Raw genomic sequence first — 140,194 nt, 5'->3', positions numbered from 1 at the left:
AGCAGGAGCAAAATTTTCGGGTAGACACCTCCATAGCTAGGTGGATGTAAGCTGCCTTGCGTTGACCTAACTCTGTCCTATAGACCAGGCCTTAATGTCTTGCTCTTCTTAATTTGACACAGTGACAAGGGTCGCTTTCTAGCCCACTGCAGCTTTCCCTTTAATATCCAGCTATGAAACCCTAGGAGCTTTGGACACAGGCCTTGGTTAATAAAATTAAGCCTGGCCCCAAGTAAGACTTTCGTGTGTGGGGTAGTTGTTTTCTTGGGCTGGAGAATGGCAAATGTAAAGGGAAGGGGGCTCCTTCCTGTTCTTTCAGGGCTGGTCACTGCGCGCTGCCCGGCTTCAAGGGGCCGGGAAGCCAAGCGGTCACTTGCACAAATAATGGCTTCATTAGATTGAAAGAAGTGGACAGTGACCTCTTTGAAATGGACTTTCTGACCCCAGCTGACCTTTAGCCCTCACCCTGACAGCCTCTAAATCTTCTGCCTCGGACTCCTCGCTCCTGTGTATCCACTGCAGGGTTCGGTGGCTAGCTGCGTCTAGGAACATTCCTGGTGCCAGTCTGCAGCCACCGGGGAGGGTGGTGTCTGGCGGCTGGAGTGGCACTGAGCTATTCCCAAAGCTACAGCTACCCCCTCCGGTGCTTAACGGCAGCTAACGGGCTGGAGGGAATTCTGGGGAATTGCAGGTGCTATTTGGAGCCTTTCACCGTTAGGTTTTCTGTTTAAATCTTGCCCTTGACCAGAGGTTGTTGCCATTTGATTGGACTGTTCAGCGCCCCATCACCCACGAGCTCAGTTCCCGGCAGGAGGGTGTCCGTATCACAGAACTCACTGGCTTTTCACTGGCGCTCCTGTTGGCTTTCTCAGACAGCCTAAGGCAGGGGCGGCCAACCTGAGCCAGAGAAGGAGCCAGAATTTACCAATGTGCCCTGCCAAAGAGCCACAGTAAGGCCTCAGCAGCCCCCCCATAAGCTCCCCCCCGGCTCCCAGCGCCTCCCCATCCCGCCCTACACCTCCCGATCCGCTGTTTCATGGCGTGCAGGAGGCTCGGAGCGGGAGGGGGAGGAGCGAGGGCATAACAGGCTCAGGGGAAGGGGTGGAGTGGGGGCAGAGCCAGGGGTGGAGCAGTGAGCACCCCCTGGCGCATTGGAAAGCTGGCGTCTGTAGCTCCAGCCCCGGAGTTGGTGCCTCTACAAGGAGCCACATATTAACTTCTGAAGAGCCGCATGGGGCTCCGGAGAGACAGGTTGGCCACCCCTGGCCTAAGGCCTGAGATGATACCCCTCCCCTCTGAGAGGCAGCACCTGGGTCATGGTATCTTGGCCAGCACTCAAATATCCCAGTGATAGGCAGGGCTTCCCAGAGGTTTTGGGGGGCCCATGGTAAATCTGAAACCAAGCCCTCCACTCTTCCAAAAAAATGACCTCTGAGGGAAGGCCTGTGGGGCAGGGGAGGGCAGGGTTGGAGGCCAAACCAGCCCCACACCTACCCTGCAGCAGTGGCTCCTGTCCCGCACAGCTAGGCCTGGCTCCCTGCTGCGGGCGTTGCAGCCTGGCGTGCCGGGTTTCAGTGTCACTTGGGTTTGGCCTTGCTGCCCCTCTGTCCGGCTCACGATGGAGGGGCTGCGGGACAAATTTCAGTGAGTGGTGTCGCAGTGCCACTCAGGTTTGGGGGCTCTCTCAAATGGGAGGCCCAGGGAAAACTGTTCCCTGGGCTCCCCTCCCCAGGTGGCCCTGATGAGCGCCATATAAGAACGTAGTTAGATAGATTAGATGGCTAGAGAGGGAGGTTTGCATTGACAGTGCCCGTGATGAGCAAGTTGGTTTCTTTCACCAGATTTCACTGAACAGTGGCTGGCAGTGGGTCATGGCCGACTGGGACAGGTGTCTAACTGTAGCTAACAGCGGGGCAGGTCCCGAAAAGTAGCAAGTAGCAGGGGCTGGATCCCAGCAGGATCAGTGGCCAGGCTGTTGTCGAGCAGTGTGTAACAATAGCGTGTGTGGCTGGTGAAAAATCCCAGGTTTTGCCAAAATTGTGACTACTGTTGCTTTCACTGAAAGGTTCATTGGTAAAAAATGTGATTTTGTGTCTTTACCATCTTGCTCTGGGCCGGCCAGTGGAAAACAGCCACAAAAATGCACTCACAAACACAATGGTACATCCACAAAACCACAGATGTCTCTCAATCCATATATAAGATCAAGCAGCGTACTAATAAACAACGGCATGCCCCCTTTCAGACTCAGACACGGGTCAGAATAATATGTGATGCTTAGATCACACTTTTTATCCATATAGATCTCAAGGTCTGTATCATTAGCTGCATTTTACAGATGGGGAAACTGAGGCACAAGGTAAGGACGTGGCTTGCCCGAGGTCACCCAGCATGTGAGCGGCAGAGCTCCTGACTCCAAGGCCAGTGCACTGGACCATGCTGTCTACCGAAGACACAGCTGCCTGGTGTAGGCAGGGGTCTAAGCTGAAAAAAGCTGGGGAGGAGGCTGACAGGCAGTGGCTTGTCCTGGTTTCTCTGATGAGCCGCTCTGGTTAATTCATCTATATTCTAACCAGCCCTGCCCTCAAAAGCTGTGCATTCATGCACAAACGCTGGATTGCTCCATCCTCCCCGCCAGGTAGTTCCTGATGTTGTTCCCTTCATTACCTCCCCTGATCCCCATGCCCACTGATGACCTTTGGCTGCCAGGAGATCAATATCCGAGGCCATGGTCTCACTTCCCCATCCCATGGGAGGCCCTGAGTGACCAGTGCGCTGGTCAGTGTCTCTAATGAGCCTCGGCAGTGATTGAGGAACTGTCAGGTGGACACCTCCTCCCACCATCAGGGGAAATGGTTTGGAGTTGATGTATCGATCCGCCAGAGACACAGGTGTGTCCCCATACGGTCCTCTGGATGTGACACTCAGCCAGGAGCCCATTGCTTTACTCCCCACACCCACCGGCTCCCAACTCAAATTCCACTTCCGCCACCTTGCAAACACTTCCTTTCTCTTCTGGTTGGCCCAAGGACCTGTTCCCACTCCGCTGATTCACCTAGGCCAGAGGCTCTCAAACTGTGGGTCACGACCCCTTTTAATAGGGTCGCCAGGGCTTGCTTAGAGTTGCTGGGGCCTGGAGCCAAAGCTGAAGCCCGAGCCCCATCACCTGGGGATGAAGCCCAAGGGCTTCAACCCTGGGCAGCAGGGCTAGATTACAGGCCCCCTGCCTGGGGCTGAAGCCCCTGGGCTTTGGTTTTGCCCCCTCCCTGGGATGGCAGGGCTCAGGCTTCGGTTCCCCCCTTCTGGAGTCGTGTGGTAATTTTTGTTGTCAGAAGGGGGTCGCAGTGCAATGAAGTTTGAGAACCCCTGACCGAGACAAGAAAAGGAGGACTTGTGGCACCTTAGAGACTAACCAATTTATTTGAGCATAAACTTATGCTCAGATAAATTGGTTAGTCTCTAAGGTGCCACAAGTCCTCCTTTTCTTTCTGCGAACACAGACTAACACGGCTGCTACTCTGACCGAGACAGCGGTTTCCTGCGGCTGTTATGAATTTTCCCTCATTCATTTGGTTTTGGAGATTCTACAGCTCCACCCCTGGCCCCGGCCGACCAGCCAGGCACGTCCTATCCTGCCGTGATCACCAGTGACCCTTCCTGGGAGACAGACTCGTTGCGATCGAAGGCAGTGTTGGTGGAGAGGGGTAGGGATGGGGGTGGGGCAGTGGCCCAAGTGGGGCCGAGAACCTGGCAACGTGGTGTAGAAATGTTACCTCTTTTCCCTTTCTTCATACCACTTCTTCATGGGTGGGACAGGCTGGGGAGGAACAAACCACACAGCCCGGATGCAGGGCCGCTCCTGACTGCGGTGCGCGCCCGTGGAATCCCACGCCTCTTGGCCAGCGAAGGAGGATTGATTGGGAGACGAGCAGGGATCGATCAGGATTTCTGTCCCAAGCGTAGCCCTGCTAACTGATAAAGGCGATCAATAGCTGGAGGAGGGATTCCTGGCAGCCCAACCTCTGCATTGGCCGCAGCAGTCCCAGGGCCTGGCTGCAAGTTCCCTGCCATTTACTCAGGCAGCTCACAGGCGCGGCTCGCAATCTTTCCTTCACCGCCCCCACCCGCGTACTCCAGCCCCCTCACAGTGACCGTGAAACCCAGGCACCGCAGAAGGGAAAATTGCTTGCAGGAGGCTTGGTGGGGGAAGCCATGTTGGAGCCGTAGGATTTCTGGTGCAGAAGCTTGAGGAACATTCAACATGGCTGCCTGCGTCAGCTCGATGGCCAGCAAAATGGCGATCCTAGCACGTGGGGGTGGGTATCCTTTCTCCTGGAGGGAGGGGAGGGGAGGGGGTACCAAGGTAGGGTGACCATATTTCCCAAAGGAAAACAGGACACCATGTGGGGCTAGCCCAAGCTCCCATCCTCCCCGCATGGGGCTTGCCCCAGCCCAGCCTCCCCGACCCCTGGCTGCCCCCCTGTGTGGGGCTGGGGCTGGCGTCGCTGCTGCTCGCCCAAACCCTGCCTCCCACCCTGCGCAGGGCTGGCATCGCTGCTCACCCCCCTGGATGTTCCTCCGCACCCCACTCTTTTGACAAAACGGGGCATTTGTCCCGTTTCCTCTTGCCCATGCCCACTTTTGCCAAAAACGTTGGGACGGCCGGGACAGGGCTTAAAAAAGGGACTGTCCCTGCCAAAAAAGGTCATATGGCCACCATATATCTAGGTGGGAAAGCCCAGCAGGGATGGAGCATAATCATAATCCCTATTCCTCCTTGTATTATAAATACAGAATCAAGCTCCTTAGCTGGTGCAGATTGAGACCAGCCCTGCTGGGTGCACGCACATCCGTGCTTGAATCATGTCACGCAGCAAGCACTGCCTTTATTGCAGGTGCTGAGTGTCGCAGGATCAGCCTCCGGACTAGCCCTTCTGGCATGGGATGTCCCTGCCTCACTTTCCCCATGCTAAGGGCTTCACAAGAATGTCCCCAGCCGCACTGGGCTGCTGCTGGGACTTGGTCCTCTGGCTAACTCATCGGATTAACAAAAGGTCCGTCCCTGCGTGGGGGCAGCTAAGTCCAAAACAAAATATCAAACAAAGAGTCCTCGGCTCAGTCTCTGCCCAGCCCGGCCTGGCCTGGCCCAGCGCCTCCTCCCTGAAGTTATGTCTTCCTGCTCTCTATCCAGCAGCAACTCCCAGGCTCCTTGCCTGGAGTCTGGCCTCCCTTGGCTCCTCCACAGGCCTCTGTCCTTATCTCTGTCCCAGAAGGCCCAATTTAGGCACATGACCCACCTGTCTTGAGACATGACCTGTTATCACTCATCCTGCGGCCCGGGAAGGTGAGCTAAACTTGCCATGGGCTGGAGCCCACCCCTCTGGCTGCACTCTTCACCCCCAGCCTCTTGAACACAAGTGTCGTCTCATGCAAGATGACTGCCCTCCGTTTACTGCACCGCTCGGCACAACCCTGTGAGGAGGGGGATTAGCTGGCTGACAAATCTGGATGATGCTTAGTGAGGAAGTTGGTGGAGAAGGTCTGTTAGGACCATTCATGACCCCAACCAGTCCTTGCAGGTTCCCGTTCATGTGACTTTTTATTATGATGATTTTATTTGTACTACAGCAGCGGCAAGAGGCCCCAATCAGGAATCAGAGCCCCATTATGCTAGGCGCTGTACAAACACATATCAGAGACAATCCTTACCCCGAAGACGTTACAATCTAGACTTGCTGTCACCAAACAAGCATAGGACTACTCCGTCTGTAACAGGCTGCCTGAAGACCCTACCTTGTCCGCACAGGATGATCCTGCTGAAAATTGTTACATATATTCTTCTGACTCACCATTGCAGATGGCTCATTGCCCCACCTGGGTATAAGAAGGTTTCTCTGGGAAGAGAGGATCTAGGGTGTGGGCTGAGCAGTCCTGAGGGAGGATCAACCCAGCCTGGAGAGTAGCTGTGCATTGTTTTATTTTGAGCTCCTTTTATGAGTAAGTCCAAACCCAAAGAAGGGATAAGTTCTGACCTGCTACTATCTGGTGATCATGTTGGAGCAGAGGGAGAAGGCCACCTGCTCACATGAGTCTACTCTGTCCAGCCTGAGATCAAAGGCACATTCTTAATACATCACCCAAGAACAGGCAATACCTTTTTGACAGAAGAAAGAGGAGTGGGGAAAGGAAAAGGTCTGCAAGGAGAAGAAATCGGGAGGAAGGCTAGTGGAGGGAGGGTGAAGTAAAGACGGGGGGAAGAGGGAACAGAATGAACTGGGGATGCAGACCGTGTTTTGAACTGAATTCCCTCTTCTGTTCTTCCAGTCTGGATCTGCAAGTCTTTGTGTTTGTACAGGGAGCACAGGGCTGTTGTCTGAGCTGACGCTAGCGGAGGGTGTGAGTCAGGCTGCACACTAGGCCAATCCCTCTGCACTGAACGGGAGCTTTTTAGCATGTGTGTAGGTTCTTTTGTTGCTTTAAAGCTGTTCTCTCTGTAATGCTTTCACCTTAAGAATAAAGGTGCTTGCTTAGAAAGAGCTGTGTGCTATCCTATACCTGGGGCAATGCAGTCTGGCTTGTTGGGGATATTACAGTGTAGGCAGGCAACTGTGTAGCTTAGAAAAACCTTGGTCTGGTGGGAGAGAGATGCGGGTCTCCTCCCAAGAGAGGTGATGGCTGGGAGCTGGAAATCTTTAAGTAAGTGCCCTTGGTGGGGGAAGACAGGTGCAGTTGCTCTGAATTGTGACATGTGGGCTCATCTATTCAGCTTCCACGTATGCACCCCCTTCTTGAGCCAGATATAACCCCCTCTGCGTGTTCCACTATGCAGTATACTTCCCGGGGTCTAGTACTGTAGAGCCCCCTCCCTATACAGCCAGCTGGTGAACAGATCTCTCTCCATGCAATGTCCCTCTCTAGTGAGCTGCCGTCTCCGTTCTCCCTTGGCTCGGTGGAGCAAAGTTGACATGCCTTAAATTAGAGGAACCCGAGGCCTTAAAGCTGCCCTGGCTGATGGCTGCAGAGCCAGCAGGAAAGTGGGTGTGTAGGCCGTTTGGAGGAGGAGAATTAGCACTTTGCTGCTTGGTGACTTCCACGCAGGCAGTGTTGCTGTAGCTGTGTCGGTCCCAGGATATTAGAGAGACCAGGCCGGGGAGGGAACATCTTCTATTGGGCCGACTTCTGTGGGTGAGAGAGACGAGCGGGAGACCGCTGTGTAAGCCCGACAGCTCGTCTCTCTCACCAAAAGTAGCTGGTCCAGTAAAAGATATTCCCGCCCCCACCGTGACTTCCAAGTGGCACTTTAAAGAGAGAGTGAAAGGGCCAGGGTGGAGTTTTGTTTATGTGTGGGTGGATTCTGTTTGTCCAGCAGTCCCTCTGGCCCTTGGAGGGGATTGAAATATTTCTTCTTGACCCGCTGATGCCTGCCAAGGAGATGCTAAATATCCCCTTCCTCCTATTAACTAGCTGGGATCAAACCCCGCCCTCCCCATGGCATTCCAGCTGCTGACAAGGGCAAGTGTCTGGGACAAGGTCTGTCACCTCCTTGGGATTCTGCTTTCCTCACACCCTGTGTAGCTGCAGGGAGGGAGCCAGCCCACTGCCACCCTCTTTTTAGTAACAATAACCGCAACGAGGTGGCTCATCTGTGTCGTCTCCCAGAGCCAGTCAGAAGCATTAGTACGTTCCTGCAGCGCCCCTGGCAGGTGGGTTGGCACCACTAACCCTCATTATACAGCAGAGGAACCAGAGACACGGGAAAGGGAAAGTGTCTTACCCAAGGTCCCGCAGCAGGTCAGTAGCAGAGCCAGGAAGAAACCCTTGGCCTCCTGGGTCTCACACCTGTGTCTTAACAGCTGGCCCAGCCTGCTTGTTACAGCTCCCAGTCTGTGCAGCTGCTCTCCCGAGCTGAGGAAATGGAGAGCGAGGGGTTTGGGATGAGCTGCCTCGGGAGCCTCAGATTAAGGAAAGGTTTAAGGGCCCCTCATGATCTGTCTGTGAGTCAGGACTGGACAACTATACCAGAGCAAGCCAGCAGGATATTAACTCTAATTTGGACTGAGCCATAGACTTGCCATAGGCCTCAGTGCACCTGTGGCTAGCTTGCCCCGGGGCACCCGGCAGCACTCCAGCATGGCCTATTGTTTGGTTTTATTTGTATTTATATTTCTCGCGGCTCTGAGGGGCTTTGAAACAGTTTGATGGGCTTGTCCCGGGAGGCTGTTTTAACACTGGAATCCGCAGCTAGTGCGTTGGGTTTGACTGCGCGCTTGGTTTTTTACCAGCAGGGGGCACCGCTTCCCTGTAATATCACAGGGTACCCACCGCCTCCAACCAAAGGCCCTTTCTCAAGGCAGTGTAAGTGTTTCAACCTTTTTGGTTTTTGTCCTTGGCTGCTCCCACAGTGGCCAAATCCCTTCCGCTAGGTGGGGAAGACCCATTTCAGTCATCTCTAAACCATCTCTCCACCGGCGCGGGATGGCTCCCTGCCATGTACTGACCGTCCTACAGGCAGGAGGATTCAGCCCGGCAGCTATTCCTGACTCCCCACAAGAGTGGGCGGCCAGGTGCTGCTTGGGGTGGGCCAGGCTATGAGAGTAGAGGCAGGCCGAGGGGATACTGTTCAGATCTGGGTCCAGATTAGATGGAGACAAACTCTCCTGAGATGTTGGCCTCATAATGCCAGAAATCTTATCAGCGCAGTCATTCTTGTGAGATTCCCACCATCCTGAGTGGCAGCTGGGCCTGGCTGAGGGGAGATAGGCCCTTTCTGGGTTAGGGTCCAGTTCAGAGCCAGGACTGTAGGAGATGGCTTGGCTTCTTCAGGGGCCTGAATCTGCATCCCTGGAAATCCCAGGGTGGCTGAATTTGAAGCTCTGGTTCAGTCCCATATCTAGCACAGAGCGTCCCTTTGTCCCACATTCATTCTGCTCCAGGGTTAGTATGTCTCCTTTGACCAGCTACACCGTGTCCATCTTTCTTTTCTTCTGCATCAGCCAGGCCTCCCCCAAGAAATATCAAGGCCTTGAAACGCCAGAGGGAAAGGGCCTTTTATATTGACAGAGCTATTGGCAGTAAGGGAGGCAGCAAGGCCTAGTGGATAGTGCACTGGAATGGGACTTGAGTCGGGAGCCCACGTGTCTATTCCCAATTCTGCAACTGGCCTGCTGAGTGGCCTCGGGCAAGTCACTTCTCCTCTCTGTGCCTCAGTCTCCCCATCTGTAAAATGGGGATAGTGATAGTGACATGTTTTGTAAAGTGCTTTAGATCTATTGGTGGATCTGCTGTTTGTGTGTACTGCAGTAGCAACCAGTCACAGACCATGACCCCACTGTGCTAGGCACTGTACAAACACAGAATGGAAAGACGGTCCCAGTGCCAAAGAGCTTATGAGCTAAGTAAAGGTAGCCTCCCTCGGCAAACTCTGCTCTCAGATACGCTGGTGTAACCCCAAATGGACATTCCAGATTTCCATCCGTATAGCTGACGGCACCAGGGGGCTGGGTGGGAGCTGCTGCTGAGATCAGTCCTGAGTTTGGTTTGCACTTCAGCTATGTTAATAATAATAATCATGCCACCCCCATGGAGACAGCGTCTGGGGACCGGGGGGGTCTCTGTGCCCCCAGAGCAGGCCTGTACCGTGGGCTGATCTCCCAACAGCACCACACTGAGAAATTCCAGGGTCACTAGCATTTCTCTCTTGTGCATGTGGCTGATGAGTGGTTGGGCCCAGGAGCCTTTTCTTAGAAACCCCATGGTTTTATTTTTAAACTGCTGGGGCCCTTCCTGGAAACCCCAAGAAAGAGAGAATTGAGAAAGCTTAGGGAAGGGCTGGGGGCGTTTCTGAAAGGCACCCTCGCACATCACCGCTCGCCTCGCTGGCTGCAGAGACAGTCTCACTTTCAAAGGTAACATGTTCTTTTCCTCTCCTTCCCCCCCTCGACCTGCCCTGCAGTCACTGGGGTGGGATGATGCACTTGTGTCAGCAAGAGAAACCCCGGTGAGAGAAACCACATGACCTCAGGGTGCGCTGGGCCTGAAGTGAAAGTTGAGGCTGTGTGCAAAGCCAGGCATGCAGCCTTCTCCACACTCAGCTCTTCGCGTGGTAGGAAGCGCAACCAGAACAGAGAGCCTGTGTGACAGCAAAGGTCTTGGGGGCTCATGAAAGCACCAAGGGCTCTGGCTTTTCTCATTAAGCGTTTTGATGAACTAGTTACATGGCCCAGGGCGGGGAGCCCGAGTCCCCAATTCATCAAAGCATGCTGCACGGGTTCCCCCTTGACCTGACTTCAGCACCTGCTTAATTTAAGCCCCTGCTTAAGTGCTCCAGCTGGTTCGGCGGCCTGCCCACCGCAGCAGCCAGCGCTGGTGCTTCTAGGAAGCTGTGCCACCTCTGCGTCCCAGCGGATTGCGGAGGGCTCCGCTGCATGGCTTTCCCTCTCAGGGAGCCAGGAGCCCTGGCTACGAATGGGTAACAGCCCAGGCCCCAGCCCTGCATGCTCCTCCATGCAGCAGGTGGTTCCATGGCCGGCCTGGAGCCACATCCCAACAGTGCGAGTGGATCCTGTGTCTCTAATGGGTGGGAACGAGACTTGGAGGCCAAGTTCTGAGAGGTAGGGAGAGACGGCCTGTAAGGAATCTCTGTCCGGCACCCTGACCGTATCTGATCTCTGCTGGCCCAAAGAGCAGGGCTGGGGAAGGGGCGAAGCTCCAGCTGGAAGCCCTGTATGAATAACCCAAGCTGGCTTGGAAGGTGGGGTGGGACTGGCGGTGGCCCCTGAGTCAGAATTGATACGTCTCCAGACCCTTGAAAGAACTGACCAGGGCAGGAGATGGGCTGCAAGACTATGTACCTGCCCCACCCCATGCGTTGGCCGGACAGCATCGCTATAGAGTAAGGTCATGCCTCCCCCTGCACAGGGCATGTTGCTAGGCCCTGCTGGCCTGGGAATGAGCTGCTTGGGATTTGAGCTCCTTCCTCCTAAGTGGGGACCTTCCAGGATGTGGCTGGGGCTGTCCATCTCATGCGTGAGCACCCTCTGGAAACGACTGAGAGTTTGTATTGACCCACGTGCAGCGGCCGTCAAAAAAGCGAACAGAATGTTGGGAATCATTAAGAAAGGGAGAGATAAGAAGACAGAAAATACCATATTGCCTCTATCTGAATCCAGTGTACGCCCACATCTTGAATACTGCCTGCAGATGTGGTCACCCCATCTCAAAAAAGATATATTGGAACTGGAAAAGGTTCAGAAAAGGGCAACAAAAATGATTAGAGGTATGGAATGGCTGCCGTATGAGGAGAGATTAATAAGACTGGGACTTTTCAGCTTGGAAAAGAGATGACTAAGGGGGGATATGATGGAGGTCTATAAAATCATGACTGGTGTGGAGAAAGTAAATAAGGAAGTGCATCTGAAGAAGTGGTTTTTTTTACCCACAAAAGCTTATGCCCAAATAAATCTGTTAGTCTTTAAGGTGCTACCGGACTCCTCGTTGTTTTTGTGGATATGGACTAACACAGCTACATCACTGATAAATAAGGAAGGGTTATTTACTCCTTGTCATAACACAAGAACTAGGGGTCACCAAATGAAATTAATAGGCAGCAGGTTTAAAACAAACAAAAGGAAGTATTTCTTCACACAGTCGACCTGTGGAACTCTTTGCCAGAGGATGTTGTGAAGGCCAAGACTATAAGAGGGTTCAAAAAAGAACTAGATAAATTCCAGGGGAATAGGTCCATCAGTGGCCATTAGCCAGAATGGGCAGGGATGGTGTCCCTTTCCTCTGTTTGCCAGGAGCTGGGAATGGGCGACAGGGGATGGATCACTTGATGATTACCTGTTCTGTTCATTCCCTCTGGGGCACCTGGCATGGGCCACTGTCAGAAGACAGGATACTGGGCTAGATGGACCTTTGGTCTGACCCAGTATGGCCGTTCTGATGTTCTTATGACTTGCTCCCAATTAGAGGGTAACTAATGATGCAGTTAGGCCGAAAGGCAGCACACTTCTCCTCTGGGGGAAGGCATGTTCCAGTCAGCTTGCTCCCCAATGGACTGGAGGTGGCAAGTAATGTCACTCTGATGATTAACAAACACCAGCTAATCCCCACTCAGCTGGGCCCCTCTGCCTGTGCTTTCCGGCATCTCCTTGGTTTTATTGGGTGGACTCTACTGTCAAAGTGGGACACTGCTCTGTTTTGGAACACCTGCTAGATCAGAACCCTCGCCCACCCAGCCTGTTATCCTGCCTCTGATGGTGGCCAATACCTGAACTGTGCTTGCTCAACCCCTCTGAAAATCAGGCCATTAACCAATTGTACAATGATAAACATATGGGGGCGAATTCCTTCCTGACCATTGCAGGTGCTCGAGATACACCCTGAAACATGAGAGTGGCTTGGCCTTAGCATGTGCAATTACAAATGGTCCTATCAATTTTAAGGGACCCTGATGATCATTGTCTGACCTCCTGCATCGCGCAGGCCAAAGAATTTCATTCAGTGCTTCCTGCATTGAGCCCAATAACTTGCGGTTGAATTAGAGCAGATTGGAAGAGAACCCAGCTCGATTTAAAGATGTCAGATAATGGGGAATCCACCATATCCTTGGGTAAGGTGTTGTAGCTTGGTCCTAAATTTCTCTGTAGCTTTTTAGATCCAGCTATGTTACTTGACACCATTTCTCTTTGATGAGGGACACCGTGCTTCTCACTCTGTTGTTCTTTTGCGGCTTGCACCTTATGAAGCTCTCGAGCTGCTGCCGTGGAGGGCATCCTCCTATCTCGAGCTATCTCGTTCTGGTAGGGTAGGCGTGAAATTTTGGAGAGGAGACGCTGAGGCTCTCTGCCATTTGGTTTGTCTCTCTGGAGAAAGCATCTTCTTTACCTCCTGACTTTGGTTTCTCTTCTCTACCACCTCTTGCAGCCTGACGGGGCAGGAGGAGAGATAAAAGAGTGAATGCAGGTTGCACTGAAGGTGTGAACCACAGACCAGGTAGTGCTGGAGGGCTCCGTGCAGGTTGGGCTAGGAGCTCTTTCTGCAGCTGCTGTAGCTCTCTCTAATTCACTGGGGAGCAATGTAACCCCTTCACCACTGGATGCCTGCACAGTAAGACTTGGGGATCCTCCTGCACTGTGAAAGGGAACAGGGAACGGCTGGAGGACGCAGCCACCTGCCCAGGGCCCAGCAGGCCTTTATTTCAGAGACACGCACCGTGTGCCTCGGGTGCGAATGCGTGCACGAACTAGATGAGGCCTCTGCGAGTTGGTAGTGGCCAGGGTCAGAGCGTTGGAGCTCTGTGGTTGGTCCTTAGGTGTGAGAGGGACAGTCCTGGGGGAGCCAGGCCCAGGGTGTGCGGAGAGGAGCACGCAGGATTCCAATCCCCGGCGCGTTGCCAACGCAGGACGGGCGCCAGGGGCAGCAGGGGCAGTAGGAACGCCTGGCCCTGCCAAAGGCTCCAGCAGGCTCCTTGCAGCTGCTGAAAGGCTTCTGATGGGACGGTTGCCCAAAGTCAGATGCGAGCCGTCCTTCCGGTGCTCGAGCAAAGCGCTGAGTCTGTTCTCTGGCCGCGTGGGGAGCGCGGGCGGGGGAAGCACACCCGCCGCTCTCCTTTTGAAGTGGAGGAAGTGGTGAGTTCCCACTGTGGTTCAGTGCGTTTGCCTTTCTCACTGATCTCCTCGGCCCTGCTCCCCCGCCACATCCATCCCTCTCTCTGCCTCCAGCTCTTGCTTTCCCCATTAGCTCCCCAGCTTTCTCCTTGCCCTCTCGAGGTCCCGTTCCCTTTGGTGGAGAGCCCCGTGCTCTTCTCATGTAGGCATTGTCTGCACTGGTGCAACTACCAGGCTCGGCAGCTCCTTGCCTCCGCACACAGAACTGTTCCCACCCCTCCACGGCACGCCTGCACTCCTCCATTTGCTCAGAGCATATCACTCCCCAGCACAGCGCCGACACTGGCAGAAAGCGCAGGCATAAAGGCCCCAGCCTTCAGTTACTCCTCCCCCAGTGCAGCCGTCACTTCTCCCACAATTCACCTGGGCTTCCAGAAGGTCTCCCACCAGCCACTGCTTCGGGGAGCCGTGGAATTGGCACCCAGAAGGCCGTGCAACAAAGGGGAAGGGGGTGTTCTGACACTGAATGCTTTCAGATAGTGACAGTTTTCAGGCCCTACCAACCCACGCTGGATTTGAACCAGCGACTTCGAGGTGAAAAAGACACTCCAGCATTACCCAGTCCCTTGCATGGCAACAGCCTGAGCCATGTCCAAGAAAAAAGGGGAAGAACAAACCCTGTTGTTGACTCAGCAGTGTCTAAGTGAACAGTTTCCCACGAGGCACCGGCAGGTCCCATGAGACATGGCAGACCCTGTTCCTGTTTCATGCAGATAACCAAGGGAAAGGCACATGAGAAGACAAAGGTTGCAGAAGTGCCAGGCGGTTTCCATGAGATGCCTGAAGCCCTTCACTGTCCAACCTCCCTCTCACCCCTCCCCGCCCCCAGTTGCCTCTGCTAGCTCGTTTTCTCTCTTGTAGTCGTTTCCTTTCTCTTCAAATTTTCTCCTTCCTTCCTTTTTTATCGTTCCGTTGATGGCAGAGACAGAGCCCAGTTCGATCCGGGGATTTGGGATCTGGATTCGAACTTCAGCACTGACCAACATCCCCAAATCCCTCAGCCACTATCTTTAGGAACGAAAATCCCGGCTCTGAATGCCACCCAGGCTTTGGCTCTCGTTGCATCTGGCTCTCGCGTCCATAGTGGGTTGAGGTCCACTCCAAAGAGCCATGGGTTTGGGCAGAATTCAGACCCAAACTTGGTGCCGCCGGCCTTGTCTGTAGGAGAAAAGTTGTGTCTGGTTTAGATAGATTTGAAACGGATGCAACCCCCAGTTGGAGACGCATTTAGCCTGGCTTAAATCAGTCATTTACTGACATAAGCTTTAAGAGAGACTCGTAGCTAGTTTATCTTCCATCTTCCTCTACCCATCCCCCTGGCCCGTTCCTGAGCAGCAGTTGTCCCTCACTTAGTCCCGTGGCCCAGACTCTCCCAGCAGCTCCTAGAAGAGGGAGACGCTTGGTAACTATTTCAAGGGTTGAATGCCGTGTAGTGCTGGCAGAGGGTGCTGGAGTGACCCTGGGGCCCGGAGTCCTCTGCTGTACTCAGGGAAGGCAGCTGCAGAGCCAGTCTACCCTGCAGGAATGGAGCACAGAAACAGATGCCCAGAATATAAGGGCTCCATCAGGGAACCGCAAGTCCATTGCCAGCAGCTGGGACACTGTTCTGAAGGAAACGGTGGGCGGGAGTCGTTGCTGTACCGGAGATGAGCTCCGCACAGGACCGGAGAGGGGGTCCCCTGTTCTGGGACTGATGGAGGGGAGGGACTGCTTTGGTCCCTGGATCAGTGTAGAGGGGTCTTGGGGCTGCCCTAACTTGTGCCCAGCTGCCTGTGGCCCTGAGAAGCCACCCCAGCAAGTGAGAGTAGTTGATTCTCCCTTGCTTGGCACCTTGTGTCGTGATTCGCACCTGTGTTAATGTTACCTGATCAGGTAACATTTAATGCTCACTGTGCGCATGATGGCACAAAGTCCATGGCTCTGGGCTGGATCCTCAGCCGGAGGAAGCTGCATTGACTCCAAGTGACTACACCAGCTGAGGATCTGGCCCCCGGCGTCTCTTATTTGCTCTGCCCAGTGCTGACTAAATCACAAACAATAGTGACAATCGAGAGCGAGGAGCGCGGCAGGGAAGCTCTCGGTTCCTTGAAGCAGAAGCACTGAGTTTACCCTACCAGTTTCACATGTGCACACAAACAGCCGTGCAGAGCTGGGCTCCCGTCACGTCCTCAGCCTCCCCCTCAAGGAGATTCAGTGTCGTGAGGCTGTCGGGGAGGGAAAAAGCGAAGGGCTTGGCCACTGAGCTGACGTGTGTCGAAAAGCCCCTTTCTGTTTATTTTGGGCTGCACACGACCTGTTCGTCGAGGGTCTGGTTTTAACACTCCTGAAAAGGCAGCGATGGCCAGAAAAGTGAGTGGGTAAGAAAGTGGCACCTCGTTCCTCCGCAGGTCTGTTCTCTGGGTGTGTTTGAGTCACAGGCTCTCAGCTTCTCTGACACAAACAAGTTCTCGCTCCTGTTCAGGGGGGCTGGAACCATGATTACAGCGGCGGAGTTATGAGCCGTTGAGTCAAACTGTAAATCCTGTATATAATGGGAACCACTTCAAGTCAGGGAGTGCTACACCGTCCCCCACGCCCCTAGATCCAGCACATATGCTCCTGCTAATCCTTCAGAACCGGCACTGCTCCAGGAGTCTAGTCTGCCTTGTGCGCCAGCAGCTCCCAGCGACACTCGTACGGTGGGACCTTGATTGCCGGTGGTGACACAAGGGGGAATTAGGAGGTACCCTTATTAAACCTAGACGAGAGCAGGGGCTCTGAACTAGCCACCCCGCCTTTCCTGTACTGCTTATTGGGAGGGGGTCCTGGCTGGGTCCCCGCTAGCTGGGGTGGGGGGTGGGATGGGTGTCCTGGCTGGCTGGATCTTGCGGTGGAGCGGGGGTGGCAGTTTGGGAGCAGTTGAGAAGCCCTGCCCTAGTGTGCTCTGCAGGACTGGCCTCGTGCGCTGGGCCTGCAGCGAAGTGGTGGGCTTGGCTCAAGGTGGGGCCCCGTTTCTGTGCGCAGGAGCATGGGAAAGGAACACGAAAGAGGGAACAGCACCTGTCTCACCCCTCGGCCCTGGCAGATTGCTCCTCAGCTCCACCTGCCCCTTTCTCTCCCTCCATTCCTTTATTTCTCTCTCTCTCTGCCTCGTGAGGGCCCTCCAGGGTGTCACAGGCCGCTGCACCCTTACCATCCCCTTGGGTGCACTGCAGCACATGGGACCAAAGCAGGGATGGATTAACTCACAGCTCAGATGGCCATGGCCTGGGCCAGTGCCCATCTGTACGTTCCCCGAGATTGAAGGCGGCCCTGTGTCCCTGATCACCTGGGGCCTGATGCAAAGCCCATATGGGAGTCCTTCTGCTTTGGATCAGGCCCTTGGGTATGGTGTCCAGTGGACTAAGTTCAGTGCCTTCTGGCACAGCCTCATTTATAGCGTGTCTCCACTGTACACCCCTTTGGGCGGCGTGTCGGGTACGTTCACTGCGCCCTCACCCCCCAGCAGTGTAGATGGGGAGCCACTGCTTCAGTGAGTAGGGTAAAGACACGCCTGAACCCTTGGCTGTGTACCCTACAGAGCTCTCTACGTGCCTGTGAACCTTGTGGCCCCGACGGGCGGTCTGATCTCTGAATCCCTGCTCATGCGACCGGGGTGCTATAAACTCAGGGGCATGACTCACCCTTTGGGGAAGTTTGGCTCCAAACTGAACATTTTCTCTGGCTTCTGGGTGTGGAAAGAGCAGACTGCAAACCCAGAGTCCAATCACCCTAGGATCTGAGGGCGTTTGAAGTCAAGATGCCACTGCTATGGCTTGGGCCCACTTTTAGTTATGAATGAGCCCTGAGGAGACCTTTAGCTCTTCAGTGTAGACAGTACACTCTCTTCCATTCCTGATGGCCTGCCAAGGAAATTGGGCTTATGACCTTTTTTGTTTGGTTGTTTTTTGCTATGATGGATAAAGAAAGCCAGACAGGGGTTTTTTTTCTCCTGTTTGTCTTTGCCTTCTCTGTTTTTGCAAACACTCTCCATTGGCAGACCAGAGAAGTAGACTGGGAACTTGCACTGTTCTTAATTGTAGACACAGGTGTCCTCACATTGTCACAAGGAGAATTTTCCTCCCCGCAATTTGGCCGGTGTATTGAGTTAGATAGGTAGTAACCAAACCGATGAGAACAGAGGCTTTTAAATGGTCTGTCTGAAATCTCCTCCCTCTCAGTTGTCAGGGTTTTTCTGTTTGTGACTTCAGAACACTACCAGTCCTCTAGAGAGTCTTCCACGAAAAACATGGCAGACAAGACTTGAATGGTTAAGGTAAAAAACAAGTGGTGGGCAGGCAGGCGGGGGGAACCTTTCAAGGAGGAAAAGGGCACAACTCTTGTTTGTTTTCCTGTGCAGATCACCTTTAAGGATAAGTTGCGGGGTGAAAACTAGGGATGGATGTATCCGTTTGGGTATCATAGCTGCGATTTATCAGCTGGGGTAAATCAGTGTAGAAACAGAGCGGGCCAATTTAAATCAGCTGGTCCAACGTGCCTCCCGATTCACTTTTGCCTAATACCAACCCTGAATCAAAGCAACTCTGAGGTTAACAAATGTAAAGTTTGCTGACCAGGTGTCACCCAGTTGAGAAGGGTGTCGTTTCCGAGCTAAAGGGGATTACGGCAGACAATGCCTCCTGTCTTCACAGATTCTTTTGCTTTGGCGGTTGTGGGATTCGCAGCCAGCAGGAACACGGTGGCGGCTATCAAAATTGCTCTCCATGAATCCCGGCTTCCCAATTCAAGTTCCTGCTGCAGATTAACATGGCCTAATCAGAGCGCAAAGAGCAGGGCGCTGGCCTCCAATGGAATCGAGGGGCATGCCACCTTTGCTGGGGATTTGGATAATGAAACGGGGGCCCTAACGAGATCTACAAGGACCCCACATGGCCTGGATAACCCAGAAACCTGCTCAGCCATGAAATCGGCAGCTGTTGTTTTCAATTCAGAGGGTTTATGTAACCTTTAGACCAGAGCCAGGCTGACTCCAAGCTCCGCTCGCTCCCCGTTGACCCTCTCCTGTTCATTGTCAGAGTGCTCTGCTGTCTGTCGGTCGCATTCTGGGGAGCGAGGGCTCAGTGGGGAGGGGTAGTTCAGCAGGTGCCAAATGTTTTAATGATGCATTTAAAAAAAATCCAGATAAAAACTCCCCCCCCCCCACTGACAGAACTGGGAACGTGTCCTGCAGAGAATCAGAAAGGCCTGTCAGATGTCACCCCAAAAGCGGGGAAAGCAAGACAGCGGGCGAGTCAAACTATGGCCTCATCAGCCTTCAGATTGTACAAACCTGCCTCCCTTCCCATCGTTCCCCTGGGCATTGCTCAGTGCATAGGAAGCCGAGATCGGTCAGGATCTCTGTTGGCTTCGTTAGCACCTTATTGCTGGGAGAGCCTGGCTAAGGGCAAAGTATCATACATTCGCCCATGCTAAAAGTTAATGGAGTCTGTCTCTGCAACTCCTGGCCTTGGATTCCCCCCACCCTCCCATCTCCCCTTGAACCTTGCACCCCCAGAGGGATAACAGCATTGCCCTACCTCCCTGGGGGTTGAGAGTATACATATATCAAGGACTAAGAGGCAGTGAGAGACTACAGTGGTGGAGGCCAGATGAGTACCAGAGCTAGGCAGAAAGAAGGGGCAGGGAAGGATAGCTCAGTGGTTTGAGCCTTGGCCTACTAAATCCAGGGTTGTGAGTTCAACCCTTGAGGGGGCCATTTAGGGATCTGGGGAAAAATTGCAGATTGGCCCTGCTTTGAGCAGGGGGTTGGACTTGATGACCTCCTGAGGTCCCTTCCAACCCTGATATTCTATGATTCAAACCTTAAACGAAGCTCAGTTTGCATTTTGTTCTCGGTTTGGGGCGAAGTGCTGGGTTGGTTCCTATTTGATGCAAATCAGTTTGTCCATACCCAGCAGAGACCTGGCTTCCAAAAAGGGCTGATTTCTTGCTACTTGCTGGGTTTTCCTCTTGCAGCCCTGGCAGGCCAGTCCGTCAAAGCCGCACATTTAGCTTGAACCTGTTCAGAGAAAGGAAGTGGCCTCACATCAAAAGCAGCTGATTAAAAATAATCAGGAGGGAGTAGGTTAGAAAGTTGACCACAGGGTGACAGCAGCGGGGGACACACGCTTCTTCTGTGAATTTAAGTTTGGAGCAGGAAGTGTCAGGCCGAGGAAGGGAGCTGGGGTGGTGAGCTCTGTCCACCCCTTCCAAAGGGACATCCCACGTGCCCTTTGCCATCGCTCTGTTGGTCTCTCAAGGGTCGCTCAGTGGTACAAAGCAGGTCTCCTTGTGACATCAGAAACAAGTTCCTGAGCCCCAAGTTGTTCTCCTGGTTTTGGAGGAAAGGAACTTGCCAGGTGCTCAGGGGGCTCTAGGACGGGTAAGTGGCAATTGAGAAATGTGAGGCACGGTGTTATGGCACAAATCTAACTGTCCAAAGAGATGTCTCTAGAGCCTCGATTCCTTGTAAATGTGGGCTCCCCAGCATTCACTGAAAGAGCTCGTAAACAGCCCTTTGATTTTTGATTACGGAGAGAGGGTCTCGACGCTCCCCACTCAGTAGCTGACTCGACAATAATGGCTGCAAGGCTATGTCAGAGTGAAATCTTTTACTAATGTCCCTGGACAATCGCAAAGTGATCAGTTTCAGCTTCTGATTCATTTCTGGCAGAGTTGTCCTAGGCATCTCCATGGTGTGTTCCATTGTGAGGATCTCAAAGCACTGATGTATTCAGCTGCACATCTCCCCTTCCCTGTGACATAGGCCGGGGTTGAGTTGGATCAGTTCAGTGAGCTGTTGACTTTTTCCTGGAAGCTGGCATCTTGTGCCCCAGAGGCTGGCACTCTCTTCACACCCACACACACACCCATCTTGTGTGGCTCAGCAATAAGGGCAGAATTTTCCCTTTTGTGATTTGTTCTCTGAGAAAGGGGGATTTTTTTGCAAGCTCAGTTGTGTGTCTGACTGGATGTGCAATTGCAAAAGAGGCCTTTAAACCCACCTCATTTGCATGTGAAAAATAACATCAGCCTCTCGTGGATGTTAGGGATGGTGTTGCGCATGCAGTTGAATATAGCTCAACAATACCCCCTTGTCTGTTTGTGCTATTTAACAGGATCTAGCAGCTGCTGTACCTAAGAAGAAAATCAATAGCAGGCAAAAGCCCTAATTGCACTGATGCTGAGACCAAAATGTTAATTACAGTGAGAGAAACAGTTTCCCCCACCTCCAGTTCCCCCCCTTAACTCCTCACAGCTGTTAAGAACAGTGGGCCTGACTCTGCTCTCATATATGCTGGTATGAATCAGGAGTAATACTACTAGAGGTACTGGGGTTGCAATGGTGTAAAAGAGCCAGACCCCTCCATTGCCTTGCACTTCACACCTCTGCAAAGGGGGTGCATGACGCTGCCCTTGTGACCTGCACTTTGCACGCCCTTTGCACTGGTATAAATGACAATGCAGGGCAAAAGGCAGGTAGTGGTCAGACCTGGTGTTTTGTGTCTTGGATGACACAAAGATTGAGGAAGGGGTAAATAATGAAGAGGACCGGTCCTGATACAGAGCGATCTGGATTGCTTGGCAAACCGGATACAAGAAAACAATATGCGCTTTAATACAGGTAAATGTATACATCGAGGAACAGATGTCAGCCATATGTACAGAATGGGGTACTGTATCCTGGGAAGCAGTGACTGAATAAGATTTGGGGGGCAGCTGACCATGAGTTCCCAGTGTGACGCTGTGTCCAAAAGGGCTAATGCAGTCATTGGATCCATAAACTGAGGAATCTTGAACAGGTTGGAGAGGTGATTTTATCAAGGAGCTCAATCTATTTAGCTTAACCAAGAGAAGGTTAAGGGGTGACTTGATCACAGTTTGTAATCAAGGGGTGACTTGATCACAATACCTGCACGGGGAACAAATATTTGATAATGGCTCTTCAGTCTAGCAGAGAAAGATCTAACAGGATCCAATGGCTGGAAGTTGACTTTAGACAGATCCAGACTGGAAATGAGGCGTAAAATTTTAACTATGAGGGTAATTAACCATTGGAACAACTCACCCAGGGTCGTGGGGGATTCTCCATCACCGATCATTTTAAAATCCAGATTGGATGTTTTTCTAAAAGATCCGCTGTAGGAATTATTGTGGCACAGGTCTATGGCCCGTGTTACACAGGGGTAGGGGGGGTCAGATTAGTCATCCTGTCTGGCCTTGGAATTCATGGAGTTATGCCGGGGATCAGAATGGGGCCCGGTGTCATTTGTCAGGCGTACACCTGGGAGGCACTTGCTCCAGTGGAAGAATTTGAGGGCCACCAGGAAGCCCAAAGTCATATTGATTCATTTTAAATGCCCTTCCCTGCCATTCTAATGATACCTGGGATCATGGAAAGGGAGAGAGTTTCAAAGTGTCAATGTACTTTTCATCATCTCTTCTGTTTATTTGCATCATGCTCTTCACTTGGTCGGAGAGTGAAACTAGACCCGCTTAAGTCGGGTTTGTGGCTGCTTTGTTTTGCTGGAGCTGTGCAAATCCCCCGTGGAGGAACTAGTGACTCTGATCTAGTTCCAAGTCAGATTCCCTCTCTGGGTTGAGTGGCCCTGCCCTAGGGCGGTTGTGCTTGGGTTGTCAGCATTACATGGGGTCAGTGAGAACCCAGCCCCGCTGCCAAATAGCTTTAATTGCTGTTGAAATCCTGAGGTTATTTCTCTCCATTGAAGCTTTGTGCAGCCGCCGAGCAAGGTGGGTGGTGCAAATCTAGCACCAGTGAGTGACTGAAACCAACCATCCTCTCGGGAGGCCTGTGTGAAATGGTCTCCACACTGGACAGGTGCTTGCATCACAATGCCGCGTTGCTGCCCCCTCCCGGCTGTCTCAGGAGGGTGGCCAGGGGCTGACTGGGCCGTAGAAGAAAAACGACCTTCTCTCGTAGAGGTGCTCAGAAGTGGGACGCGCTGGTGGGGCAGAGGGTGGGGCTGCCCTGTTCTGTGGCCCACGCAGCGCCTGGGATTTTCAGAAATGTTTAGTGGACGTAGGCCCAGAGCCTCAGAGGTGTTTAGACTTGTACCTTCCATTGAAATCAATGGGACTTAGGTGCCTCAATGCCTTTGAGGATCGGGGTCATAGGCACCCAACCCCCATTGACATTCAACCCCCCTCGATTCCTTTTAAAATCCCAGCCAGAATGCTGCAAATTGAGGAAATACGGAGTCTCCTGATCCTGTTGCTTACCTGGCAGAGCTCCATGCAGCTGTGTGGATGGCCACCAGCTGGGGGTCTGGCCCTGCTTTGTCAACCCAGTCTGCTAGAATGGATCCCTCTGCAACATGGATCCGGCAGGCAAGGGGGCAGCAGCCTTTGAGCCGCGTAAAAATAAACCTGGCTTCCTCTTTCGCTGACGTTCAGTACATGCGATGAGAACTTTTGCAGGATGATTTCCAAACCTCGGCCCTTCGGGAGGAGACCAGAGCCTGGCTTGCTGCTCTTCGGTGAATCAGAGTCAGTTAGGCACATGAAGGCAGTGAGTAAGCGAGGCCTTGCACAGCTCGCACGCTGGGCTGGGTTGAAAATGCAATTGTGCTCTCCAGGGGCTCGTCTTGGCCTTCGGGCCCTCTGGTTTAGGGGAGAAACGACTGGGTGCTAGGAAAAATGCAAGTGCGGCCGGGCCCCCAGCTAGATGTGCCCGGGCTGCTGTTCTGCATGTGCAAGGATGGGCATGTCATCACCGCCTGCGCTTACCCTGAGGCGGGGGCAGCAGGCAGCGCCGTGCATAAATATTTCCTTTCCCCACCGCTGAGCCTCAGTGCACAAGCAAAATGGCTGCTATGGCTTAGGGACTGGGCTGAGGTGACTGGACAACCCCAGCGAAGACTCAGTAATATCTAGCAAACGTCTCGCACTCTTACTTCCCTTCCCGTCGCTGAAATGCAGCCACTTCTGGGGTGGGGAGAGGTCGATCCTGTTTTGATGCCACTGCAGCTGATGGGGCCAGAAGCCCCCTGCCTTGGCACACCCTAGGAGGATCCCTGTTCTCATGCCTTGAGGCCTCCCCAGCTAGTGGGATCCCCCCCTCATCCCCCATCACCACACCTCCGGCTGTGGGGCAGCTGGAGTGTGGAGGACCTGCAATGTCAGGCTTGAGAGGGTTCTCCCCCTCTCCCCAGTGCTGCCTGGTGTCAGTCATTCTGATCCCAGAGGGGCTGCAGGGTGAGGCAGTTCCATGGTATTAAAGGTGCAGGGAATTATAAGATGTTCAGAATACTTAAGAAATCATTTTAAATGTGGGATAAGCCCAGTCCCTGATTGAAATCCCTGCTTAACAGAGGGTGGCAGGCTCTGTTTGGTAGCAGCAAGTTTGGCAAAGCTCAGGGAAAGAGAAGCATAATGAGCCAGCTGCTTGGCTAATGGGCCGAGTGGGAGATTTATCCAGGGCTAGAGGCCAAATCCCAACATGTCCATCTCATGCAGGTGCCAGCTACTAAATGCTCCCCTGGGAGCAGCAGGTAAATGCCTGGGGCCGGATCCTGCCATCTGTGCTTGGAGAACACCCCTGCACTGCTGTGTACAGTACGATGATGATGATCTCACAGCATCCTAGGTGCTTCCCAGATCCTGATCCCAGGAGCTTGCAGCCGAAGTATAGGACAAGCCACAGTTGGCTAGTGCAACAAACCAGAGGGAGGGTGGGGGGGAAGGACAGGAAGAGGATTTCCAAGGCGCTCAGCTCCCATTGGGTCGGACTGGTGCACCTGGCTCCTGGCTCCCTTAGGCTGCTTTGGAAATCCCATCGTGCGGAGGCCATGTGGTCTGGTGGATCAGCTGTGTGTGCTCCCAGGGAATGAGAACTTGTCCTTTAAACCGCACGTCCCTACCCCATTTCCAGTTGTCAATGCTCTTGGAAGCTGGGGTGTCCCCCCCATGTGTTTCTATAGTGCCTAGTGCGATGGGGCCCCGATCCTGAGTGGGGCCCATGGGTGTTGCTACTATAATATACAAGATAAATGGTAATATGAAAAAAGAGAAGATCCTTCTGTAGCTCTCAGCTATTGACTGGGTTTTAACATTGACCCAGACCTTGTCCCTAAACCCATATGGCTTTATTTATCTTTAAACACCCCCCTAAAGTGCTAGCCAAATGACCCCCTTTCCGGGACCACCTAATGCCTTCTCTCCTCATCTCCCTCTGCCCAGGGAATGACAGCCCCATTCATTCTGGGGGGGGAGTTGCTGGAGTGAGGATTACATGGTAGTGCCCTTGGTGGGTAAGACTGGTCCTGGAGTATAGAAGAGTCACCATCTCTAGCCTCCATCTAGAGGGACTGATCCTGCAAGGTGCTGAGCACCTTCAGCTCCCATTAAAATCAATGGGAATTTTGCCAGTGGGAGCAGATGCAAGGAATTTCCCCAAGCATTCAAAAGCCTTGGGGACCTGTAATGAGAAGAAGGTCTCTCTTTATTATTATTCTACTCTGACGGGCCCAAATCCACCTGGAAAATGCTCCCTCCAGGAACTCCTCCCCACGACCCCTTTTCCATTGTTCATTCCGCCCCTTCGCTCATACAGTGCAATTAAACCCATTAGCATAACCAGCCCTAATAAGAGTGCGGTGGTGGGGCACTGCCAGACAGCCTCTCCCTGCATGGCCGCACCTGCCAGCAATCCAGGATGCGGATTACAACCAGTGAGGAATGTGTGTAAATGCCCAGCCTCTCTCCCAGCTCAGCCAGAGGCCGTGACCCTGGTGCCAGCTGCACTGGCTTAATATTTCCATCCCTCTGGGGTTGGCACATGTGGCGGTTTTGAATCCGGGCTCATCTGGCGAAGGCCCTTAGCTGACCGGGGAAATTCCTGAATGGGGAAACTAAGCCAAATCCTTCCACATCTCTGTATGTGGAGACTCTGAGGCTGCCTGTTTAATCTACTGTGCCCAGCAGCAAGGGATCTAAGCAATGCTATGTACCAGGGGCACGTCAATGTGCATCCAAACAGGAGGTGCTCAGCTCTGCAGCAAGGCTCCCTCGTCCGGCACCAGCTGCATTTCCATTAACATTGGGAGGTTTCTCTTGAATTAGGGGTCAGAAAGAATAATCCAAGCAGCACAGCAGCTCCCTGTTCTTTATTCTGATGGGAAATTCCATCCAGGCCTGAGCCACACACAGATTTTGTACAAGCATAACGACGTCAGTTACCGGTGAGCTTTTTTGCTGACCAAGTTTTACCAGTGCAGCCCTAGTCTGGAGGCAGTTATGCTGGTATGAAGTGCCTTGTGGTGGTACAGCTTAGTTCTGTTACTGATGTAGACACCTTCAGATCAGTTAACTACATCCACGCTTAAGGGGTTGTTTTGCTTTAACTATACCAGTGTAGGAAAATGTTTTTGTAAACAAGGCCTTCCTTTATGCTGCCCCCACATTTTCCATTTGCTGCATATTTTGCATTGACAGGGTCTAACTGAATTGCAGCTGTCGGGGAGGGCAGCTCGGTACGGAATAGTGGGGGGTGGGCTTTGCATCAGGAAAGGCATGGAAGGCAGTTTGGGATTGTAGGATAGACATATTAGCTGGAATTTCACATCCAGCATTGAAATAGTTAACCATATTGCCATTTCAATGGCCATCTTTAGGTTTCAGAGTTGACGTTCCGTTGAGCTGAATGGGGCGGTTCATAGCAGACCTGTTGTTTCAGGCTGTCAGCAGACTTGTGCAGCTGCAGCAATTGCAGCCAGGTCACTTTTTCAGGTTATCTTTACAGGCTTCTGGGCCAGACACTTCATTTTTACTGAGGTGAAAGCTGAGATTCTGGAGCACAAACGTGTCCCCAGGGGTGGCTTCCACAGCAAGTCTCGGGTAAACTCTACCTGCATCCTCAAATGGCATGTACCTGGCATACTCCTCGAATTCCCCCCCACGGTGCACGTGCACCCCCCTGTATTGTGAGGGAGTGATGAGAAAGGATGACTTTAAGGCTCAGAGGCCCCCAAAATTCTGACTGCCACCCTCCTTGTAGATACTTCTCTCTCTCTCTCCACATGCCCTACAACTGGAAATAATTAAAGTCTGCAAACCCTGGGATGAGAGTCATTATATATGTGCAAAGCAAGTGCCATTAAGCCTCACAACATCCCTGGGAGAGGGGATTAAGTATTAGGGGGAAACTGAGGCAGAGAGGGGCAAAATGACTCCGCCACAGCCACACAGGGAGCCAGCAGAGATGGGAATAGATCCCAGGAGTCTTTATGCCCGGTCATCTCCGCTAGTCCCTCCCTCTTTATGGCCCATGTGCTCTGGGAGAAAAAGCAGCTCTAGTGGGGAGCAGTGATCTGGGTACAGCCTGGGATGGGGCAACCCGCTCTGGCTCAGCCTGCACCCATGCTTCCTGCGTCCCCAGTGACTCACCCTGGGCACTCTGCATCTTGCCCCATGGATACATCTCCTCTCTGGAGCCATCAAGCCTCCGAGCTCTCACTTGCTCTGTTTTGCTGAGGAATTATGCTAGAGAAGCAGCCCCAGCAGGGGGGAAGAGCACGTCTGAGTCGCTGCCCCCCACTCTTGTCCCGCTGCCCGGATTGATTCCTTCTTTGTTCCTGATACAAAGCGGCTAATTGGTTTTAATGTGGCATTAGCAGAGATACTGTATTCTCCTTCTCCAGGGGCGTCTGTTTCACTGGGGGCAGGAAGGGGGTGAGCTCCAGCTGGATTAGTGCCTGATGGCATAAATGGAAGGTGATTACGGGGGAAGGATTGGGTTATGGATTATCGAGGATTAAGGTCAGTGGACCGAGGGTAAAATTATAGGTGAAGAATCTAATCTGCAGGTCCCCAGGAGGAAGAGGGGGTAGGATGGGGAAGGGAGCGACACAGACGATAGGAGGGGAAAGGAGAAGGGTGATCGTAAGGACCTTTCCCAGGCCAGCCTGGCTATTGTCCCGTCCCACAAGAGCAGAGCCTTGGGGAGCCAAACTGCCCCCTGGATAGGTGCCCCTCACGTTGCCCCGCCCTGAGGAGCCAGGCTGGGGTGAATGCAGAAGAGGTTCCAAACTTCTTCCCCCAGAAAAATAAAATCCGTTTCCCCTAATCCCAGGTCTCAAGAGGCTCCTGGCAGCCACTTTCATGCACCCCTAGCCACGTGCTTTGTGGGTGACGTGTGCTTTCAGCAATCGGAGAGAGACTCAGCTGCCAGGCCAGTGAACATGCCCCGGCCTCTCCCTCTCTAGCCCTGGGCTGCCAGGGGAAGCAGGAGTATCACACACAAGCTGCTCTGATGCTGTGGCTTCTGCCCTAGTCATTCCCATGTGCCCTCTGGTACCGCGGTGCTTCCGACTGCCATCTGTAGTGTAAACTGAATAAGGACGGCGGTGGCTTTGGGTGGAAACCACATGGATGAGCCCCTGCTTCGAGATCCCAGCTCTGCCGAGCGTCAGGCATGGCGTGTGACACTCACACCCCCCCCCCGCCCGCCCCGTGCCTCACGCACTCCCGCTGCCCAGCCAGAATGTGGCACATTCAGCTATGCTCCGGGCAAGCAGGAGAGTTTGGGCTGCCACTCAGTTTGGCTACTGCCCGGGGGCTGCTCTCCGCTCCCCGAGCGGTTCCTCGCCATGCGGCACAGCAGCAAGGCGGAGGTCAGTGCCCCAGGTGGGGTGGGGTAGGGCTATTGTGGGGGAAGAGGGACCCTGGAGCTATTGGGATGGATCTCTTGGAGGAATAGGGGGCAGGGCCCAGACAAACTCTTGTCGGGGCAGGGAGACAGGAGCCACTGGAGAAGAAACATTTTAAAATGAATCCTGAGATGCTCTGGCTTGTGTTATGCTGGCGGTCAGACAAGGGGGGTCGCACGAATTCACGTGACTCCAGGCACTGGGACTCTAAGAAAAACACCAAATCTCATGAGACTTGCGATCCCATTGTGAGATTTGGCCACACGTTCTATGGATCTGGGCCTGGCAGAGGGGTAGTCCAGGGCTGCTGCTGGCAGAGGAAATGTGGATCTCCAGTGACTTCTGCATTTTGCCTGACTGGAAAGAAGAACCTGCCTGTTACTGTGTCACTGAGGCAGCTGGTGTTAGTCACCTTCCGAAATTAACCACGGGTCCATGTGAGCTGCTGCCCAGCTTTGCATTTCCCATCACAACCGCTCTGTCACTGGACGCTGAGTGTGCCTAGCAATGGGAAAATACAAACCTCAACTCCCGAGGGCAGGGCAGGGGGTACCACGGCTCCGGAATGAATCAGAATGTTTCTGCTCGCTGCTGTGACGCAGAGCAGGTAACGTGGGGAGGGGGGCAGGGTGAGTATGTGTGCGTGGGGGGGGGGTGAGCGTGCATGTGATCCTGTGCTGGTAAGGTGGGGAGTGTGATTGTGATGGGATGAGCGTGCAACGCGGGTGTGGAGGAGCTGCGGCTTTTCTCATCTCTCCAGCTGGGAATTTCCTGCCTGTCCCGGTGACACTGGGCAGCTCAGGGCAAGGCTGAAGTGGCGCATCATTAACTGTGCGGCGACACAGACTCCTGAGGCTTAGAATGACCCCCCCACCCCGCCCCCTTTCCATCGTATTTGGACCCAGGCCGCTGGGCCCAGAACTCTCTGATTCACTCGCTGTCCCAGCTCTCTGAAGCGTCGAGGGGGGAAGATCGCTCCCCCATCCTCCCTGGCCAAGATACCGAGGGCTTTGGTTAAGACAGGCCCCGTACAGCCTTAATTTGCCCCTGTTTCTCTTCCAGTTTGTCTGGGGCCAGGAGGGGCCCATGGGGCTGGAGGCAGAGAGGGAAGGAGTGAAAGGGGGTTCTCATCAAAATGAGTCGGGGCGGGGAGGGGTATAGAACAGGGGAACTGCCAGACTGACTCCGAGCCGGGGGCCAGAGACCGTTCTGCTCCCAGGCAGTATTTCCTCCTGGCCCCGAAAAGTTAGGCCTGGCCTTGGCTAAGGTTTCGAGGCAGGATGCTAGAGCCAACACTTCGTAAAGCTTAGGCTTCAGCCATACCAGCTTTGTACCCCTTAAAGTGAAACTCGTCTTGCCTTGCCTAGGGGCTTGGCAGTTTTTAACACCATCTAACACCATGCCTTGAAATAAACTCTAGTTCAGACAAGGGATGTTTCATCAGAAGGAAACCTGCCCGGGGGGGTGGGGTGGGGGCTCTTTCTTCCAGAACTGCCCTCTGTACAGCTTCTTCTACCTTCCTCTGGAGCAGCCGGGACTGGCGCATTTGGAGACAGGACACCGGACAGGTGCACTTGGGAGAGAGAGCTGCGCTGGGGAACCACACCATCAAACTCCCTGAAATACAGGTCTGCAGAGCACTGAATCCCACCTCTCTGAGTATCAGGGCTAAGAGCCCCCCAGCGATCCATGGATGGGCTGGAACATTCTGAAGAGGTGAAGGGACTTTCCAAGAACAGACAACAAGCCCCATAAGTCACTTGTGCCCAGAACTAGTGCCACATCCTCTCTTCCCCTGAAGTCTCTGGAGTCATTTCCTGAACCACACTGCATCCTTCCTTCCCTTGAGCCCTCCCTCCCCGCCCTGGGGTAGTTGCCCAGAATCAGCCACACCCTCTCTGTTCTAGGCAGCAGCTTCTTTAGTTTCTGTCCAGAGTTCCTTGGAAATGTGCCTTTCTCCCATCTGCCCAGGGTTCCCTGGCCTCCGGGAACAGCCTTCCCCAGAGAATGTGTCTCACTCATTGGTACAAGGCTGGTTCTTCTGAGGCTTCCCATGGGATGATGATAACCTAGGGGCAAGTTCTTCCTTTCTAAATGGCTCTGGGTGTTGGACAAGCCAAACCGGTGATGTTATTCAGGGCCAAGTCCTCAGTTGGTGTAAATCAGGCATGCACCATTGGCTTCAGTGCTGATATACACCATTTGAGGATCTGGTCCTTAATGTGGAGTCATAGAATCGTAGGACTGCAAGGGACCTCGAGAGGTCATCTAGTCCAGTCCCCTGCATGCAAGGCAGGAGTATTAGACCATCCCTGACAGGTGTTTGTCCAACCTTCTCTTAAAAATCTCCAATGATGGAGACTCCGCAACCTCCCTAGGCAATTTATTCCAGTGCTTAACCACCCTGACGATTAGGACATTTTTCCTTATGTCCAACCTAACCTGCCCTCCCCGGCGTCCGGCTGCAGGATTCCAGAGTGGTAGGCAGCTTGGAGGAAGCAGAGTTAAGAAGGGGGTTAGACACAGATCCCATGGGTGTTAACGCATGCGTCCCAGTCTCCTTTATGCTGTGATGGATCATTGGTGTCTCATGCTCTGTTGCCCGCTTTAGCCCAGTCCTTTGGCTTTGGCGAGAGTTATTGGACCCATTTGTCAGATGTGGGTGCTGAAGCACAGAGCGGTTGAGGCCTACAAATGTCCAAGTTGGGTGCCTAAAGCTAGGCCCATAAATCCACTTTCAGCTACCAAAATAAGTGATTTCTAGAGAAGAGGCGTACTCGATATTCCCACTGAAGCCAATGGGAGCTAGAGCTGCTTAAGATCTGTGATGTTCAGGCCAGCCAGGTATGACACCGAGACCCCTTGGCAAAGGTCCCCTGTTCTTTGTTCGTCTCCGACCTGACAAACTCACTTCATCACATACATTGCTCCCAGGCTGTTTAGCCATAAAGGGTAACATGTGAGGTCTCTATTGAAAGCTGGTAACTTATCAAGGTTCATAATCGTGGTGTGATATTAAGGCATAAAGTGACTATACTGAAGTTGATGCCCTTATGCTCTTAAAGTTAAGAGGAGTCACCAGGGAGAACTACAACTTGGTGATGCCCTCTTCATGCAGGAGGGAGTGGCCACCTCTCCCTCGTTAGCCAGTGATGTCATGCAAGGTTCAATTGTTTACTGTTGCCCCATTGCAGAAAAGTCAATGCAAAACCAACAACTGCAAACAATAGAAACCAAGTGGAGGTCAAAAGGAAGAAATATTACAACAGACAGGGTCCCCCGGTCGATGAGTAAAGACTGTTTCAGTAGAACACACAGTGGGGAGCGGCCCTCTGCAGCCATTCCCTGAGGAGACATCTCATGGAAGGGGGGCTGTTTTCATGACAGTTTGGATCCTGGTTCCCGTGAAGCCAGCCAGCTTTGCAACAGACTGAATGCTGGCGGGGGTGGAGGGTGGGAGAGGACTCCCACTTTATTAGCTAGGAAAGGGAACTTTTAATCAATGTCAGCCTTAGTTTGGGTTGCACGACTTTGTTTTGTATTGGAACCGTTTGTTTCCATCACTCTCTCCTGTTTCTAATTAAATCTTTATTCTGAAATAAGCCTATTATTGGTTTGTTATAAATGCTCACCTGTGTGAGGCAGGAGCAGGGGTTTAAAGTAAAACGGGGGTACCCGGCTCCTTTGGGGGCACAGGATTTCTGTGAGTAGCCAGTGTCGGGGGCTGGATGTCACAGGGGAGCGCTTCCAAGGGACTCGGGGATTGGGGTGCTCCTCTTGCTCACCTGCAAGGCAAAGAGAGGGCTGGCTGAGCCTGGAGGGGAGCGCTCGAGGGGCTGACGGGCTGGTGGCATTAGGGAGAGGAGCCCAGCACAGAATGGACTAGGGAGAAGTGATTCCTAGCTGGTGGTCCTTTCCCCCACTGGGTGAGGAAGGTTCCCAAGCGCAGGCTAGATTGTGGGTGCAGTAGGAAAGAGCGGAGATCCTTTCCCTGGGCTTTGTTTATCAGAGAACCCAGTTGTCACCTCCTCCTCCCTTGTGGTGCAGCTGATGCAGAGGTTGCTTTGACTCGCCTCTCCAAATTTAGCAAGAGCCCCTGAACGAGAGACACTTCCTGTCAATGAACTCGCTTCAAGCAAAGCCGCTGAATCATAACATTAAAGAGAATCCCCAGAGGCTGGGGCACTCTCGCCTTCTCTCATCCTCTGGAATCCGGGTTAAGGAGCAGCTGCCCAGGCCAGGTAGGCAATGGCCCTTCTCCTGGGGTCTCTCTTGCTCTTTTCTCTGCCCACCTTGCTTTCCTTCCTTCACTCTCTGCCTCTGTTTCCCTTGCCAAATCCCCTGTTGAGAGCCTCCTCTCCTGGTGCTGTTACCTGCTTCTTGTCCAAACCGCCCCAAGGCAGAGCAGCCTTGGGATGCTCACCTTTGGCATTGATTATTCGGGATGCAAAGTTCGGATCTGGATCAGAACTTTCCCAAAGCCTAGGGGCTGTGCAGATTCAGGATTTTGAACTGGCCAGTTAAAAAAAGAAGAAGAAGGACCAGGTGCACAATTCAGCCTTGGGTCAGAGCTGCCTTGAAGTTTGAGGGTGTTACCATCCCTCTGGCTGTTTGTTCAGACCCATCCCTATACGAAGCCAAAATACCTTTCTCCTAGAAACCAGAGAAGGTTGCTAAGAGACACCCGTGTGATTTCCTAGCATATCACTTAAAAACTCAAGCTCTTCAAAGCAAGGAAACAAACAGCTAAGGACATCATAAATCTTAACTCTTGCCTCATAATAGCTGAAGACACGATCATTTTCTCACGTATAAAGACATGCGTATTTCACTGCAACACAACAACCTTATCTCTGATCTGTGAATTGTTTGTGGATTTTATATGTATTATTCTTGTTATCTAGAGTTCAGTAAATAAGTGTTTTCTTTTACAAGATACTGTTACATGGGAAATATTGTCAACTCATAAGTGTATCCACTGACAGAAGAATGTTTTGGTCAATTACATATAATTGATGACTCTTGAGACTGCAGTTATCCAATAGATGCTCTTAAAAATGTTCATTCCAGTTCTAGAGATGTTACCATTTCTATCTGTAAAAAGAAAAGGAGTACTTGTGGCACCTTAGAGACTAACAAATTTATTTGAGCATAAGCTTCCGTGAGCTACAGCTCACTTCATCGGATGCAATGTGTTCCTCATGTTCAGCATAGGGAATATTGCTGGAACTGAGAATATAGTTAAACCCAGAACGACCTTTTTAAGTGTACTCTATTACATAGGGTAATAGGAAAGTATAGAACATTATCCATTTTGGATATTTGTGGGGTTGCATCTGGGGCTGATCAATATGTATTGTTTATGTATCCATATTGGGATGTCATTTTGATGTTTCGTTTTCAGAAATATTTTGTGTCGTGTTAAGTTTGGGATTACTTGTGAAAGAGCTGTATTTATGCTGGACCAGAGTTGAAACTCATGAGTTGTGATGAAATATGCATTAATTTATATTTGTTTTATTTGTTACATGGGCAGGGGAAGATTTCTTATGCCCCTGACTATTTATTTCCTTTCCCTTTAAACGCTTAGATTTTGTAAATGTGCACCAATGGGATCGGTAACGACGTTGCTGTCACTTGGCAACCTGGCCTGGATTTTGAAACAAAGTTTTTGGTTTGGGAATTTCTTAAGTTTTTCAATTTTTTTTACTACATCTTCCATTTTTGGTGAGCGTGGAGGTGAATGAAGACAGAATTTGAAACATTTGTAATTAATAACACCCAGGGTTCACCAGATTAAAGGGAGGGAGTGGTCCTGGCTAAATTAAGAATGGCTCCCACCTGGATCATTCCATGCACGCTTGATACAATACGCACATTCCCTGCATAGCAGAAGAACTTGTTGCAGGATTGGGACCTATCTCAACCACAGATATGTATTGAGCACAACCTGCCTTCACTCCCAGGCTAGGTCCTAAATTAAAACACTTACCGGTCCAGTGATGTCAGTTAGGGGGGTGATGTTTTTATACTGGCAAAAGCCCTTGTATAGACACAATTTCACCAAAAGAGTGCTTTTGCCAGGATAAGCTGTGTCTCCACTTGGAGGATTTGTCAGTATAATGGTATCAGCATAATATACTGGTGTAGACCAGGCCTTCATGTTGTAAAGAAGTGCTCACCTGTTATGGCAAATTCAGCTCCAACCCAAGCCTAGACCCTATATTCTGAAGCCAATGCCCAACTCACCAGGCTTCAATGTGTCTCAGCAAGCCGAGAAGGGTGGCCATTAAGAATGCTGAGCATGGCCCTGCTGCTTCCAGACTGCGCGTGAGCCGATAACATCGGCTCTGCTGCCTGCAGGACCAGAGTTCTGCTCCCAGGTTTGCTGTATACTCTCTATATGACCTTTAGGAAGTCGCTTACTCTCTGTTCATCAAATACCCCCCATGGACCCATGCTCACCCCCTCCCTAGGCTCAGGGGTGTTTGGCAGATCGAGGGACACGAGAAAATATCGGTCACCACCTTCAACAAAGGCCATTCCAAGTCATTTTGTCCACAAATTATTAGTCGAATGAATAAAAAAATTCAGAAAACATTGTAGTTCCCATGAGTCTCAGCCCTCACTGTTTGCAAGGCTGAAGGAATTTCTGGGTCTGGGGAATTACAAGGATTCCTGGGCTCTATTCCTGGATCCAATCTAATCTAATCTGTATATCTAAGAGGGCATTTATTTGCCCCTCATCACCACAGTATCCCAATGACTGACTGTGTGGCCTTGGATATGTCACATCACCTCTCTGTGCCTCAGTTGACCCACCAGTGAAATGGCTCTAACGATCCTTTCCAAGCTTGCAGTGTTGATGTGAAGCTTAACCAACTCATTTAGGTAAAGTGCTTTGGGATGCTTAGATGGAAGCAGCCCAGCGTTGCTTTTATTCACTGTCACAGCCACTGGGCAGGAACTCTGGGCTCACATCCGTCTATGGCCCAGTTTTCCCAGTGCATTTTCCATCTTCCCCAGGCAGCTTGTGTATCTGTTTAATGTCCGAGCTCCCTTGGCACAGCTGTGGCTCTGTGTGGCATGAACATCAGGGCATGAGATCCTGCCCCTTGGCCTCACCTGGGCCTGGTTTCCTTTGCTCCTGGTATTGCAGATGAGACTCTCCACCTTCCTAGCCCAGGAGGAACCAATCCCAAATAGGAGCAGAGCTGACAAACCAACCAGCTACGTCACAGCTTCTGAGGCCTCTTGCTACAGCTGGCAGCTCAGAGGAAACTGTTCTTTCAAAGTGATGCTCTGAACTTCAGAGACTGCCCCATGGCGGAGGGAATTTCCTGTTCTGTAGCAGCAGCTGTTGGGTGGGGTGGGGGACCTGGGAGGAGACCCTTCTGCCAACCTTTTTGAAGGTGGGTGCTTCAACTAGGCGCCAGTGGCTTGATCTGAAGAGGTGCTGAGCGCCCACGACTCCCACCGACTTCACTGGAGTCAGTTTGGATTGAGACCCCTCGGATGCACCTCCTTGGATGCTGGCCCTGGTGGACTCCTCTCCTTCCTTGGCATTTAGACCCGTGAGATACACGTGGGCGTCCTCGGCCGTCTTCTAGCAGAGCGACATCCATTCAGCGTCTCTAATCTCCCCGTAGAAGGCAAACTTCCCAGCTCCCTGCTACTTGTCACTCGAGGCACTGGAGGAGAAGAGAAAAGGAGCCCAGCCCAGCCTTCCCCAGGACGGTGAGGTCTGCCGGCTTGAGCCTGCTGGTGTGAAGTGCCCCCCAGCTCCCCCCCGTCCCTACCGTGCTGGAGTTTGCTCCTTCTTGACAAGCAGCTGGGGAAATATTTCCTCCCAGTCCCCGCCCCACACCAAATCTTTGGAAATCTTCCTGCAGGGGGTGTCCAAAGCAGCCAGAGCCGCTCAGGGCTAAATCCTGTGCAGTGTCATGGCACGCTCTTCTCTGGGCACCGGGCCACTGAGGCCTCAGCATTGTGCATGCTCCAGCCCTTGTACAAAAGGCCATTGAATGAAATTCTGCCATGTCCTTTGCTCATCTATGCATTGCAAATAGCCGGCTGCTTCCTCATAGCTTGTGCTCCCAACACACTACCCTTCAGTGACCCCTGCTGGCAGAAGCTGGGTTTGCACTAGCTGCGAACTGCCCTCTAGCCAGTGCTCCTGTCCCAGTCCCTGCAGTGACTCCTGCTGGCAGAGGCTAGAATTGCACTTCCTTTGAGCTTCCAAACAGCTGTTGCTCATGCACCCCACACAGGGCCAGAGCCTTGGTGTGTGTAAAGCAGCACAGAAGTTGCTCCATTGACTTACACCCACCAAAGCCTGGCCCATATTTGTAGTGTTTGTGAAATGCATGAAAACAAATTCAATACCCTAGTGACGTGAAACGACTGAAAGGCTCTGAATGACTCTGGTGTTGGCCACATCAAAGGAGTGGGGTCGATGGCGGTTTGCTGAAGTCCTGGGGTGAGGTGTGTCTCTCTCTCTTGCACACAAACAGCGATGTTCTATGGGTTGTTACAAAGGCTGTTTGCAGGAGCGTTAGTGACCTGCTGTCCTTAGTGGGTGTGCGCCAGGGCTGGGCTGGCTGTTTGTGGTTTGGTGAAGAACTGTGACAGGAAGCTGCCTGCCAAACAAATCAATGGACTTTCTTTCACTGTATTGATGGGCTCTTCCAAACCTGCATGGACGGGCCAGCTGCTGGGTTGTGCTGTCGAATGAGTCTGGAGGTGCAGGTTCACTTCTGTGCTCCAGTCCTGGGTCGCTGTTTGCAGCTTTCTGTGGAGGTGGTTGACTTCTGGAATACCCCTGTTCTAGATCTCAGTGGTCACTTTGTCATGGAGGTGCTTGCCTACTGGGTTACCTGGATCTCTGCACTCAGACTGTTAGGGAGATGTTTGTATACGGGGTAGCCCAGTGCTGGATCTCAGCAGCTGAATTGCTGGGGAGGCTTGCTGGGGTACCTGGATCGCTGCACTCAGCTTGCCATGGAGGTGCATGCATGCTGGGTATTGTCATATTGCTGGGTTGCACTTTGGAAAATTTCACTGCAGAACCCAGCCGAGATCATGAAAAGTGATGGCTAATTCAATCAATCAATCAACCAAACCAAGAAACCTAATAAACCCCAGCATTTCACCATGGCAGCCGTGTGAGACCCTGTTGTGTGGTATCTATGGGGAGATCCGGCCAGGTGGAATCTCTTTTGCCATGATAACGGGGACTCGTGAAGACCTCCCTCACACTCACAAACTCACCCTCGTGGATGTAACTACAGCCTTGAGAAAAGACTTGCATCTTTCACAGCTTGGAGCCAGTTCATTGATAGGAAAGGCCAAATCTGAGGTCCCACAGAGCAGGCCAGGTGCCCCCTCAGCATGGATCTTTCCTGATCCCCTCCCCCTGCTGCCCCCATCCACTAAACTGGTCCATGCAGAGGTCAAGGCCACCTCGGCGCCCCCCCCCTTTTTGGGACTCCTCCTGGTACTTTTTGCATCCTAACAGGAGGGCTACCAAATCCTCCATCTGGACTCTCTTTTTTTGGCAGGGGTGAAAGAAGGGCCATCTCCCTGCATGCTATTGGCTAATCCCCTGTAATCCCCATCACGTGACGCCCCGGGATAGCTTGTGTTCCACAGGCAGGTTGTCAGAATGAGGGCTGCTGTCTGTGATCTTGCTGAAGGAGCTGCTCACCCCAATGCTGGGGGTCTGAGAGCAGAGTGCACCAGCCAGGGCCCAAAGAGATGGGGAAGGACCTCTGAGGCGGGAGGCTGGGGGGCATGGCAAGGTCGGCGAGGGCTGCCCGCAGCTGTGCTGGGTGGAGGAGGAGGTGATCCCAGGTAAGTGCCACTTTCCAGCCTGGGTCTGAGACTTGGAGCCAGCTCTGCAGTCAGGCATCCCAGCCAAGTGAGCAGCAGGACCGAAGTCCTGAGTTCCCATCTCTGCCTTCCTGCTGGGATGCTGGATCTGACAGTCCTTGGCGTGCGGGGCCAGGACACACTTGGAGGTGCGCCCTTGGCTCGGCAGACCTCTTGGTCTGACAGAGGTGCTTTGCTCCTTGAGGGCGTGCTCCCAGCGAGGCTGATTGGGAAGGGGATGCGGGAGGGACGAGGGCACTCTGGGCTGTGAGTCCACCTCAGTTTGAGAGATGAATCCTGTTGTGACTCTGCCTCGAGGCTGGCGACAGGCATGTCCTAGAAATGAATTAAACCCGACTTTCAGCAGCATTTCCTGGGGGCTCTTGCTGCCCATCTGTCTGTTTGGCTGCAGCCCTCTAGTGCCCGCTGTCCTCTATGAGATTCAGTTGTTGAGGCATGCCAACCGGCTACTGTACCTCCTCCCGTCAATGGGACTCCGTCACGTGCCAGCCAGCGTGGAGGGTTCCCAGGGAGACACAGGCACTGGTGGGGAAGTCAGGGCCAGGCTAGCAAAGCTGTATGTGCATCAAAGACAGCCACGTTGTGGAAGAAACGCAGCCTTCCCTCTTAGGTTGGCTGCTGCAAGTCAGAGACAGTCTTTATTCTCAAGCAATTGCAAGGAGGAGAGAGTGCACATTGAAAGGGATTAAGTCCCCGGTACTGCTCTGCATCTGATCATGCCGCACAGGAACCTTATCGGGGGTGGCAAACTAAGTCCCCAGTACCACTCTGCATCTGATCATGCCGCACAGTCAACAAGTGGGATGGTGTAAGCCCAAAGGGACAGATGGCAACACGAGCAGTCCTCCTCCGATACCCCAATACAGATTTCAAAAGGTCTCTTACCTCTATTGTGGCGCCATGGGGTTGGAAGGGGAACGGTCCGCAGCAGCCACCGCTGTCTCAGCAGGTGTTGCCATCCGCGTCACGGCACCAAATTGTGGAAGTAGGAAGAGGCAAAAAGAGGCTTTGAGGGCAGCCCTCTTAGTTTGTTAGAGACAGAGCAACAGTCAGGCTAACACAGAACCATAATAAAGCGAGATTTGTAGAGACAGGACTGGTGAAGTGTATGGGAAACTGCAAGCAAAGCTGTTTTTTAACCTTGCCTTGAGATAACAATGGAATGTAATTGTTAGGAGAAATGCTGAAAACAAATAAGATATCAGAAAGAAAAATGTATAAACAAGGCACAGCTTTGTTTACTGAAAAGGTAAAAATTTTGCTGTATATTGTTTTGTATTTTGAAGATTTGCATAAGGACAGACACCCTGTCCAAAACTGTTGCCTTCCTTCTTGCAATTGCCAGAAAGTAAAATTGTCTCTGACTTGTTGCAAACAACCTAAGAGTGAAGACTGAGTTTTCTTCCACAGGGTGAAAGGAGACCCAGCTAGCCCCATCCCCACTCCCTAATGCCCTGGGATCCTGCCGGGGACAAAGATTTGGGATCATTATAAGAGCACAGCTAGGATTCCACATCCAGCTCCGGGCACATTGGGATAGGAAAGAGGCCGGTAAAATGAACCAGCTTCGGAGAAGAGGCACAAAAATGACAAAGGGGGAGGAGAGGTTAATTTATCTGGAAAGATTAAACGAGCTAAAGGCTCAGTTCTGCTCCCGGTTACAATCAATTGACTTTGGCAGCCCCAGGATCTGTTAGAGACAATGGGCTTGCCCCAAAGGTGTGGATCGACACTGATCTGGCTGTTTCGGAGCAACTTTCCTTAGGAATTTTCCCCATCTGCCCCTTATTCTGAGTACTCCACTTAGCTTGGTACAGCAAGTTTGGACACGCTTATTTTGGCCTAGAAGGGGTCCAGGTTGACCTAGTCTAATGCAGTTTGTCACTTGGCATTGCCTGAATTGACGTGAGATGCTTTTACCTGCAATAAGAGCGTCCACTTCCAAACTCACTCCAAAATAATGAAATCAGTTTTATTTCCTCCTGGGGTTATTTCAAAGGCCTGGCAAGAAGATAGATCGCCTGGAAAGCGCAGAGCTAGTTCCAAGTTCCCAACACTGATGCCTGGGCCGGATTTTCAGAAGAGCCCAGCCTCAGTGGGCCTTCTTTTGGTGCCTAAACCTGGCCCTTGCATGTGCATGATGTGAGAGACAATCACTGTCTCGGATCTGAGCCCGGAGAACAAGGAGGTATAACTGGGAGAATTGAGGTGGACTGTCAGACAGGACTTCCCGATAGTGTGTGGAATAGCCGCCCAAGGGAAGCGGGGAAGCCTCAGAGCTGCAGACAATTATAACCAGACTGGATACAGCAGAAGAAAATTCACTGTATGGACCAGTCCTGCCCTGGCTGGAGGGATGGATCTGAGGAGTTCATTTTTATGAGAAAATACTCCCCCTCCCTCCTGCCCTGCCGGAGACTCCACTCCTCTGGCCCCGCTCCCTTTTTTGAAAAAAATTTTTTTTTTAAATTTGCCCAGTGCAGAACTGACGATGTTCTGCGCGCTTGGTGTAAGCTGGACAGCTAGAAAAGCAGACATGGCAGCTGTGTCATGCCGACCCCGGGACGGGTTCTGCGCCCGTCGGTGGTTAACCTGTCATTGGTGCTCCCTGCCACTGCTTCTGTTTTCAGACCCCCTAGTCCTGGGGGCTAATGCTCCTGTCCAGTGTCTGCCTGTCACGTGGTGTGTTAGCCATGCAGGCCGTCAGCTGTGAGACCTCCTGGTGGGTCAGTGACCCGCTGGCACTGGGGTACTTTCAAGTGTCCTTTGCAACCTTTTTAGGCCAAGACTTGTGACAGTGCAGGGGACAAAAGCATCAGTCCAAGCAAATTTGTCTCCAGGGATGGACACGGGATAGAGAGAGGGATGGATGACGGACTGTGCCCAAGTCCTGGAACTGCCGTTGCAGATTCTTTGGGCCTGATTCTCCGTTGCCTATGCAGTCATACCCCCGGGGCAAAAAGAGCGCAGAGGGGCTGGAAAAAGTCTGCCAGCTCAGAGTGGGATCAGGTCTTTTGTGTTTTCTTCCTGCTGCACTAGGGTGACCAGATGTCCCAAATTTATAGGGACAGTCCTGATTTTGGGGTATTTTTCTTATATAGGCTCCTATTACCCCCCACCCCCTGTCCCGATTTTTCACATTTGCTGTCTGGTCACCGTATGCTGCACAGCACAAACTGCCCTTCCTGGGCAGATCTGCTTTAAGTTCCAGTGACTACTGCAGACCGCCCCTAGCTGGCGCTAATGAGCCCCTGGCTGGAGATCTCAGTTCGTGTTTCCTTTGTGACCATCGGCCCTAGGAGTGAAGGGGAAGATCTAAAAAGAAGGGAACACACAGGGGTGTAGAGCTCCTTAGGGGCAGGGATGTTGGAGGTGGAAAAATCCATCCTATGTTACCATAGATCACTGAGCTGGTTCCCTTCGGCTGCATCTGCCCTTAAGCGACCACACTTGGCCTGAGCCACAAAGACCCATCCAGTAGCAACAGTCCCACCCCGGTTAATTTAGCAGTGGGTGAAGATCCTGCATAGCCCAGCAGCCTCTCCATCGCAGACCCCTGTGTGGTCCCTGGGGATCCCTGAGCTTGGTTCCTTGGAGATGACTGGGTCACTGGCAGGTTAGGCTGGTTAAGTGTGTAATTTGGATGGAGAACTTGATTCTGATCTGACCTCCACTAGATTTACACCCGTGTATCTCCTTTGCTGTTAGGGGAGTTACTCCTGATTTACACCCAGAGATTCCGGCTTTTTGCATTCGGGTCCAGATGTAGGGTGTGACGTGTGAGCTCCCTGTCTAGCTTCCTGATGAGTCTGATCCGAGCCCCCAGGGACAGTGACCCCACCCCCCCCAGCCAGTTACTGCATGGCCCCAGCCCCTGTGCCAGGTGCTGTGAGTGAGCAGTTTGCTCTTGTCCTCCTTGTGCCAGGCTCCCCCATGCTGCGGCCAGACTGAGAGGGAAGCGAGCGAGCGGCGATGAAGGGGGAGCGCCGAGCCATGCTGCACTGGCGGGAGGCAGATTTCCAGGAACGATGCACCTACATCGTGAAGGACCAGCCGTGTGAAATGCTCACGCGCCCTGACTTCCCTCGCGCACAAGCCTCCTTACCCCGAAACTTGGCCTTCCAGCACAACAGCAGCCACAAGGTGAGTTGCAGACACCAAGGGCTCGGCTTTTCCTGGGAGCCCTGGCCAAGGCAAGAGGCAATGGGACAAAAGGAGGGGCTTTGAGGTGCCCCCTCACCAACCCCAGGGAGGGGGCGTCAGACCATTGCTCTAGGCCAGTGGTTCCTAAACTTGTTCCCCCACTTGTGCGGGGAAAGCCCCTGGCGGGCCGGGCCAGTTTGTTTACCTGCCGCGTCCGCAGGTTCGGCTGATTGCGGCTCCCAATGGCCGTGGTTCAGGCCAATGGGAGCTGCTGGAAGCGGCGCGGGCCGAGGGACGTGCAAGACACTTGTGCACATTCTCACATACGTACGCACCCCCCCGTGAATGTACACGTGGATCTGTTAGTGAACACGCGACTGTGCAAACACACCTGCTCGTGCTCATATACATGCATGTGAACATACTAATATGCGCACATGCTAACGTGCAGACACAAGCGTGTGCATGCTCACATGTGTACACCCCTGTGCTCATGCTCACACGCATGCACATACCTGTGTGCACACCTAACACCGACAGACTACAGTCACCAGCGGGCGGGATCGAACACGCTCCTCACTTGCAATCTGCCACTCATGCTTATCGCACACCATCAGCGGGGGCACACCAGCAGGCCTGCACACAGACGGGGCCGGCGTTCACGCTCCCGTCTTGCTGCTTCCTGCGGGGTGAAATGAAAGCAGCCGGGGCTGGGCGGGTGCGGTGACAGCCAAAGGAGCCTGAGCCTCCAGGGTGTGACTGCAAGGGAGGAAGCTCCCAGGCAGGCCCCGCGAGGGCTGTATCTGCCTGTGGTATTCACCAAGTGACAGCCTCTGGGCTTGGCTTCCTCCCATCAAAGCAGGAGAGCGAGACACGCAGCCACGAAGGCATTAACCTTCCCCTCCCTCCCAGCCCTCTCCTCCCTGCAGCCTGGCCTTGTCGGGGCAGGTGCCCAGCTGGTGGAGTGAGGGTGGAGGGCACATTCCCTTCTGACAGGGAGCCCTGCCTGGCTGCGGCCTGTGCCCAGAGCCCTAGGCCTGTCGCCGCTGGCTGTGTACCACACGTCGTGGTGGGGTGGCATGCCATGGCGGTGGGCAGCCTGGTGATGTCTCACAGGCTCCCTGGCTCTGACTCTCAGCGTTAACCTTCTGCCTTCACCCAGGAAGTGCCCTGAGAACTTGCCTCCTTGTCTTTCTCTGTCCCCACAAAGGCCCAGGGGCAAGTGGAGGCCCTGGCAGCTAGCAAACCAGGGGCGCCCTGATTGCATCCCCCGCCCCCAGGGTGTGAGCACTAGACCCTGCTGCCATTCCGAGGGAGCCGGAGGTGGCAGATTTCCAGGTGCCGAGCACCAGCCCAGTGGCTAGGCCATGCCCAGAGCTAGGGACAGCCAGAGTAGGGGCTGGGGGTGGGGAGGGGCTTCTCCTGACTTGTGTGCAGGTGGGAACATGGGCTGGGTGGCTGCTCTTGGGGCGGGGGTGGGGGTGAGCACAGAGCAAACCCTTCGCTGGGATTCCCGCTCCCCGCACCGTGCCAAGCTTTCCACCCTCCTGTAGAGGGGATGCTTTCTAGCCCCATCTACCAGCAGGAAATGTGAGTGTGTGTGAGGGGGCAGTGGCGAGGCGGGGGCTGCTGTTGGGAAGGAAGGAAATGCAGAGGAGGAACAGTGAGTCGAGGGGGGAGCAAGGCGTTCAGAGGGGCTGGGAAGGGCAACAAGCAAAGGAAGTGGAAGCGAGGGAGCAGGGACATTCCCAGCAGCTGGGTCAGGCTGGGGTTTTCCTGCGGTGTCAGGCTGTCCCGGGTGGAAGGGGTGAGCTAACCCTGCCTGGCACGGGGATCCGAGCAAGGAAAGGCTGGGGTTTTCCTGTGCCTCCCGCGGGAGAAAGGCCCCGGTGTATTACACCAGACTTGCTGTCGCAGCTGGAACAGGAGGTGCATTGATGTGCCTGGCTGGGAGAGGTTCTGGTGGGCCACTCCCCTGGGCCGGAGTTCCTCTGCCACCTGGTGATAGCCCTGGGCATGCCAAGCCAAGCCGAGGGGAGCCTCACGCAACTTGGTCCCAATCCAGTCAAGGGCAAAATTACCCTGGAGTGAACTGGGGCAGGCCCAGCATCAGCCTCTTCTGGGACCCTCCCTCCTGCCTGGGCAGGTGCCCCTCCCTCCTTGCAGCCCTGCTCACCCTGTGCAGATGAGCAAAGCCCACATGGGCTGTGGGCGCTGCTGGCTGCCCAGCTAAATGGAGGTGCCTGACCAAGCTTGGCCGTCCCATTGTGCAGAGAGCACGTGGCGGGAGGGGGAGGGAGCTGAGGGGTGGGTAGGGAAAGAAGGGGCAATGAGCCACGGTGGCAAGCGGGGGTAAAATATTAGCCAGACCCCTGCTGGTCCCCCACCCCATGCCTGCCCCCACTCCTCTCCTGCCTCCAGCCGCCGGCTCAGCCTGCTCCGTGGGAACCCGCCAGGGGAGCGCTCTGATTAACACATATGCCTGCTCCCCTTCCCAGCTCTCGTGTGTTGGGAGGGTTGCGGGGGGGTGGGGGAGGGACAGAGTCCTGCAGGATCGGGAGGAGGAGGAGGAGGAGGAAGGGGCGGGATGGGGGATGGGGAAGCAGAGCAGAAGACGCACTTCCCTCCTGTACAATTTCCCTCCAGTGTAGAGGAAATCCCCCCAGTTCTGTGCACCCAAGGGCAGCCCAGGAGAGGGCGGAGGGAACAGGGCTGAGGATGAGGGGTGCCAGGCAGGGATGAGCGAGAGGGAGGGTGCGGCAGAGGCAGGGGATTCGACTCCCACGCTGCCCCTTTGCTAGGGTGGAGGGGCGGCTTTCCCCACCCCAGCTGCCTTTGCAGGCTCCACGTGCAAGGACGCTGCGTTTGCTGGCAGCTGATGCTGAGGCCACGAGCGCCTGCCCTCATCCAGTGGGAGGAGGCAGAGAAGGGTGCGAAGCGGCCAGATCCCAGTCCGAACCCCTCGCAGTGCGGGCCTGCGGGCAGCTGGAATTTCTCCTCGCCCCTTCGCACCGGCAGAGTTTGCATCCAGCCCTGCAGGTCACCAGCCTTTGGGCCAGGGGGAGGCCAGACCCGGCGTGTTCCAGCCCAGGCCCGTCTCTGGGTCTGCTGGAAGAGACACGCTGCTCCGTGTGCAGCGTCTGTCCTTGTGGCAGGACTGAAGGTGTCTCTGGGTGTGGCAAGGCTGGAGTGTTTTGGGGAGGCTCCGGGGTTCTTTGAGAGGCTCCGGCCCCAGGAAGGGGCAGCAGGAGCCAGTTCCTAACACTCTGATGGGAATCGGAAAAACTTTCATTCACAGTCTAACTCGGTTTATCTGTGCTGCTCTCCCCCTCAATGAAGGGTCTGCCTAATCCCGTTTAGGGATTAGCGTGTCAGGGGCCTGGGCTAATTAACGCCAGACTGATCCCACGGACAGTGCTGTCCATCACCTGTTTGCTCTGCCACCAAAATCTGGTCTCCCCAGCTGGGTTGCATTGACGGTGACAGCGAGGCCTGCCACAGGGGAGCGGGGAGGTGGCGGGGGGCCTTGGGCTGCAGTGGTGGGAGGGTGCATGGGGCGTACGGCATGGAGGAAGGGGAATGGCTGTGTGTGCAGGGGGGGCGTAGTTTTGGGGTATATGTGTGTGTCAGGAGTGCTGTCAAGATTCGGGATCCAAGGAGGCTGCTGGGATGTTCCCTGGAGCCTGTTCCCAGGCGTGGGAGGAGGGCTGGCCGGTGCTGACTGCATGCTCGTGCCCCTGCAGGTGGTGGCGGTGCTGAGCCGAGAGTACATCCCGGCGGGCACGTGCTTCGGGCCGCTGGTCGGGGAGGTCTACACCAAAGAGAACGTGCCAAAGAACGCAGACAGGAAGCACTTCTGGAGAGTGAGTAACGGCTCCCTCCTAGGCCAGCTGGGAGGGTGACGGGATTGGTGTGTTCTCCCCAGCCCCAGGGGCCGTCCCCTCCCGAGGGCTTTCACCCATTGCGCAGGGCTATCTGTGCAGCCTTCCTCCCAGACATATCTCTGCTCCTGGCAGCCAGCCAGAGCGGGCAGCTTCCTGCGGGGGTGGAAGGCTGCTCTAACAGCCAGCTACCAAGGGTGCCCGGGGCGGAGACAAGCAGCACCTTCCCTAGAAGGCTTGGGTCACCAGCACTATGAGACAACCTGCTTCTGCCAGGCCCTCCGCTCCTCCCGAGCCCTGCTCAGCTCCACTGGCCCCAACCTGCCCCATTGACCAAGTTGTCTGGCAGCAGGCGAGCTCAGTGGGCACGAGGCCATCAGGGTGCCAGTACCTGGGAGACAGTCACTGGCATCTTCCCAGAGCTGGACGCAGCATGGGCCGGCCTCTGGCGCAGTCTTTGGAGGACACTTGAATCAGGGAATCTCCTTGTGGGAAGGTTTTGCTGTCTCCAGAGCACTCTGCCTCCATCCCCAGTCTGGTCCCCCAGCGCCATAGCCGGACCTTTGGGGGCACTGCCTTCCACTCGTGTAGCCATATAGGGTTTGGGTGGCTGGGGTCGCACGGGATCTCATGGCTGCCAGGGAGGAGTCCAGGGACTCTCCGGCATTGCCAGAAGCAGTGTCTCCGCGAGTGGGTGCTGTATCGATGCCCCAGCATGCCGATGGGCAGATGGTGTGGCTGGGGAGAGAGTCCTAATGGGAGAATGCGTCACATCTGAGTGTCCTGACCAGAGCCCCTCACCTGTCCAGGGCCTGGAGTCCACCCGGGGGCTGCCGGTTAAGGATGTGTCTGCAGCTCCAGCCCCCACACCCGAGCTAGCTTTAATGTAGCTACCTCTGGTTTCGGAGCGTGGAGCCGCTGCCGGGTGGGCTTCAGCGGCAGTACAAGCCCCGGGTGGTTGCTTGCGGGGCCAGCCTGTGCTGACGTACATGCTGCCGTAGCTTCACCGCTCCAGCCCCTGAGCTAGCTAGGTTAAAGCTAGCTCGGGAATGTCTGCCCGACCTGCGGTCACGCCCTGGGCCCACAACAGCGACGTACTTGGAATGATCATTTGCTCTTTTATTGCACCTTCCTCCAAAGCACTTTACATACGTCAGAGAATTAAGTCTCTCAGCCCCCTGTGCAAGGTGGCTCAGTATGGCTACCCCTCCTTTACAGATGGGGAAACTGAGGCATGGAGCAAGAAAGTGAGGCAACTCTGGCAGGTACAGCAACAGAACTCAGGAAGGGAGGCCCGCCCCTGCTCCCTGTCCTGTGCTCTCACCATTAGACAACCCTGCCCTGGGTTATTTACACAGAGTAACCCGTGCCCGGGGAAGGGGGAGAGGAGGGGAACTTCTGCTGGTCAAACTGCAAGTGAAAGCCCCTTTCTGCATTCCCCGTTTGTGCTGGGAATTTCAGGTGGCCGACAGCATGCCCCAGTGCTTGCTGGGGAGTGTTTTGGTTTGGGGGCTTTTTTTTTGCTTTTTTTTTGCTTTGGTTCATTTTTCTTGTTTCTTAAAAGGAAATAATCCCATGGCTGCTCGCCAGCCAGTGTTTAGCCCTCCGGCCTTTGTCAGCTCTTCCTGCTCTTCAAAGCACCGGGCGGCTCTGAGCTGTTTGCCTCCCGGAGCGACAAGGGGAATGGACCAGCCCTTTCTGGGCCCCTGTCCAGTTCCTCCTGCCGGGAGGCAGAACCAAGTTAGGGGCCAAAAAACACCGCAGAGGCGAAGGTCGCGGCTGCTGAGTTTGAAACCAAAACTCTCCCCGCGTGGGGTGATGTCAGCAGGGGCTGGGATAAAGCTCCTCTTGTGCCCAGTGCTCTGGTAGTGACTCATGAGAACCCCACAGGGTGAGTGTGACAGGCAGAGAGAGAGAGATCACAGACGGGCTGTAAGTGTCGCAGGTACTTGGGACCTCGTCGCTCTCAGCAGCTGCTCACGGCGCAGACGCTCCATGGCTGAGGTGCTCAGAACATTGGTTCTTCCAGCCTTTTCGAGCTGGACCCATTTGGACGGAGGGTAACATTGCCTCTGGGGCTGACCCCTGGCAGGGAGCGGTTGGCTTTGTGAAAGCGAAAGGAACAGCTGTGTGCCGGTGCATGGAACTCGTGGATGGGGAGAGTCCGGACTCCTGGGTTCTATTCCTGACTCTGGGAGAGAGCTCGCTCCGGTGGACTCAACTTACAGCTGAGAGCCAGGACTCCTGGGTTCTCTTCCATGCGGACCCTACACGGGGCAAGTCACTTCCCTCCTCTCTACCTCAGCATCCCGTGTCTGTTAAAGGGGGATAACAAAACTGGGTGACCAAGTACCCATCACCATCAGTGACCAACCTAGTGGGCACAACCCTGGAGGCCCCAGAGGCAGCGTAAACCTCCTGCCAGATGCACCGGCAGGGGATGCTCGTTTTGCTAAGCGCCCCCAGCTCTGTGGCTAACCAGACTGTCTCTTCCCTTCTGCCTCCTACAGATTTACGCCCCGTGGGGCGAGCTTCACCATTTCATCGACGCCCATGACCCACGCCGCAGTAACTGGATGCGCTACGTCAACCCCACCCCTGACGCCCCGGCCCAGAACCTGGTGGCCTGCCAGAACGGTCTGGAGATTTACTTCTACACCCTGAAGCCCATCGTGACGGGGGCCGAGCTCCTGGTGTGGTACAGCCACGAGTTTGCTGAGTGCTTGCAGTGCCCGCTGCCGGGGGAGCTCGGTGAGGAGCGTCTGGGGCGGGGTCTGAGGGTGGCTGGCGTGCCTCCATGTCTGAGATGTTACAGCGGACCCAGAGAGAGTCTGGCTGTAATGGGGGGAGAGGGGGAGTCATGCCAGGGGGCTGTGCCCCGAAGGAGGGGGTGGCATGTGGGGTTGTGCACGTGTGTCTGCCATCCTGCACGTGTCTGGGTTTGCACAGAACGCCTGCCAGTTGAGCCAGGCCCATGGATCGCGGATACTCTGCTCTGGAGCTCAGCTGATCACAGGCTGCCTGGCCCGTCCCCAGAAGCAGCAGCTCACTGGGGCAGTGACTGGGTGCCAGCCCAACCCTGAGCCTTGAGTGTGGGTGGCTGTGGAGGTGAGCTCCAGGTGCCAGCTGATCCCCTGTGAAATAGGGGCGGGACATCAAGTGCAGGTGAGTTTCCTGCAAAGTGGCAGGGAGTAGGGGCAGGTCTGGTCCCCCAGGTGATGGAGTGGCTCTGAGGCAGGGGAGCAGGCCAGACTGAAGGGCACAGGCTCCCAGCCCGGCTTTCCTCTCCGTGTGTGAGCACAGCTGCTTCCAGGGAAACGGACAACCTTCGCTGAACTGACGTGGATCTTCCAATTGGGGTTCATGGTTCAGCCTGAGTCTGGGCCAGTTCAATCCTTATTTCACGCAAACTGACCCGTCCATCTCTAGTAATCTAGAAAAGGAGTACTTGTGGCACCTTAGAGACTAACCAATTTATTTGAGCATAAGCTTTTGTGAGCTACAGCTTCATCAGATGCAAGTGAGCTGTAGCTCACGAAAGCTTATGCTCAAATAAATTGGCTAGTCTCTAAGGTGCCACAAGTCCTCCTTTTCTTTTTGCGAATACAGACTAACATGGCTGTTACTCTGAAATCTAGGAATCTAGTAATCTCTGTCCATCTCTAGTCATCGGCCTCGCTCCAGGCCAGATGAGGAGCTGTCCCGAAAAGTGAATTTAGCGCTGGTGAAAGGCATGGGGGTGCAGCTGGTCCCACGAGGGTGGAAATCTCACCCACAACCCGAGGTCTTGCGAGATCACCCTTGGTGATGATAGGATTTCCACCAGATGGACACAACCACCTGAGAACAGGACCTGTGTTCTGTCTACTATACGGCAGGCCTGGCTGCAGGGCCCTGCGGGCTTGTCTGCATTTAACGTGTCTTAGGTGCTTGGAGCCTGGGATGGGAGCCTAGGACAGGATATGAATAAACAGCCAGGTGAATCACTAGTCACTCACAGTGCCTGGATGGAACACCCGGGGTAGGGTGGGGGTGGGATTACCCTGCCAATGACACTTCCTGGCAACGCCGGGACCCGGAACGTGCGTGGTAACACGTGTGCTTGCTTCTTTCTCTCCAGAGCACGATGGTCTCTGGAAATCCACCACAGAGGCCCCCGCCACGCCAGGGCCTCAGCCACCACAGGGGGGCTCTGCCGCCAATCCAAACCCCACAGCGAAGCACTCACAGAGCAAGGAGGCGGAAGAGGGCGATGAAGATGAGAGCGTTGACGTGGAAGCGCTGGACAGGGGCGTGCCGCCGAGCCCAGCAGGATGCCGACCCGCGGTGCTGAGCGGGCAGCTCCCCCAGGAAGTCAAGCCGTGGCCCCTGGGGCGTAGCCCTTTCCCCAGTGCCCCTGGCAAGGAAGGGGCACCGGAGAAGCCCAGCCAAAGAGCCGCAAGCCTCAGGAACCAGGCAGTCCTCGGCTTCTGCCCGTACGGCCCAACTACCTCGCTGTGCAAGGAGCTGCAGGGCTGCCTTCGCAGCCTCTACCCCTCCTGCCCCCTGTATCTGCCGACGGGCCACCTGCCCCAGCCGTATCTTCACGCCTGCGGCACCATCCCTGCCCACTCCCCCCGGTTTGTGCTGCCCCCCCAAACCATGCCTTTCCTGCCAGCGCTGCCCCTGAGCAGGGCCGGGGTGGTCCCTCCCTTGGGGTTGCTGTCGCAGGATCCGCAGGTCTACGCCCATGCCCGGGGAGATGGGACATCTCCATACCCAGGCCTCTACGCAACTGTCTTGCCTCATGAAAAACAGGAAGCCCATGAGCTCCGGAAGCCACAGGATGTTTTAATCGCCCTCCAAAGCGGGGCTTTCTCCTTTCCAGGCTTGGACAATGGACCAAAGCAGTATTTGTCCCCTGCCGGGGACACCTCATATACCTCTGAAGTTCAGCAACAGAAACCTACCTCCCTGCTTGCCCACCCACTGGAGGCCATCAATCTCAGCATGCCAAAGTTCTGCCCGCCATCCGGCCGCTTGGGTACCACGCCCGTGCCCTACCCTCTGAAGAAGCAGAACGGCAAGATCAAATACGAGTGCAACATCTGCGCCAAGAGCTTCGGGCAGCTCTCCAACCTCAAGGTACCAAAAAGCCACCTTGGGCCAGTCTCTCACCTTCCTCCATCAGCAGCAGCCTTGCCCCTCCCAGCCCACATCAGTGTGGTCCTGTTAGCTTCTTCCGAGGCAGCATGGTCTAGTGGCTAGGGCACTGGGCTGAGAGTCTGGAGACCCAGGTTGTATTCCTGACTCTACCCACTGTGCGACCTTGGGCCAGTCATGTCCCTGCTCTGTGCCTCAGTTTTCTCCATCTGTCAAATGGGTATAATGATACCGACTCACCTCTGCTTTGAGCACTATGGATGAAAAGTATCTCCTCATTTGGTAAATACCCTCCCGTGCCTCTTCCTTAATCAGTCAGTCTCCATCCTTCTCAGCAGCCTTCAATGTCACGTCTCACCCACCTCCTAGGTCTCCCAGTCACAAATCATTATGGCTGAAGATGTTCCATTATGTTAATAGCCGGACACTGGGCTACCCGGGATTGTGCTTCGTGGGTGGGCTTTGGTCGCAAGCTGATCAGGGGTGGGATCTGGGAGGACATCACTAGAGTCCCCTCTGACGTCTTTGCTCTTCCTCTGTATTATCTCAGCAGCTTGGGGCATGTCCCCTGTCCTGGATCCAGCACATGGATCACATTGCAGGAGGATTTTCCCAGCCTCTCTCTCTCATTAGCACAGCACAGCCCAGATGGGGAAAGCCAGGATGTTCCCCGTCTAGCCCCAAAGGTTCCAGGCAGGAGGGAAGAGCCAGCCCAGGAGAGGGCCCCCATCCTGGCCAGCAAGAGACATGCAGGCTCCCCCATTATCCCTGCTCATCCATCCCTCAGATGAGGAGAGCCCAACTCAGAGGGACAATCGCCTCTCGGAGCAAGTGGCTCCATCGCCTAATGGAAATGTCTCTCGCTTCTCTCCCTCAATCCCTCGCTTTTCTCAAACCCCTGACCTCCGACCATGCTCTTACTCCTGCACTTTCCCATCTTTCTTTTCTTTCTTTCTTTCTTTCTTTCTTTCTTTCTTTCTTTCTTTCTTTCTTTCTTTCTTTCTTTCTTTCTTTCTTTCTTTCTTTCCCCACCCTGCCCCGCCCCCTGTGCTCCCTGCAGGTCCATCTGAGGGTGCACAGCGGCGAGAGACCCTTCCAGTGCCACATCTGCAAGAAGTGTTTCACGCAGCTGGCTCACCTGCAGAAGCACCACCTGGTGCATACGGGCGAGAAACCTCACAAATGCCTGGTAGGTGACGCTCCCTCCTTCCCCCTGCTAAAGGCTGCGGTGCTGGGAAAGGGGCCTCAGGGCCCATCTGAGCCCATGCCGGCGTGGGGGCGGTTGACTCTGAGGTCTGAGAGTGTGGGGCACTGTCCATTGGGCAGCCTGTTGGAATGGTGTTGAAGGCGGGGCAATGGCATCAATATGGGGGGCAGAGACCCAGCGGGGCCTCGGTTGCTGGGCAGCAGGAGGGTGGATAACGGTTGCCGGGGGGACGAGGAATCAGCTGGACACTGAGCCCAAGGCACAGGGACAGGAGGGCCCTGAGTAGGCACAGGACCAAATTCTGCCCTGGGCTGAGTGAGCCCAGCTCCACGGACGGGCCTGGAGTCGCCCCCCGCGAGGCTGATCCTCGCCGCAGGCCCGGGGGCAGGCCGGGGGGGGCGGGGGGCTGAGCTGGGGGGCCGGCCGGCAGGTCTGAGACGCGTCCGCCCCTACGCAGGTCTGCCACAAGCGCTTCAGCAGCACCAGCAACCTCAAGACCCACCTGCGGCTGCACTCGGGCGAGCGGCCCTACCGGTGCCCCCGGTGCCAGGGCCGCTTCACCCAGCACGCCCACCTCAAGCTGCACAAGCGGCTGCACGCGCGTGAGCGCCCGCACCGCTGCCCCGGCTGCCCCGAGGCCTACACCCACCCCTTCGGCCTGGCGCTGCACCGCCGCGGCTGCTGCCCGCCGGCCCCCGGCGCGGCCGGCCCCCCCGCCCAGCTCGGCCGCTTCGACGCCCTGATCGGCCGCCTCGACTTCAGCCTGGACGCCGAGCGCCTGCAGGGGCAAAGGGCTCCCGGGCCCCTGGAGGATCTCACCCGCCGGGAGATGGAGACCGGCAGGCCTGGGCAGCCCCCCAGGGACAAGGGCCCCTGCTCGCCGGGCCTCCGCAAACAGCTGCCGCCCCTGCCCCACTGCAGTGTCTCCGTCAAGCAGGAAGACTTCCCGTTGCAGCCGGCCTGAGCCGCTCGCTCGGCTGGGACTGGGCCGGACCCCATGCCCACTGCGGGGCCTTGGCTAGCTGTGGTCAGGGCTAGCTCAGCGGTTTGAGCGTTGGCTGGCTAAACCCAGGGTTGTGAGTTCAATCCTTGAGGGGGCCATGTAGGGATCTGGGCCAAAAAAAAAAAAAATTGGGGATCGGTCCTGCTTTGAGCAGAGGGGTTGGACTAGGTGACCTCCTGAGGGCCCTTCCAACTCTGATATTCTGATTCTGTGGCCCCTCTGGGCAAGGGCTAGGCAAAAGACCAAGCCCTTACAGACCCCTATGGGCTCTGTATCTTCCCCTCTGGGTCCCACACCAGCCCTGGGTGCCAGGGGCTGGGCTGGGGTACAGCAGCCTGGGATTTTGATTGGGGCCATGGATGTGTCCGCAGGGTGAAGCGGGTGCCAGGGAGCTGTGGGTATCGCCTCCCGCTCTGCAGACAGGGCTAGGAGGGGGCTTTGTTTCTCGCACTGGCCTCCCCAGTCTCAGGACTGAGCGGGGGGGCTGACACCTGGGCTTTACATGAGCTCCAGCCCCGTAGCAGCGCCCTCAGCCTAGGGGCCTGCAGGGATCCAGGGAAAGCCCTTCCTTGGGTTCCCTCTCCAGGCCGCAGGTAAGGTGCAGGTCAAGACCCACAACCTGTCCCAGAACTCCGGGAGCTGCCTGGTCTGTGTTATCTCTGTGAATGGCCCAAACCTCCCCTTTAAAAGTGATGCCACCCTGCTCACCAGGAGGCTAGGCCAGGGTGGCAGGAACCCCGGGCTGGCCAAGAACCAGCTGCGGTCAGCTCCGCCATCCCATTGGGACCTGATTTCCTTCAGCACCACAGTGACTTCCGGGCCCCAGGCCCTGTAGAGAGATACCAAAAACTGGGATCTGCCAAGCCCTTCCCAGCTCCTGCAGCCTCCTCTCCTGACCTCCAGTGTCACATCACGGGAATCTGTGATGAACCCTCGAAGTGCCACATCTGGTCCTGCCCACAGCCCCTGAGGGCACCATCCAAGCCACACGAAGGTACAAAACCAAGGGACTCCTTTCTCTGGGGTCTATGGAATGAGCTTTAACCTCTCGGGGGGGGGGAGGGGGGAGGACGTGGTATAGGAGCAAGACTTCGTCCCTGTCTATACAAAGCTTTAATCTCTCCAGTGCCCCTCGTGTGGGGTCAGGGAGCTGCACTCAGTACAAGCCAGGGGCCCCAGCCTGGCCTATGGAAAGAGCTTTAACTTCTCCTGTTGCCCCCCCCGCCCCACAATCTCGGGCTGTGCCACCCTCCCTAGTCTGTGACCTTCTCAGGTATCCCCGCTGGGGCCGCTGCCCTCACATTCGACTTGCCCTTCCTTTTTTATTTATTTCTCGGCTGGCTGCAGCCCTGGCCAGGGCCTTTGTGTATTCCTTGGGCACTTTGCTGGCGTAGAGCGCTGAAATGGAGGGAGTGAGAAAGTGGGGCCAGCGGGGGCTGATCCTGGTGGCAGGAAGACGGCCCCTGGGGCGGGGGGACATTTAGGCCATGCCCAACCTTCTACCCCCGTTAGCTGCTCGATCTCTGTCTAGGGCAGTGCCCCTGGGACATCTGCCCAGCCCTAGGGAAACGCTTAGTGGTAGGATGGCCCCGCCAGCCCAGAACACCCCATGGGACACCCCACTGCTTTCCTGCTTCCCACTTACCGGTCTGTCCCCTCACCCTATAGCTCCTTCACATCCTTTCCCCAGCATCCTCGATGGCCGGCAGCCTGCCTGCCTGCTTCACGTTAGACCCCCCTCTACTCTTCACTCCTGTATCCCCTTTGCGTTCTGCCCTCTGCCTCTGCACCTCCTTGCACCCTTTGTCCTCTATATCCCTCCTAGCTGCAGGCCCAGCCCTCCACTCCTTGGCTCCTCGTACCCACTGAGCTCCCTCCATACCCTGCAAGCCAGGGCGAGTCACATAACACTCTGGAGCCGGCAGACAGACCCCCACCGACCCCCACCTCAGGTGCCACAGCGGAAACGTCTGCTGATCGGAAAAGCCTGGTAACATGGAAGGGGCCAGGGCCGGGGGTTGTGATTCCAATGTGTATAGTCAATAAAACTTTCTGCCTTTGTACTTTGACAAATTTCTCTGAGGAACAAACCTGTTTTCTGGGGCCTTTTGGTTTCCATGTGTCTGTTTAGAGGCCTCGGTTACCGAAGGAGGAGGCTCTGGGGAGCTGTATTTCCACAGGGGATGCCTGAGCTCTCTTCAGGCCAGCGGTCCCCTCCTCCAACATCCCCAACCACTCAATAGATCAATAGATTCTTCACAGCCCCGGGTGCTCAAGGCACAGCCACCGGGCAATAATACAGCCCATCAGGCTATATATGGTCCGTGGGCACCCCTTCAATTTCAATACAGACGTGTGGCCTGCATGGATGACAGCCTCCAGCATGCCACGTGGCATGGCAGGCTAACAGCAATCAAACATCCTTCAGAGTACCAGCTGTTTTCTGCAGGGGTCAGGAAGGAATCTACTTTTAGCTGGCATACAGCATTGCCTGGTTACCAGGTGCATTCTGGTTTATATTCCACCCCCTTCCTCTAAAGAACTGGATTGTGGCTGCTGCCAGGGACAGGATACTGGTTAAGGTGGACCGATGTTCTGACCTGCTATAGCAAGCAGTCCATGATGGAGGGGTTGGAAGAGGGACCTGGGTTGGGACCCAGATCTCCTGGGTTCCTTTCTTGGTTATGCCATTGAGTGACCTTGGGCCAGTCTCTTTACCTCTCTGTGCCTTGATTTTTCCACCAGTAATATGGGCATAATGTAATAGACTGGTTAGTGTCCCTGTGCACGACTGCCCTTTGCTGGCTGGGGTCAAACCTGCTCAACTGTGTATCATAGACCCTATACTGCTGACAACTACTGGGGATTCTTCTTTAGCTCCAATGACTGGGGCTTGTGCTTTTAGAGCAGGAGGATCTGGATTCTGACCTCAGAGCTGATGTGAATTTCCTGGTTGCCCATGGATTAGTTACAATGCTCACCTGCGTCAAAAGGGTGGGGTTAATCAATGGGTATCTGTTTGTGAAGGGCTTTTGGGGCCTGAGATGGGGGGCCTTGTGAACAGCTCTCGGAAGTGTTTCCAGAACCAGTGAGCAAACCAAGTGGGGAGGCGAGGGGTCTTGCGTGCGGTTGTGACGAGGGAGGTTGCCACTCAAGTCCAAGGGGAAGTGCTCTGCACATGACCTGGCTTCCTGTTTCCTCATCAAGCCTGGGAAACAGCAGGGTTCCCCATTGCGGCCCAGGGAAGGGAGTTCTTCCTGCCCAGCTGGTACGAGCACATCACCTGCGAGATGGTGCCAAGGAATCAGCCATGTGACTGGCTGCTCCTGGGCTGGGCAGGGAGCTGGCTGTGAACCCCAGAGCCAAGCCTCATGCTCACCCCTAGGACCTGCAACAAAGCTGTCACCATGACACCAGCTCCCACATACTTGTCTATCCCAGGGGGCTCTGTAGGGAGCAGGGCAAAAAGCTCTGGTTGTGTGTGGGGGACGTGTCGCAGCAGGGGACGCTGTAGGGAATGGGGCGGAAGAGGTGGCTTTGGGGGAGCTCACACCTATTCTAGTCCCAGCCTCAGGCTCCAACCAAAGCAGGAGGTTCCTAATGGGGGATGAAACGTTTTTTCCCGTGGGTCCCCCTGTGAAGTGGAGGTGGCTTCCTGCACGGTCTGCACCCCTTTGTAGAAAGACACGTCCCCCTACTGGCATCTCTCTCCTGGAGGCAGCTCTCGCCATCCGGCAGCTGTTGTCGAAAGAGTCTTGTGAGTGTGTGACTCATGCTTCGCTGACTTCCCCCCCACGACCCACCCCAGACCCGGCTGAGGGGGAAGATGCCGCGTGCAGGGCTGGGCTGGTCTCTCAGCCCCTCTGCCTGTCACTTCAACAGGAAGAGCTGAAGGAAGCTGCAGCCTCGAGCGCTCGCCTTTGCTACGCTCTGAGAAATCCCCTCATTTACCAGCAGGCCTGGTGACTAATCCCCACCGCATGGCACACAGGGTGGGCGGGCAGGCAGGTACCCAGCTGTGTAAGGACAGGGCCTGGGCCTTCCTAGAACTCACTCAAGGCGGCTTTGATTAACCCATCGTTCCCCAGTGACAGTACGAAGTGCTCAGGGTAGTGGCCATATTATGGGCCCGATCCTGCCCTTTTGAAACCAACAGGAGTTTTGCCGTGGACTTCAACAGGAGCAGGATCCAGGCCTGTGTCCTCTCTTGTGGCCCAGTCCTGTGGGGTGAAGAGCCTTTTCCGGAAGGTGCTGGCGTACCCTCAGATTTCCTTGGGAGCTGAGGTTGCTCAGCACCTTTCAGGATCAGGCCCAAAGGAAGGGTGGTCTTGTGGTTAAGCCAGAGGCCTCAGAGACAGGACATCTGGGTTTAGTTCCTGTGTCGCCTTGGGCAAGTCATGTCACTGCCCCATGCCTCAGTTTCCCCACCTCTAAAATGGGGATAGTGAGAGGTAGACAAGCCATTTATTTACCTTTGGTCTAGCCAGAAGCTGGTCTGGAGGGATTGGTCCAACTTCAGTGTCAGAGACCTGAGAGAGGTCACTACTGTCCTCTCAGGTTAAGAAGAGTGTGACTTCCCTACCTGATATATCCCTCCCTGTGTCACAGAGCTGGGGCTGGAAGTGGGGACTGCAGGCCAGGCTGGTGGGACTCCTTCCCTAGCTGAGTCACAGAGCTGGGCTCATGAGGCTCCTCCAAGCTGCCTGTTCAGTGGGGAAAGGCCCCTGATTCCCCCTCCTGCCCGGGGCGGGGTGCGGGGGGGTGACTTTCGGGTGCAGCGTGCTGAGAGATTTGCCTGCTCGGCCAGCTGCCCGCCAGCTGCTTATGTGAAAACTCCGCAGAGAGCTGAGCAGAGTCTTTCGAGGAACAAGCTTCCTCCTGAGATGAAGAAGAAACCAGCGAGGCTGGGAGAAGGGAAAGGCACCTGGCCAGGCTCCATGCATCCTCAGCTCAGCTTCAGCAGCAGCTGAGATGTGTCGGCCCAGGGGAGCTAGCATCTCAAACACGAGGGGGGGTTTGCCTCCTAAAAACGGCTCTCAGGAAAGAGCACAAGGGATGGGGCTGAAATGGAAGCCGTACTTCAGTTTAACGCTTTACCTTTCAAAGGCTTGAACTGTTTTTTCTCCTTTTCGGTATCTTTAATCAAAGGTTAGAAGGATTGTTCATGCTGTGGAGGAAAGAGCCTTCACTCTCAGGTTGGAAGCAACAAAATCAAAGACAGCTTTATTTGACAGGGTTCAGAGTAGCAGCCGTGTTAGTCTGTATCCGCACAAAGAAAAGGAGGACTTGTGGCACTTTAGAGGCTAACCAATTTATTTGAGCATAAGCTTTCCTGAGCTACAGCCCACTTCATCGAGCGATTGCAAGGGAAGAATACAGCTGACAGAGAGCATCGCTGCCTCAGTTTCTCCGAAATACAAGCAGTATCACACAAGCATTTACACTCTTTTGTGGCCTGCATTAATTGAAAACATCTACATTTTGTTTATATTATGTCCTGTCTAATCCAGCATTTTCTCACTTTCACTTCTTAAAACATCATTATCTCAAGGCTAGGTCACACTGACTGTGCGCTGCTGTTTTCCCACTCGCTTCTGACGTGAGTCCTGCTTCTACAGGTCCCGTGATATTAGGCTAAGACGTGGCATAACCGTTGTTCTGTTTCTAACAAATTAAAAATGGCGGCACTTAAACCCTCTCTTTCTTTCCTGTTTCCACAATGCCGTGTCTGCCGGGGGGCTGAGCAGGCAAAGGGCTCTGTCTACCGAGCCCCGGACCTTGTTTAACGGGTAATGTTGGATGGTGACTGGGTTAGGTGGACAGCTTTAGCCCGTTTATTTCATCTAAATTAATACATCATCCTGCAACTCCCCTTCCTTCAGCCCGCAGCTGGAGTGCCCCCTGGTGGGTGAACTTCAGACATGATCTGGTGGAGCAGAGTTCAGCTTTGAGTTCCCAGGCCCCCTGGATTAGTCAGGGGGGCAGCATGGGGATTGAAGCGGGGAGCCCACAGTCAGCACATAGCTCATTGCTTAGCATTTCACGACAAGACTGGGCTTGAAGGACATTCCCCTGGTGCCTCCTTGTGGTTCACGTGAGAACCTCTGGGTCCAGCCTTTGGGGTGTATCCGCAAGGCTTGGGACCTGGGGGCAGTGCGGTTCAGATTCAGAACCAGGGCTGGCATTAGGGGGTAGCAAGCAGGGCAATTGCCTGGGGCCCCACGCCGTAGGGGCCCTCTCAAAGCTACATTGCTCAGGCTTCGGCTGCAGCCCTGGGGGTTTCAGTGGAGTTGCCAGGCGTCTGGTTTTTGACCGGAACGCCCGGTCGAAAAGGGACCCTGGTGGCTCTAGTCGGGTCAGTCTGGTCAGCAGTGGCCCAGGGCTAAGGCCCCAGAGCCAGCTCTGCAGCTCCCATTGGCTGGGAACCACGGCCAATGGGAGCAGCGGGAGTGGCACCTGCGGGTGCGAGGGCAGCGCATGGAGTCTCCCTGGCTGCCCATGCGCCTAGGGGCCACAGGGACCTGGCGACCACTTCCTGGGAGCCGTGGTAAGCACCGCCGGGATCCTGCACTCCCTCCCACACCCCAACCCTCTGCCCCAGCCCGGAGTCCCCTCCTGTACCCAAACTTCCTCCTGGAGCCCGCACTCTTCACCCCCTCCTGCACCCCAACCTCCTGCCCCAGCCCTGAGCCCCCTCCTGCACCCCAAACCCCTCATCCTTGGCCCCACCCCAGAGCCCACACCCCCAGCCAGAGCCCTCATTCCCCCTCCCTCACCCAACCCCCCCTCGTCCCAGCCCAGTGAAAGTGAGTGAGGGTGGGGGAGAGCAAGTGACAGAGGGAGGGGAGATGGAGTGAGCGGGGGTGGGGCCTCAGAGCAGGGGCAGGGCAGGATGTTCAGTTTTGTGCCATTAGAAAGTTGGCAACCCTAGGTTTCAGCCCCATGAGGTGGGGCTTCAGCTTTCTGTCCTGAGCCCCAGCCAGTCTAACGCTTGCCCTGCTTGGCGGCCCCCTGAAACCTGCTTGCAGCCCCCCGGGGGAGCCCCGGACCTCTGGTTGAGAACCACTGGTCTGGAGAGAGAGGTTGCCAGCCTCCAGGTAGAGCCGCTGGAATAAAGTGAGACCACAGGACAAAGCTCACTTCAGAGCCCAGCCAGCACTGGTGATAGCCCATGCCAATGTGCCCATAGTCAAGTGGGGGTTAACTGGGTTAATCACAGTATTATGGGTTGGAGCCATGTCCGCCTCTCCCTTACTTCCCGTTTGGTTAGCAGGGTTTCCCACTCCCACGCTCTGTTGGGTTGGAGTCCAGAGCAGCGGCGAGTTCCCAGCCTGCAGTCCTGGGAGCGTCTCTGTCCCTTTAGAAAGCTGCTCGGTCTGGTGGGCGTCACATCTGCCCCCAGCACACACTGGCTCCCATTTTACAATCCCTGCACTGGCCCTGATTCACTTCCCATTATTTCACGTGGCTTTGGGTGCCCGCACCCTGCTGGCCTGCCCCATCCCCAGGGACTTCTCATGCCTGATTTCCCCAGGCTCGGGGGAAGGCGACCCCCCCTGCTGGTCCTTCACTTTTACCCTCGGCCCAGCTCTGAGAGCTTTGGGCTGGCACTGGCCACCCCATCTGTGCTGGCGCGGGGAAGGGTTTTCTAAAGCACCCTGGTCGCTCTCCGTTGCAGAAGCTCCGGAGATTTTCAGTGCTTTAGAAAACGCTGCCCGTTGTGCTTGTCTCATGTGGCTCTAGTGACCCGACTGCAAACACTGCGATGCCCTTGTACTGCCCCCGGGTACAGCAGAGCCCCGGGGGGATCTGACTCTGAGGGGCAGGAGGCAGCCTGGTTTTGAAAGTCCCAAGCAGTAGCACTCCCAGCGCCTCCCTCAGGGGCCCGTCCCCAGCCTAATTCAGCCCCTGTTGAGTCCTGCCTTTGGGGTGTATCTCCCAGCCCCTGCCTGGCCTCCTGATGTTTCCTGGCTCCCTCCCGCTCTCCGCTGGACTCTCAGACCCCCTTTTCAGGCTGCTGGGACAGAATTCAGGGACCCCGAGAGGGACTCAGTGACAGACTGAGGCTGCGGCTCACAAGCCCCACCCCAGGACTTGCAGCAGGGATGAGTCCGGAGAGGTTAGCAAGGCTCTGGGTGGGTCAGCGGACCGGCACTGACCTACAGGGTCTTTCCCATCTGAAGGTTGCTGAAGGTGACTCGGGTCAATAGTGCCAGGCCAGCCTGGTGGCTGCGGCAACAGGCCAATGGCCTGTGTGAAATGTTTGGGGCGTCTCACACCAGGTGTCCACATCTCAAATCCCCACCCCCATTCTCAACTGGCACTGACTGGCCCCCTTGTGGGCAGACCCACTGAGTGGGTCTCGGAGACTGAGCTCCCCTCTAGGTCCTAGATGGGGTCCCTCTAATGCAGGGCTGAAGCACACTGGCCAAGAGAGGAGGCAGTTTTTTGGTGCAGGGACCATGTGTCTCTTGGTTCTGTGTTTGTACAGCACCTATCCCAATGGAGTCCTGGGGCAGGAGCGGGGCTCTTGGGCATGACTGCAGTACACATCAGACATCATAATATTAATACCCAGAGGATTCAGGTTTCCAGGACTCTCAGCCTGGTGCATTCGTTCCCTGGTGCTGCCTCTGCGAGGGGATGTTGGGATGCTTTGGCATGAAAGACATGACCAGCATTCAGGGCTGGATTAAGCCATGGGCCCCATAGGCCTCTGCCTGGGACTAAAGTCACTGCTGCTGCCCAAAGCTCAGCTTTCATTTGTAAAAGAATTACGTTTCCGGCCCTCGTGGGGGCCAAGAAAAACTTGAAGCTGCACCATGAATACAACCAGTGCAGTGGCGGCTTCCTGAGTCTGCAGAGAGCCTGAACCAAGAGCTCTGAGAAGGCTGAGCTGCACCAGCCATCTCAATGGGCTGTTTGCTACCAGACCCACTGCTCTGGGAGGGGGCCCTCACTGTTGTCACCCTGCAGGGGTGAAGATGGCAGGGCCCCGGTGTGCTATGCAGAGTCTTCAGCTCCGGTGGGTGGGAGCTTAAACCTCCACCTTTAGGGCAGACCCCAGCCTGCCGGAATGCAGGGAGCAAGAGGGCAGGGGTGGGAAAGCCCAGCCTACCCACATGGAGTGGTAATAAATTCCCCACCAGCTCGGCCAGTGGCCCTTGTGTGGGGTGTCCCTAGGGGGACCCATGTGATAGGGCTCAAAGTAACAGCCCTGGTAACGGGTCCCTCTGCTTGGGCTCCACAGACTTTCCAGGGCCTTGCTCCCACTCTCACTGGGGCAGAGCTATGGCAACGGGGTGGGGTCCACTAGAGGGGCCACCTGGGCCTGTTAGCTTTCATTTTCTGGGGCGCCCGTGCTGCCAGTCCCCCCCTGTTTTTGAGATCCAATGGTTGGGACCCATGGGGTAAGTTCCACATAGTAGTGCCCTCCATACAACAGCATCACCTTGGGGTGCGACCTTCTCCAGTGCCATGTGCTAAGGAGGCCTGGGCTGGGTTTCAGCCCCTGGATGGGAGACCCACCTGGCAGCAGACACTGAAGTTGGTGAGTCTGTTTCCAGTGAGTCAGTGCTGAGCCAGCACCCCGTCCTCCATGAGTGGGAGTGGTGCTGCTGGGGGAGCCATCTTTCAACTGAGAGCCCTGGCCTTGGGTTTGCATAGCTATGGTCATTAAAGATCCCAGGCACTTTTTGCCTGCGTGGAGATATTAACCCCATTGTTGTGGCTAAATTCCAACTCAGGGAACTGCAATCTGCAGCCCGAAATCCCCCTAGGATTTGCAAAGGATACAGCATTCCTCCTCACTTCCTGTCCTAAACTGTTGTGCAGTGTTGCTGTATGTAGCAAAACAGCTGCTGTGCTCCACCCCAGAGGTGGCTGCATTACAACGTTGGATGAAGTGATCCGTATATAAAGTGCTTTAGGATCCTTTAGGTAAATATATCAATGTAAGTTATTAATTATTATTAACAATGCCCAAAAGACCCCTTCCCAGACTTTTATCTAGGGCACAACCTCCCCATGAGGGGGAATATGGAGAGACAGTGGACTGAAGATTTGTTATAAGGCTCTGCCACTTCATAACAGATAGGCTCTTTGGAGGATACGGCTAGTGGGGCTGGGAGCCAGGAGCGCCAGGGTTCCCTTGCCCCCACTCAGGTACTGCGTCTCAGACTAGACTTGGGAAGTCACCCCAAAATCTGGGAAATGGGGGTAATGATCAAATTTAGCCCCCTTCCCCTCCTGATAACGCAGGGGAAGGGGGCTCCTTAGAGGGGTCTCCTCTACCCAAGTGAGGGATGTAAAAGATCCATGAGAGCACCCACTCGATCTCCCCTGGCCTGCTTAGTAGAGATGGGCCTGATCCAGCCCCTCAGCCTTTGGAGAGGCTGGATCGGCCTCCGAAAGGTGGAAGCCTGCCTCACTGTTTGTTGTTTTCTGAGTCAGTGCCTAGGTGAGACTTTCCCCTCGGACCCGGGCTGCTGAGATCTGCCTTGTTTGTTCTCTAAACAAACACACAGCAGGTAGGATCCTTTCCCGGAGCTACTGAGTCTCAAATCCCAGCCCCACACCTGCCACACACCGTCTGAGGCCTGGGCTGGGCGCTTTCCCACTTTCCCTGGGCGGTTACGCTGAACACCTGTCTCCAGGCTGCGGTCGCGCTCATGTGACCGGGCTCGAGTTCCCAATGCCAGGTAACAGCCCCGGTAACCAGGCCCTCCGCCTGGGCCCCACAGTCCTCCCGGGGCCGCTCTAGCCGTGCTCCCAGCTGGGCACGGCTGGATCTGTCAGCACTGCCGCAGCAGGAGTTACTCCCCGCTCCCTCCCCAGCACACACACCCGGATTCTCCCAGGTGGGTCGCATGCCGGCTCCTGGCTAAGAAAAGGAGGGAGCAAGAGGAGGCTTGTCTGTCCCTGCCGGCTGGGTGCGTGGGGAGCGGTGCTCCCAGCTCCACCCTCCACTGGCCTCTAGCCCTCCGGTTGCTAATGTCTCTCAGGGCCGAGGACCAGGCGGGCTCCCCGCAGCGGGACCCCCCCAGAGCCAAGAAAGGGGGCATCAGGAGGCGGCTCGCCCAGCTCTTCTCCAGAAGTGAGATCAGCCTGACAGAGCTGCAGAGGAAGGAGGGCAGCTGGGATGGCCCCAGCGCCCCAGGAGCTGCCAGCCACCAGGATGGGAAAGGGAAGGGCAGGAGGAAAGAGAAGAGGAGCACGTTGCAGGGGTCCTTGCAGAGGTGAGCCCCCCCGGAGGCGGGCAATGGGTGAGCTGCAGCTTCTGGCTGCGGGAGAAGGGGTGTGCTAGCTTGGGCCTGGGGACGACTGCACGCCCCTCAGTGCGACGGGTGGGTTTGTGTGTGCACGTGAGTGACTGTGACAGGCATGTGTGTATAGGTGTGTTTTCACATGTGCCTGACAAGGCGTGTTGCATCTGGTGGGCACGTCTCTCCATGTGCATGTTGTGATTGTGGCGGGCACAGGGCTAGGCGTGTGTGCGGACTAGGGGCATGTTCCGCGTTCAGCTGTGAACGTTTATCCCCCTCACACGCTCCCCACCCAGGGACGTGCTGAGCTGTGGCCGTACAGATTGGGCCTCCTTTGCTCTTGGGGTGTTTATAGGAGCCCTTTTGGGAAGCAGTCCCGCTGCTGAGTCAGCCTGGGGAGGTTTGATAGGAGACTAGGATCTGGGTCTGTCTTTCATTCCCAGCCCATAAGGAAGCGGGAGCAGCCCCTAGGCTGGCACGCTTGAGGAAGGGGGCTGAATTCTTGTCCGTGTCGCCTTTGTGTGAACAGGTCGCTATCTGGCCTGCTAGGCCCTTTCCTAATGGGTCCAAGCTTGTAGTCACCGTGTCCAGACCACATACAACCTGGTGGTTTCAGAATCTAATCAGTGCTTGGAGTAACGTAACCCATCCAGTCAATACACACCCCAGCAGTCAATACATCCTGTCCACGTGCATCTCACAGTCAGGGTATCTGGTCCATACACAAGGGATACAGTCCCGCTGCCTGGTCCATATACACCTTCATTCAGCATGATCTTTTTTGCAGTATCTGGTCTGTACATAGCTTGAATCCATGGTGCTTGGTCCATGTGAACCTCAAAGTCAAGGTGTCCAGCCTATACCCCTCAGAATGGGCTGTAGATTCAGGAGGCCAACACCCAGGCCAAACAAGATGCATTCCTGTCCTACCCGATGGGATGGGGAAGTGGGCAGCAAAGTCCCTCCAGATAGAGTCGAGGGAGCCTGTGCTCATAGACTGGATGGTTCTGCCTTCTGAGAGAAACGTTGGTTCTTCTCATGATGGTCTGAGATCGTTGGGAGACAACTGAAAAGCCCAGGTACTCCCCTTTTTCCACCTGGAGCGGGGTCTGAGCCAGGCAGTTTGGATTCAGCGCTTTCCCCGAGGTCAGGCAGGTTGGGCTCTGGGCCCATCACTAGCACCACTGTCTCCCATGGACTTTGCGCTTCACTCTAGGATGGCCGAGGAGGACAAGATCTCCGCTGGGGGAAGACGCAGCGAGGAGCACCCCCATCCCAGCGGGCCCCGGAAGTCATCCTCGAAGGTGAGGCCTCTCTGGCGTGAATGGCTGTGGAAAGGATAAGTGTCTGGCCTGGGGCGTGCGGGATGGCTCAGCTCCTGGGGCAGAAGGCGCTGTGGAGAGGCCTGTGAGCTTCCCCTGGGCAGAGCCAGCGGGTCACTCTCCTTCCTTTGGTAACGGATACCCAGAGGCCTGCCCGATTCTCCAACACGTGACCCCGGGGTCGCTCGGCCCTTTGTGCTGCTGGCAGCAGGGGCACTGGGCCGCTCAGAGCGCAAGGCCGTGGCCAGTCTGCTCCACTGCACATGCCTGAGGCTGGCCCGGCTGTTGAGGCTGGCCGCCCTGGCACATGTGAGGTTTAAGGAGACAGGTTCTCCAGCTGGGATGGAGTGTGGTCTAGTGGTTGAAGAGGGGACCCAGGGACTTGGGTTCTCTTCCTGGCTCTGCCACTCACCTGCTCTGGGACTTTGGACAAGTTGCTGAATCATTGTGTGCCTCAGTTTCCCCACCTGTAAATGGGGATAATTGTACTTGAAATCCCCAGAAGGAGGGATCCTGCTTTCAGAACTGCAGCCTTCTGTGCCTCTCCCATCAGAGGCCTCCTCCATCCAGGGAGGGGAGTATCCCAGAGGCTTGTCTGGCTGCTTTCCGCGGGCAAGGGTCTGTGCTGGTACAGTGAGGCTTGTGGGCGTGGGGCATCACTGATTAATGATATTTTGCACTTCAAGAGAGACAGATGCTCCAGGCTCGCAAAGCGCATCACAAACGTTAATGAGTGATGCCCCAGACCCGTCCCCATGGAGGTGGAGCAGTCTCGTTTCCCCGGTGACAGATGGGGAAACTAAAGCACAGGGATGGGAAATTGCCAGGATCAGTGACCCTGGGGGACAGATTCTCTCCAGCCTCGAGGTGTCAGTTACAACATTGTTATTGGGTGGTGTTTCACACTCGCTCTCCACAGGAGCAAATTGGTGACACAAGGCGCAAAGCAGGGGAGAATCAGGAACAGAACCCAGCAGTCCTGGCTCCCCAACCATCCCTTACTCTAGTTACCAAACCCCCTGGGGATTCACCATAGCTTTGCTGTGGGTGCCTTTCTCCCTTCCTGCTGATCTCACTGACTTCTGCAGAAGCAGCAGGCTGAGGGCCATTTCCTGTGGGGCGAGGGTTCCCTCTCTTGGGAGCTCAGGAGTACTACAGGGCAATCAGAGCAATGCCTTGGAATTTCCTGAGGGGCAGCCGTGTTAGTCTGTATCAGCAAAAAAAAACAAGGAGTCCTTGTGGCACCTTGGGGACTAACACATTTATTTGGGCATAAGCTTTCATGGGCTAAATCCCACTTCATCGGATGCATGCAGTGGAAAATACAGGAGGAAGATATATATATATATATAGATATATATATATATACAGACCTAAAAGTCACAATTCTTCAACAAAAAAACTTCAAAAACAGACTCCAACGAGAAACTGCAGAACTGGAATTAATTTGCAAACTGGACACCATTAAATTAGGCTTGAATAAAGACTGGGAGTGGATGGGTCATTACACAAAGTAAAACTATTTCCCCATGCTAATTTTCTCCCTACCGTTACTCACACCTTCTTGTCAACTGTTGGAAATGGGCCATCCTGGTTATCACTACAAAAGTTTTTTTTCTCCTGCTGATAATAGCCCACCTTAATTGATTAGTCTCATTAGAGTTGGTATGGCAACACCCATTTTTCATCTTCTCTGTGTATATATATCTTCCTACTGTATTTTCCACTGCATGCATCTGATGAAGTGGGTTTTAGCCCACGAAAGCTTATGCCCAAATAAATTTGTTAGTCTCCAAGGTGCCACAAGTACTCCTCGTTCTTTTTGGAATTTCCTGTTTCCCATGTAATTCTGTCCATGCTTTGACCCGGCTAGCATTTTAAAGCCATAAACAGGGAGGTCTAGGGGGAAACACATGGGCCCATCACTAAACCCCACTGAAAGCCATTGGGCTGGGACAGCTTTGGGGAGGGACGAGCTCCCCTAACTGGGGAAAGCATATGCGCATCTATATATTTTCTCCAGCTCTCTCTGTCTGTGTTTCCCTCTGTCTCTCACCTGTCTGTCCATCCATCATGGTAAATAATATCTGCAAGACACCTAGCCTGGCGCCGCGGCAGGAACTGAGCATGTGCGATCTAGGCTGTGCTTTGCAGGGACATGGCTGTAAGAGGATGGGATTTTTCCCATCATTTAATGGGGCCCCCAAATCCCCCACCATGATGTTCCTTCTGTGGGTGTTTGTGATGCTAGGGCAAGCAGATGAGCAGAAACCATCAGGGGAAGATTTGAATTGGAAGTAGTTTGGTAACTGAGGCTGGTTTGGAGTACAGTTAGAGAGTGGAGCCAGTACTGCTAATCACAAGTGGCCAAAAACCATAAGTCAGCCCCGCAGAATCATGAGATGGGCTTAAACTCTCATGAGATTTTTAAAAACCAATAAATGATGGGTTCTTTTTATGGGCCTTCTGTCTGTGCTTAAGGGCTTTTCTCAGCAATCATGAGGGCTAGGCACTTACTTTCGTTTTAATGGAAGTTGAGAGTCTCGTGTGATCACCTGACTCCAGGAACTGGGGCTTTAAGAAAACCACGAAATGTCACAAGCTTCATGATAAAATTGTGAGAGTGGGCAACACTCTATGGCAGTCATTGATTGTATCTACAACCTGGTCTGTTCCCATGGCAAACATCCTGAGGCCTCCTCTAGAAACACACCCGCTCTGGGGTTCCTGCACGTTTCTCCTCCGCTCCCTGCGTTCCGTCAGAGCAGGGATCTGCGACTCCAGAGAAGAATTTGCTCAGGGACGGTGCAGGGATCCCCAAACTTCAGCAGAGACGCTGCTACCCCAGCCCGTTCATCAGAGCTGAGGGGCGTTGGTGGGGAGTTTGCGCAGAGCCTGGCTCTAGAGCCCATCAGCCCAGTGAACGCCTAGGAACGTTACAGGGCAGAAAACAACCCAGTATCTATTAAAGGAGAGAAACCTGCCCCAATCCCGGTCCCTGCTCTGGGCTGCGCGAGTCACTCCTGGTGTTAGCACCATTCTCGTTGGAAGCTGTCCATGGGGTGGGTGAGGGAACGTGTGAAAGTGGGGGATCTAATCTCCCCAGGTGTCTGTGGAACAGGTGTGCTCCACTGGCCTGTGTCTAATAGCTTCAGCTCCTTCCTGCTGCACCAGTGACTCCGGAGGGTGGAGCCCCTTTGGCTGTTTGCTCAGCGCCTTGCCCCAGGGGAAGGCTGGAGCTACGTCCTAGCCTGGCTCAGCTGGGGCAAGTGGGACCACTAGCTGCTTGGTACGGTGTAGGGGCCAATGGGGATTATGTAAGGCTGGTGCTCGCTCTGCTGCTACATGTCAGATCCCTTCTGCTGCCAGCCTGCACGTCCCCAGAGACAGGGACACAGGGGCTACCTCCTATCTGCTGGATCAGGAGCCCAGGCCTCCCGCATTAGCCCAGGGACTGAGATCTCCTCTAGTGAGCAGGATTTACTATAATCCAGCGACACAGAGACTTGGACCTGGTCCAGTGACACAGGGACCAGCGCCTTAGTTGCTGAGTCAGAGGTTAGGACTTTCCCTGTGAGTTGGGCTGGGATCTCGTTCAGTGACTAGGAGCTCCCATAGTCCAGGGACATGGAGTCCCTGACCTAACCCAGTGGGACAGGGGACAGGCCTTGTTGAGTGACAGGAGCACAAAGATCTCCTAGAGCGTGGGGTCTACTCCACTCCCCCAGCAACTGGGAGAAGGGCTTTCTCTTAGGAACCCTCCCACCTCTTGTGCGGCACCGCTGATCTGCACGGGAGCTGCCGAAACTGACAGCCAGAGACAAAATGAGGGGCGCTGGCCAACCTCCTGGATCCCCACCCCTGCGGGGCCTGAGTTCTTGTTCATTTCTTGGAGTTGCCTTGATTCTGTGGGAGCAAGGGAAGGACACTCTGATCCTGCCCCTGCTGGACCAGCTGTCTCCTGGGCTCACACTTTCCACTTCCCTCCTTTACCAGCTGGAGAATCTGGCTGAGATGCAGGTCTGCCCGCCTGCCCCTGTTAACAGAGATCCCCATGTGGGAGCCGTCTCTGCACAGGGATCACGATGCACTGTTGAAGAAGACCCACAGGCAGGAGCTGGCAAGCCCCAAGCACTGTGGAAATGCAGTTATCTGGGAGAAGGTGGCTCAGGAGATGGGTTCTGGGTTCTGGATCTTCTCTCACTTGCCGGTTCCAGGCCAGCCAGAAACCAGATCTCATCCCCATAGATGTGAAGCAAATGGGAAGGCAGCGGGAGTGTGAGTCCAGTGCGCTGTGACAAAGCGACATCACAACTAGCTCTTGTGTTGTTGACTCAGCAGAGGCTAAGGGTTGAACGAGCCGTGGAGACGGGGCAGGCCTGCCTGGATCAGCGCTAAGTTGCCCAGGCAGGGCCGGGTGAGGGTGGCTTGCCCTGCCGATGCCCGTGCTGCCCCTGTCCGGCGGATAGGCGCCCTGCAGGGCTGGGATGCCAGCACTAGGATGCTGGAGCGTATCTGGAGTTTCTCCCATTGCTCCGATCAAACCCAGCAGCGTGGACGTGAATCAGTTCTAGAACCAGGGGCGCTTGGGCGACACCAAGCGTTTGCAAGGGGTGCGGGGACACACGCAGAATTCCAGCCTCCAGGCCAGTCGTGTGCAGGATCCTGCCCTTGTGAGCCTTGGCGCAGGGCAGGGGCTCTCGCTGGTGCTCCTGCTAGCCAGCACCTCCGTGCTGCTGTGTGGGGATGGAGCACACTAGTGGCTGCTTACTGCCTCCTGCCTGTGCACCCGCTCCTGATTCCCTCTCCTTCCCCCCACAGCTGCATGCTCTCAGCTACTCGGAGTCCGACCTCTGGAGGAACGGCCTCCTGCGGACGTTTGGGACCCTGCCCTGGCGGAGGCGGCAAAGCAGCCATCTGGAGCTCTCAGGCACCGGCGCTGGTGGTACGGGACACCTGGGGAGCTCACTGGGCAAGCCCTGGCCTTTCGGGCGGCTACAGAGACCAGCGGTCGGCAGTGATTTGGATATGGCAGGCCGGCTTGACCTGTGCTCTGCTGGGAACCTGGCCAGAGAGCAAGAGACTGCAGAGCCATCTGCTTGGCCCAGGGACACAGGGAACTCGAAGCCAGCCATACCCAGCCAGGTGGAAATCTTCACATCCTTTGACTCTCTGCTGGGCAAAGAAGATGGGAGTTCCTGGGGAGGGTCTGTTTCCATCAGCAGCTCCTCTCTGGACTTCCCCACCAGCCCTGAGACGCAGGAGGTAGACTACAAGCTTCCAGCTGCCCAGGAGGAACCCAGCAGAGCCTCAGAGCTTCTGACAGAGTGGGCTGAAAGAGTTTTCCAAGAGTATTTAGACTCAGGGACCTTCCGCCCTAAGGTGGCGGGACAGCCAGACCATGTGAGCCATGGCCACAGAGAATCCATCTCTGAACCAGAGACTTGTCCATTCACCAGCCCTGCCTATAATCGGATCAGCAGGACAGAGGACCCTGCAATAGGCAGGGAGAACCCGGAATGGCCTCTGGAGAATATCCGTGGGGTTGAACCCGCCCCTGCCAAGAGGCCTGCGAAGATCCGCTACGAGGTAATGATCACTCTGACCAAGGAGCAGGAAGAGAGTGCGAAGAGCGGAGCAGAGGATCGGCCTAGGGTCTGTGGGAATGGACCGGGTTCTCACGGAGCTGCGAAGTCACCTGGGGAGGCAGGAGTTTCTCAGGGGATTGCTGAGTTGCAGAAAATGGATGAGCAATGTCATGGGGAACCAGCCAGACCGGCTCTCCAGCTGGCAGCACACAAGGAATTCCAAACCTTCACGCGGCAAAGGGAGGGTACTGTTGGGGTGACCGGGCAGGTCCGCCCAGTCCCAGGGTGCCTGGTGACACCTCTGCAAGGATCAGAGCCCAGCCCCAGGCAGAGACGGGACGGGCAGGAACAGAGCCTGTGCCACGGCAGGGACCTCTCGGCAGCAGAGGGGAGAGCCGTCCGCGTGGCAGGAGCCCCGGCCAGCAGGTACGTGAGGAAACAGGTTTTGAAAGGAACCTGGGCCAGCCCAGGTCGGCAAGAACTGGGGAGGGAGGCATGTCTCCGCAGAATGGAGCCAGAGTGTCTCTGTGCCCCACACTGGGAGCTGTATCCATCCTTGGCACCTGAGCTCTCTCCACCTCTGCCTAACTCATTTTCCCTGAGCAGCTGGGAAGGGACCCGACAAGAGGAACCTCTGGCCGGGTTCGCAGAGGGCCGGTGTGCCCACTGACGTAATGGGGGGGATGGGGACTCAGCCCTGCTGAGAACCAAGCCACTCATTCATAAAAACAGTGAAAAGGGCTCCCCGAGTTCTGGGCCTGTATAAATCCTGGTGGGATGGGGGTCGGATCTGGGGGCCTCAGCTCTAAAAATGCAGGGCCAGATTCAGCTCCCAGTTCCATGGGTGTCAATGCAGAGTGAGCGCGAAGGCAGTGGAGTTACACTAGATTGACTCCTGGGGCTGGAGAGCAGAATTCAACCTGCCTGAGGCATCAAGAAACAACCTGGATTACAAATATATATATAGATATATATATGGCTACATTCCAACCCGGGGATCCAGCCCCCCGTTCAGCTGATGAACCCTCCTGTCCCAGTCATGCTCCTTTTGGGAGGGGGGCTTTCCCCAGGGGTTTGCAAGCCTGTTCACCCCAAATGCTTTTAACAGCCGGGAGTGTTGGCATCCGGGATGAGTCTGGGTCACGCTGCCGGAGGGTTTCGGTCCGAGTCTGAGGCTATTTTAAATATTGTCGTGACTTTGTGGCTGAGATGGAATCAACCAGCCAGCACTTCTGCCAAGCAGGAGGGGGGGAAAAATTGGAGCCAGTTATTGAGATTAACCAGCCTTGCCCGAATTTTTAATGCAGTCTCTCTGGCAGCAAACCCTCTGGCCCAAGTCCTTTCAGGCAGCATGGATCATGACCTTTTTTTTTGCATTAAAGACCACAGGGCGCTGGCTGCAGATTGGATTTCCATTAGGCTCCACTGGGCAGCCAGCCCATCATTGTGTGTCCAGATGTCTGGGGTTGTTACCTGAGCAGCTCAGTCTTTCTGCGTGCAGACGTGTATTTTGTAGGAACAAGGGAGTCACAGGAGTTTGCTGTTGTTGAAAACATGGCTCCATCAATGGACTATTGGGGTTCAGGCCAGGGGAAGCCCCCAAAGGTAGACAACAAAGTCATGAAATGTCAGCTGACCAGAAACAGGCAGAAGACAGCTGGGGCTCTTCCTCGAGGTCACTGGTTCAAAGCCAGCCCCAGTAAGTGGTGGCTGGAACTTGTTACCTCTGATGCCTGTCCAGTGGCCTGGGTGACATGAGTCTGCAGGTCCATTTCAACTGATGCTGATTGGCACAGCTGAAGTCGCGATTTATTGTTGTGTGTGTCCAGTGGCTTTGGAACAGTTTGTACAGTGGGGGGTGCTGAGAGCCACTGACCAAAACTGTAAACCCTGGATATGATGGAAACTACTTCAAGCCAGGGGGCGCTGCTACACCCCAGCAGCCCTAGTTCTAGCACCCTTGGGTGCAGCTCTAGGGTGCATGGTATTTCGGGGCCCTTTACACAGTTTGGATTAGGAGCATTTAACTATCCACATTGGGAATCATAACGATAAGGCCAGAATTAAGGCCAGAAGGGACCATCATGGTCATAGTCTGACTTCCTGGACATCACAGGACACAGACCCTCACCCACCCACTCCTGTAATAGACCCCTAACCTCTGACTGACTTACCAAAGTCCTCAAATTATGGTTTAAAGACTTCAATACCTAGCTCGTATGTAGCACTTTTCATCAGTGGACTTCAAAGCCCTTTATGAAGGAGGTCAGTAAATGCATCTCATGGTACTGCAGCTTTAAAGGGTAGACTCGGAGAAACTAAGTCAGTCGGTTAAATGCCAGGGCTCTCAGTCGGTCCAGTAAAAGCTACTACCTCACCCACCAGGGTTCTTCGTGATCACAGTCAGCAGGAGGGCTGGACACAAAGATGCACCTTGCAACCTCTTCTAAATGTCACCAGGTCCGGGATGAGCCATATTTCTGGCGGGAATGAATTCCAGAAGCCAGAGGCTGCTGCTGAGAATTCCCAACCTCTGACTCCTTCCTGGGACAGACAGCCCGAGTTTTCCAATGGTGGGGTGAGTCAGGGGGGAGAGTCAGTTTCTTAGGTAACCTGGGCTTGTGTCATTTTGGGCCCTGTAACCAGCACCTTCCCTTTCACCAGGAAGTGGAGCACCGCTGTGATGCGCTCACGCCAGCTCGTTTTGCTCGGCAGGTGGCAAGACGTTTTCTGCAGTAGCCAAAGCTTCCAGGTGGCCTTTGAGGTAGAGCTGGTGGTCCGTTCTGAAGGGGACCATGATGAGGCCTGCATCCCGAAGGAAGCAATGTGCCAGCCCTTGACCAACTGTGGGGGAAAGAAAGTGTCTCTGGCCACTGAAGCAATCTGGGCATCTAGGGGCAGTGGCAGGCACCTGCCAAACCCCAGAGATTGGGAGCCACCTCAGCAATAGACAGGGAGATGCCTGCATCTGAGGGAGTGGCCACAGGCTTAACCAGCTGCTCAGTGCTTCCTTTGCAAGCCAGCATCAGCTCCATCTTATCTGTTTGATGCTTGCCTCCAGGGACCCATCTCAGCCAGACTCTGGGCGAGCAGACAGAGAGCTCCGTCGGGGGCCAGCTGGAGATCAGTGCGCCATCAGCACGGTGATGGCTCTGTAGCCCATCCTGCCTCACGATTGCCCCAAGCAGTTTTCTGTAATCACTAAACAAAGACTACAGGACTCCAGAGCTGGGAGTCCATTTGAGATGGGACAATCTGGCGGTACCACACTTTGGGTCCCTGTGGACAGGAGTGAATGGAACTGGTTTAAAGTGATACTGTCCAGACCTGCCAGGTCCCCTACTGGAGTTTTCAGAAGTGGAAGGCTTGTCTAGTGGTTAAGGCACTAGTGTAGGGCTCGGGAAACCAGTGTTCAGTTCTCTGCCACAGTCTTCCTGTGTGTGACCCTGGGCAAGTCACTTAGCCTATGTGTGCCTCAGTTCCCCATCTATACATTGGGGATAATAGCACTGCCCTGCTTCACAGGGGTGAGTGAAGATAAATACATTAAAGATTGTGAGGTGCTCAGATACTAGAAGAATAGGGGCCTTAGGCAAAGTTAGCAGCACCTCATAGGTGACGTGGTCGAAGGTCACTGCTCTACTGGTATGAGCCAGGCCACATGGCTTCTGTCCATTGCTGTGAGGAGATTAACCCCATTCCCATGCCTTAGTCTGGGCTGGAGGCTGATTGCCCAGGGTCCAAAGAATCTGATGATGCCAGCCTCAGCTGCGGGTTGTGGGTGGCAATCTGGCCCTGAGATCTTTTGGAAATCTGGCACAGGGAACTGAGATTTGTCTGTAGCTTTCTACTGAGGCAGCCCAGCAGACAAGGATTGTTCTGGGTTGAAAAGCCATCCAAATAGTTAAAGAGCTCAGGCTAAAACTGTGTTTGCTTAGAGCAGGGAAGGAACACCTTAAAGTCACCTGCCAACATGCAGGTGCTGCGTAGTTAGGGGGTCACCCAAACTGCATTTGGTCAGGTTACTGTAACTTCAGTATTCAGATGCTAATGGCCTGGGATCTCCTATGTGAATCGCAGGAGCTTCATTAAGAATCTTTATTAAAAACCTAATTGCAGCAGCAAATTCAAGTGCTCCGGCTTCTCGGGACGTGACTCACGCCCACACTCCAGTACGTGTCTGTCTGAATGCTGGACTTGCACCGATACAAATTACCCCCTCCGAAAGAGGAGGCTGGGGGAGGTGCTACATGTTAGTATGGCTTAGTGGACAGAGCATTGGAATGGCACTCTGCCACCAACTGACTTGGGTGACCTTGAGCAAGTCACTTTGCTGCCTTGTGCCTCAGTTTCCGCATCTGTAAAATGAGGATAGTGACACTGAGCTCCTTTGCCAAGTGCTTCGAAATCTACAGATGAAAAGTGCAAGATACAAGCTAGGTTTTATTATTAGTTCTTTTTACACACAACATTGAAACTCAGTCAGACTCCCATATCAATTTAGCTTCAATTGATTGCTTAGGCCTGATCTACAGACCGGTTTTGTACGGTTACGGGGGTGAATTTTTACTGATACACTGGTACAACTGGTTTCAGAGTAACAGCCGTGTTAGTCTGTATTCGCAAAAAGAACAGGAGGACTTGTGGCACCTTAGAGACTAACCAATTTATTTGAGCATAAGCTTTCGTGAGCTACAGCTCACTTCATCGGATGCATACTGTGGAAAATACAGAAGATGTTCTTATACATACAAACCATGAAAAAATGGGTGTTTACCACTACAAAAGGTTTTCTCTCCCCCCACAAACCCACTCTCCTGCTGGTAATAGCTTATCTAAAGTGATCACTCTCCTTACAATGTGTATGATAATCAAGATGGGCGATTTCCAGCACAAATCCAGGGTTTAACAAGAATGTCTGAGGAAGGGGGGGGGGAGGAAAAAACAAGGGGAAATAGGTTACCTTGCATAATGACTTAGCCACTCCCAGTCTCTATTCAAGCCTAAGTTAATTGTATCCAATTTGCAAATGAATTCCAATTCAACAGTTTTCTCGCTGGAGTCTGGTTTTGAAGTTTTTCTGTTGTAATATCGCAACTTTCATATCTTTAATTGTGTGACCAGAGAGATTGAAGTGTTCTCCGACTGGTTTATCAATGTTATCATTCTTGACATCTGATTTGTGTCCATTTATTCTTAAAGCTGGTGGCTGAACTTTGTGACTTACTCATAACTATTTTACATTTGGGGACAATGTATACCTTCAAACCAGCAGCACTGCTATGGGTACCCGCATGGCCCCACAGTATGCCAACATTTTTATGGCTGACTTAGAACAACGCTTCCTCAGCTCTCATCCCCTAACGCCCCTACTCTACTTGTGCTATATTGATGACATCTTCATCATCTGGACCCATAGAAAAGAAGCCCTTGAGGAATTCCACCATGATTTCAACAATTTCCATCCCACCATCAACCTCAGCCTGGTCCAGTCCACACAAGAGATCCACTTCCTGGACACTACAGTGCTAATAAACGATGGTCACATAAACACCACCCTATACCGGAAACCTACTGGCTGCTATTCCTACCTACATGCCTCCAGCTTTCACCCTGACCACACCACACGATCCATTGTCTACAGCCAAGCTCTGCGATACAACTGCATTTGCTCCAACCCCTCAGACCGAGACAAACACCTACAAGATCTCTATCAAGCATTCTTACAACTACAATACCCACCTGCGGAAGGGAAGAAACAGATTGATAAAGCCAGAAGAGTTCCCAGAAGTCACCTACTACAGGATAGGCCTAACAAAGAAAATAACAGAACGCCACTAGCCGTCACCTTCAGCCCCCAACTAAAACCCCTCCAACGCATTATTAAGGATCTACAACCTATCCTGAAGGATGACCCAATACTCTCACAAATCTTGGGAGACAGGCCAGTCTTTGCCTACAGACAGCCCCGCAACCTGAAGCGAATGCTCACCAGCAACCACACACCACACAACAGAACCACTAACCCAGGAACCTATCCTTGCAACAAAGCCCGTTGCCAACTGTGCCCACATATCTATTCAGGGGACACCATCACAGGGCCTAATCACATCAGCCACACTATCAGAGGCTCGTTCACCTGCACATCTACCAATGTGATATATGCCATCATGTGCCAGCAATGCCCCTCTGCCATGAACATTGGTCAAACTGGACAGTCTCTACGTAAAAGAATAAATGGACACAAATCAGATGTCAAGAATTATAACATTCATAAACCAGTCGGAGAACACTTCAATCTCTCTGGTCACGCGATTACAGACATGAAAGTTGCGATATTACAACAGAAAAACTTCAAAGCCAGTACTCCTTGTGGTATAACTAGGACAATTATAAGCCCCTTTATATCTGTGTCCAGTCTAGGGGACAGTTGTAGCTCTTTAACGATCCCAGTGTTGCTAAAGCAGTACAATTTGTATGTGTGGACAAGGCCGTACGGACTTATATTAACAGATATCAGGGCCTCTTCGACCGATTTTACAGCATCAGTTTCTAAGCGACTTAGGTAAATCAGCGCAAGTGCGGGGCGTAGACAAGGCCTTGGAGAAGGGTGAATATGAAAAGGAGACCTGCCTAGAAGGTAAACCAAAGTGGTAGTAAGCCAGAGCTGATCAGAGAGCCACAGAGTCTGAGATCCTAATGAGGAGGGGCTGTCAGAAGGGGGGCGGGGACAGGCACATGCTGATTGTCAGACAGTAGGACTTTGCTGTGTGGGCCCTGTCCCGCGCTGAGTCATGCAGGAGGTTCCTGATTGGGATGCCTTGTCAGCTGCTTATTTGTAAACTGAACCATGTAATACAACTATTCTGGGGGAGCTACGCTCCATAAGAACAGAGTCTCCCCAACAGATGACAGCGCTTAGCTAGGAGGACGTTGTCTTTGCAATGGGCAGGCGGGAGGAACGTCTAATCTTGTCGTTCACTCTTCCTGCACGTCCATAAAGTGCCATGGACTTAACGGGGCCGAGAGCTTAGCAAGATTCAATGTGGGATCAGCTATTTATGTGGCTAGCCGTGCAAATGACAGCAAATGTTTTGGAAGAGATGGGCGTACACCAATCTCTGAGTATTAGAGAACGGGGTTAGACAGAATGTGTGTGTTACTGTGGGGTTCTTCTTACACCTTTCTCGGAAACATCTGGTGCCACCACTGTCAGAGACAGGACCATGGGCTAGCTAGACCTCGGGTCTGATCCAGTCTGGCGATGCCTATGTAAAGAGATCCCTCTGCTGCCAAGGAATACTAGCAAAGGGACTCACCTGTCGACTTCCTCAGGAGTTTGCCGTGAATAAATGCTGAGTTTGGCCCAATATTAATGAAAATGTTTCCCTTCCTCTTGAGGAATCTACAGCTGGAACTCCCAGGAAGCCAGTCCTTTCCCAGGGGAGATAAGAGAACAGAGGAAAGGCAGCTCCACTCCTGCTTCCTCAGGGGGAGGGGAGTATCCTGGCTGGTTGGTTTCTGGCTCCTTTGTTTGCAGAGTTGCTGGCTTGGCTTGGCCCAGACACCCAGGTGACTCATCCTGAAAACTTCAGGCACCAGGTAGGGCAGGCCAGGCTGGCTCTGTTCCACCCTCCCACAGGAAATGCTGGTTGAATGTTTTCCAGCTGGTTTTTACAGGTGTCACTCAGCACCTTGGTTCTGGAACAACATGACTGGTCTGATGTTTGGCTGGCTCCTAGGGCGACTGCTCCTCCAGTGGGAGGCAGTGATGTCTGATGGACCCCACCTGATTTCCACTGCGGCCCAGCCTGATGTACAAACTCTCACTGCATAACAGGCTATGACCCAGGTTCTGGGGTGTGATCCATCCCCCAGAGCCGGAGGGGTTGGTGGGGGAAGCCGCGGTAGCCTCTTACTACAGGCTCATTGGGGGGGGCGGGGGGGCGGGGCTGATCTGAGGTTAGTTAATTAAAGGGGGAGGAACTCGGTTCGGGTTGTGATTTCTACAAGATGGTAGCTGCTCAGTGCAGGTGCAGTGCCAGTGAGTGAGAACAGAGCCAAAGCAGAGAGCTCTGGGCCTTGCCCAAGCACTGACAGCTTCTTGTGTCTCTTCTCTCCTCCCCTTGTAGCTCCCCCAGCTCCTCTGGGCCGTGCAGAGATCGCCCGGGGGCGGCAGGCGAGGAGGCTCAATCAGAGGGAGGCCGTGACGCTGGGACGGGCCTAGACGAGATGAAGAAGGTTGGCGGTAGCTCCCACGCCCATCACCCCAAGCCAGGAGAGTCCACCCGGAGCACCTGGTTCAGCTGGAAGAAAGCACCTGCTGATCAGCCCGAGGAAGAGGCCAAGCCCGGCTTCCGCAAGGTCTCTTTGCTGTCACGGAGGTTAGAGGCTGCTGCCAGCCCCTCCCGGGTGTCGATGCTGCTGGAGGCCTGGGAGAAGGGAACAATAGGCAGGGAATCTTCAGACTTGCCTTCTCCAACAGACGGCAGCTGCTCCCCATCTCCCGGCCTGCGGCAGGATTTCTCTGAACACACGCCCGTGTTCTCACAAATCTATTCTCCAGTTCAAAGGGAGACGAGGCCGACTGAAAGGGGAAAGCAGGCTGCTGATAGCACTGCACTCACTGAATCCCAGAGGGATGGCCACCTGCCCGGCGCTGTCAGCACCACTGCATCCACTGGACCTCCAAGAGAAAGCCACTTGCCCGGTGCAAATGGCATCACTACAGTCATTGGGTCCCCAAAAGAAAGCCACATGCCCAGTGCAGGTGGTTTCACTACACCTGTTGGGTCCCCGAGAGAAAGCCACGGGCCCAGTGCTGTTGGCACCAATACGCCCATTGGGTCCCCAAGAGAAAGCCACGAGCCCAGTGAAATTGGCACCAATACGCCCATTGGGTCCCCAGGAGAAAGCCACGGGCCCCGTGCTGTTGGCATCACTACTGTAACCAGTTCCCAAAAGCAATGGCACATCCCAAATGCTGGCAGCATTACTGTATTTAGATCCGAAAGGGAAATCCTCATGCTCAAAGCTGGAAGCACTGTTGAGTTTAGATCTGGAAGAGAAGTCACTGGGCCTAACGTGGAGAGCACCAGCATAAGCGAATTCGCACGAGGGAGCAGGCAGTGTGCTGGTGGAAGCCAGATGGCCCTTGGTGAGGCTGCTGGTAGCTCTGCAGCTGGCTTGCAGGGAGAAAGCCGCATGACTCAAGCCGGCGGCGCCGATGTGACTGAATCCAAAGGAGACAGGGGCATGCTGGGCGCCTTTAGCACCAGCATAAATGCACCCCAGAGGCAGAACAGTCCCTTCGCTGTGAGCGGATCTGAAACCGACGGCAGCCTGCCAGGTCCGGGCGGCGCGGCCTCAGCTGGGTCAGCAATGGAAAGCGGCATGCCAAGCACTGCGGATGCCGTGTTAGCTGCACCCGGGACAGAGAGCACGTCTAATGCTGCTGGCTCGCCTGGACATAGCGCCCAAGGAGACAGTGGCAATCCAGAACCTTTAGCTGGCGTGCAGCTGTTGGCCTCCCAGGCTAAGGTCAGGGGTGAGGGGGATGAACCAGCATGGAGCTCCGAGGGATCTGCACAAGAGTCCAACATTTCATCTGAAGAGACCAAGGCCTCCCCTGAAGCCTTGAGCCACGCCCAGCCAACGGGGAGTCCCCAGGAGACAGCAGAAGAGGACCCCGACCTGTCTGTGGACATGGAACTTTTGGTGGACACCCTCCGTAGCATGGAGCCCTCCGAAATCCGAAAGCCTCCCAAGATCTCCCGGCCATCGCGCTCTTCCTCGCGTGGAAAATACGTTACCCTGCCGCCCATTGACGAGCATCACATTGCTCCCAAGTCCCAGGTTCCCCTCCCGGAGGCCCTCAGCAAGCTCTTTGGTCGGACAGAACAGAAGCATCTGGAGGAGAATGGACCAAAATGGGAGAACGTGGATCCCGAGGAGGAGGAGGAGATAGAGAACCCGTATCTCAGTAAGGTTGATAAGCCACAGGCCGAAGAGGAGACCAGGAAAGTTTACCCCTGGGAAAACATGTCAACTGAAATAGAGGAGAAGACGCTGTCCCTCCTGGGGAAGTTGAGGCAGCCCCCAGGGGACGAGAAGGCTTCCAGGAATCAAAGCATCCTTTTCAATGCTAACATCCTCAAAGGTGCCTCCCTGCTGACAGATCTCCGGGAGCAGAAGGCCATCCCCACGGAAGACAAGCCCTACTCCCGCTTGGACAGCAGCCTCCTCTACAGGCGGTACATCTCCTCCGTGACGCCCCCGCTCAAAGCTCTGGAGAAGGAGCGAGAAGGAAGGAGCTCACCCACGCCAATTGACCTGGCTCTGCTAAATGCCAGAGAGCAGGGCTGGATGCCACCCAATGGACCACAGTTGAAACCCTGTGAACAGCTGACCTCTGAGCCTTCCCCCGCTGGAGTCCAAGTCTCTCTGGACCCTCAGAAGGCACCAGGCATAGACAAAAGCACTGGCCAGATTCCTTTGCTCTTCATGGAGGCTGAGCAGAAAAATACTCCTCCCCTGTTGCTGGGTCACCCTGCAGCTGGGGTGAGTAAATCCACACTACGCAGTCAGGTGAGTCTCAAGAGCTCTGAGCAGGAAGCCAGCTCAGCTTGTCCTCACCCCCGTCCCAATAATGCCATGCCCTTGAGTGCCTCGTCTGGTGGTAGGGGAATCAAAACTCACCGGGGGTTCTGCACCCTAGAAACTCCCTCAGTCCCACTGTGCTGCTCTGACCCTGCAGCTTGTGCTCCACCGCTGATGGGGAAAAGCTACAAAGAAACTGGTGGGACCTGCATTCCCAAAGCAGAGCGTTGATAATCATTGTGAACAGTGCCAATAACATCATCAGTTATGGGTCAGCTCAGGAGGTCCTTACTCAGGCAAAACTCCCCGTGAGTAAGGACAGCAGGGTTTGGCCTTTGTAATATTTGTGATTGGTGTGAAGTCGGTCTTTGGAGGGAGGGGGGAAGCTTTGTGGTGTTGGTGGGGGTGGGGTTAGCTGACGTGAGCTGGGTGAGGGAGGGGGGAGGTTCCACTCTGGCAGACCCCAGGACCTGCACCCCTCTGGAGCCCTGGGGAGAACGCAGAGCAACGGGGAGAATGGGAGGCAGGGGTGCAGACACCCATCAGGATGAGGCTCTGAGGCGTGGGCAGAACTGACGCTGTCGTCATGACGCACACAGGGTCACCCAGCTGGGTATGAGCCACTCTGGGACGGACAGAAGGGCCGATTCTGATACCCCCTCCTCAAACTGTGCAGCACCTTGCTCCACGAGTAGCTCCATTGCCTTCTGCTCGTGGAGTAAGGTAAGTCGTGGAATCTGGAGTGTCCCGGAGAGAGACTGGTACAGCAGCTGGTATAGGGGCAAGTGAGAGATGATCTGATATGATTGGATGATAGATCTGGAGAGCTGGATTATATTGGATGAGAGATCGATGGGAGTGTTTGGGATTAGGTAGATAGATTAGATAGATGGCTATGCACAGGGAATGCATACATAGGGACTAGATAGATGAGAATGGGGATGTTTAGATAGAGGGCTGTGTATAAGGGATAGACAGACAGAGGTGTATGGGGTTGGATAGACAGAGGGCTGTGTATAAGGGATAGACAGACAGAGGTGTATGGGGTTGGATAGACAGAGGGCTGTGTATAAGGGATAGACAGACAGAGGTGTATGGGGTTGGATAGACAGAGGGCTGTGTATAAGGGATAGACAGACAGAGGTCTATGGGGTTGGATAGACAGAGGGCTGTGTATAAGGGATAGACAGACAGAGGTGTATGGGGTTGGATAGACAGAGGGCTGTGTATAAGGGATAGACAGACCGAGGTGTATGGGGTTGGATAGACAGAGGGCTGTGTATAAGGGATAGACAGACAGAGGTGTATGGGGTTGGATAGACAGAGGGCTGTGTATAAGGGATAGACAGACAGAGGTGTATGGGGTTGGATAGACAGAGGGCTGTGTATAAGGGATAGACAGACAGAGGTGTATGGGGTTGGATAGACAGAGGGCTGTGTATAAGGGATAGACAGACAGAGGTGTATGGGGTTGGATAGACAGAGGGCTGTGTATAAGGGATAGACAGACAGAGGTGTATGGGGTTGGATAGACAGAGGGCTGTGTATAAGGGATAGACAGACAGAGGTGTATGGGGTTGGATAGACAGAGGGCTGTGTATAAGGGATAGACAGACAGAGGTGTATGGGGTTGGATAGACAGAGGGCTGTGTATAAGGGATAGACAGACAGAGGTGTATGGGGTTGGATAGACAGAGGGCTGTGTATAAGGGATAGACAGACAGAGGTGTATGGGGTTGGATAGACAGAGGGCTGTGTATAAGGGATAGACAGACAGAGGTCTATGGGGTTGGATAGACAGAGGGCTGTGTATAAGGGATAGACAGACAGAGGTCTATGGGGTTGGATAGACAGAGGGCTGTGTATAAGGGATAGACAGACAGAGGTGTATGGGGTTGGATAGACAGAGGGCTGTGTATAAGGGATAGACAGACAGAGGTGTATGGGGTTGGATAGACAGAGGGCTGTGTATAAGGGATAGACAGACAGAGGTGTATGGGGTTGGATAGACAGAGGGCTGTGTATAAGGGATAGACAGACAGAGGTGTATGGGGTTGGATAGACAGAGGGCTGTGTATAAGGGATAGACAGACAGAGGTGTATGGGGTTGGATAGACAGAGGGCTGTGTATAAGGGATAGACAGACAGAGGTCTATGGGGTTGGATAGACAGAGGGCTGTGTATAAGGGATAGACAGACAGAGGTGTATGGGGTTGGATAGACAGAGGGCTGTGTATAAGGGATAGACAGACAGAGGTGTATGGGGTTGGATAGACAGAGGGCTGTGTATAAGGGATAGACAGACAGAGGTCTATGGGGTTGGATAGACAGAGGGCTGTGTATAAGGGATAGACAGACAGAGGTGTATGGGGTTGGATAGACAGAGGGCTGTGTATAAGGGATAGACAGACAGAGGTGTATGGGGTTGGATAGACAGAGGGCTGTGTATAAGGGATAGACAGACAGAGGTCTATGGGGTTGGATAGACAGAGGGCTGTGTATAAGGGATAGACAGACAGAGGTCTATGGGGTTGGATAGACAGAGGGCTGTGTATAAGGGATAGACAGACAGAGGTGTATGGGGTTGGATGGACAGAGGGCTGTGTATAAGGGATAGACAGACAGAGGTGTATGGGGTTGGATAGACAGAGGGCTGTGTATAAGGGATAGACAGACAGAGGTCTATGGGGTTGGATAGACAGAGGGCTGTGTATAAGGGATAGACAGACAGAGGTGTATGGGGTTGGATAGACAGAGGGCTGTGTATAAGGGATAGACAGACAGAGGTGTATGGGGTTGGATAGACAGAGGGCTGTGTATAAGGGATAGACAGACAGAGGTCTATGGGGTTGGATAGACAGAGGGCTGTGTATAAGGGATAGACAGACAGAGGTCTATGGGGTTGGATAGACAGAGGGCTGTGTATAAGGGATAGACAGACAGAGGTGTATGGGGTTGGATAGACAGAGGGCTGTGTATAAGGGATAGACAGACAGAGGTCTATGGGGTTGGATAGACAGAGGGCTGTGTATAAGGGATAGACAGACAGAGGTCTATGGGGTTGGATAGACAGAGGGCTGTGTATAAGGGATAGACAGACAGAGGTGTATGGGGTTGGATAGACAGAGGGCTGTGTATAAGGGATAGACAGACAGAGGTGTATGGGGTTGGATAGACAGAGGGCTGTGTATAAGGGATAGACAGACAGAGGTGTATGGGGTTGGATAGACAGAGGGCTGTGTATAAGGGATAGACAGACAGAGGTGTATGGGGTTGGATAGACAGAGGGCTGTGTATAAGGGATAGACAGACAGAGGTGTATGGGGTTGGATAGACAGAGGGCTGTGTATAAGGGATAGACAGACAGAGGTGTATGGGGTTGGATAGACAGAGGGCTGTGTATAAGGGATAGACAGACAGAGGTGTATGGGGTTGGATAGACAGAGGGCTGTGTATAAGGGATAGACAGACAGAGGTGTATGGGGTTGGATAGACAGAGGGCTGTGTATAAGGGATAGACAGACAGAGGTCTATGGGGTTGGATAGATAGAGGGTTGAGTATAAAGGAAAAACAGACAGAGGTGTATGGGGTTGGATAGATGGAAAGCTCTGTATGAGAGAGAGAGCTAGCTAGCTGGATGTGTCTGAGGATAGCTAGAGAGACCGCCATGTAGGACAGGGGCTGGATAGCTGGAGAGAAGTGGGTGAGGTAACTGATGAACAGAGATGATGGGATGCCAGGTGTGTGGAAGGAAGGAATCTTGGGGCAGACGAGAGAAGACGAGATGGGACCGAGGGAGCCTTCTCGAAGTGCGCGGCTCTTTCCAGAGGACGTGCCATTTGCTTCCGCTTCTTATCCTGTTATCCTTTTCTTTTTTTCCAGGAAGAGGCAAAGAACCCCCCCACGAAGCTCAACGGGAGACCTGGGAAGGTACTGATGCTGTAGGCAGGGCTGGGGTGGGGGCGTCGGCCCGGCGCAGGGGCAGGGCAGGCAGTTGAGGCTAGCGGTGGTGTCATTTCTCTCCAGATCATTCTGTTCTCCGAGTCGGGCTTCGCGGGCCAGAAGAGGGAGATCTGGGGCGATGTCGCTGACGCTACGTCCTGGGAGCTCTCCCACACCATCTCCATCCGGGTGGTCCGAGGGGGGTAAGCGTACCGCCGGCTGCTCTGCTACCGTAAGGTTGCCTGCAATGGCACGTGGCCCATCTGCGACTGCTAGTAGCAAACACCTCGAATGGCCAGAGATGGGACGCTAGATGGGGAGGGCTCTGAGTTACTACACAGAATTCTTTCCCAGGTGTCTGGCTGGTGGGGGGGTCGGGATCAAACTGGTTGCCGTCTTTGGGATCAAGAAGGAATTTTCTCCCAGATCAGATTGGCTGAGACCCCTGGGGGTTTTCACCTTCCTCTGCAGCATGGGCCATGGGTCGCTTGCTGGTTTGAACTCGAGTAACTGGTGGATTCTCAGTAACTTGAATCAAGCTCTGAGGACTTCAGGAACTCGACCAGCGGCTAGGGACCTACTACAGGAATGGGTGGGGGAGGTTCTGTTGCCTGCCATAAGCAGGTCAGACTAGATGATCCCGATGGTGCCCCCAGCCTTAGCGTCTATGAGTCTGTGACCCGTAGGAAGCTGCCCAGCTCAGCTTGCATGAGAACCCCAATCCCCACATTCGGGCGACTCTCCAGCACTGGAGAGGGAGGTTAAGGCACTGAGCTGGGACTCAGGAGATGAGGGCTCCATTCCCGGCTCCGCCACTGGTTCCCAGTGAGGTCTTGGGCAAGAAATCTCTATGCCTTGTTTCACCAGTGCGGAGAATAATCCTTCCTGTCTCCTACCTTTGTTGGCTGGGTCTATTTAGATTGTGAGCTCCTTGGGGCAGGGAGCGCACAGCACTGAACATGTCTCGGCCCTAATCTTGGTGGTTAGAAACTAGTGCCCTGGTCACTGATAAAATGCCCTCGCAGCCAAAGACTAAATCCAGGGCTCTGGTCACTCTCTGGAAACCCCATGACGGGGGGACTTTAAACAGTGGCTCAGCTTGGGCTTGCACTGATCCCTCTGATTATTATCCAGGTTCTACTATTCTGCTGGGAATTTAACAGTCTCTTGATTATCAGCTCACTGTTTAATCGGGTCTCCTTGGTTATTCCCCTGGTTTGCTCCCCGCTGTGTGTTGACCCCGGGTTACTGTCCAAGGCCCTGATGCTGCAAAGTCATCCTCATGGGTAAGACCCTTTATCCTACACAGAGACCCACTGACACCGCTGGGACACCACATGAGCACTAGGGTTCCCTTTGCCCGGTCGGGGTCCCAGTGGGCAGGCAAGCGGTGCTGGACTCCCAAGTCGGGCACAGGGTCAGAGGCTCTGCTGGCAGGCAGCACGGTTACCCTGCAGTGCTCTCAGTGCAAGACCCCCCTCCCATGCGCTTTGCTCCCTCCAGCTGGGTGATGTACGAGAAGCCGCGATTCCACGGGCGGAAGTGTGTGCTGGCCGAGGGGGATGTGGAGATCAATAATCCATGGACAGCCTATCGGAAAGACGGGGAGGTGCCTGAGAACGCGCCCTTCCGCATCGGCTCCTTCAAGAGGGTGGTGAGGGTAAGTGCGGGACCCCATTGAGGCTGCTCTCCGGGTGGGTTTGATCCTCTTGGAAAACGCTTCCCCTCCTCCAAAGCAATGGGATGTTCAGTAGAGTTGGGCCCAAACCGTAGACCCAACGCCCGTGAAGTTTGTGGCGCAGGCCCAGCAGAAGGGCATGCATGGCAGCTGGAGTGGGAGCAGAGTGCGAGGGAGGGCTATGCACTAGGGCAGTGCCAATGGAAGTGGAATGATGAGATCGTTGGCCATGGAAGCGTTTGTTGGAGGAGGTCAACATAGACAACGATGAGGCCAATAATAAGAGTAACGTCAGAGATGGAGCCCTGGATTTTTTTACAAGGCAGATTCTTGGAATCTCTAGGGCTTTTGGGTCCATTTGGAAGAGAATCTAAAATGTCATCGAACTCCTTCTCCACAACCTGAGAAAAAGCCCTTGATGGAAGTTGATCTTAACTTGTTTTTTGGGATCTAAATTAGTGAAGCAGCTGGCATTTGATTGGAGGCCGGGATAGGTTTCCCTGGGGTGGTTCTTAGCACAAGCTCGGGGAGAGATGAAGAGTACTTTAGTCCCTGCTGGCTAGCAGGCTGCTGTCTCCTGTTGCAGGATTATCGGATCCCCGAGATCAGTTTGTTTACTGAGGAGAATGGAGAAGGCACAAAAGTGAGGTTCACGGATTCCTCAGAAGACACCCGGATCTGTGGCCAGCCCTTGAAGGCCTCTTCCATCATTGTCCACTCTGGCCTGTAAGACATGCATACTGTGATGCTGGGATCTGGGGGTGGGGGTTCCTCTCTTCCTGCTTTGGCTTCCCAGTGCGACACAGGGAATTGCAGGGGAGACGTAAACCAGAGAAGGAGCCCGATCCAATGACCTTTGAAGTCAGTGGAAAGACTCACATTTTGTTCATAGAGCAATGGGTCAGGCCCATGGCTTGTCCATATCTAATTGTTTTCTCGCTGTCCTCCAGGTGGCTGATTTACTCCAGACCCTTCTTTGATGACGACCCCTATGTTTTGGAACCTGGCGGGTATCCCAATTTAAAAGCCTGGGGTGCGAAGGACCCTTCCGTCTGCTCTATGCATCCTATTAAACTGGTGAGTGCTTGGCACTGGTGCCTCCCACCCTCCCATTGGGGGGTGCTACCAGCTAATCACTCTGTCCCTTCTCAGATAGAATGGTGCAAAAGTAGTGACTGGTTTCTCACAAAATGTTAGACAGCCTTGTATCAGGATCAAGCATATCTTATAAAAGATGGCGACCACCGTTGGCATTTGAACCTCCCCTGACGGAGATGGTTTGTCCTGAGCTGCGTTTTTGGAAAGGTGTCTGGGACCTAGTGAAATGGCCAGTGCACTGTGGAGACTGGAACGAAGCAGGAACACTCTGAATCCCCAGGGCTGCACATGGCAGGTGTCTCATCAAGCCAGAAGACAAGCTGAAGCTCACACACAGCCCCATCCTTCCTTACAAGACTATAAATCAGCCTGATTTGACTTCAGTAGCTTTTGAGCCCCAAGCCCTTAGCTTGTCTGGTTTGAGCCTTGCATCTGTGGCCTGCTTCACTCTCTTGCTCTCTGCCGGGCAATTCTCTGAGCTCTCATTCTGGTTTCCTCTTGTTTCAGGGCTGCCCTGCTGTAGAGAAACCTGGGGAGCCCAAGGTAAGAGAGGAAGGGACTTGCTGAGCCAGGGCCCTAAAACTGATCAGGTGAAAGGATCAGTTCGCAAAGGGAAGGGTGTCCAGAGTGCTCACAGCTGCTGTGGAACCAGCCACTCCCATCAGGAGGTGCTGTTGGGGATCACTCCAAGAGATGGGCTGAGGGACTGCTCACAACCCACTCCCAGCTGTTGCTAGGAGGAGTGACTATAGAGCATGGTGTCAGAAGACTGGCTGTGGCAGTGCTCCCGCAACTCCAGCCTCTTCCAGTAGGGGGCGCTGTAGGGAATGGGGCAGGAGCACTGGCTGTGGGGGAGTTCCCAGCTACTCCAGTCCCGACCTACCCCTGCAGGAGTCACTAGGTCTGGATCTGAGGTTCCACAATCGCCATGTGATTCCTGTGTCTCTCCAGGCAGTGATCTATGAGAAGGCATGTTTCCAGGGCCACAGCTGCGAAGTGAACCGAGACATCTATGCTCTGAAGAAGCAGGAGAACAGCCAGGGCCCTGTGATGTCCACAATGGGGTCTCTGCGCATCCTGGGGGGCTGGTGAGTGTATGGAGGAACTGCAGAGACCAGAGGGTGAGATTGTCGTCATTGCAAAGTGCTCTGGTGGCCAAAGTCCAAGGTGAAGGAGACCGGGGTCTCCAAGCCCAGGAGCTGTTCTGGGTGAGGTGCCCCCATACACAAAGGGGAAAGGAGTGCCCCTAGCAATAGGAGAAGCATCTCAATAGCCTGGGGGTGAATGTGGGCCCAGAAGGTGCGTGACGGAACTGACTGCTTGTCTGTCTCCGTTCCCTCAGCTGGGTCGGCTACGAGAAGGAAGGGTTCCGGGGCCACCAGTATCTGCTGGAGGAAGGCGAATACCATGACTGGACACAGTGGGGCGGCTACAACGACGAGCTGGTGTCCTTACGGCTGATCCGGACGGTGAGAGGAGCAAGCTGCGGGGCCGGCAGGGTGTTTGACAGCAGACGGCTGGATTGCCACCTCCTTTACCCACGCCAGCCTGGGCAGGGCCGGCTCTCCCACACTGCCCGCCCACATGCCTCAGCCGAAGTCAGAGTGCCAGGGGAGTTCAGCGCCTTTATCTATCCAGCCCTTGCCCTCTCTGAGACCACTGTCCAGAAGGGTGCCAAGCAGTGCCAGTAGCTTTTGTGCTGTGGACACCTGTCCCAGTGGGACTCAGAAGACCCACCAAACTCATTACACACACGGCACCAGCCGGTAACAACGGTTCAGGCTGGATTTGAACCGGTGACTTAGTGGTTATCCTATTCTCCATCACCTGCCGCATCCAGCACCACTAGGGACCCAGGTTGTGTTTGTGGAGGGAGCCTGCCGTGGCCCAGTGGCACCCACCGCCAAGCAGTGACAAACCGAGGAGGGAGTCAGGCAGACAGAAAGACTGAGAGAGAGTTCCCCTCTTCCCACAGGACTTCTCAGACCCGGCGCTGGTGCTCTTTGAGGCCAAGGACTTCCAGGATGGGCCCAGTGTGGAGCTAAGCGAAGCGCTGCCCGACGTGGAGCTGGCCAGCTATGGAATCACAACCCAGTCCATCCACGTGCTGAGTGGAGTGTGAGAGCCCTGGGGAAGGGCGGGGTGAGGCTGCACTGTGGGCTGCGGGTGCGGGGGCGGCGGGGACAGTGCTGTATCAGGGAACAAGGGAGACAGCTTCAATATAGAAGAGGGGAAAGGAGTTTAGGGTCTTGGCAAATCCAGTGCTGGGTAACTTAGTGACCAGCAGGAACATTTGTGCTAAGGACTGGGGTAGGAATCCACATGCTTCAGGGCTGATCACCACTGGGGTAAGGAAGTAATACTCCCCCACGTGCAACACTGCATGATTGGCAGGGTGCATTGAGAGCTGGATGGGTGTCTAAGTCACCCTGTTCCATTTCTCTGGCCAGGTGGGTGGCCTATGAGAACACGAACTTCTCAGGCGAGCAGTACATCCTGGAGAAAGGAGTGTATCGGAACTGCGAAGACTGGGGAGCCAGTGACAGCCGGATCTCCTCAGTGCAACCTGTCCTCCAGGTGAGGGAGCCCTGTGTCTCCCCATACACCTGCCCCCTGTGAGGGAGCCCACATCACCCCAATTGCCTGCCCCTCTGGGCAAAAGAGTCGCACCCTGCCTTGCCCTTGCCCTTGCCCTGTGGCCAAGGGGTGTTAAAAAAAGAAGTCCTTCAATCGGTGTTCTTTGGGCTTGATTCTCTGTTGCCATCCGCCTTCCTGCTGTACAGGGAGCGCCAGCCAGGGGAGATGGCCCCGGGGCAATACACCCAGCGCAGGGAGTATTGACCCTCCCGTGCTTGGTGTGGGGACAAAGTTGCTCCAAATCGGGGCCCTTTGCTCTGCAGCACACCATGGGAAGCCCCCTTGGGGCGTGAAGGGAACTGGTGTGGGGCATGTGCTCCTGGTGCAGGTGGTGGGAGATGTTAATGGGCGTTGCTGAGGCCCCATCTGAGTGCAGTGCTCACCGCTGTGGGGTATTAGCCCCTGGCGCAGGCGGGGTGAGACAGTAACAGGTGTGGCTTGTTTTCTTCCAGGTCAGGGAGCAAAGTCTGCATATTGTCTCCAGGGTAAGAGGTGGGATCCTGTGGAGTGGGGTTGTAATTTGTCTCTCTCCTTTCTGACAGGCCCATCCCCTGGGGTCTGGGTGCCTCTGGTAATGGGATGTCATTGGGAGCGGATGCTGGTTTGGTGGGGGTGTTAAGATCACTGTGGCCTCTGCCAGCTCGGTGCTGGGTTGGACGCACAAGCTTGAGCTGCTGGGGGATGCTGCCTCGCGAGGTGCCACGAGCTGCCTGCTGGAGAAGTCGCATGTATCCGTCCCTGGGTCCCATCTCCATTAACACTCCCCCAGCCCCGACCCCGTGCCCTGCTGGCCCAGTTCATTCAGTTTCACTCCTGGGTTTCTCCAGATCCAGCTGTTCTCAGATCCCAATTACCTCGGTGATCACATCTCCTTTGAGGACGATCAGGTGTCCCTGCCGGAGGCCTTCACTCCCCAGTCCTGCAGGGTCCACGGAGGCAGGTAACGCGTCCATCAGGCCAGCCAGAGCTGCCGCACATGCTCTGAGCCACGTGCCATATTTACTAAGCAGGGGCTGCTGAGCTGGCGTTGAAATGCTGGCAGCCGCACGAACCTCCCAGAGCTCTGACGGGGTGATTGGGAACATGGGAGATCATGCCAGGAACCCCTAGGGGCTGTGCCCCAGCAGGCTCTTTGGGGAGTTGAAGAGCAGGGTCTTCAGTTCTGGATTTGTGGGGATGGGCCCTGTGTGTTTGGCAAGTGGGCTGGGAAGCACATGAGCTCTTGAGGGTTGGGGTGGGGAGGATCTGGACGGGAGTTGCAGGGGACTGCCAGGTCCCAGGAGGAAGGACCTGGGGGCTGGTAGGTTCAGGAGGAAGGCAGGTGTCTTGCAGGTTTGATAGAGGCATGGCAGGGCTGTGTGCTGGGGAAGAGGTGGGGAGGAGGGGGTGAGGTTCCCTGTGTTTGGAGGGGGCTGCAGGGAGTTCCTCTCACTGGTACATAAGTGTGGAGGAGGGTTTGGGAAGAGCCCAGGGAACCTGCACCCCAGTCCCCTGCCTGCCCCAAAGGCCCCTGGGGTCAGAATCATTCCTGTGGGTGCATCTCACTTCCAGCTGGATTCTCTATGACGGCTGGGAGTTCAAGGGGGAACAGCACGTTCTATCGGACGGCGAGTATCCGACGCTCACCGCCATGGGCTGCGTCTCATCCACGGTCACCCGGTCGCTGAAGAAGGTCCCAATTGTAAGTATTTCAAATCCCAATGCTGCCTCCTCATCCCCCTTAGCAGTTTCTTGGCTTTGCCTGTGTATCGCCATGTGTATCCTCCCTGCCTGCCCCATCCTGCCCCTTCGCTGCTTCCATCTCTTTCCCCTTTTCCTGCAGTTTTTCTCGGAGCCCTCGATCTTCCTGCATGGGCTGGAGCGTTTCGAAGGGAAGGAGATAGAGCTGACCAGCGAAGTGCGGAGCCTGCAGGCTGAGGGCTTCAATAACCACGTGCTGTCTGTGCGCGTGAAAGGCGGGATGTAAGTGAACGAACTTCCCCCGGCATACACCAAGAATAGGGGCCAGCGACCTCCCAGGGGCCCCCTCTGACATCCAGAAATAGTGATCCATCTGGATAAACCAGGAAGAGTGCCCAGCAGTGACCTTCCGCCCACTGGGTGTGCATCCATCACAACCAGCAGTACCGTACCCCACAACACGTCCTGAGTACTGCTCAGTCGTGACCCACCTCGGATTTCCGTCACCCCACAGCAATAGGGAACGGTAGCCACCTTTCTGTGATGCCTGACACGTACCCAGGACAGTGACCGATAGTGATTCTCTTTGGACCCGTGTCACATAGAGGGAAGTATCCAGATGCTGAGGGAACCACTCCACACGACGCTCAGAGCCGCGGGGAAAGCCCTGCCTCCCTCCTGACGGCTGTGACCAGCTCCTGAGCCCTGGACAGTCAGACCCAACCTGTGCCAGAGCCCAGCCCACAGCTGACACTATGAGCCTGGTCACCGCTGCCCCAGGCCAGCCAGGCTGGGGAAGCCTCTCCCAGGTCTCCCCTTCACAATGTGCTGTGGGAAAGGACTCAGCACCCCCTCTGTGGCTCCTCCCCAGAGCCAGAACCCGCACAGACCCGTTCTGTTTGCTTCTCCCCATCTGACCCCACTGGGATGCCAGCCAATCAGACCGTCAGCTACGCAGGTGTGTTTTGGCTCTGCCCCCGGGCTGGCAGGAAGCCAGGCTGTGCAGCTTCCAGGCCCAAATAACAGGTTGACAAACACTCCCAGGTGGCTCAGCCCTGCCCCAGTTGTGGAAGAACATGAAGGTTAAAGAATAACTTGAAACACACAAGCCTGGACATTTCCCCAGGTAACACCCTCTGGGTGTTAACTCAGAGCAGGCTGGCCTTGAATTAAAGGTGGGATGAAATATTCCTGGAGACCCCTTTTCAAACAAGCTTAGCTCCCAGAGGCCGGGTGCTGAGTGCAGATTTTGCTGCTGTCAATCCGTGCATTTAGTTATAGAAAAATAGCTCGTAATAGGGAAGTTGAGCTTCTTGCCCCAGGTCACACACCGATCTCGTAATTGGACCCAGGAGCCCTGATTTCTAATCCCCTCCTGTAACAGTTAGACCGTGCTCCCTCTAAGAGCTGGGGAGAAAAACCAAGAGTCCTGACTCCGAGTCCCTTGCTATCCACGCTGCTTCCCAATCGAGCATAGAGTTTGGTGGGGTCTCTAGAGCAGTGGTTCTCAAACTGTGGGTCGGGACCCCAAAGTGGGTCGCAACTCTGTTTTAATGGGGTCGCCAGGGCTGGCTTAGACTTGCTGGGGCCTGGGGCTGAAGCTGAAGCCTGAGCCCCACCGCCCAGGGCTGAAGCCTGAGCCCGAGGGCACCCTGGGTGTCAGGGCTCAGGATACAGGCTCCTTGCCCAGAGCTGAAGCCCTTGGGCTTCGGCTTTGGCACCCCTGCTCGGGGTAGCAGGGCTCAGGCTTCGGCCCCCTCTCCTGGGGTGGTGCAGTCATTTCTGTTGTCAGAAGGGGATCGTGGTTCAATTAAGTTTGAGAACCCCTGCACTAGGGCGACACCCCTCCGGGCCTGTGCACTCTTTGGAGCATTCTTCCGCACGGGGAAGGTAACAGAATGTCTTTGCTCCCTCTCCCCTCCCCCCAGATGGGTGCTGTGTGAACACAGCAACTTCCGAGGCCGCCAGTGGCTGCTGGACTCTACAGAGATCACCAACTGGCTGACCTACAGCGGGCTTCAGCACATAGGCTCCCTCTACCCCATCAGGCAGGTGAGTGCTGGGCACCAAACTTCCCTTACTGCTATACGTGCTGGAAGCAGGGGAAAACTGACAGGGAGTCCCCTGCTCTTTCCTAGCCCACCTTCTCAACGGGGGAGTAACAGAAGTGATGCTAACAGCCATGTGTCACCAGCACAACCCACCCTGTTCCTACTGAGCTGACAACTTTGCCAGAGGGCTGTTCCCTCTCTGTTTGGGCCAGGAGCCCAGGGGACTGAAAGCATGTGCTTAGATTACTGGGAGTGCATGAAGATGTCCTGGGATTTACTGGGACACAGTGGGAATTCAGTGGGGTTTGCTGGAGATTCCGAGTTACACTCAGTGGATAGAGCTGGTATAGGAAGGCTTGGCCAAGGGTACATCTGCACTCAAGCTGGAGTAGACGGATGTGCACTAGTCTGGGGATTTGATCAGCTGGTGCTGAGGACATCTGGAGCTGCAAGAGGAAGGGACGGGGCAATACACTTATTCTATATGGTGTATGCCATGGTCAGAACTTCATAGCAACTGCAGGAATAAAACTCAGCTCTTCCTGCTCCTAAAGCCGAGCACTTTCCCCCTCGAGCTAAAGGAGGATTTCCATTAGCTGTTAGTAGTATGGAGCTTATGACACATTTTGGAGCAGTTCTGATTCAATCCAGTAGAGGGCAGTGGTGCACAGGGCCACTAGCCGGCTTCTCCTTACACTAGCCAGCTCTTTATACTCACTTATGAACAGACCCAAGCCATGTAATTGCTGCTCTGTACCAGAAGGAGGGTGGCCATTGTGAGTGATGCTGTGAAATGGGGCAGCAGAAGCTCATGGTTTGTCTCCTTCCAGAGACGGATCTACTTCCGGATAAAAAACGCGGAGCTGCAGTTCTTCCTCTCTGTCCCAGATGACGTTGAGGACATGAAAGCAGGACGCGTGGTGGTCTCGGACCTGAGTGACCAGAGCAGCTCCATCTGGTACTACAAGGAGGGGCTCATCAAAAACCAGGTCAGGACTGGCCCCTGCGTGTGGGTGACTGGAGACTCAGGGGGGGGACTCATGGGGATGTCACCAGCCCTGGATTGCATGGGTCATAGGCTGCTTGAGATGGGCCCAAAGCAGAACCCCAGATCCACACCCCACGACCCAGGTTCAATCCCCAGGTTCAATCCCTGCTGTATGTGCATACAGCTGTGAGTGGTTACCGTGGCAACCTTGTTAATTTCTCAACTATTCCCCCACCCGAACCGCCAGAGCTGGAGGGATTGTTTGGGGCTGGTCCCCCTGGATCATGGCTCCCCAGGGAGGTGTGTTGCAATGGATCCATGCCAGGCAGGACTCACACCTGCGTACTCAGTTTCTGGGGTTACTCCCCAGCCCATTGGGGTGTGGGGCAGCCAGCAGAGAGCAGTGTGTGCCACTGGAAAAAGGCTCCCCCAGCACTGACGTCCCCCCTTCATCGGTTCCTCACTTGATATCGCAGGGAGGAATGTCCCTGGCACTTTGCACTGGACTTTATCTGTCCCTTACGGCCATGGCAAGTCTGAGCTTGGAAGGCCTGAGCTGGGCATGGGAGGTAGCAGAGGGGCTGACTGGTTTGGCTGTTGCCGGTTTCAGGTTGCCCCCACCATGAGCCTGCAGGTGATTGGTCTGGCCGGGAAAGGCGCCAAGGTGGTGCTGTGGGCTGAGAGCCGAGTTCCCCGCCAGACCTGGAGAATCGATTCTTTTGGGCGGATCTGTAGCCAGATGTTTGAGGACATGATCCTGGATGTGAAAGGTGAGGCTTGGGCCTGCCCACCGTCTGAATTCAGGGGGGGAAGGAGGGCACTTTCTCAGGTCCTCAATTCCACTCCCAAAATCTCTGGGCTTTGGCTGTGGCAGAGACAGCCCTGCCCAATGGGGATGGATCATTTCAGTGCTACGAAGGTTTTTGGGTGGAAAATTGTTTCTTCGAAAGGCGGGGCAGAGCGGGAAAACCCGTGGCTTTTTACTTCCCCATTGGAGACTGGTCAGAGGAGAGGCTACATGGCCGAGTGGCAGAGCCCAAGGGGCAAAATAAGGGCACTAAGCTACCAAAGAGGCGATTTCTCAGCTCCTGTAAATAGTGACTAAAAGCACTGGGTCCTAGCTGGGAGATTGGCAGGGGGTGGAGGAGAGGGCGGGGAAGAGGGAGAGAGAAAATACCTCCTATCTTTTCCCCATCAGACTCTCCCCTCTCTCCATGCAGGGGGCAGATTGTATGACCGAGATCACGCCATCCTCTGGGACGTGGCTGAGGAAAGATCCACGCAGATCTGGGACATACAAGTGCTCTAAGAGCTTACATTCAGGCCTGGATCCTGTTGGAGGTGCCACCAAGTGCCCCCAGCTCTTCCCACGGTCTTTCTGGGTTATCAGGGTTCCTTGCAAACTGGTTCAGGGGTGCTGCTACCAGAAAGTATCCCCTGCCCTGGAATGGAGCCTGGACAGGCACATGTCTCTGCAGCCTCTCCTCTGCCCGCTGGCCATTCTAGGGTTGTGACTACTCCAGTTCAACCCTTCGTCAATTCCAGGGATTGCCTGGGAGTGGAGGTGGCACTGGCTGTCCTGTTTCAGCATTCAGGGGCTCATCAGGACCTACCTGAACTATAGTGAATCACCTGTGAAGTGCCATGTGGTACCCGTGTGCACACGTGAGTGCCGTGCAATGGGCCATTTGGTGCCGAACCGGTTCTGGTGTGGCTGATTTGGGCTGTACGCCAAAGACTGAAACACAGACTCCTGCCCTGTCATGGCTTCCTAAGCCCCTGTATTTATGTGTGTGTCAGATACGATCCCTTTTCTAACACCAGCTCTCCGACTGGGTGCTCGGTTTGTATCACCAGTCGCACGCTAACACACTCGTTGAGCTGGTCTCTGAGATGCTGCTCAATGGATGGACGTGAGACACTACGGCAGGGGTTCTCAAACTGGGGGTTATTACTTGGGGGGGTCGCGAGCTGTCAGCCTCCATCCCAAACCCCGCTTCGCCTTCAGCATTTATAATAGTGTTAAATATAAAAAGATGTGTTTTTTAATTTATAAGGGGGGTTGCACTCAGATGCTAGCTGTGTGAAAGGGGTCACCAATACAAAAGTTTGAGAACCACTGCACTTGGGCCTTTCACACAAGGGAGGGATCACTGCACACAACCAGCTGCACACCTTAACAACATGGGAGCAGCCGCCGCGCACGCCCTCTTGTGTCCAGAGTGGCAATTGCAGGGTACATCATTTGTTGCATTTCCAGCTAGCATCCATCACTGGGGAGTATTTCCTAGCTGAGCATCTTAAAGCACTTTATAAACATTAATGAACTAAGCCTCACCATCCCCTATGGGGTTAGTAGCTCCCAATTTACATTTGGGGCAACTGAGCTGTACAGAGGTGAAATGTCTTCCCCAAGGTCCCACAACAGACAGAGCTAGGAATAAAAATCTGCTTTCCTGCTCCTATGCTGAGCACTAACCAGTGCTTCCAGGGTGCTGTTTATTAGCCTGCATGTGCTCTCCTCTGAACACTGTTTATTAAGTGTAGAGAATAAGCCCACCTGTCAATAAGGCGTCTGTGTGTCATATGAAGCTCTGAGGAAGTCTCAGATTTTGCTCAGGGTGACGCCTCTCTGTCCCATTCAGTAGTTCTGGCCGAGCTCCTTGAATGACCCTAGTCTCTTCAGTGACTTGGCTGTTGCCCGGCACTTGTTTAGTTGCCGTCCCCACATCAGGTGATATTGACTCGCCCTCTAGCATGTCACGTAGTAGAACCTCACAGCAGATCTCTGATGAAGCTTCGACCTCCAACCCACAACAGGCTGCAGTGCAGTCTCCTTCACCGTCATTGGAGTAGCATCTTCATTCAGCTGGTCTGCACCGAAACCTGCATCACCAGCCTTAGACATTGAGCCTGACTGCTACAACCTTCACTGACTCCAACTTCAGTCTCCCTGGACCTGTGCAATTCCTGAATGTACTGTCCCAACTTCAGGTGCGGATCTGTGGCTTTCGCTGCTCAAGACTGCACTTGTATTATACAAACACACACTCTCTCTTTCATATACATTCATGCTCTGGGCCACACAAAGCACTAGAAAAGGCCCGCAGAGCACAATCCTGCAGTAACCAGGAGAGAGATGGACTGCATGGGGTGGGGGAGGGTCTTTTCCACCTTTAATTTCTATGCTTGTATAAAATTTCACTTTATCTATAACAATAATACTGATACCTAGCTCTTCTATAGTGCTTTTCATCAGTAGATCTCAAAGCACTTTATAAAGGAGGGCAGTAGCAGTATCCCCATTTTACTTTACGATTAGAAACAGAGCAGACAAGCACGGTGGAAGGGAAAGTATTACACGCAGTCGCATGAGTACGTTTCCCCCCTGCCCCCAGAGATGGGTAGAGTTTATTCTTAGGGCAATGGATGCTTGTTGAGTTAATAAATAAACGCTCATTCTTGGGTTAGAAGAACACCGAAAAGAAAGCAGCAGCTTTTAAGACAAAGTGTAGGGCTACAATCCTGGATGGGCTGGGTTGTAGAATAATCCTCTCCTGCCCTGTTTTATTGTATTAATGCAGAATTCTCACCTCCATCATCAGCATTATTACCACTAGAGGTGAGCCAAATCCACCCTTCCTGACTCCTATTGGAGCTGGAGCTCTGGGCTGTTCCACATCTGGACCCAGATCTGAATTTTGGGGCTGAATTCTGCTCTAGCTACACTCGTACATTTCCTGATCACTCTCCAAGCTAACCCGTTCTAGGACAGGTCTATTTGCAGAGTTGCACCAGTCTAAGTAAAGATGTGATTTTTAAACTGACTTCGTTCAAAGGCTGTGTGGACACTCATTTCGTTTTAACCAGGCCTCCTTTGGTTTAGCTTAAATCGATCAGGGTGAGATCAAAATAAGCCACTTGCCAACTGAAATAAGAGTGTCTACACAGCCTTTTGCACCAGCTTCACAGTATCGGGGTAAAATCACAGCTGAAGTTAAAAGAAAAGGAGGACTTGTGGCACCTTAGAGACTAACAAATTTAGCTGAAGTTAAGGCACCTGGCTCGTGGAGACAAGCCCTTGATGTGTAGTTTCTTTATGGCTGCTGTACTCCCTCGTGACCTCTAGAGGCCACTCTTTGTTCACTAAGCATGTTGTGCAATAGTGCTGTGGATCTGGGGGGCGACAGGAAAGAGGTGTGCACAGCACAGTGTGGGTGCTATGGGGCTGGGAAGGGAGTTTCATTTGTTAGCTGCAATATTGCCCCTGTGCAGTCCCTACGAGCCAGACCCTCAGCTGGTGTAAATCAGCGTAGCTCAGTACAGCTGTGCTGATTTACACCAGTCGAAGGTCTGGCCCTAAACTCTGAGGCATGTGAATGGACTTGAGTGCACAGCCCAGCACCAAGCTGAACAGCAGAAGCCATTTAAATCCCTGAGATGATGAGCTAACAGGTTCTTAAATGCCGGCTTCCCTGTTTCGCTGTAGATGGGTGGCCTCATCTTGCGAGGAGCTCGGACTCTCAACGGTCAGTGAGGTGATCCTGGGTCACTGTTCAGTCCCTAGCTTATGCTAGATTTCAAGTGAGCTGTGAATTGATTTTAATAGTTTGGAGACTCAACGGGTCATCAAGCTTCTCTCTGGTGTGCGGGCCTCAGCCCATCCTCTGCAAGTGCAAACACAGCGCCCCAGACACCTGGCATATGGTGAGGGGGGGCCTCTCCTAACCACACGCCATATGCTAATACCAGAGGGATCCACATGATAGGAGGACCTAGGCAGATACAGCGTCAGCCCAAACGCAGTGCTCCGGGCTCCTAGGGCAGGGATCTTGGCCTCCTTGTGCACCCAAACCCGCAGCAACTAAACTGGGGGTGTGTGTGTGTGTGTGGAAATACTTTTAAAACGCCCATGGTTGGTGTGGGGTAAAGTTGGCCTTGATGAATGGCTTGAGAACATTACCCCCCCCCTCGCCCCCCAGTGTGCTGAGCCCTGGGATGAGAGAGCCATTGTTACACTTTGCAGCCAGGAAACCCCAGTCTATTTTAGTGGCCTGAGGCCGCTCAAGCTGTGTTGCAACTTTTCACACACTGCTTGTATGCAGTCCTTACATAGGAAACGCTGTATTTAGGAGGGCAGTGGGTGTCAGCACCATCCTCTTGCAAACTAAAGATGAGCCCACGCTGCAGACGGCTGATGGAAAGCCAGGGCTGAACTGTTCTCACAGACAGGGGTGTTTGGAGCTGGGTTTGTTTCGGGCCCGCCTGTAAGGCAGGCAGCGTCCCATTCCATGTTTCTGCAGTCCAGGCAGGGATTTAGAGATGTTTTACGTACAAAACTTATACTGCTTTAATTAAACTACTGTACCTTGAAAGGCTCTCTTTTGGCCACGTCTAGGTGAGAAAGTTGTGCTGGTTTCCCTAAAGGTATGGGTTGAAACCGATTCGCTGAACTGGGACAGCCCCTGGGCGGACACACTTCTTCCACTGAAAAGTGTGGCTTGTTTTGGCTTAGCGTACATTGATTTGGAATCAAATTTAAGCTAAACCACAATAAGTCATTCTTAAACCAGTTTAGCGAGGTACACACAGGGATGGAGGGAAGCAGATGAACTAAACATTAGGCAGAGTTGCCTAACAGATGAAAGCACGGGCCTTGGACAGAGGAGCTAGGGAGTATTAATGTGATACAGGTTGTGTGTAGACAAGCTTTGAATGTTTCCTTAGCCCACCGGTCCAACGTCCCTTTCCCCTCTCATGTGATCTTCAGTCTAAGTTGCTTTTTCAGTGTTCTCTATTCCAAAGGGCCGGGAGAGGAGCAACAATGTGCCGAGCCCTGGTCTTCACACAAGGGCACACAAGTTTAACTAAAGGTGTGATTTTAAACCAGTTTAGTTACATGAGTACAAGCCCTGTGTGGATAATTCATTTAAGTCTGGCTTGTATTGCTCTAGCATGCACCAGTAAAGGTACAGGTGTAAATAAGCCGCTCTACCCAGCTTTAAACTGATATGTGTGGCCGTATAAGGGGTTGTCTGTGCTTAACTAGCTTGGTTTTGAAACTGATTTTAAGTAGATTGGCGCAAGGTTATGTGTAGATAAGGTTTTAGCCTCTCTGTCTGGGTTTGCACTGTCACCATGTCCAGAGGGTATTTATGTGAGGGTGAAATGGGCAACTGAAGAACGCTCAGGCCAAATTCATACCTGCTGTAATTTCACTGAACTCAGAGTGACCTCAGCTACATCTCTGGCCCTGTGTGTCTAGAGCAGTGGTTTTCAAACTGGGGTACGCAGACTCCTAGGGGTACACAAGTTCTCGTCAGGGGGTATGTGAGAAAAATCCTGTAATGGTGGACAATGCATTTTATTTCGTAAGATTTAGCAATCTAACCATAGGAATAGTACGACCCTATCTCAGGTAGGGGTATGTGGGGTATGACATTATTTGGAAAGGGGAACTCAGCCTAAAAGTTTAAAAACAACTGGTCTAGAGGAATTTGATTCAGCTTTGATTCAAAAGAAGATGATGACACACACTCGGCAGTAAGAAAGCTTGTCTTTCATTTTATTAGGTTGAGCTGGCTGCCACTCTGCAGGGATCAGAAAGACCTCAAAGCATTTATATTGACATTAATTTCTCAAAGCATCAGAACATGTCTTCATGGAATGGGGATTGCTGCCCACTGCTGGGTGGGATGTCTCAGCACCAGGAGTTGATCTCTGTCTTCCAGTGGCTAGTCCTCGGGAACTTCAGATTAGTGCAATACATACACAAGCATGCAACAAAACACTCTTGTTGCAATCTCTGTCTCTTTGGAGAGGCCCATTCTGCACAGGAGCTGGTCAATCAATGGCAAGGCTCCTCAGGTGTTGCGGTGAGACATGCATCTGCCTATCCAATGCGATTCTAATGGGAAGCTCCATGCAAAGCTGGACTCTGCTGCCGGGATTCCATCGCAGTTGGTGGAATGAATGGCTCTGATGGGAAACAAGGAAAGAAGCCGATGGCTGCGAAGAAAAGGGCGCAGTGGGTGTGTTGCGGGAAGACTTCAGCTGGAGCCATAATGCTGGCTGGGTTACGCGGATTGGCAGGCTGCAGCAGGGTTGGCAGGCTCAGCATAGATTGGCAGGCTCAGCAAAGAGGCTGAGATGGTGGCAGGCAGAAGGCAGCGTTGACATCTCTCTGGGGAGTGAAGTGCAGGGGGCTCATTTTGCTTGGAGGAGGTAAACTGCTGCCAAGGCAGACACCAGCAAAAGAGAAGGTGGCACACAGCAGGGTGTGCCCAGGCTCTGTCTGGGATTTTCCTGGTTCGGTTTACTTGTCACAGTGGGTGTTCCCTGGAAGAGCAATCAGAAAGGCTATTAGAGTAAGGCAGTGGCCCTGTGTCATTCCCAGGCAGTCCCATGCTGAATAGCTGTGAGGATACTGGGCCTTCCTCATTCAGATCAAGATATTGTGACAAAGCTCTGTCCTTGCCTCCATGGGTCCCGTGTTTCCTGGAGGATTTTGCTAGCCTCAGAGGCTCACTGTGACCCTCCACGTAGCCCTTCTCACTCTAGAGACAAGGGCCACAGTCTACTGAGCCATTTTCATCATAAGCCAGCGAGGGAGGTGAGGAGAAGTTATCCTTCCTTGCACAGTTTCTGTTGTCTCCCAGTCTCAGTGATTAATCAGGGGGCAAAGGTCGGAGGGGGAGCCCGGACCCACCCTCTACTCCGGGCTCCAGCCCAGGGACCCTAATAGCATCAACTATGGTAGCTGACCTTTTAGAAACATGACATGTACAATTCCCCCACAGCAGCCCTCACTTTCTCAAGCTCCACTTCACCCTTACCTCAGGGTCTCCTTCCTTGTGCCTGATATGGTGTGTACTACTCAGCCTCTCCAACAGCACAACTTCCTCCCACAGCTCCTGACATGCACCCCCACCTGACTAACTGGGAGGCTTTTAACTAGTTTCAGCCAGCCCCTGATTGGCTTCAGCTGTCCCAATCAACGTAGCCTTCTCCCTGCCTTCTGGAAAGTTCTTCATTGGCCCCAGGTGTCTTAATTGACCTGGAGCAGCTGCCATTTCACTTATCCTGGTACCATGGATTTGTTTAGCCTGGAGCTAATATATCTATCTCCCACTACTTTTCCATAGCCATCTGGCCTTGCCCCGTCACAATATGAATGTGGGATTTGCCATAATGGCTCTAACCGATTGGTCCTCATAACCCAGTATCCCGCCTCTGGCCCTGAGCAGTGCCTGACACTTCAGAGAAAGGGATAAAGAACCTTAACAAACCTGAGCAATTGTGCAATGCTGCATAGGCAGTGGTGGGAGCTCCTTCCTGACCCCACCGGGCAACCAGCTTACGTTTTGAAGCATGAGTCTCGTTTATCCTGATCTCACCTTGCACGTGTTATTAATGGTCATAACAGCATCCGTACCATTTTAAAAGCCAGCCTCAGGTTGTGACTCTGGGATGTCATGTAGCAGAGACATACAGTTCCCTTGGTGAGGGATGTAGTCTGAGGCTGCGGGCAGAGTACCACCGTTCTCAGGTCCCACCCTTCCCTAAGGGACAGTGTTAAAGAATCCTCAGTATCTCCCTCTCCTCATTCTGCTGCTTTACAATCTGTAAGCAATCAGTCCTCACCATAGGTACATAAGTGTCATTATCCCTGTTTCACAGAGGATGGAATTAAGGCACACAGGGGAAGTGACGTTCTCAATGCTACCAAGTGTCTGTGAGGGGCTCAGAACTCCCCCCATTCTAGCCATGTGCTCAGTCTAAGTCATGCTGCCTAGACCCACCCTGCTCTCTCTGCGGCTAGAACGTGTCCCAGCAGAATTCTAGTTGGGCCAGTTTGGCTCGAGAAGCGTCCTCTGTCCCAACCAGCAGAGCAGATATCTTGTTGAGGACCTGCAAGCCTCCAACACTGTGCAGCCAAGACCTCAAGGCTGTGGTTTCCAGTGCATAAAACAATTCCAGCCCTGAAACCAGCTTCCTGTTATGTAGCAGTTCTCCTTTTGCACACCCACAGTGCGCCTGACTGCAGAGGAAATCCAGAGAGAAGCAAGAGAGGTCATCAACAGACAGAGAAGAGCAAACTAGAGAAAGGAGAAATAGGAGAGACCTGCTGGATCACTCAGGAGCTTTGCCCCATCTACTCTGCAGCGATTCGGTTGTAGGAACTTCTACCACTTCCCTGTCAGACCAGCCCACTACATGGGAGCCTCGCTTATCTTTTCTGAGACAGTTTCTCCTTTTTGTTACGTTGTTGTAAACCTGGAGCAAGTCATTGGGCACCCTCTCTGGAGCCCCTCTAGATTTTCACCAATGCAACTGGAAAATAATTTAGTTCTTTCTTCATTTTGTCCCATTATTTGTATGTATTATTCTCTGTAGGTTCTTATTCCATGCATGCCTGAGCGCCTCCTAGCAGTACAGTGAGTGACATGATTACCATCTGTCACGTGGTGTTTGTTCTCGTATCTCGTCTAGTGAAACACTCTTGGAAAGTGGGGGAGGCGGTGGACGAGGAACCCATGTACCTGCCACCCAGAGGTCAGGGGGAACTCCGGCAACAGCAATGGCTGTGGAACTAGACCATGACATGGGAAGAGACCCAGTGATCATAAAAAAGCAGGGCTGGAAGAGACCTTAGGAGGCCATCTAGTTCAGCTCCCCCTGCTCCCACCTCACTGAGGCAGGCTGGGAATGATGAGCTCAGCTGCAGGGAAAATATCACACCGAGAGGAACCCGAGCACGGGGAAAACAGTGGGAAAGGAAGGGCCTGCTTTTTCCAAGGAGGAACATCAAAACTACCTGACTCTATCAGACTAGGGGCAATTTAGCCAAGGCTCTAACAGTGGCCAGTCCCAGCTGCTTCAGAGGAAGGTGCAAGAAACCCTGCCGTAGGCAGGTCGTCCATAGAGAAAGTTTCTTCTGAACCCCCATTAGTTAATGGCAGACTTATGTCCTGGAGTATGAACTCTATTTCTCTTAGGTACTCATCTGGTCCCACTACTGGAGAGCCTAGCATAGGGGTGGGCAAACTTTTTGGCCCGAGGGCCACATCGGGGAATAGAAATTGTGTGGCAGGCCATGAATGCTCACAAAATTGGGGTTGAGATGCGGGAGGGAGTATGGGCTCTGGGGTGAGGCTGGGGATGAGGAGTTTGGGGTGTAGGAGGGTGCTCCGGGCTGGGACTGAGGGGTTCGGAGGACGGGAGGGAGATCATGGCTGAGGCAGGGGTGCAGGAAGGGGTGCAGGTTCCGGCTGGGGGTTTGGAGAGCGGGAGGGGGATCACAGCTGGGGCAGGGGGTTGGGGAGAGGCTCGAGGGTTGCAGGCTCCGAGCAGCGCTTAGCTCACGCGGCTCCCGGAATCAGTGCCATGTCCCTTCTCTGGCTACCATTGGAGTGCACAGGAGCCGGAGCGGGACCATTCCGCGGCTTCCAGGAGCCACGTGCGGCCCCCGACCCAGTGCCCCGGCTGGAGTGGGACTGAGCTGCATGATGCAGCCCCTGACCCAGCGCCCCGACCAGAGTGGGGCAGAGCCGCGTGGTCCGGCCCCCAACCCAACTGTCACGAAGTCCCCGGGCGATGCTCTGGAACTGCTCCCCAGGAAGCCAGTCAGGACTCTGGGGAAGTCTCCTTTCTGTGAGCAGCCTGTCTTCAGGACACACAGCTCACACAGCTTCCACCTTCCTGGGTCTGACCTCGGAGCATTCAGCATCCTCTGCCCCTCCGTGTGCTTCCCACAGCGAGTCCGCCCAGGCGGGCTCCTGGGGAAGCTAGAAGATCCTGCCTCCCAACTCCGCAGTCAGACGTGACTCTCAGCCAGCCAGTAAAACAGAAGGTTTATTAGACGACAGGAACATGGTCTAAAACAGAGCTTGTAGGTGCAGAGAACAGGACCCCTCAGCTGGGTCCATTTTGGGGGGCAGTGAGCCAGACAACCACGTCTGCACTTCACTCCATGTCCCCAGCCAGCCCCAAACTGACTCACTCTCCAGCCCCCGCTCCTCTGGGCTTTGTCCCTTTCCCGGGCCAGGAGGACACCTGATTCCTTTGTTCCCCAACCCTTTAGCTCTCACCTTGCAGGAGGAAAGAGCCAGGCCATCAGTTGCCAGGAAACAGGGTGTTGGCCATTCTCTGTGTCCAGATCCCTGCACAAACCTGCCCTCTAGGGCTCTGCAACGATCATACACCCTTATCCCACCACCTAGATACTTAAGAACTGCATAGGGGAAACTGAGGCACCCCTACACTATTCAGAGGAAACATTAAGAACAGTCCCGCTTCGTCACACCAGCGCCCCAGCTGGAGTGCTGGAGCAGGGCCGAGCCGCATGCTGTGGCTTGCGAGCTGTAGTTTGCCCTCCCCGACCTACTTGCATAGACAATAAGACTCCAATCCCGCAATTTACAAAGGGTGGGTGGAGGCTTGCACCCGCACGGAGGGATGGCTCAGTGGTTTGAGCATTGGCCTGCTAAACCCAGGGTTATGAGTTCAATCCTTGCGGGGGCCATGTAGGGATCTGAGGCAAAAATTGAGGATTGGTCCTGCTTTGAGCAGGGGGTTGGACAAGATGATCTCCTGAGGTCCCTTCCAACTCTGATATTCCATGAAGTCAGCGGGGCTCTGGGAGGCTGCAGGGATCTGTCAACGTGCAAAAAATTACAGGATTGGGGGGGGCCTTAGACGAAATGAGCAGCTGAGCCCAAATCTGTATTATTATTTTTGATTAGTCACTGTCTACACCTGCAAATACAGGGATTTGCATTGCAGCCTGTTGATTTATTCAGTTTATCCACTGCCTAGTCACCCCTCTAGGCACCTCTCAGCATTTTAAACTGATCGTTAAATATCTCACATGGAGCCATACAGTATTTCATTTGAAATTTCCACTAATTCAAATACCATTGAAAGATTCTCCCACCAAAGAAAAACACCGATCCTTTTATTCAGCTGTAACATGAGCCCCTGCTCAGCCCCTCTGCCTATAAACCCCCAACCTCCTTAACAGCCTACCAGAAGACATGGGCTTCACGGCATGCCTGAAAAATTAATAGATCCGGGCTCTGGGAGGTCACAGTTTAACTTAGTTACGAATGATCTGGAGAAGGGGTTGAGCAAGGAGGTGGCAAAATTGATGGGTGACATGGAGGGTGGGCCACCCTATCTCTAGAAAGATACGTGAACAGAGTGGGTCTAGAGACCGGAGACAAAAATTACTTAGATAGCTGGAAAGACCTCCCTCCTTGTGAGGAGAGATTGAAAGGCCTGGGATTGTTTAGTTTACAGATGCAGGGGGCCGGCAAAGGGAGAGATTGGGGATTGATATGGGGATAAAAGCACCTCACTGGGGTGTTGTGAGGATAAATACGTTAAAGATGGTGACAGGTTTCAGAGTAGCAGCCGTGTTAGTCTGTATTCGCAAAAAGAAAAGGAGGACTTGTGGCACCTTAGAGACTAACAAATTTATCTGAGCATAAGCTTTTGTGAGCTACAGCTCATTTCATCGGATGATTCATCAGATGATTCACTTCAAAGATGATGAGACACTCAGATGCTACGGTAATGAGGGACAGAGACATACCATAGATAAATGATTATTTGTACCGCACCTAGCACAATGGGCAAAGCATTAAGTGCTATGGTAAGACAAATAATAAGTAACATCTATGGGTGGGGTTGGAAGGAGAGAAATTAAGATATAAACAATACTGGTAAATAAAATGTCTTTTTAAAACTCATGTGATGCTCATATACTATGGGGGTGAGCATGGTGTAAAAACCAGATTGAATTAGATTAAGGTAAAACATAGATTAAAAAGATAAAATAAAATAGGATGACAGAGACAAATGGACACGGGTCAGTTGCCCCAGCACCCAGCCCCATTTAGCTGATCAGGGCTCAGCTGACCCAATTATGGTTTTGGTGGAATTTGGTCTCCACCTGAACCATTTGGGCTGGTCTTACCGTTTCAGCAGAGGTTAAAGTCATCAAGAGAAGAGCAGTGACAAGCAGGACAGTCTTCATGTTAAACCTCTATGAGTGAGATGCAACGTGTGCAAGGAAGCGTCCTCTTCTGCCCACACCAGAACAGAAACAGAAGCTTTAAGTTTGCCTGTTGAGAAGCAGAGAGCTCTCACCAATCAAACCCCTTGCAGCCTCCCTGACATGCCTTACTTGGGCTGCTGTTCAGAGTGGATTTACCGTTACAATGTTTAAAATTTAAAACATTTATTTTCTGATCATGACACCCCCAATATCCCCCCCTTCCCAAAACCAGGATAGTAGCATTAATAAAATCACAGCTTCTCAGCATGGGCAATTCATCAACCAAAATTAAAACTAGCCATGGGGTTCATGTACCAGTGGCTCAAGCGGACATTCCGAACTTGCACATCTGGATTTGGAGAGGTGACTGGCAGCTAGTTGGGTTTGTTTCTGTGGAGCGTGGTGGTGGTGCTTATCAGGGGGCTGGTTAAGAGGCTTTGGGCATCTGGAGGGCTTGGGTTGACTCTCTTGCAGATATGCCAAACCCTTGAAAAAACCGCAGAAATTGGGCTAGTTTTCGGTTTGTAGCTTTTTGCTTGTTTGGCCTGTAGCTTGTTGTAGCTTGTTGCTTCTTTTTTCTGATCGGCTCCCAGCAAGCAGAGGCAAGGGACGGCAAGCCAGGGATAAGGGGGGAAGAGAGTTGGGGTGCACAGTGGGCCTACCACAGTCCCAGATTGCACGCTGTGGGGATCTAGACACATAGAGTGTTGGGGTTCTTAGGGATTGGCTTGTTTTGGCCTTGTTTTGAAATGGGATTAGCTTGATTTTTGGCTTATTATGAAAGTCAGGGTGCTTATTTACTGCGTGAAAGTTGGTAACTGTGCTCTCTTGATACTGCAAGAAGGAGCAACAGAAGAGTTTCGCATCTGGGACGGGGGTTCTGCAGGGATCCCAGATCACAAGGCTCTTCAGGCCAGTTTGTCAGTCTTTTCTTTTCCCTACATTTCAGGAAGTGCATGGTTCCCAAAGCACAGGGCCACATGGGGCTGACAATGGCTTGGAGAGGATGGGGGTGAATCTACACTTAAGTGTTGATTCCCCCACTCTCATGCTCAAATTTTTCTAGAAACCTCAAAACCTTCAAAACTGCCACCTATCTCCTAGGCCTCAGGTGACAAAATGAGAGTTTTGCCGTTTTCTCCTAAAATCATAAATCAGCTCAGGCTCACTGGGATGTTTGCAAACATCAGCCAAACTTTCAGCTAAACTGGCCTGAATTTCCGGTTTGTTAACTAAGCCTCTTATTTTTCAACCGAAAAGTAGAAATAGATTCAACTGGAAAATTCAGATCCAAACTGCGACCCCACAACGTTCAGTGGTGCTTTGATCTGGGGTGAGGGATAGTTCAGCCCCATCTCTCTTAAAAACATTTAAAAGTATATTTTGAAGCTTGCTCATGACGAAAAGCATTTCCTAACTCATGAATTTGGACTGTTGTACTGAGCTACAGGTACCACGGGAAGGAGCATCATTATCTAGAAAGATGACAGATGAGATTAGACAGAGCATAATAACATTTCCTTTTAAATGTCAGTAATATCTATTCAAAGCCAATAAGCTTCATCCTGAGTTTACACCAGTTTCACCAGTTTTACACCAGGGTAACTCCACTGACTTAGGTGGATTTACTCCCGAGTCACACTTGTCCAAGAAAGAAGAATTAGGCCCAGCCTGTTTTGTGCCTTTTTAAGGCAGCTTGAAAAAAGTAACTGACCAAAATATTTCAGATAAAACGCACCCACTGGATTTCTTTGTGCGTATGGCAGGTTTCAGAGTAGCAGCCGTGTTAGTCTGTATTCGCAAAAAGAAAAGGAGGACTTGTGGCACCTTAGAGACTAACCAATTTATTAGAGCATAAGCTTTCGTGAGCTACAGCTCACTTCATCAGATGCATATCGTGGAAACTGCAGCAGACTTTATATATACACAGAGAATATGAACCAATACCTCCTCCCACCCCACTGTCCTGCTGGTGGGGTTTGGGGGGGTGGAGGGTGAGAAAACCTGGATTTGTGCTGGAAATGGCCCACCTGATGATCACTTTAGATAAGCTATTACCAGCAGGACAGTGGGGTGGGAGGAGGTATTGGTTCATATTCTCTGTGTATATATAAAGTCTGCTGCAGTTTCCACGATATGCATCTGATGAAGTGAGCTGTAGCTCACGAAAGCTTATGCTCTAATAAATTGGTTAGTCTCTAAGGTGCCACAAGTCCTCCTTTTCTTTTTGTGCGTATGAAATGTATCAGATTCTGGAAAGGGAAAGATTTAACATACAATATCTGAAAGAAACAGAAAATGCAGAAGCTAGTGCTTTAGCTGTTTTAGATCTTTGTTGACGGTTTCCGTCAGCAGAAGAGTTGAAATGAAAGTCTGTTGGTGGAGGTTACCAGACCGTGAAAGGGTAATTCTCAGCACATGTTTCAAATTCAGCAGGCCAGATCCTGAGCTGTTGTCAGTTGTTGGCATAGCTTCAATGGAAGATCTTTTCCCAAAAAATACGTCAGAGAAGGGTTCCCCAGAAATGGCATGATGACAACCAAACAGCTGTCTTGGATATTTCAAAGATTTTGTTTATAGAAAAAAGAAAAGGAGCACTTGTGGCACCTTAGAGACTAACAAATTTATTTGAGCATAAGCTTTCGTGAGCTACAGCTCACTTCATCGGATGCATCCCTTTTCTTTTTGTGAATACAGACGAACACGGCTGCTACTCTGAAACCTTTGTTTATAGAGTTTTTCAAATGTTACACAGACAAAACAAGCTGTGTGGATCAGAGAAGGAACACAGGAAGAAAGAAACAGTCAAAAAAAAAAAAGTGAGAGGGAGAAAAAACTATGAAAATACAACTAAAAAGGTATCTTCATGACCCTCACGGATCTGTTTGTGGATAAGGGAGGGAGTGCAAATCCATTGACATAAACCTTGAATGATCAGTTCATAAAGTTGAAAACTGTCAGCAGTGGGTTTTTTTTAACAGATTCTAAAAAAGAATAATTTCTAAGTTAAAGCTCATGAGTAAAATCTGACACTTACTGGTGGGAGATGTGGGGAAATGGAACAATAGCAACAAAAAAGCATTGCCAACCCCTACATTCATAAATCATGAGTCAGGCCACCCAAAATCATGAGACTGACTTAAAAATCATGGGAGTTTTAGAACAATAAATTTTGCATCCTTTTTATTTGCATTCTGGTTTTGTAGCTTTTTAGGGTTCATCTTTTCTCCACAATCACGAGGGCTGGAATCTCTGTATTTTGTTTAACGAAATTGTGAGACTTTCAAGAACACTGCAAGAGTTGGCAATTCTTAATGCTTAAAGCACAGGACCAGACCAGAGGTGATCTGGGTTCTGGTGTGCGGCATGACCTTGGGCAAGTTGCTTTCCCTCTGTGTGCCTCAGAGTTATCATCTGTACTGTGGGGAAAGTATTGCTTCCCTGGGGTGGGTTGTGAAGATTAACCCTCTGACATACCTGAGGCTCAGAAAAGCCTATACACAGAACAGCATGCAGCTGTCCCATGAGCCATCCTGTGGGCACAGGGTGAGTGTCGAGCTGGGGAGGAATGCCTGCTGGAGCAGTGCGTCTCCTAGGATGGCACACAGACTCATAGGACCTCAGGGTTGGAAGAGACCTCAGGAGGTCATCTCGTCCAACCCCCTGCTCAAAGCAGGGCCAATCCCCAATTTTTGCCCCCGATCCCTAAACGGCCCCCTCAAGGATTGAGCTCACAACCCTGGGTTTAGCAGGCCAACGCTCAAACCACTGAGCTATCCCTCCCCCCCCCGCCGCTGCAGTACACAGGGCGACGAGGGAATTAGCCAGGAGCCCGGGGCCGGCTGTGGGGGGGTCACAGCAGGCTCACAAGTGGGGGCCCTGCCACAGTCCTTGGGCATGGGGATCCCTGGGCTCGGCCCCATTAACATGGGCGGGGGGGGTTAATGCCTCCTCCATGCCCCTATATCCCATCAGGGGGAGGCGTCAATGCCCTGCCCCTCTCCCCAGCTCAGACCCATGAGCATGGCCGGGGGGGTTTGCAGGACACCCGAGCGTTGCATGCTGGGACTAGTGGTCGACCCACGGGACTTTCGCGGAGCCAATCATCTGGCCCGGCCGTAACCGGGGCAACCGCGGCAAACAAGATGGCGTCGCGTGGGCCGAGCCCGACGGGGGGAGAGTGAGTCCGTTAAAAGCCCGCGCCCCTCGGGGCTGGGAGCCGCGCGGGGGAGGCTCCTCGGGCCGGGCTGGGCCGACCACGGCGGCTCCGCGGGGCCCTCAGTGCGGCGGGGGGGCCGCGACGACGGGCCCAGGGATGCCCAAAGCCGTTGGGTTGCGTGGTGACGCCTTATGAGGCCATTGGGTGGCACGTTGTGAGGTCACCGTGTTGCGCGGGGACGCCGCCTGAAGTCATCGCCTTGCACGGTGGCCGTTGGTGATGTCATAGTGATGTCATAGCCTTGCATGAGGATCTCCCCCTCCCCCCCCCCGGCCGGGCATTGCACTGTGGTGACTTGTGAAGTTGTCGCGGTGCGCACTGATGACGTGCGGGGGGCTTGACCCGGTGAGCTGACTTATTGAGGCACAATCAGTACGCCCGCGCTGGTGCGGTGACGGAAGGTCACGATGCTTGAGTTGGTCCCTCCACAGCAACCCCAGGGAAAGTGGCAGCCTTCGCCTGAGGGCTGCACCCAGCTGGCATGAAACGGAGCAGATTGTGGGGCAGATTGTGAAGCAGATTGTGGTTTTTCACCTGGAGGCTGCAGCCGGTGTGAAGACCACAGGGCCCACAATGAAGTGCTTGACGTCATTTCTATGGGTCTGTCTAAGCAGCAAAGAAAAACCTGCCACTGGCCAGCCAACTTGGGCTTGCAGGGCTGTTTCATTGCTGTGTAGATTTCTGGACTTGGGCTGGAGCCTGGGCTGTACGACCCTGCGGGGCGGGAGGGTCCCAGAGCTCGGCCTCCAGCCTGAGGTCATAAGTCTACACAGCAATGAAAAAGCCCCGCAGCCCCATCTTCATGAGCCAGAGTCAACTGGTACAGGCCAGCAGCGGGTTTTTCTTTGCTGTGTAGACATATCCTATGGGACCCCACAGGCAAAAGAGACCCCAGCATGAAATGCACCTTTTGCTCCAAGCAGCATGGCTGGACCTGAATCCTCTGCGAGGCTCCCTGCTCTGTATGAAAGACGAAGGGTCAGGCTTTTAACTCCGTGGTCTGCCCTAAGACCAACCTGCTCTGAGGGAAACCTCTACAATGTGTGATGATAAAATACATCCTGGGGTCATCAGTGTGCCTCAATCTTGTGTTCCAAGGCATTTCACTCTCAGTTTCATCTTGCAGCCTGGAATTGTAACACTGTCTTTGTTCCCTAGGATCTAGAGCTGTCTAAGGTATAAACCATGAGTTCTCCTCTTTCCTCCCTGGGGAAGCACCGCAGAGTCCCGCTGCAGAGTCCAGGGTAAATGAGACATGAGGACTCTTCCTTGCGTTGTCTTGTTGCCATCTTTGCTTATTTGTGAAATTTTGATATCAGCTGCTTCTCCTAACACTATAATCAAGGCATAAATGACAAATGCCTCAAGACCAGCAAACTCTCACCCCACACTATATACTTCACAGCTGTGTATGCTGCCTGGTATAAACTGGGAGGGTTCTTCTTTGGTCTTGATCTTTCAAGATGCTGGGTCCCTTCAGCTCCCATTGAAGTCAGTAGGATTTAAGGGTGGTCAGAACCACATTCTGCAGTCACTCAGCACCTTGCAGAATTGGGCCCTAAAAACCAGTATTTTGCCATCCCAAATCCAGCTGTGAGCCACCGTTCCATGGTAGGGCCCTATATGAATCAGAATAGTCTGTGCAGTTATACTAGCAAGAATAACCTTGCTGGAGCTCTTGGTTCTATGGCAGGGGTGGGCAAACTATGGCCCATGGGATTGCCAGCCCTGGCTAAGGCAGGCTCCCTGCCTGCCCTGGCCCTGTGCTGCTCCCAAAAGCGGCCAGCACCATGTCCCTGCAGCCCCTGGGAGAGGGGAGTGGGAGCAGAGGGCTCTCTGTGCTGCCCTCGCTTGCAGGCACCGCCCTCCACAGCTCCCATTGGCCAAGAACGGGGAACTGCAACCAATGAGAGCTTTGGGGGAGGTTCGCACAGGCAGGGGCCGCGTGTGGAGCCCCCCGCGCCCAGGGGCCGCTGGGACGTGGTGCCGGCCGCTTCCAGGAGTGGCGCGGGGCCAGGGCAGGCAGGGAACCTGCCTTAGCCCTGCTGTGCACCACTGCCTCCACAGAGCCGCTCAAGGTAAGTGGCGCCGGGCTGGAGCCCGCACTCAGAACCCCTCCTGCACCCCTGCCCTGAGCCCCCTCCTGCAGCCATCCTGCACCCCAACCCCTTGCCCTGAGCCTCCTCCTGCACACTGCACCCCCTCCCATACCCCACACTTCCTCCCACATCCCAAACCCCTGACTTGAGCCCCATGCCACACCCCTCCTGCACCGCAACCCCCTGCCCTGAGCCCCCTGTTGTGCCCTGAGCCCCCTCCTGCATCGCAACCCCCTGTCCAGAGCCCCCTCCTGCACTCCGCACCCCCTCCTGCACCCCAATCCCCTGCCCGGAGCCCCCTCTCCCACCCCTCCTGCACCCCAACCCCCTGCCCTGAGCCCTCTCCCGCACTCCACACCCCTCCCTGCACCCCAACCCCCTGCTCTGAGCTCCCTTCCGCACTCTGCACCCCCTCCTGCAGACCGCACTCCTTCCCGCACCTCAACCCCCTGCCCCAGCCCTACATTCATGGCCCTGCATGCAATTTCCCCACCCAGATGTGGCCCTTGGGCCAAAAAGTTTGCCCACCCCTGTTCTATGGCCTTGTGGTGCAAGCTGATCCCTAGCTGGGATCAGGAGGAATATTGTACAATTCTGCATAGCACGGTTGACCAGGTTTGTTGTTTGTCTTTCTTTTGCTTGTCCCTGGTGCAAAGCAGCTAAAGTTAGTTGTGGCTTCCTGTGATCTCAATTGCTGCTAGGCTGCTCTGAATTTGTTGTTTGTGTGTGAGCTCACTCAGCACACAAAGGAAGAGGGGGCTTGTTTGATTTGTTTCTGTGTAGTGAACTGGTGAGAAAGTATAGGTGGTTGCATTTTAAGAACATTTTTGATGTAATTTAGAAGTCTGTTATCCCTCAAACAAATTACCCAGCCGATAATTAATCTGTCTGCTGTTTGTTTTCTGTATTCCCTATTCTTATGTGCAGGAAAAGGACAGTGCCATTTAAACTGAGTGCTTACAATGGTGAGTAAGGCCTTTCTCTTCCCTTTATGCGTCTTTTGCATTAAAGTGTTATGTGCTTAGTTCATTTTCTTGTCCTTGGTTTCTCTCTCCTTCCCACATCTGTCTTATATCAGATTAGTAGAAATTAGTTTTCCCATCCCCAGGATTCGTTGGAACATGGTTAACTCTCTAAAATAATTTACAGTTCCAAATCAAGCTGCTTCCCTCATTTGTCCATGCTGTCACCTACGCTCAGAACACCCTCCCTAATGCAGAGCAAATTGCGTCTTCCAAATCCCTCTTTGAAACTCCCTTCTTCTGTGAGGCTCACAGACACTAATCCTGGACAGTATTATGCTGTCGTCACCATTGTTCTAATGCGCAAACAGTCCCACCACTCACCTCTCTCACCCTCAGAAAAACATACTCTAAATTAGCACCATGGTCTGCTTCCCAGTATAGTTGTGTGTCCGATCATTGTCTGTCTGTTTAAAGTGTAAGCTCCTCAAGTTATGGACTGTATTGTCCTTTGAGTGTCATACTGTGCCGAGCACGCTCTTGAAGCTTAGTAATCATCACTTCGGAAGCCTTTGCGTGGGCGAGTGGGATTGTGCAACACCCTTTCCCCAACCCTCTCCTTCCCTGATGATACACCCCAGCATTATCCTCACAAGATTTTGGTGAGGCATCATCTAAAATGTGGACCTGGCCCAGTCTCTAATGCTTCTTTGCCTCTTTGATTCACAGAGGATGAAGCTGCGCTACTGAATGACATCCTGTCTCCTAGAACAAAGTTTCCAGTGCAAGACATTTCCCCTTCCTGCTCAAAGGGAACAGCAACAAAAACAAGTACCCATGGTAATGTCTCTGAAAGGACATTTGCTGCTGAGCCAGACACAGTGCTGGCATCAGGGTCGATAACCTTAATGGTCCATAGATGGTGCTTGATAAGTGAATCCAGCTACAGAGTCTGGTGCTCATTTCACATCCCTGAACACTTACTTACCCAGTGTGCCAGTTGGTGATCGAGGGATGCATGCACAGTGTCTGCTGCAAGGTCCATATCTACCTCTGTTACTTTGGCCAGGGACTTGCAGGATTTATACATGGTGCCCACAGGACATCCATTCATGCTGTCTGCGAGGGCTAATCCAGGATTCCTGCACTATGCTTTCAGCCCATGTAATGTGGCACTGGATGATCATAAGGGTTCCCCTTGGTCAATTTAAAATTATAATTCTGAAGGTGCTTTTTTGGGTGATGTGTTGTACTTGTGCTTATAGGGGCAGCTCCGACTGACATGGAGCTCATGTCCTCCATGATGCAAAAAATTGCTTTGTTGGAACAAAAAGCAAAGAGCCAAGCACAAGAAATCCAGCTGAAGGTAAAAATGCCAGCCTCATTTGGGCCCTGTCTGAACAGTTCTAGTTTGGGCTAAAATGGTGTAATTATTCTTTAGACAAGGCAACTGCTAGGCCTGTATCTTACTAATTACAGAAACCACCCACTATAGAGGCCCAGTTGCTGTTACCACACTGCAGTAAGGAACAGTCCCTGTAGTGATCCTAGGAAAAAATGAGCCCTAACACCTAATGTCATTGACTCTTCTGCTTTGGATGTTTCTTTTCTTCCTTCCATTTTATAATGTTTGAGTTGATAAGGCCAGAGGTCTCACTGAAGCAGACACACCCGATAGAAATGGGAATGGATAGTACCCTGTTGGTGTTATAGACACTTTAGGGTAAATAGTGTTTCTAGTGGCTAGAAGATCAGGACTCCTGAGTTCTAACCCCAGATTTGCCATGTACTTACTACTGACTTAACTTTGAGCCACACCCTCAGTGGGGGTAAGAAAGCATGAGCGCAACCTGCATAACTGGCCTGTGTGCGAGAGGAGGAGCAACGATCATGGGGTCACTACTCCCATCTCATGCAGGTGGGCAATGGATGGGCAGGCAGGGTGACTTGGTCCCTAGCCTACTTCTGGGACTGCGCAGTTATGTGCTATTCCCTTACTCGGGGCCTGTGGTAACTCCACAGTCCAGCCCTATGTGATCTTGGGACAGGCCGCACCCTTTCTAGACCTTACTTTGCCCATCCATAAAACAAGTGTAGTTAACCTACCTGGCTTCTGGGAGCAGAGTGGCTAAATCAGTCGGTATGTGAAAAGTGCTTTGAGATCCTCAGAGGAAAGGAACCAAGTGCAATCATTATTTTTGCCTTTTTTCTTGGATCTTCAGGCTAGAAAGGTTGCTGAACTTGAGAAGCAGGTGAAGATCCTTCAGAAAGGAAAAGGTAAGTTGTTCTGTTCTTGGCAACCTCCTGTTTCCTGTGTGTGGCTTACATTCTCTTCAGGTGCGTTTACACTACCCACGTTATAGCGAGGCTGCTGCAGCGCCAAACGAGGGGTGGTAGCTTTTTCACTGTGCGTGCGGCTCCTGGCGATAAAGCACTGTCTCTACTGGCACTTTTAAGCCTAAAACTTTTGTCACTCGGGAGGGGGGTGTTTTTTCACACCCCTGAACGACTGAAGTTTTAGAACTGAAAGTGGCAGTGTAGACACAGCCTTAGGCTCAGACCGTGCTCTTTTCCAATACTGGGAGGTGCTGCTGTGGACCTCAATACAGTCCTTTCCTTGGGGAAGCCCAGTTCCAGTACCCCGCCAAGGACAACTGTGAATTACAAACTCACTGCTTCATTTGCCAGCAGGTTTTCAGTTCATGCATACACCTGCTGACTTTTAAGCTGCTGGTTTCTGGTGCAGCGCTCAGATGCCACAGTGACCTGCTTTCACTATGGTAAAGTGTTCCCACAAGACTGAGAACCTGAGCAGAAGATGGCCACGTAACCACTTGGTGTGTAGTAGTGGTCAGAAGAAACAAGGCTGGGAAGAGAGCAAACAAACCAGCGTTCAGATTTAAGCCGATTGAAGAAATAGGCCTTTTCCCAGCTAAATAAATCAAAAAGGCCTCTTACAGCCAAGGTTTACTGTGTGACTCAAAGGACTCTCACAGCCAAAGTTTCCCCTTGTCCCACATGTGATCTAGTTCCAAATTTCATCCAGCCTTGAGTGAATCTCTCCCTACAGTTGACTTCCCTCAAAGTCCCTTGGAATTCAGTAGTTCCCTCAAGCTGAGCCCTGACACATTGGGTGGGATCAACAAAGGTACTTAGGTGCTTAAACTCCAGATGTGGGTGCCTTCATTTGGGGTTTATGTGCCTAAGTCCTGGTTTTGCTCCACTGTAATTCACAAAATTCCTGATGAACCCTGTAGGGGCCTAAACTCACTCGGCACCTAAGTTTTTCAGAGTAAAAGTTCCCTAGGCGTCTGTGTTCCTGCCTATGGGCATGTGTACTGCTGCCTTCCCCCAGTCACTTTGATGATTTCTTTACTCAGGGAGTAGGGTGTATCCACCTTGTCAAACTACAGACAGGGTTCATATACCCCATCATGTGGTGGTCACTCTATTCAGCACAGCAGAGTAGATCCAAATTCACCGGGTTGCTGACTTTTGAATAGATTCATAGATATGAACTGGGTAAGTCAAGTCACGCCCACTGTATTACTGCAAACAGCACCATTTACACATGAGCTCCTTCTGTGCAGCATAGAAGCTCACCAGTGTTGCCCATAAATAACTGCCAAATGTGTCTTTTCATCCATCCACATCTTTTTGGAGGTGATCCTGGTTGAACAGTCAGGGGACAGTGGGCAAAGAGTTGTGTTTTCAGCTTCTGTGCCTTGCCGACTCAAGTGCAGTTATTTATAGACGGGGCTGAGGATCCTTGTACTCCCTGACACTGATTATCTCAGCTCTTGTCTGAAGCTTTTTAGAGCAAAAATAAAACACCTCAGGTCTCTGTCTTTCCTCTGCAGATTCCCCAAAGTCAAGCGGAATAGAGGAACTGGAGGTGAAGTGTCTTCAGCTGCAGAATCAGGTCTGGGAAATGGAGGTGAGATTCATGGATGGACCCCCCTGGCCTCACCCTGTGCTCCCCTGGAATTGGCTTCCTGTTCCTTCAGTCCATAAATGTTTGGTTCTTACTAAGCTGCCAGTTTCAATATCACTGCCTGTTATTACAGCCTCTGTACAGAAGGAACAGGTTAAATGGAAGATGAGGGACATTCCCTAATCCCCTTCCCACTCCTTTTCCTTTCTCCCCTTTTGAATCTGTTTTGATATATGATGTAACACTCAATAATAATTAGCAGCTTGCTAATCGTAGCACCGCTCATTCTGAAGAAGCCCAGGGAATTGTACATAGATTCTTAGACTGTAAGGCCAGAAGGGACCATTAGATCATCTACTCTTTCTGACCTCCTGTAAACCATCAGCCATTACATTTTACCCAGTTATTCGTGTAAGGAGCTCAATAATTTGTTTAGCTAAAGCATATCTTGCAGAAAGATATCTAGTCTTGATCTGAAGACATCAAGAGTTGGAGAATCCATCACCCTGGGGAGCACTTCACTCACCTGTGATATGCAGTCATCTCTAGGGTGGAACACAGTAGCCTTTGAACAGCTCACAGCAACACTACACAAGATTGTAGGACAGAAAGTGAAGAATTATTTATCCAAATTGCAGTGTGGGGAACATTTATTAATACTATTACTACTTTGCATTTTAACTCATTTCATCCAAAAATCCCAAATCTGCTCTATTACTATCCCCATTTTACAGACAGGAAAGCTGTGTCACAGAGAGTCAGTGGCTCTTGATACATGCTCAGCTGTTTGATATGGAACCACAAGACTTTTCTCTATAATACAAAATTGATGTCTGACTGAAACTTTAACCTGGTGATTAGAGCAGAGAACTGGGAGTCAGGACTTCTGGGTTCTTCTTCCAGTGCTGCCACTAATTTCACTGTGTGGCCTTGAACAAGTTTTCTAACCTCTCTGTCGTTCAGTTTTCCAGTGTGTAAAATGCGGGTAGTTGTCCTGACTTAACTCACATTTAGTTGTGGGGTTTAAAAAATTAATGTTTGTGATGTACTTTGAGATCCTTGGGAGATAGTGCTAAGTAAATATAGCACATCATTATTATTGACACCTGGCTAGATTGCATGCATTTTTAATAGTGTTTATATGCAAACACTTATGCCTCCTCCTTTTGATCTGTATGGCTTTAGTTTTGTTTCAGTCCCTTCTTTTGCTGTTCCAAGTTAACTGGCTGACTCAGTAGAACTGAAAACTCTTTGCAGTGATCAAAGACATGATAGACTGAGTACTGAATGATTGATCACTGTGGATAGATTCATACAACTTTTGGAGTCCATGACATGCTACTCTTCCTGCCCAGTGAGTTTTCTCACCCCCGCACCTTATAACAAGGTCAAACTTGTTCAAGGCAACACTCATTTTACAGCTCCCATTCCTGGCCTTTGATAGTCCCATGCTTCTCAAGCTAGTTCATCCTCTTCTCATCTTCCCCATGCAGCGGTTTCTGAATGATTATGGATTGATTTGGGTTGGAGAGAGGAATGAACAGCTGGAAGAGTTGAAATCATTGAAGAAGCAGGAAAATCTGCCATCAAGGGGTCTCTGGAAACCAGGTAAAGCAGCAATGCCCTTTGCTGAGGCAGACAGCCTGCCCCTCATGGGGTATTTAAAAAAGGCATAATATTCTCCAGATTGGAAAAACAGATAATTTGGGATTTATTAATCAATCAGATTCATGGCACGATAGGCCTTTGTGACTCCCCTTGAACTGCTTCATCGTGCCAAGACTTGTGCAGAGAGCTCTTAGCCCGTAGGTCATTCATTCAATTCTTATTATTTACGTAACATCTTAGCTGGGTGTGACCCTGGAAAGATGCACCTTTCTATCTGAAATGCCTGGTCCAAAAACCTGTTCGATTCATGTGTTTGACTTTTTAGTTTGTGTTTAGAGATGAATTTTTAGTGCCCTTTATATAAACTTTATTAACATCTCTGGACACAACGGAGGAGGTTTTCAAAGGCGCTAATGAGAGATAGGTACCTAACACCCTTTGACTTCAGTCACCTAACTGCCCTTTGAAAACCTCCCCTCTATTATCTGTAGAACAGGCACTATGTGGGCAGTAGCAGGTCAGGCTTCCCCCTTACTGCACTCCCCTCCCAATATGCTTCAACTCTAACCCGGAGAGACCTCCCCTAGGTCTAAGAGGGGAGGTTGGTGTCAATGACATCCAGCCTTTGGCTTCTCTGCTGAGGCTGTTGAGAAGGGGGCATGGGCGGTGGGTATCATAGGCTGGAGGAGGCTGAGCCTCCCCAAACAGCCAGGAGTGTCCCCACCCATGCTCTGCCCCCAGGCCCCCTCCTGCCAGTTCCTCTGTCCCGGTGCTGTAGCCCTGGCTCAGGTTGGGGCTGGGGCTGTGCTTCCCACATGGTGCTCCAGGGCTGGGGACACTAGCCTGGGACAGGGGCCGGGGGCTGCAGTGGGGGGAGGAGGGGCTCTGGTGGGGGGCACAAGAGGGGACTTCGGCTGGAAGGGGCAGAGCTGAGGGCTAGCCAACCTTAGCCAGCGGTTCACACGCTGCCCATGGAAGGGGGCCTATTAGGAATGATGGCTTCTGGGATCTGAACCCCCAAATCAACCCCTTTGCTTTAGGGAAAGACAAAAAACGGTCGTGTGGGATTTTCCAAAGCTTGTAAGTGTCGTAGGTGCACAGGTATCATTGCAAATCAGTGGGACTGGAAAATCCTACCCTTAAATGACAGAAAATGCAGTGAGGGGAAGGATTTTGTATGGCCAGAGCACAGTGTGGAAACAGCTTACAGCAGAGGTGAAGATACCCAGTGAAAATTAGTACAGCTTGATGCGGGGATGAAAGGGTCTAATGTTTTACAGATAGCTCTGGATGCAGGTTGGGTACAGGGCCGTCCTTACCCATATGCAAAGTACACAGCTGCGTAGGGCACCAGGAAATTTTGGGCAGGAAGTGGAGCGACTCGGCCCCAACCTGCTCCGCGCCGCCAGCAAGTGCTGGGAGGCGGTTCCCCCCTGGCCCCCAAGCCTGCTCCTCCCCCCAGTCTGGAGGCCCCGTCTGGAGGCCACATGCACACACACCCTGTGGGGGGCTGTGTAGGGCACCAAAATGGCTAGGGATGGCCCTGGTTGGGTATGATAGGTCCCACAGACTTTCAAATGCTAAGGTTCTTCCCTGTTATGATTTCCTCATGATGATCCTGGGGTCTACATCCTAACCCATTTCAGTAGAAAGAAGACTTGCAATATAACACAAGCAGCACCAGGAACATAGTTTAGTAACTGCGGATATTTTATAAAGCCCATTTCTTTTGTGGAGCTAATGGGTCAGCTATCAGGAAGAAAATCTTCAGAAGCAGTCCCCACACTTTGAATGTTTGGAGCCTGATTCCAGTCTGAGGCAACGCAGACATGAAATGGGTGTGAGATCAAAATCTGGCCCTTTCTGTATGTATTAGGTGCATTGATTTGCCCCGATTGCCTGACCCCATCAAAGCACACTATTGTTCTCTTCCTCCAGCAGCCACGTGAGTGGTTTTGTTGGGAGCAGGTTGCATTGTGTTGAATCCTATAGTATTTAGTGATGGCTTTCTGATAAGTGGCAAGAGAGAATTATGAGAATATACTTGGGACTTGTAGCAGCCTCACCTTCAGAGTGCTGTGAAAAGCCCCCGCTACTTAACTTTCATAACTCCTTGAAGTAGGTAAGGGAGATGATCTCTGAATAGCAGTGGGCGTAAAGCACAGAGGCTAGCGTGTCAGTTCACTTGGCCTTACTTGCAGATTGATGCATTTACAGAGATTGTTTCCGCTTATTGATGCCATTTTTATCCTTTGAAGGATGTGTCAAAAGCAGAATTGAAAATATCAGAGGCCTCATCCCAGTCAACATCTCTGCGCTCACTTCCTCTTCTCATATACTTCTCCCACTGTCATCTGCACATCTCTCCTGCTCTACCCCATAAACCTGGCATCCCTTTCTGAAGCACCCAAAAGACCTCCCTCTCCCCAATAATCCACCAGCAGGAGAAGGGATTGTCTAGAAAGAGCAATTTGCCTGAGATCAGTCAGTCAGCTGGTGTCCCATCTGTGTTCCCTGCAGCAGCCTGTGCTGAAGTTAACTGCTGGTCTAACCTAGGTTGTAAGCTCTTTGGGACAGGCACCTCACCTCCCTCTTTGTATTGTACAGCACCAAGCAAGGAACGATGCTAAGTACATTATAACCATCAAAATAATCAGGGCCTCCAAGGAGTGCAGGCTGTGGTATTGGCTGATGATGCAGTTTCATAAGTTGATAACAAGGGGACTGGTTCTCCACTGTGGTGTTATATACACCTGTGCAGTGTGGAAGCGAAACACTGCCATTCTGATGTGATAGCATTTCACACTCCCTTCCCAAAGGAGTAAATGACACAAAGTGGAGGCAGGCGGGAGCCAGGCCCAAAATGGTAGGGTTTGGGCAGCACCTTTAACATGCCCATGCAGGGAGACGTGTGGATTCAACACTCCTGTCTGCAGGCTCCTCCCTGACGATAACTCTGTTTTCCTTGCTGCAGGTCACTCAACTGTTTCCAACTACCCAATCGATTTTGATTTAATTTTTGAAAACCTGAAAGATTTAAACGTGCTGGCTGGGGAAGGTGTGTCTCAAATCGAACGTACAGCAGGAGGTGCGAGACTGAGGCAGCCCCAATCGATATCCCTCACTTTTTATCAGAATGGGATAGTCATGTTCAACGGACCCTTCCGGTCGTATGAGGAGCCGTCCACGCAGGTATGGACCAATTCCTGGAGGAAGTCAAGTTATTGCCATCTAACTATTCCCTCAGCAAAGGCTGAGGGTGGGAGTGGGGAAAGGCTGAGGCTTGTGGGGGTCACTCTAGTCCCATCTGCCCCCCACAGGGCTTCGTGAGGAATGATGGTTGTTAGAGGATCTGCCAGTCTTTCCCAGTCAGAGATCCTGTGGTGCCTTTGTAGGTCTCCAGGTCTGATGCAGGTGGAATGTATCAGCAGCAAGGTACTATGGAGTCTGAGGCCTGATTTTTAAGCATTCATGCTTTGTTTCAGCAATGTCTTCAGGATATCATGGATGGCTATTTTCCCTCAGAGCTACAGACGCGCTACCCGGATGGTGTTCCTTTTCAGGTAAGCAATGCAAAGCCCCTGCCATCTTCCTTTTAGGAGAAATCCCTCTCTCCATGCAAACTGCTTCTATCGTATTGTTTGCACCACTCTGCAGGCCTTTCTCAACACGAAAAGCAGTTTGATGTTTCTAAACCCAGCCCACGTGCAGCTAGACTTTTGAGGTGGGGCATGCACCTGCTACAGCCGTTACAGGAAAGGGCTAGGCCTTTGTGCACTAGAACTGAACGGTTTGTCTGCTTCAATTAATCATGGGTTAGAAAGAGACAGTGAGGGCAAAATTTCTGAGTCACTAGAAAGCAGTCAAAGGCGGGAGGTGTGACGGGTTGAACCCCCTGGGGTGTCACTTGGTGTGCTGGGACACCACTGAGTCAAACTATTCTGCCAGCCTGGGCCCCTTTTTACCTGGTCTTGCTGGACTGGGCTCCCCAGCCTTTTCCAGCCAAGCGCACAGGCAGGGCCACACCCAGCTGCACAGAAAGACAGAGATCTGCACTGAGAAGGCTCAGCTTACGGGGCTTGCCACAGCACCCACATGTCTACCCCCACTCCTTTTGGAGTACAAACCGAAAATTATATAAAATTCACCTCTTCCCTCAATGTGGAGGAGGGTGTATACAACTTCTTGCCCCCCCCCCCAGTTATTAGTCACATAAACTGGGTTGTATTATAAACCAGAAATAAATGTATTAGCTATAAAAGGTGTATTTTAAGTAGTTAAGGAGGTAGCAGACAGAACAAGGCAGATTACTAAGAAAATAAAACACAGCACACAAACTAAGCTTAATACACTAAAGAAACTGGTTATATGTAAGTTCTCACCCTAAATGTGGTTCTAATAATCTTCACAGGTCAGACACCCTTGCAACCAGGGTCCAGTTCTTTCCCCCAGTTCAGTCTTAGGGTACATCTACAGTACGAAATTATTTCGAAATTATTCTGTTCGAATGTTTGGAAGCTATTTTTATACGTTCGCTCTTCTGTGTCCCCACTAAAGTGCGTGAATTCGGTGGAGTGCGTCCACAGTACCAAGGCTAGCATCGAATGTTGGAGCGGTGCATTGTGGGTAGCTATCCCACAGTTCCCGCAGTCCCCGCCGCCCATTGGAATTCTGGGTTAAGCTCCCAGTGCATGATGGGGCAAAAACATTCTTGTGGGTGTTTCTGGGTTTGTGTCGTCAGTCGCTCCTCCCTTCGTGAAAGCTACGGCAGACAATCGTTTCACCCCTTTTTGGTGTGCAGACGCCATACTGCTTTCAGCAGACGGTGCACCGCTGCTTTCCTGCTACTATGAATCCACCTCTCATTTTCTCTCATCTTCCTATGTAATCTCTACTATCTACTCTTTCTCTTCCTCATCGAACGCTTCCGCCGCCAGCTCTGCTCTCCCACTATTGTCGCGCTTCCGAGCTTCTCCATGTTGTCTGTCCTGGCCCCCAGCTCCGTAAAAGCTACAGAAGACAACCATTTCCTGCCTTTTTTCGGCTGCCGTGAACGGAACAGCACCTCTTCCGCTGCCACTCTGCTCTCCTACGTTTCGCGCCCTTTTTCCAGGATTACCCGTGCAGGCGCCATAGCCATGGAGCTTGATCAGATCTCTGCTGCAGTTTTGACCATTGTAAATACCTCGCACATTATCCATCAGTATGTGCAGTACTTGCAAAACCGGGCAAGGAAGCAACGACAGCGCGATTATGGTAGTGATGAGGACATGGACACAGACGTTCCTAGAAGCACGGCATGTGGCAATTGGAAGATCATGGTGGTATTGGGCCAGGTGCATGCCATGGAATGCTGATTCTGGGCACGGGAAACGAGCACAGACTGGTGGGACCGCATAGTGTTGCAGGTATGGGATGATTCCCAGGGGCTGAGAAACTTTCGTATGCGTAGGGCCACTTTTGTGGAACTTTGTGACTTGCTGTCCTCTGCCCTGAAGCGCAAAGACACCAAAATGAGAGCAGCCCTCACAGTTGAGAAGCGAGTGGCCATAGCTCTGTGGAAGCTTGCAATGCCTGACAGCTACCGGTCAGTCAGGAATCGGTTTGGAGTGGGCAAATCTACTGTGGGGGCTGCTGTGCTGCAAGTAGCCAATGCAGTCATTGACCAGCTGCTATCAAGGGTAGTGACTTTGGGAAATGTGCAGACCATTGTGGATGGCTTTAATGCGCTGGGGTTCTCTAACTGCAGCGGGGCGACAGATGGAACGCATATCGCTATCTTGGCCCCGGAACACCGGGGCGGCCAGTACATAAAGCTCAGGGGGTACTTTTCCATGATGCTGCAAGCAGTGGTGGATCACAAGGGACGTTTCACTGACATCAATGTGGGATGGCCGGGAAAGGTGCATGACACTCGCATCTTTAGGAACTCTGGTCTGTTTGAACAGCTGCAGGAAGGAACTTACTTCCCAGACCAGAAAATTACTGTTGGAGATGTTGAAATGCCTACAGTTATCCTCGGGGACCCAGCCTACCCCTTAATGCCAGCCTCATGAAGCCATACACAAGCACCCTGGACAGTAGTTAGGAGCAGTTCAACTATAGGCTAAGCAAGTGCAGAATGGTGGTAGAATGTGCATTTGGACGTTTGAAAGTGCACTGGTGCAGTTTACTGACTCGGTTAGATCTCAGCACAACCAATATTCCAATTGTAATTGCTGCTTGTTGTGTGCTCCACAGTATCTGTGAGAGTAAGGGGGAGACATTTATGGCGGGGTTGGAGGTTGAGGCCACTCGTCTGGTGGCCAGTTTCTCACAGCCAGACAACAGGGCGATTAGAAGAGAGCAGCAGGGCGCGCTGTCCATCAGAGAAGCTTTGAAAGCCAGTTTCATGACTGGCCAGGGCACAGGGAGACAGTTGTGTTTGTTTCTCTTAGTTACCCGCCCCCTATATATATGAAAGGAAATAAAGTCACAATTGTTTAAAAAACATTCTTTATTATTTGTTGCACAAAACATTGAGAGAAATCAGAAGCTAGACAGGGGAGGGGTGGGATATTGGGTTAGGGGGATGGAGGAGGAGGAGGAGGGAAGGACAAGTCCAGAAACCAAATAAAAATGTAGGATATGCCCGCTTTCTGCTGCTTGTGCAATCCTCTGGGGTTGACGGTGCGGGTCCCCGTAGCCTCCCCACCGGTGTTCTTGGGCGTCTGGGTGAGGAGGCTATAGAACTTGGGGAGGAGGGAGGGCGGTTATACAGGGGCTGCAGCGGCAGTCTGTAGTCTTTCTGTCTTTCCCGCATTAGATCCACCAGACAGCGGAGCATGTCAGTTTGCTCCACCATGAGCTTGACCATAGCATCCTGCCTGCTCTCATCGCGCACGTCCCTCCTCTCTTCGTATTCACGTAACACTCTACGCGACTCCACAATTGTTTGCCTCCATGCATTCAGCTGGGCCCTATCAGTGCGGGAGGACTGCATGAGCTCCGCAAACATGTCGTCCCGAATTCGTTTTTTCCACCTTCTAATCTGGAACAGCCTCTGGGATGGAGTAGATAGGGGCCACGTTGAAACATTTGCATCTGCTGCGGGAGGAGAAAAAGGGAGGGTAGTATTTTAAAAGAGACATTTTAGAGAACAAAGGGGACACTCTTTCTCAGTGAAACAGGCAATTCATAGTACACAGCACATGTTCTTTCTGTACAAGGTCTCATTTTGCCTCTTATACCGAAGTGCCTGCCGCTTTGGTGTGAATAAGCCCCCACATGCAGCCGGGCAACAGAATTCAGCTTGCAGGCAGCCATGGTAAGCCCTAGGGGCACGTGGGGTTCTGCTTCTTCCGCATTCATTTCAGTGTTTTCAAACTGCTGGGCCCCCTTTACCCTAGCAAGCAATGCCTGGTGGGTTTGCATATAAAAGGAGGGCCTGCAGGCTCTCTGGGATGATCGCTTCACACAACCCTCTCCCCCCCACACCGCGTGGCTCTGAGCAGGGATGAGCCCTTTAAACTAAATGCAAACAGCCCAGTGCAGCTGGGTTTCCCCCCACCCCTCACTGTGTGGCTCTGATCAAGCTCTCACTCACCAGAAGTGCCTTCTCCCGGATCACGGTCCGGGAGCATGCCTTGGGAATGGGGGGAGGCTATTGGCTCCAGCATTAAGAACAGTTCCTGGCTAGGGGGGGAAACAGATTCCCCATTTGCCGTCTGTGCACTGTCCTCCTCTTCCTCCAAAAACTCATCCTCCTCGCTCCGTGCTACTCCCCCCTTGCAAGTGTCCACGGTCAGTGGTGGGGTAGTGGTGGCATCCCCCCCATAACTGCATGCAGCTCATGGTAGAAGCGGCATGTATGGGGCTGTGACCCAGAGCGTCCTTTCGCCTCCAGGCTTTTTGGTATACTTGCCTGAGCTCCTTGATTTTTGTACGACACTGCTCTGTGTCCCTGGAGTAGCCTCTTTCCGTTATGGCCCTGGAGACTTTAGCGTACGTATTTGCGTTTCTTTTTTTGGAACGTAGTTCTGCCATAACAGATTCATCTCCCCAAAATGCAATGAGATCCAGTACCTCCCGTTCGGACCATGCTGGAGCTCGTCTGCGAATCCAGGACTGCATCGTCGCCTGTGATGGTGGACTGTGCTGATGGTCGCCTGAGATGGTGGACTGTGCTGATGGTCGCCTGTGCTGATGGTGACCAAACAGGAAATTCAAAAGTTCCTGGGGCTTTTACTGCCTACCTGGCTAGTGCATCAGAGTTGAGAGTGTTGTCCAGAGCGGTCACAAGGGAGCATTCTGGGATAGCTCCCGGAAGCCAATAATGTAGAATTGCATCCACAGTACCTGTAACCCGGAACTGCGATCTCGATTTTAGCGCTACTCCACTTGCCGAGGTTGAGTACAGAAATCGGATTAAAGAGCCCTTTAAATCGAAAAAACTGGTTTGGTCGTGTGGATGGATTCAGTTTTATTTCGAAGTAACTTGGCTAATTGTGAAATAACCGCGTACTGTAGACCAGGCCTAAGTTGTTTCCAGCAGTCATCTTGGGTGGGATAGCAGGGGAGAACTGAGGACCTGGATTACCTCACTCCCCACCCTTAAATAGGATTTGCATAAAGCAGGAATCCTTTGTTTCCTAGTTTGACACTCCTCCCACACACCAGCTTCTTGTGGAAAAGTACAGAATTCAAGATGGGTTCCAGTATCAGGTGACATGGTCACATGCCTCTGTAGGGCTCTTGTAGCCATTCTTCACAGGCTGACCCACAGATTCACAGGAAGGCCATCCGCCCGGTTTGGCTTTTCCATTGTTCTACCTGAAGTGTTAGCAGTGGGCGTCACTCAAAGTAGCTTAGCTGAAATACAGATACATAGTCAAAATTCCTAATTTCAGATACAGAAATGATGTATGCCTACAAATAGGATAATCGCTGTTAGGGGGCTTATTCCTTCACCCACTTACTTCCCTGGTCCTTCTCGCATGAACAGAGAGCAACAATACCCGAAGTCCAAAGGTGCAAACAATTCGATGTTTATTGGGGTGAACTTCCAGCAAGCATGATTCCAGTTTCCTTCCTTAGTATCCTCCTTCCCAGCTCTGACACCACAGAGCCTTACACCTGTGTCCCTGTTCCCATTTCCCCCTTTAGCAAAACATGATTCCAACTTCCTTACTCCCATTCCCTGTTCCCATTTCCCCCTTTAGCAAAACATGATTCCAATTTTCTTACCCCCATTCCCTGTTCCCATCTCCCTCACCCGCATGCCCACCCCCACCCCCCTACTTCCTGATTGACTGCAGACTATATAGTAAAACTTGAGTTCTGCTTTGCTATACCTTAACCAATCATTTTCCTGAAATTTAACTAACCAATCCTAACATATTGTAACATGATTATGTAACCAATTATATCCCACCACCTCAATTAGTTTACACCCAGCAAAATTAATTATACAGCAGACAGAAACAATCACAGAACCAGACAGAGATTATACAGACAAACAAAGCAAAGTGGGAACTATAATGTCAAAACAATACAGAAGTGAGGATTCCACATCCCAGCTATTGATAAGTGAGTTCTTGCCAGACAGGATGCTATCAAACTAAGTTTCCTTTTACATTTTCTAGGCACTTCCCTTTCTCTGGAGGTGATAGGCACTATCGGGACAGGATTGTATTCCTAACAGCCCAATAGCACCTTATTTCAATGTGACTAGTTTGGAATGTGAGAATGTGACCATTCACTTCCCAGTTTATGGCTGCCTCTGTTGCTTAGCCAAAGGCCTTAGCCTAAGAACTGGGCCTCAGACTGTCACAGTAAGAGAAGGCCCTTACACTGGCAGACAGTGGTTTTGATTCTTTCTTTTATACCTCTATAACTAGCCAAGTGATAAGAATACACCTAAATTCTTAGAGTATAGGCCTTTACAGACAGACCTGAATATCTATATCCTAACAATCGCATTCAGTAAATCGTAACCTTTCCAATGATACCTCACATGAGCCATCTTGCATAACGTATATCTCAGCTATGTCATATTCATATCATAAGCATATTTTCATAAAGAATATGGAATGACACGTCAGCGGAGGCAGCTGCAGAGGATATTATAATCCAGACCTTCACATATAAAATTAGGAACACACATCCCATGGAGCTGTATGTGCTCAGCCCCCCTGGGAAATCAGGCCACTTCCGTGTAGGTGCCTAACTTTAGACACCCGCTTTGAAAATGTTGGGCCTGCCACTGTGGGGGTTAGAGAATCATGGGGGAATGGAAGATGCCCAGTGGGGACTTAGAGTACATCTACGCTGCAGTAAAACACCTGCGGCTGGCCTGTGTCCGCTCACTTGGGCTCGCAGGCCTCGGGTTGTGGTGCAGACATTCAGGCTTGGGCTGAAGCCTTAGCTCTGGGACCCTCCCCCCTCACATGGTCCTAGAGCCTGGGCCCCAGGCCAAGTCCAAACAGCTACACAGCAATTGTATAGCCCTGCAGCCTGAGGCCGATGAGCCACAGGGGTTTTATTGCAGTGTGGACGTACCCAAAGTGGCCTTGTGCTTCTCTGACAGTTATGTTTTGCTGAACTGGGTGGAACTGGGGACCATGGGGGGGCTGAATATGGTGCTTTTGCTTCTTTGGGTTCAGAGAGACATCTGGTGGTCCTGGCTGCTTGCACATCCCTTCTTCTGTTAGCACAGATCAAGGCAAACGCCTGGGTGAGCCTATCGATAAAAAATAATACTTTACAATTTCACATCACCTTTTATCTGAGGATCAATTTTCATAGATGGGAAAACTGAGGCACAAAGCAGAATCAAATCACTGTACAAATGTATGCAAGGCTGGAGTGATCATCTGTCTTAGGGTCTGGATGTGATATTGAACTGCTAACTAGAAGGGTTTTAGACTTGAAGGGACACAGGTGTGGGTTTATTTTTCTGGAGGGTCTAAAAGGATCTGCAGACAGCTTCCTTTATAGGGGTTCTATGTTAGAACCACCCTCAGGAGGAATTAACTGTCTCTGTTAGTTGTTTGTTCTTGTTTTGTTCTTGCTGCTTACCCTTTAGTGTGCTCTGATGCAGTGAGAGCTGGGTCCTGGAGGCAGACAGGCTTGCTAATGACAGCTAGAGTTAATTTAACAGGTAACTGACAGAAGAGACGTTTTCTTTCGGGAGAGGCAGCTACCAGAGAACTTTCCTGGCCAGGGGCAGGTAGTTGGCCATTTGAAGTCAACTGAGGTAAAGGAAACCAGTGAGATCCCAGGTGAGTCTTTTGCCATTCCCACTAATCCCTGGAGATCCCCTACTTAGCCCCAAAAGAGAGAATAAATAAAGCCCTGGTGAAGCCTGGCAACAGGCATCCAGTTACTCAGGAGTTAATTCTGAGAGTCTCTGAGTTGCATGGTGACGTTCTGAGAGGAGTGTTATGTGTGTGCTTCCACGTACTGCTGCAGGAGCTGAGAGCTGCCCCAACAGTCAGTTTCACGGAGATCACAGCAGCAAACAGTCCTGAGACTTGCCATTCATAAAATACCACAGTTTGGGCAGTTTTCCCAGACTGTGCATGAAACCCACCCACTTTCTGCATGAAACCCAGAGCTCATTCTCAGCAGAGGTCTTTCCAACATCGCCCACTTGAGACATTCAGAAGAATAGCGTGGGTGACGGCCTTCAGGGACTGGGCCTTCAAACAAACAATTGTTCTATTGCAAGTTACTTATTTAAGTGGACATCTTCCCCCCTCAAGATGCCAACCTCGTCTTCTCCATCTCCGATATGTCACAGCACATCTCCAAGCCCTGGGGGAAAGACATATTATTTAGGACGATCTCACAGGTCCCTTGTTTTCCTTCTGCATTCCAGAAATCTGCTCCAACAGTTGCCAAAAATGACTCTCTCAGACTGAAAATTAAACTGCTCTAGCTAGATCTTGGAAGATCTGGTGACATATGTTCTGACATGTAGTTGTATAGTGGGAGTAGTCATGGTTATGGTTATGTATGTTCCTGGACAGCCATATATGGCAATATATAATAATCTATGCATATGCATTTCCCATCAGCAATTGTATATCGCCCTGTTATTTATTAGCTGTGAAGAGCTGCTCATATACTGTGGAATTTGGATCACATGCCTTATGGGTGATTCTAATAACACATTCCCAAAAGGGAACTGTCCAAAGTGTAATTCTGATGAGCCCAAGACGTGGAACATTTTAGTATTCGTTTAATTGCTTGGTGTGATGTGATACATATAGGATTCCCCTTCCTGCTTCCCCTCCCTGTCTCTCCCCCCTGTTCCCCCCCTCTCGTGGCAGGTCCCAAGCTCTCACCGGAGCAGTTTCTGAACAAACTTCCAAAATCCTTGATCCGGGAGGGACAAGTGATTGATATCCGAGGGCCAATCAAAGAAACTCTGCAGGTATGACAGAGCCCCTGCATGCACTGAGTCTTAATGGCTAGGTTATGCTTAAAATTAAGGTTGACCTAACTATATCTCTTAGGGGTGTGAAAAACACCTCTGAGCTCAGAAGTTAAGCTGATCTCACCCCTGGCGTAGACACAGTTTGGTCAATGGAAGAACACGGCTCGGGCAGTGGATTACCTACAGTGATGGGGAAAACTCTTTCCGTCGCTGTAGGAAGGGTCTACACTATGATGCTACGAGTGGAATAGCTACAGTGCTGTAGTGGAGCTGCTGGTAGTATAGACGTTTTCTGAGTCTGCAGTTACGCTGGCGTGAATCAACAGTAACTCTACGGAAGCTAACAACCTTACGTAGGTGCAAATAGAATCAGAACTGGGCCCTTTCTCTTGAAAAATCTTCAACCTCCTGAAAAGACTCCAGCAGAAAGCATGAGATGTATTTTCACCAGGCCCTTTCATCCCTTTCTGGAACTGTATCGTTTCTACCTGAGGGGGGGGGGGGGAATCATTCGTAACCCATGTGATGATTGAGTAAACATTTCAGTGAAGTTACTGTCTCGGGTGTTCGATCTAGATCCTGTCATTTTGCTTGAAGGGGAGCAAGTAGTTTCCTCAGATCAGTGTAATTATGATAATTAAACTTGGTGTCCATACAGAACATTTAGAAGGAAATAGACCAATCTAGCTTTATTGGATTAAAACGGACGAATCAATTAATGGGGGAGTTAGTTGTTAGATTAGAAGAAGCCCCAGCCAGCACCAGGACCAGGCCAGGCAGATTTTTTAAAAATAAATAGTTTAACTAGGTACAAAGTGTAGAAGCCATATTGACCATTTGCTGGAGAAACCTGCCTGCCTGGTGCTGTGCAAGCCTGCTGCATCCTGTTGGGAGCAGCAGGGGAGAGGGAGCATGGAGAAGCCATTGGCCTTGTAGCTGGTGGGCTCAGGAGGAGGGCACATTCTCCACCTGTGGTCAGAAAACAGGGGACTAGCCCCCATGTATTAATCCAGGAAAGCTGGGCCAATAGTATCTGAGGTTTCCCTGGTTGGTTTCAGGGCTCTGATGGGACAAGTAGCAATGAAGTGATCCTAGTGGAGACGCCCAGCCTTGCAGCAATGAAGGAGAGGTAAAGGGCAGTGGTTCCCTCAGCAAATGCACGGTCAGTCTCTCCTGTCCATCCACTAGCCATCAGAGGCAACCTGCAAAGATTTGTTTTAATGGTTTTTCCCATTTTTGCTGCTTTCTGATGGATAAAGAGGGCCTGGAAAGGGAGGGTTCGTTTGTGTGGTTTAAAGCAAAAATTCAAGAGTTTTTTCTGCTTGGTTTTTACTTCAGAAATAGCAGGAAGGCCAGGTTTGATCTTTCCTAGTTTTGGGAGGTGTCTGAGATTTTTATGATGAATCCCGACATCGTCAGCAAAGGCTTCCTTTATTCAAAATGTTAGCTAGCCCTTGGTATTAAAAGGGTGTTCACAAGAACAAGCAAAACCCAAGGAGTTTGAACCAGTCTGGCTATAAATTCTTCCTTCTCTCAATTTTCACCCTCTGAATGGGAAAGTGCCTCCAGAGAAGAGATGAGCAAATGGGGTCACCATTTCACTAGTTCTCCCATAGTCAGCGAGTCTTCCAGGCTAGACAAGACTTAATTTCTAATGTCACCATAAACCAAGCAGAACTTTGTATTTAAAAAGGCAAATAAACAACCCTACCAAGCAGCCTTGATCCAGAATAAGGAACAAAAAAAGAGCACCAGCTTATCTCAGAAAGTGAAAGAGCAGCCTTGCATGATCAGATAGGCTACAACCTCTCCCTCACGCAAAGGGGTAGGCGGTTGGGGCTGTTTTTCTACATTCAGCTATTTCAAAGGCATGTAGCACTTTGTAAGCCATTTTGGCCTATTTGCCCACAAGCAATCAGGGTTCAGGGAACTGCTAAGGGTATGTCTACACTGCAGAGCTGAAGCTGCAGCGCTGTAAGGTCTCCCGTATAGCCGCTCTATGCCGACAGGAGGGAGCTCTCCCATCCGTATAATTAAACCACCCCCAACATGCGGCGGGAGAGCGTCTCCCACCACCACCATAGCACTGTCCACACCAGCGCTTCTGTCTGTGACACTTACATCAGTCAGGGGGATTTTTTTTTCACACCCCAGACCGACAGTAGTTTTACCAGCTAGTGTAGACATTTCCGTAGATTTTTAAGGTACCGTTCTCTATTCCAGCACCTCCCTTTTCCCTTTGGCTCTCTCCTGATGCCCTATCCAGCCTAGGCCACTTAGCATTGCCTGATCAGTCTCTGTAAAATTGCTGTTTCTTGTCTAACCGGCTTTTATGGCTGTCAGGTTGCAGGCAGACGAACAGGACCAGCCTCCAGCCCCCAACATCTCCACTCTCCGAATAAAATCTGAGAATGGGGAGCAGACATACATTGTAAAAATGCTCTTCACAGAGACCATAGGAGACCTGCGCCGGCACCTCACCCAGAGCAGGTAGGTATAGGGAGAGGAAAGAGGGGTTTTTGCAAGCCAGGTCAACAACTCCACCCCACTGAGTCAGGCCACAGCAAAAACTGGGCCAGTGGCATTTCCAGATCCTGCTTGATCCCTGGAATTGAGCCGCCTGAAGAATACTCTACAGTGTAAGTCCAGCAGGTACAGGATCACAGGGCCTCTGCCTGCCAGATGCTGAGCCCCCTCAGCATACAGTGATGTTAGTGGGGGTTGAAGGTGCTTGTCACACTCAGCACCTCCAAAGCGGAATCAGGATCAGGCCCATGGTTTGGGAATTGTGTAGAGATTTCAAATCCTACCTCCTGCAGGGAGCGGACATCTCCATAGTCTTCCATGTTTCTGGCTCTTCTATTTCAGTAGGTCCCAACTCATCCTTACCTCCTGCAGTGTCGTTGTTGCCTCTGCTCCCCACGCCCACTCCTCAGCAACCCTCACCTTGACTGTTGCCATGCCCTTCTCACAATCCACTTCAAAACTGCCCTGGTTCTTAACATCCTGGAAGCAACTCTGGCCTACCAGAGGCACCTTCCGTCTTCTGTCCCTGCTCCCTTTACAGGACGTAGCCCTGCCTGGCCTAAGCTTTGTGTGCCTGGTGATCTGTAAGAGCTTTCCCCGCTGTAGCTGTTGCTGTCTGGAACAGCCTTCTACGGGCTGGGCTTTCCATCTCAGCTGGAAACACCTCTGTTCCTCATTAAATGCTCTAGCCTTCTGCTCTTGTGTAACCCTGCAACTAGCTTATTCCCAGCTGCTTTGTGGAAGGAACATGGCTCACAGGAAAGATTGTACTGTTCTTTCCTAGGGGTGGAGAATCACAGCTGTATGAGATCATCAGCACCTTTCCCCAGAGAGTGTATGCTGACAACTTCATGACCCTGCAGGAGTGTGGACTGATTCCCAACGCCTCCCTTCTGCTACGGGAAAAGATCCCTTCAGCCAAGGAGGGACAGGGCCACAGATAGTTTAACAGCTTCAGATGAGCCAGCTGGCCTTGCAACTGCTACTTCACATGAAGCAATTTGCTTTCCTCCACCAACATCTCCTTCTCCATCAGGCTCTGTGCTAAGGCAAGAGGACAATCAGATAAGCTACAACCTCTCCCTTACTCAAGGGGGACGGAGGGTGCGGTTATCTTTCCAGATTCAGTTGAACTTCATTGTTACCTGGGCCTACCACCTCCTGTAGGCAAAGCAAGTGGGAGAAATAGCCCTGGAGATCTAGCTCCTCTCTGCACTATGGGTGAGAGAACTGTAGTGACTCAAGGCTACACACCCTGCCAGTCTGGATCCTACTAGCCTCTGGGGGCTGCCTTTAGAGGCCTGCTGGGCCTGTGGCCTCATCACATGGCAGCCTACCTGTGTAAATATTATCCTGGGGGACTTGTATCCAAGCTGGGTTTCTCACCACCGTTGCTGAAGGTCACATGATCTTTTTGCCCCTGAGAGGCTGCAGTGAGTTCACTTCAACACCTGTGCCTTCATCTGCAGGTCCCTTATGTCTACACTGCAATAAAAAAACTGGCACCACTCTCAGAGCCCACATCTGTTGAGCTGGGCTCAGGATGGGGGGCTACAACTAGCAGCATAGATGATCAAGTGTAGTCTGGAGCCGGAGCACTGAGACCCACCCTGCTTGCAGAGTTTCAGAGCCCAGACTCCAGCCCAAGCCTGAATGTCTACACTGCAATCTTTAGCCGGTGAGCCTGAGTCTGCTGAGCCAGGCCAGACATGGCCATACCATGGTCTTTTATTACAGAGTAGACAGAGCCTTCAAGAACTAAGTTTATATATAGTATAGGTGAAATGCTGTGAGGGCCCTCCCAGCTAGGTTACAGTCCCGTTTCCACATGCATCTGCGCTCTTCATTAGGGCTAGATTCCGATCTCACACTGTTGTACAAATGGGCTTAACTATTAAAGTCAATAGGGTTAAACTGGACTGAGTGGAATCAGGCTGAGTCCTTTGCAGGGCTGAGACACAGCCAGAGCCACTCCAGCGAGGAGGTGCCAATACTTTCATTTCCTCTACATGAAACATTTCTTCCTTTAAACAGACCCCAAGTGTCCAGTGTTAACAGCCTCCCAGTCTGTATGGCTGAGCCTGGTCACCATAGTGCCAACCATCTCTGCCTTCCCATGAGAGACATACTCCCCCCATTTCTGTCCTGTGCAAGGGCCCAGTTCTCAGGCTTTGTACCGTGTTGTCATTTATCCCCTGGGCAAAGTACTATCAAATCAGCTGAGTGGTGCTGTGCTTTCCACTTTGCACACGTGGAAATGATCTGGCAAGTACAAGATGGGAGGATTCCAGGCCTTGAGAGTTAAGGACCCAAGCCCCCTTCTGCATCAGCCTATTTCACTGCAGGACAGAGTACGATCTCTGTGACTAGCTTAGGCACATAGGATTCAGCTAATAAAGAACATACCCCATCTTTTCCTATGAAGGGCTATGAAGGGAGGGAGCCTTAAGCCATGTTCCTATTCCAGCCTCACCCCCTCCTGTCCCGGAAAGCCTTCAACCCAGTCAGTGTGAGAACATGACAAATCTCCAGCTTATTTGTGGCTGAAGATGCTGCACCCTTTGTGCAATGCAGAGAGCCCTTGGGCACCTTCCCCTTTTACTAGGCTCTCCCGAGCACTCTCCTGTGTTCAAACACTTTTAAGCTGTGCAGTTCTTTAGCCACAGTTTCTCATCCGTCAACTTTCACTTGAGTGTTTAGGGAAGTGCTAAGCTGGGGCGGACAAACGTTTTGACCCGAGGGCCACATTGGGTTTCCAAAATTGTATGGAAAGCCAGTTAGGGGAGGCTGTGCCTCCCCAAACTGCCAGGCGTAGCCCAGCCCCTGCCCCCGCCCCCATCCAACCCCCCCATCCCCTGACAGCCCCCCCAGGACCCCTGCCCCATCCACCCCTCCC

The 140,194-nt window shown here is 52.9% G+C and overlaps 3 protein-coding genes and 1 long non-coding RNA gene across 6 annotated transcripts; 3 read left to right on the top strand and 1 right to left on the bottom strand.

Annotated features, from left to right (window-relative positions):
- The first annotated feature begins 28,880 nt into the window (after positions 1–28,880).
- On the top strand, positions 28,881–55,673 carry ZNF683 (zinc finger protein 683). The gene is made up of 7 exons (XM_073317817.1): positions 28,881–28,961; positions 42,171–42,388; positions 46,132–46,251; positions 48,780–49,020; positions 50,390–51,393; positions 52,472–52,600; positions 53,076–55,673. Exons 2-7 carry the CDS (start codon positions 42,218–42,220, stop codon positions 53,580–53,582), a joined length of 2,172 nt encoding a protein of 723 aa, XP_073173918.1. The 5' UTR covers positions 28,881–28,961; positions 42,171–42,217; the 3' UTR covers positions 53,583–55,673.
- Positions 55,674–64,582: 8,909 nt separating this feature from the next.
- CRYBG2 (crystallin beta-gamma domain containing 2) lies at positions 64,583–99,650 on the top strand. The gene is made up of 22 exons (XM_073317733.1): positions 64,583–64,858; positions 66,102–66,189; positions 71,029–72,221; positions 79,928–82,382; positions 86,278–86,325; positions 86,422–86,540; positions 87,841–87,997; positions 88,602–88,741; positions 88,966–89,092; positions 89,621–89,656; positions 90,065–90,201; positions 90,456–90,582; positions 91,089–91,231; positions 91,564–91,690; positions 92,203–92,235; positions 92,578–92,690; positions 93,302–93,431; positions 93,573–93,712; positions 95,359–95,482; positions 96,312–96,470; positions 97,080–97,239; positions 97,690–99,650. Exons 1-22 carry the CDS (start codon positions 64,614–64,616, stop codon positions 97,776–97,778), a joined length of 6,090 nt encoding a protein of 2,029 aa, XP_073173834.1. The 5' UTR covers positions 64,583–64,613; the 3' UTR covers positions 97,779–99,650.
- Positions 99,651–103,013: 3,363 nt separating this feature from the next.
- On the bottom strand, positions 103,014–109,623 carry LOC140900467 (uncharacterized). The gene is made up of 2 exons (XR_012155643.1): positions 109,449–109,623; positions 103,014–103,807 (listed from the first exon to the last, which is right to left on the bottom strand). It is a non-coding gene; the product is annotated as an uncharacterized lncRNA (long non-coding RNA).
- A 4,026-nt stretch (positions 109,624–113,649) lies between these two features.
- On the top strand, positions 113,650–139,213 carry UBXN11 (UBX domain protein 11). Of its 3 annotated transcripts, XM_073317599.1 has the most exons (15): positions 113,650–113,709; positions 114,907–114,992; positions 116,775–116,812; positions 117,539–117,649; positions 118,075–118,175; positions 119,032–119,086; positions 120,670–120,746; positions 122,237–122,351; positions 125,326–125,543; positions 125,837–125,914; positions 133,492–133,612; positions 134,666–134,769; positions 135,831–135,901; positions 137,116–137,262; positions 138,083–139,213. In XM_073317599.1, exons 2-15 carry the CDS (start codon positions 114,934–114,936, stop codon positions 138,240–138,242), a joined length of 1,455 nt encoding a protein of 484 aa, XP_073173700.1. In that variant the 5' UTR covers positions 113,650–113,709; positions 114,907–114,933; the 3' UTR covers positions 138,243–139,213. The 3 variants fall into 3 exon arrangements, with proteins under 3 accessions (XP_073173700.1, XP_073173702.1, XP_073173701.1); XM_073317600.1 differs by lacking the exon at positions 114,907–114,992 and having other exon boundaries at positions 113,652–113,709; XM_073317601.1 differs by lacking the exons at positions 133,492–133,612; positions 134,666–134,769; positions 135,831–135,901; positions 137,116–137,262; positions 138,083–139,213 and adding an exon at positions 127,289–128,821.
- Positions 139,214–140,194: the final 981 nt, after the last annotated feature.

This window comes from Lepidochelys kempii, chromosome 19, assembly GCF_965140265.1.
Source record: "Lepidochelys kempii isolate rLepKem1 chromosome 19, rLepKem1.hap2, whole genome shotgun sequence".
Lineage (NCBI taxonomy): Eukaryota > Metazoa > Chordata > Testudines > Cheloniidae > Lepidochelys > Lepidochelys kempii.
The sequence above is the reverse complement of the archived record's forward strand: the minus strand, read 5'-3'. Positions and strand labels throughout refer to the sequence as shown.

What these genes read in the sequence shown, in the direction of transcription:
- UBXN11 (XM_073317599.1), top strand. Translation starts at nt 114,934, where the DNA reads ATGAGTTCTCCTCTTTCCTCCCTGGGGAAGCACCGCAGAGTCCCGCTG. An exon ending in GTCCCGCTGCAGAGTCCAGG is followed by an intron (nt 114,993 to 116,774) that starts GTAAATGAGACA and finishes TCTTATGTGCAG; the next exon opens with GAAAAGGACAGTGCCATTTA. An exon ending in CAATCAAAGAAACTCTGCAG is followed by an intron (nt 134,770 to 135,830) that starts GTATGACAGAGC and finishes GGTTGGTTTCAG; the next exon opens with GGCTCTGATGGGACAAGTAG.
- ZNF683 (XM_073317817.1), top strand. Translation starts at nt 42,218, where the DNA reads ATGAAGGGGGAGCGCCGAGCCATGCTGCACTGGCGGGAGGCAGATTTC. An exon ending in AGCACAACAGCAGCCACAAG is followed by an intron (nt 42,389 to 46,131) that starts GTGAGTTGCAGA and finishes GTGCCCCTGCAG; the next exon opens with GTGGTGGCGGTGCTGAGCCG. An exon ending in CCCGCTGCCGGGGGAGCTCG is followed by an intron (nt 49,021 to 50,389) that starts GTGAGGAGCGTC and finishes CTTTCTCTCCAG; the next exon opens with AGCACGATGGTCTCTGGAAA.
- CRYBG2 (XM_073317733.1), top strand. Translation starts at nt 64,614, where the DNA reads ATGTCTCTCAGGGCCGAGGACCAGGCGGGCTCCCCGCAGCGGGACCCC. An exon ending in AATCCACACTACGCAGTCAG is followed by an intron (nt 82,383 to 86,277) that starts GTGAGTCTCAAG and finishes CTTTTTTTCCAG; the next exon opens with GAAGAGGCAAAGAACCCCCC. An exon ending in CCTTCAAGAGGGTGGTGAGG is followed by an intron (nt 87,998 to 88,601) that starts GTAAGTGCGGGA and finishes CTCCTGTTGCAG; the next exon opens with GATTATCGGATCCCCGAGAT.